Source organism: Leuciscus leuciscus, assembly GCF_965113295.1.
Source record: "Leuciscus leuciscus genome assembly, chromosome: 16".
NCBI lineage: Eukaryota > Metazoa > Chordata > Actinopteri > Cypriniformes > Leuciscidae > Leuciscus > Leuciscus leuciscus.
This window is the reverse complement of record NC_138740.1, coordinates 39,280,266-39,424,444: the sequence shown is the minus strand read 5'-3', so window position 1 is coordinate 39,424,444 and position 144,179 is coordinate 39,280,266. Positions and strand designations below refer to the sequence as shown.

General features: G+C 38.3%; 4 protein-coding genes and 3 long non-coding RNA genes across 7 annotated transcripts; all 7 read right to left on the bottom strand.

Moving 5' to 3' along the window:
• Positions 1–39,157: 39,157 nt before the first annotated feature.
• LOC309477565 (vitelline membrane outer layer protein 1-like) lies at positions 39,158–41,680 on the bottom strand (the record flags this gene model as incomplete). The annotated part of the gene is made up of 4 exons (XM_082140839.1): positions 39,158–39,338; positions 39,604–39,717; positions 39,822–39,946; positions 41,615–41,680. 4 exons carry the CDS (start codon positions 41,678–41,680, stop codon positions 39,158–39,160), a joined length of 486 nt encoding a protein of 161 aa, XP_081996965.1.
• A 6,180-nt stretch (positions 41,681–47,860) lies between these two features.
• Positions 47,861–49,291, bottom strand: LOC309478257 (vitelline membrane outer layer protein 1-like). Its single transcript, XM_082141832.1, has 4 exons — positions 49,062–49,291; positions 48,716–48,840; positions 48,498–48,611; positions 47,861–48,247 (listed from the first exon to the last, which is right to left on the bottom strand). The coding sequence occupies exons 1-4, from the start codon at positions 49,137–49,139 to the stop codon at positions 48,067–48,069; spliced, it is 498 nt and encodes a 165-aa protein (XP_081997958.1). The 5' UTR covers positions 49,140–49,291; the 3' UTR covers positions 47,861–48,066.
• A 5,404-nt stretch (positions 49,292–54,695) lies between these two features.
• Positions 54,696–56,087, bottom strand: LOC309476996 (vitelline membrane outer layer protein 1-like). Its single transcript, XM_082140152.1, has 5 exons — positions 55,839–56,087; positions 55,496–55,620; positions 55,278–55,391; positions 54,836–55,017; positions 54,696–54,770 (listed from the first exon to the last, which is right to left on the bottom strand). Exons 1-4 carry the CDS (start codon positions 55,914–55,916, stop codon positions 54,837–54,839), a joined length of 498 nt encoding a protein of 165 aa, XP_081996278.1. The 5' UTR covers positions 55,917–56,087; the 3' UTR covers positions 54,696–54,770; position 54,836.
• An 11,637-nt stretch (positions 56,088–67,724) lies between these two features.
• LOC309477015 lies at positions 67,725–68,840 on the bottom strand. Its single transcript, XR_014198464.1, has 3 exons — positions 68,759–68,840; positions 68,540–68,597; positions 67,725–68,447 (listed from the first exon to the last, which is right to left on the bottom strand). It is a non-coding gene; the product is annotated as an uncharacterized lncRNA (long non-coding RNA).
• Positions 68,841–69,405: 565 nt separating this feature from the next.
• Positions 69,406–72,522, bottom strand: LOC309477011. Its single transcript, XR_014198458.1, has 9 exons — positions 72,340–72,522; positions 71,459–71,657; positions 71,272–71,321; positions 70,774–70,822; positions 70,119–70,190; positions 69,933–70,014; positions 69,805–69,838; positions 69,635–69,721; positions 69,406–69,492 (listed from the first exon to the last, which is right to left on the bottom strand). It is a non-coding gene; the product is annotated as an uncharacterized lncRNA (long non-coding RNA).
• Positions 72,523–90,234: 17,712 nt separating this feature from the next.
• LOC309477564 (polyunsaturated fatty acid 5-lipoxygenase-like) lies at positions 90,235–94,567 on the bottom strand (the record flags this gene model as incomplete). Its single annotated transcript, XM_082140838.1, has 11 exons — positions 90,235–90,578; positions 90,669–90,839; positions 90,917–91,017; positions 91,838–91,950; positions 92,939–93,108; positions 93,253–93,339; positions 93,426–93,632; positions 93,731–93,877; positions 93,991–94,163; positions 94,324–94,427; positions 94,557–94,567. 11 exons carry the CDS (start codon positions 94,565–94,567, stop codon positions 90,399–90,401), a joined length of 1,464 nt encoding a protein of 487 aa, XP_081996964.1. The 3' UTR covers positions 90,235–90,398.
• A 337-nt stretch (positions 94,568–94,904) lies between these two features.
• Positions 94,905–95,526, bottom strand: LOC309476836. Its single transcript, XR_014198393.1, has 3 exons — positions 95,369–95,526; positions 95,202–95,283; positions 94,905–95,027 (listed from the first exon to the last, which is right to left on the bottom strand). It is a non-coding gene; the product is annotated as an uncharacterized lncRNA (long non-coding RNA).
• Positions 95,527–144,179: the final 48,653 nt, after the last annotated feature.

Genomic DNA, 144,179 nt, shown 5'->3' with positions numbered 1-144,179 from the left:
CCTTGAGGAGGAAGAACACGTGGCATTTGATCCACTCCCATATTGCCTTGTTGCACTTCAGCAAAATAATGGAAATTATTTTAAATTAAATTATGTACAGAAGATGTGTAAGAAAATTTCAATCTAAGATGAAAATAAATCAACACATTCTCAGTCTATAGAACGTAGCCTTAACAGTTGTGAAGTAATTACTTCTTCAAAACAATATATCCTCTGAATATCTGATGTGAGATGCAGCCGTATTGTTTCCTGAAGAGTTTCAAGAGTCTGAATGTTAAATGTAAAACTCAGATCTGATAAACTCCATCAGCTGCTCATTTAATCATCTCTGATTTATTAACACTGATTTCCATCAGCAGAACATTAGTGACTTTAACAGACGAACTGAAGCTGTTCAGAACAACAACAGATCAACACTTACTCAATACTCAATATCTACTGTTCACAAACACATCATAGTATACATTAAAGCAGAAGTTGCTAGAAGTTCAGTCATTCACACAAAATGTAAAATCACATTATTATTTGTGAGTTGATAATGAATGACATTCAGTGAATTAAACTGAGAGAATGACGCTTGTTTAAAATAGAAATGAAGGCATTGTAAATAAATCTGTATGAGTGTGTGTTTTCTATTCCTCCTAACACACAGAATATGATCTGCAGTTTTCATCTTTGTCCACTAGATGTCAGAAGTAGATTTGAGGTGAAACTCAAAGGCCTTTAGTTTCAGGATCAGAGACAGTGAAGAGAAATCAGAGAATCTGATCTGAAGCTCAATGAGGATCATCATGTCCTTGGTCATATTTTATTATATTGTTTGTCTACAGCACTTTAGACAAACAATAATATTTGAGAATAAGGTGAGGATGCGGCTCGAAAATAATGTTAATAATTTCTATCAGGCTCCGCACCTCCTCACAACTCCAGGTTTGTCCATGAGCCGCCATGCTTAACCTCCTGAGTCCCTGCGTCCTCATATGAGGACATTACATTTTTGCCTCTTGACACAATGATAGTCAAATTTGTAAATCTTAGACATGTTGGCCACATTTAGGGACACTGCCCACACCATCTTGTGGTGATATAACAACATTACACCAATGTCAGTGAGAAGAAAATGGCTGGAAAATCAGCAAAATATCAGCAAAACACTTCCCGAAAGAAAAATGACCCAGGTAAAAAATCTATTCAAATTATATGAATGAAACAAATGTATTTATGTACAATACTGTCTCCATCATCATATGGGGATTAAAATTTGACATATTTTAGTAATAGTAGCACTCCAGGACATCAGTAAATGTGAAGTACTCGTTTGAGGACATTGGGACTATATTACGTTATTTATTCTACCATGTGGTTAGCTAAACTTGGGAATTTTTAGACGGATCACAATAGCATTGAAAAAACAACATTTGTCTGTGTGTGTATGTGTGTGTGTGTGTGTGTGTGTGTGTGTGTGTGTGTGTGTGTGTGTGTGTGTAAGCATGAATTATTGAGTTAACATGGAAAAACTGGTTTGCTGTAGTGCAGAAAACTGGTAAAAATCAAGAATTTCAAAATGAAAGTGAGCCAATAAGTGGCCTTCTACTGCTCCCTGCTGGCCATTACCAGTACTATTATAAAATTTTATAATAGTAAATAATAATATATAATAGTAAAGATTTTGTCAAGTGTTTATCACTTCATTTGTACTGACACTTCACATAATTGCTAGAAAAATGGTAAATTATAGACCCACTGTCCTTGCATGAGGACATCTTAATGGTAAAACATAGACCCACTGTCCTCGCATGAGGACATCATTTTCTGCAAAAACTACTTCCAGTACAAAAACAAATTTTAGTTATTATACTTATTAGGTCCAACTTATCCCAAATAGCAAGAACAATTATAAAATGCACACCAGGCAAGCTCTCGGGTCTCAGGAGGTTAAAGTGCAAACTGTCAACAAACATTTCTCCTCATCCCATAATGCACAGCGCAGCTGACTACGGCAACTGGTTTAGTCCAAAAATGCGCAGTTCTTCGGTAGTTGGTTCTGTTCGAGGTCGGATCACGTTCTCACCACAAACTAACCGCTCCAGAGTTCGTTTCAAAGCGTACCGAGATCACCTCTTCCAGAAGGTCTCGGTACGCTTGTTTGGTCCACTTTTGGTCACCCGAGTGCGATTGCCGCATTCACACCTGCCCAGATGAACCGCACCAATGGGGAAAACAAACTCTAGTGCGATTCAACCGAACTAAATGAGGCAGTTGTGAAAGCATCCTAACAGAAATAAAACGGCATCCAGTGCGTTTAAAGACATAGTGGCGACAACAACAGTGAGTTAAAGTCCAGTAAGCTACAATTACCCGTAACTTTAAAAGTATTTCACAATATCGTCTCAGGAACAATATACAGAGCAACAACACGAGGCAGGCGAGGGTTAAAGTCAGTAATCTGGAAGATGAGCTTCAACCAAACTCAAACACTGCTGAAGAACAGCTGAAGAAAGAGAAGATCAAACCTCTTGTTGCAAGTCCCAATATTTCTCTGAAAGACACTGGAGATCACGTCGGGGTCACCACTTTGTAAGGAATGTATAATGGTATAATTAGGTATAACGTGTGAATATCTTTTCAGCGTTCTGTGTTTCTTATTAGAAAATAATAATAATCATAAATATTGATTATGATTTAATTTAGATCGTTGATTATTCTCGGTATACCTTACTATCAGTTATTCGCTCATTAACCCTTTCACACATACGATCACGCGGCTGTGATGAGAACGGTCAGTGCATCACGTGATCTACTGAGAAATTCAAAAGTGTGTTTGCGTGTTGACTGGCGCTGAGCTGTCATATATCACAACTATTCAGTGTTTTAGACATTTAAATTCACATAAGTACTAAAACAACTATTTAGAGTTTGTAAAATACACACTGATGTCTATGGAAGCGGCAATAATAAATCTTTTCCATTAATATTTGACGACACGTTTTTTTAAAATCAGAAGCACATTGTGTAAGTAGCTTTAAAGTTTACTCTTTTCTTCTCCCAGTTCACTGGCCGCTTACTCTCATGTATTCCGGGAGAAGTGGATGAATTCATGTGTTGTAAATTGCGGAACGAACTAATCCTAACCCTACCAATGGTCGGGGTGTAATAATTTGGCGGGGGTTGAAATTCGGCACAACACCTGTAAACATGAACACCGCATCACCGCTGTGTCTGAGTAGCTCTGGCGCTGGTCTGCAAAAACAATTGTTTTTATGTAAATGCTGTTTTACATAAATATTATGACAGGAGTGAATCACAAAGCTTTGTTTACAAAATAAATAATAGGTTAGCAATTAAATGTTACATCATAGCCGTGAAAACGTGAAAACATACATTTAAGCTTTGTCGGTTTGTGTGTATTCTGGTTTGTGATCTGGTCTCCCGATTATCAGGGAATTTAACACTATTCCATTAGTTATTCCACTGGACATAGAATCTCTTGTTTCTTTTCTCGAATCTTCACTCAAGTCTCACCCATTTTCGCAGGGAACTATAAACGTTTCTTCCTTTGGTTCGCTTTTAATTAGAGACAGATAGCCTACCCTTTTACTTGCACGTCAAATTCTTTTTAACACAGTTTGTGTTTGTTATTAGACTTGGTAAAGCACGTTTCACACGTGCGGGTGATTTTAGTCTGGCAGCGCAAAATCAAACAGCCTAAATGTCTTGCCCTTGTGGAGGATAAAATTTGCTCTTCAGACCTTCTACATCAAGTAGAAAACATGAAGATATCAGAAAAGAGATGGTCTTTCTGCTCGTGTCCCACATCTCTCTCAAAGTGCAGAGCGGTAGGCTATGTCTTGCGTCTTTGTGTGGAAATATAAAAGTGAACAAACTTCATCGCACACCTGCAATTGATAGGTGCGTAGGATTAATGAGACCAACCAGGTGGATCGTTTCAACAGACAAGCAATTCCCGCACACTATCGTAACTTGCAAAGAAGTATTCTTTATTCACACAACGTTTCGGTCAACGTTTCGGTCAGGGGTTTCAAAGTTTCTGCGGGGGTTCAGTCTGCAAGACTGCCGAATGACTAAAGAAACGTTATTAGCAAGATGGTAGAAAACTGTACATTTCTTGTCTATTCCTCCCACTGCCACTGATACCAACGACGGAAATAAGCGCAGTTACAAGAGCTTAATATGTGGGAGAACGTTTCTATAGAGAGTGACAGTGTTGTGTTGCAATAGGTAGCACTTCAAAGTCACTTATAGTCACCAAGACCGCTCCAAAACCCCATCTCCATTCAAAATAAGATACATTATTAGTGTGCCGATAATAGGTGTATATTCAATGACCACTCTTGACTTCACCAAAGACTTAAAAAGAGGCACCATGCCACATCGTGTCAGTTGTTTTACAAAAAGGACATTTCGGTAAAACAGTCTAATTAAGCTTTGAAATAAAAGAGTTTGAGGCAATAATACAATGCAATAACCTCCACTGAAGATCCCCGAATCTCTTGGAGATAGGGGGTTTGTACAGTAATCTCCAGGATGGATATACCTCATCAGAAATAGAAAGCCAAGTCCTCCATTTAGTGTCCAGTCTTTGTTTCAATTATCCAAGATGTACAGACTTCACACAAATATGATATAACTTTTTTTCTCAATACAATAAAATACCAAATCCCCATAACCTTTCAGTAAGTTTGTTAGACTTGTATCATCAACTGATTCCCAATCTTTAAGAACCACCTTAAATTCAGGAAATGTCTGAGGAATAAAACCATTCAGAAGAACATTATTTATTAAAGAAGTCAACATCGGAGGAAAAGAGGCCTTAAGATTCCTAACTAATTCTTCCACAATTCTAACCGAAGTTAGCCCAACTTGATTAGCAAGTTCATGTTCAGTTCGCCATTGACCTCTTGTTAAATCAGTCAAGTCAATAACTTTCGTAATACCAGCATTCAAAAATTTGGTGATTAAAGATGAGGACACATTAGATGGCATTTCAAAAAGAGGATTAAAAAAAAGAGGTTCTGCAATACCATAATGCTCATCCCTTTTTTCTTAGCAGTTTAAAACAATCCCATGATTTAATCATTGATCCATAGAAACTGAAAGGCAAAAAAAAGCGTCTTCTCCACAAAGGATTTCTGCATTAGGAACAACTGCTTGTCAAGACCAATTCCTCCAAGACTCTTGAGTATATGCAGACCAACAACAACCCAAGGCAATTGATCTGAACAGAACAGGAGTTTTTACAATGTATGCAATCTCATTGCCATAATCTTAGATTCCAGATGTATTAATTCCTGCCCTCCCTCTGCCACAGGGAGATACAGGACACCTGGAGGAAGCCAATGGCAACCATCCCAAAAAAAAAAAAAAAAAAAATGCTTTTTGAACACCAATAAGTAGTTCTTCGGGTGGATCCAAAACAGTACATTTATGCCACAGCATTGAATCTGCCAAGTTGTTAATAACCAAACATCTCCCTCTGTAAGAGAGTTGTGGAAGAATCTATCGCCACTTTTGGATTCTAAGAATCACCCGATCAAATAGCCCTTCCCAGTTCTTTTCTGTATAACTATTAGTCCCAAAGTAAAGACCAAGGACTCTAAAGCCATCTTGGGCCCATCTACATTGCTGTGGCAGCTGGGGTGGTCCTCCACCCGGCCATACTCCCAACAACAAGGATGCACATTTCCCCCAGTTGATACATGCAGATGAAGCTTTTCGAAAGCTATCTAAAGAGATCAATCTTGAAACATCTTCCGAGTCTTTTATAACTACTGTTACGTCATCTGCGTAAGCTGTAAGTTTAACTGGATCTACACTGGGGAAAATGGGAATATTAACACCATGTAGTTGCCTCCTAAGTGAAACTAGGAGAGGCTCGATAGATATTGGATACAGGAGACCTGACAGAGGGCACCCTTGCCTTATTCCCCTGGTTACAGAAAAAGGCCTAGTTAGGGAAGCATTAAGTCTTAACATGCTGTAAATTTCATTATATAACATCTTAATGAGAGAAACAAAATAAGGACCAAAACCAAAAGCTTCCAGGGTCTTAAATAAATATTGATGGACCACCCTGTCGAACGCCTTTTCTTGGTCTAGCGGGAGAAAAAACAATGCATCCAAATTATGCATTTTAGCAACAGTAATGATATCTCTCAACAAAAAGAGATTGTCAAAAATCGACCTTTTAGGAACACTAAATGTTTGATCTTTATGAATGACTGATGCCATACATTTTTTAAGTCTATTAGTCAATGCTTTTGACAATATCTTAAAATCAGCACAGATCAATGATACCTGACGCCAGTTCTTTAGACACCCAAGATCACCCTTTTTTGGAATTAGGGTTAAAATTGCCCTTCGACAACTCAAAGGAAGAGTTCCTTGCTCAATACATTCAAGAAAAATACCATATAGGTCTTCTCCGATTAAATTCCAGAAAGACTTGAAAAACTCTGCTGAAAGACCATCCAACCCAGGTGATTTCCCAGAAGACATCTCCTGAACAGCTTGAGAAAGTTCTCCAAATGATAAAGGACTGTCCAAGTCATCATGTTCCTCTTCAGATAGCTTAGATAAAACATATAAAAATTCATCAGCTACAGCTCCATCACATTCCTCGGAACAGTATAAATCCTCATAAAAGGAAAGAGCATATGCTTGAATTTCCCGCTGATCAGTTGTAACTCCACCACATGGCATCTTCAATTGATGAAAGATCTTCTGTTCTCTTGACTTTTTTCAAGTCCAAAAAAGAAAACTGTTGGAGCATCCATGTCATTCATCTGAGCAAACCTGGTCCTTAGACGGGCTGTTTTTCCTCGTTCCTCCAATAAGTTATTTAAAAGGATCTTATCTCTTGCAACAAAGGAGTCAATCAAGGATTAATTATTGTAGGTAGAGTCACTGCTTTGCCCAAGAATATCTTTTTCAAGAGACTTCATTTTTTCTTTAAGGGCTCTTGTACTATGTGCAGTGTACTGTTGGCAAAAAGTCTTAATTTGAGCTTTACTGATGTCCCACCATTGACTGATTGACTGAAAACTGCATCTCTCCTCTCTCCAAGTTTTCCAGAAAAGATTAAAAGAGTGAATAAAGGTGCAATCCTGCAATAATCTATTATTAAAGTGCCAATGTGATTTAGAGAATCTAGGAATAGAGACAGAAACTTTAATAGATACATAGTGATGATCTGATATAAAAGATGGCGAAATTGAGCTATTAAAGAACCTTCCCCTATTGCCTTTTACAACATAGAAACGGTCGAGTCTAGCTCCTGACTACTCAAACCATTAAGATAAAGACCAAAAGAAGAAAAAGATGTTAAACTATAATCTATATAAGTCTAACAATAAGAACACAATAACCAATAGTAAATTAGTAAAGGAACAAACATGAGAAATGATAGGATACTATACTACAACAACACTGAACATACTGAACATTCAAACCCCTGGCAACGACTCCTCGGTGCAGGAAACCAGGAGAAGGAGAACTTTCGGAGAGAATGCATCAGTTGGGTGGCAGGCTGCTGGAATGAAGTATCTGTGCACCTCAAAGTTGAATCAGGACTGCACTGAGGTAGTGCAACACACAATTACTTTTCAAATAAAAAGTAGCCTGCTGAAACTAGGATTTTGACCACCTGTTTTTTTTTTTTGTGGAACCTATTCTCCTTATTTCCTTAGACACAACCAATAGTAAATAAACAAAAATGAGAAATGATAGGATAGGTTACTATACTACAACACTAAACTAACTACAATTAAAGAATTCAGGAGTATGTGTGTGTGGGAGGGGGCATCTCAACAGAACAATAACCAAGAACAATAACAAGTGTGGAAGACCTATCAATAAGAACAAGTGGAATGCCTAACAATAAGAACAATAACCAATGGTAAATAAACAGGAGATTGTTGGATGATGTAAATAAAGTCCATGAAGTCTGTAACACAAAGGTGGTTCAACAATAAAAAGGAGCAAACTGCTAGTGAAGAACCAATATGTGGATAAGGAAAATTATGATTCTAATCCAGGTTTCAATTTTCAGGAGAAAGAAATGGCTCATTAACATGAGACAAAGTGACCTCAGACTCTCCATGTCACGCGAGGAGTTAATGCAGTGGGGATATGTTGTATGTGAAATGCATTTTGACGAATGCTTCCTTGTAAAAGTGAGTTGTGCATTTGGAAGGAAATGACAATTTAAATAAAAATAATACAATAAATAATACAGAATTACTGATACATTGTGCTGTGTGCTTCAAATAGCACAATGGAAAGGCGGCACTCACCATAAACAGACTTCATGGACTTTATTTACATCATCCAACAATCTCCTGTTTATTTACCATTGGTTATTGTTCTTATTGTTAGGTATTCCACTTGTTCTTATTGATAGGTCTTCCACTTGTTATTGTTCTTGGTTATTGTTCTGTTGAGATGCCCCCTCCCACACACATACTCCTGAATTCTTTAATTGTAGTTAGTTTAGTGTTGTAGTATAGTAACCTATCCTATCATTTCTCATTTTTGTTTATTTACTATTGGTTGTGTCTAAGGAAATAAGGAGAATAGGTTCCACCAAAAAAAAAAAAAAAAACAGGTGGTCAAAATCCTAGTTATGCCATCCCTACATTGGTGGATTGAGACAACCCGCCACCACTTGCCTCCTCACCTCTAAAAAGGCGGGAAAAAACTGAAGGTAACAATGACAACTGAGGCCAAGACCATACAAATAATTAAGACACAAGACCATGAAATTACATTTACATACATTACATTAAATTAATTAACTTTAACTGATCCTTTGATATTAATTGACTGATTCAATTCTCAAAAGCTAAGCGGAGACAATCTGAGGAGCAGGAAGAAGAGAGGGATATAATAGACACAGAGGGAGGGACAGAAAAAAGCACAGAGGAGACACCAGAAATTATAGAGGAAAGGCCAGAGGAGACTCTAGAGACACCAGTTGAGATAGAGGAAAGGCCAGAGGAGACTCTAGAGACACTAGTTGAGATAGAGGAAAGGCCAGAGGAGACTCTAGAGACACTAGTTGAGATAGAGGAAAGGACAGAGGAGAGCGCAGAAGGGACAGATAATGAGTCAAATGGAGGCACAAAAGAACAGGCTCAGGTGACCACTCAGCAGTCTCCAACAAATGGACCAGGTGATGTTCTGATCTTCAATTTCAAGATTGTGACTGTAGCATTATCACAGACACACATATGGGATGCCTTTTTTGTTATTACAGAGAATTAAATTAAATTAAATTAATTTATGAATTTAATGCAACTAGAGGCACGCCTTGCACGGCTGGAAAGGCTAAAACGGAGGAAAAGGAAGCCAGCTGCCAGGCCTAAAAACCCAAGTAATGTCAATAAAAGGCAAAAAAAAGCTGCCTTTAGAATTATAAACCCTTGATTTAACAAAAAGGGAATGCATCTTGAATCTTAAAATCTACTTACTTGTTCGGAAGTAGTCCCCATTAAATTATGGCTGAGATGCTCCAGAGGTGTCCTGAGGGCTGCCGGAACTTCATTAAGGCACAGCTGTCAGAGGCAGGGAAAAAAGCCAGAGGAAGAAGGTTTGACCAGAACATGAAGGATCTGATCACAGCAGTTTAAAGGCGTATCGTCAACTGGAGGTGTGGGATATTTCTCTGTAAATACCAATTCATGAAATTAGACTACTCACTTGACAAAAGATATAACAAAATCTGATTATTCAACTTATTTTCCAACAGCCTGGCTTCCTGCAGGGAATCATCTCCCAAATGGGAGTCATCGCCACCACTATGACCCCTGTGGAAAGAATGTGCACAGTAGTCCTGGATGAGATGGCAATCAAAAAACAATTTGATTACGACCGGAGAAATGATGCCATTTATGACGTATCAGGATCAGGAGCTGCTGCCAAACAAGCAATGGTCGTCATGGCTAGGGGCATTTTGGGGAAGTGGAAGCAGGCAAGCCATACTTTAGAAAAAACATTTGTTTTGATATTGCTGTGTATATTCAAACGCATTTACCTAAACCATGTCTTTCAACAGACCATAGGATATTTCTTTTCCCAGAGTTCAATGCCAGTGGAGGAAATTGCGGCCATCATTAAAGATGCCATTCGCCACCTACAACACATAGGGCTGACAGTGTGTAGTGCACAGAGTTTAAATAGCAGCATTAACAAATGCATTACTGCATTGTGTGGACTTCCATTCCAACCTTGTATTGACAAAATGTATTAACCAATTTCAAAGGTGCAGGCAATAATATGTGACCAGGAGGCCAACCTTGGGGCTAGCCTGGACCCTCTGGGAGGTGAGGAGTCCCACTGTATCCTGGTGGGGGTTCAGAGGGTTCCAGTGATCTTTGATGTACCTCACCTTCTCAAATCAATCAGGAACAACCTGTACAAATATGGCCTACAGGTAAGCACAGTAAACAAAGCAATCAAAATTGCAATGACTCATACTGAAAATAAAAGATATCACAATGATTCACACACCAGCTCGTATTTATTTATATCCTTAGACACAAGCAAAAAATGTTTGTTGGAATCACATTACCGAATTCTATGAGCTGGATAAGCTTCACGCCATTAAGCTAACCGAGAGGCACATCCACCTGTCCCCATTCTCAAAGATGCGCGTCAGTTTGGCTACGCAGGTGTTTAGCCACACTGTCTCTGCTGGTAAAGTTCCATCTTTTCAAAAACTTTTCTTCAATAACTAACTGCAGATTGTAATGTGATACTGACCACCTATTCAGTTGTCGTATCTGTTGTGATGGTAACATGGTAACATTGCAGAGACTGCCAGCAGAGGCAAAAGATACAGCTGACTTTGTAGCTATCACCTCTTCGACGTGCTAAATTCTAGGTAATTATGTAAAAAAAATAGCACCTTAAGTTACACATTCTACATTGATTAAAAAAGAAAATCAAATGTGTTTTTAATAGTAGTAGTATTTTATACAGAAATAAATTATCTATAATTCAGATGAAAATAAAGTTAAAGTTAATTAAAATTTTAAGGAAACAAATTTATTGATCTGAAATATAGCAAATTAATTTTAAATTCATTCAGGTGCAATTACCAAACATATCTCAAGGTCTTTTGAATAAAGGGTGGCAGTCTTTCATCATCAGCTGTTGTTGTAGACTACAGTATATACTGTAGAAGTATTTGTTCTCCATTTGAGTGAGATGTTTTTATGTGGCTAATTGAGCAAAGTGCTTCCATATATTTTATTATTATTAGTATTAGTTCAAGAATAAAATAAAAATATCGGATTGATATCGGTATCGGCAAATAGCCAAAGCTGCGGCATCGGTATCGTATCAGAAGTGAAAAAGTGGTATCGAGACATCCCTACAATAAACATTGCTCAAAGTCTACCTGTTGTGATTTAATAAAAAAAAAAAAAAAAAAAAAAAAATGTGTGCAAAACATACAGAGATGACATGTTTATGACATACAACTTTGAATACAATATACAACATTTATTAGCAATATGTTGAATGTCATCAGAATACAAATGAAAAAAGAAGAGTTAACAATGAGCTGAAAAAAAAAGATAGAGAAAAAGAACGAGGGTAAGATATTAATCTTTACATCAGTTACATTGGACAGTTTTTGTCATGTTGTTTAAATTAAAGTTAAGTTTCATAAGAAATGTAAAAATAATATTAAAAGGAATGAAACTGAAAATATTAGTGCTTGCTCCTCAAATCGCACCACTTTTAATGGATTTTTTTTTTCCTAGAAAAGTAATGAATTTTTAATGTTAGGCATTAACTGCAATAGTTCACATTTTCAAAACAATAAATAGTTTATTGGCATTGGGTGACTACAGTAATCTACAGCAGTGTTGACAACAGTGCCTGAAATAAACCTCTACAAACATATCTGTGTCCTTAAATGTATATAAGTTAGGTTTACCTCACACCGACATGCACTGGAAATGTCAATGTTTATGTTCAAACTGGAGTCAGACAATGATGGAGAGACTCAAGAAGAAGTGACAACATATAGAAGCAAAAGGACATTTCTGAACGGTTAGTTGATGAATTTATGTATCTTATGTGTAGTTATCTTCTAGTCATTGATTAGCATATTCTGACATGATAATCTATAAATCTCATTCCCAGGGGCGGGGTTTATGTAAATTACAGGGTTGGTGATGTCACTACCCGGGAGGAATGTGGTGTAGTCTCTACCAGCCGTTTGTTGTAAAACGATTTCTTTAAAAGCAAATATCTTCCTTTGCTTTGAACTTTGAGTATTGTAACTTTGCAGATGTTGTTTATGCTCAAACAGCAACATTACACACTAACTCAAGTTAGAAAAGTCAAATCATAATCAACCACCCCTTTAATTTATTCTGTAGGCTATAGCCAGTGTTTCCCAGCCTCCACAGTCCCGTCAGTAATGCTCAAGTTCCCGTTATCAACACCAGAATACTCGTGTTCCTGTTTCCTGAATACAGGACAGTCTCTGACTCGACATGAGGCATATATGAAACACTTCTATAAAGACACAACAATATTACAAATAACTCCTCTTCTGATTTCCATGCAAGCTCTGGTTAATATTTGTATATAAACTTAGTACTCTTCTAATATACTTTGTGCACTTTAAATCAAGTCTTTTTAGGGATAGTTCACCCGAAACTGTCCACTGACTTCTAATGTATGGACAAAAAAATCTAATATTGTCTTCTATGTTCCACAGCGGAAAGAAAGTTATTCAGCTTTTGATCGACATGAGGGCATATGTACATTATCAGGTTTCATTTTTGAGTGAACCATCTTTTTAATACATTTAATCACTTAGCAGACTTACAAATGAGGAGAACATTAGAAGTTAAACTAACAATATTCAAGAGCTGTGAATAATAGCGTGAATAGTAGTTATTTGGTAAAAGAGTATAATGTACATGCATTAGGAGCACAAGCAAGACTATGACATTAAACTACTTGATGTTGTAAATCTGTCAGTCTATCGGGGGAATTAATGAGAATAAACCGTGCTTTATACAACCCTCCTCTCCATCATATGATAAAGTCCTGCTGATACAGAATGTCAGCAGAAGCATCAACGGCACATCAATACATCTTTAATAAAACTCTGTTTACCGTATGTGTTTAATGGACCGCAAACAGAGCAATTGAGTTTTGAGTTTTATGAGTCAAGAGTTCTCTCTAATAACCCTAAATGTCACAGAAAGGAAGGGTGTGTGCAGTGAGAAGAATGACATTGACTTCATTTATTGAGTGCAGATGTTTAAACTGAACAGCAGGCGGTCTGTGAATGAGACGCAGGCTTTTGCATTGAAACACAGCAGGCAAACGCTGCACTACTGTCTCGAGAGTGTTCGTCCCAGCTGTGTGTCGAACACTGATGTGTGTCAGTTCAAAAACAGCAATTCATTAAACCTCCAACATCAGGCCTCAAGAACATGTACAATACACAGTCAGCCAGTGGGTTCAGAAACAGGAGAAAATAAGAAAACATGAGAAATGTAAAAGCTACACTGTTGTGAACTCCTAAAATATCAATTATATTGTTCATGATTAGAAAGGGGAGGATGAGAAAAGTGTAAGTCAGAAGCACCAGGAACAAACTACCCAAATTTTTTTTGCGCTTTAGAGGAGTAAGTGATATTGCGCGTGAAAGACCGCAACAAGTGCCAACAAAACACAGAATGATTATCAGGTAGGGGATTAAACAGATGATCGGCATGGTCAGTTCACTAAAGTCTATGACTATTAAGATCAGAGGAACAAACCAGATGATCACAGAAACGCCACAGCAGACCTTTAGTGAATGAGATCTGTACCAGATAGGAGGAGAAACCAGAAGATATCGTTCAAAAGCAACACATGCCATAAAATACAGACCCACAATCAAACTATACAAAAATGCATAACTCACATCGCTTATGAAAATCGTTATTAACATACAAATAGTCTGAATGAGATCTGAAAGAATCAAATGAATGACAAACACTGGAGTGGAGTGATCAGATTTGATAAGAGCACACAACGCTAACAGAGTTGAGATCATGACTGGAATCTCAACGGCTGGAATGATCATGAAAAATATTTCTGCTGCAAACGGACATTTCAAGAAAAACTCTTCAATCTGACGGGTCCATTTATCTTCATAATCTACTCCACTTGATCTGGCGTTGGTATAATAATCTACTCCACTTGATCCGTTGCTGCTGGCGTTTTGTTCTGCCATTGTTTCATGAAATCTTGACAGGCAACACTAAATAACAAACCAGTCATTAGTTTTAAAAAAAAATTAATTTGCTAAAACATTAGCGAAAAATATATGACATAACTGTCTGTGTGATTGTTGAAATAAAGTTATCTCAGTTTGCTTTAGAGGAGACGTGTGTAATGTTAGAAAGCTTGAAATATGTGAAATGTGAGATTAAAGTTTGGAAATCCTCCATTTGAACAATATCACAGAAGCAAGAATGCTGTTGTTCTGAATATTCAGTCCAGCACAGCTGCAAGTGTACAATGGTTTATTAAACTGGGAATAAATCTTGAAGAACTTACGTTACTGACAGGAGTGTGTGTTTCGTCTGCAGGTCAAAGCAGAATTTTGTGGAGCAACACACAGACTGACAGATGTTTCACAAGTTTCCACTGCCGTGTTTAAAGAGCTCTTCATTCACTGTAAAAACACACATCTTAAAGCTTGTGGATCTAATGTAGGAAATGCCTGAGAATACAGACAAACAATTTGAACCAACATGTGAAACTGTAATTACCTTAAAGACACAATTAACTAACAATGGTGGTTTGAGTGAAAAACCAGTCTAACTTTCACAAATGCTTTGGCTCAACTACGACGACTGAATCTGAAAATGCTTTATATCTGATGCTTTCATTTTTAAAGTTCACTCAGTGTTTATTCATATCCTCAGTAGAATCAGAAACCCATGAATGATCGCGAGAGAAAGCACAAATACTCTGATCTCTCTTAAATATTGATTCTTCTGCTGCTTTGCAAGCCTGTTTTCTTTAAGAAATGGAAATCTGTGTTGCTGACTGACTGAAGTCACACTCAATGTTAATTAAAGGAAACTCGTTTAAGTGCAAATGATCACAGTAATACCAGAGGCTGAAATACAAAGATAGTTGACTATATAAACTCACGGATGAGATGATCTCATGATCTTACCTGGAATCATAATGAACATCAAACTACAAGACAGATGATGAAGTTTATGAGCTGATCACATCATCATCAAATTAATCTCAAGAACCTGAAATGGGAAGTGGTTCCTACAGGACCTTAAAGAAAACTTCCAAACCTGCTTTAAACAATTCCATCTTAATTTCTTTAGTTTCTTCTACACATAATCGAGCACACTAGAGAGTCAACAAGCTGAACAACATGTGCTAACGTTTGAATAAAGGCTGAAACACAACGACACAATAATTCCCACATGAGACGACATGATCTTACCGGGAATCAGACGGAAGACTGAAGACGCTGCTCATCAGGAGATGATGGTGTTTATGAGCTGCTCACGTTCTTTTATAGCCTGAATTAACTGCAGAAACACCAAACACAGATGCATTAAACATCATTAGCAGTTAATGAACATGCAACCGCATCAGCAATCAGCCAAACTCCACAATATAAACCCATTTAAGAGCCACAAGTGTTATAGAAAGGAAAATGTGAATATCCAGAAATACAGTGATATAATACTCAGATTTTGTTATACTGTAAGTTTATCAAATTATGATTAAGCAGTAAGGGCTAAATAAAAACATCAGTAAAGACAAAATATTATAACAACTTTTCCTACTGAAAACAAAATCACTACATGTTTATTTGCAGTTTCATTCCAGACACTGATGTTTGTGAATCACCGCATCAATCCGTCAGTAAACGCTGAGTTAGTTTGATTTTGCACTGCGCTTTAATAATGTTCCCCTAGTGTGTGTGATGTAGTGATACATGTAAAGTATACTAACTGTCTCCAAACGAGAAATGGGCATTTGAATAGAATAGGCGTGATCACATCCTGAATATTAATGGTTTCACACCTGAGAAAGACAAAGACCCTCCCCTAATGGCCCTATTAGGAGCTATCAGGCCCTGTCATTCTGACCAACCTTGCACAAAGAATGAGGAGATTTAAAAAAGAATGGCTTTTTAATTTGTTTGGATTTATTTACAACACAACATAATCCAAAGATACACAACAAATGACAAAAAAAGCACATTATTGAAAACAATGATACAAAGACAGAGACCTTTGTGCCATTCCTAAAAACATTGTACATACCTTTCATTTCCAAGGTGTTTCATTTTTCACTTTACCATGTTCATGTACAGAGACTCATGAGAATGTTGAAGTCAGCAGGACTCATCAGTGGGGCATCTGGTCCCTGTATAAAAAAGAAAAGAAAAAAACTGAACATACTGATATCAAGAGAAACTATAGGGCAGCACGATTTTGGGAATACATTTTAGATTTTTCTGGTTAAAATTGCTTTTTAAAATTCACAGAATACACACAAATGTTTCCAACAATATATAATGAACACCAGGTGTGTTGTGCCTTGTAGGGCTACGTGCAGTGCTGCATAAAATAATAATAACAATAACATATAGCAGCCTATAAATCGTTAAAAAGGAACACTTCAGTAACAACTACGCTACAGAAATATATATTGATTATCATATGTTACAATGTTTCCATTCATTATGATGTTATGAAATGAGATTGGAGTAAAAACATGAAGCCTGATGTTTGGTGCGTTTTGCTTTTCAAACACACAGCGCGCTCCAAAATATGAAACATTATGGTTACCATATTATACATACACTGTTAGACATTTTATCGTATTTTTGTGGTAACTTACTGCCAGCACTATTGCCAGTAAGTTACCGTAAGTTCCCCTTTACGGTAGCTTACTGTAAACGTGTCTTACGGTATGATGCCCTTACCGCAATTTCATTTTACAGTAAGATGCCCTTACCGCAATTACATTTTACAGTAAGATGCCCTTACTGCAATTTCATTTTACAGTATTATGCCCATTTTACACTTTTATTATTTATATTTTACATGAATGCTATCGAATTTAATAAATTCTCAAAAAGCAACTTACATCAGCATATTCTTTATTCACTCTCACAATCAATTACATCCATTTTATTTATTTATTGTGATGCAACATTAGGCAAGGCAGTTTTATTTATATAGCACGTCATACACTTTGGCAATTAAAAGTGCTTTACACAGTAAGGAATTAAAATAATTACAAAATTACAAAAAGGAAAATTAAAGTGCCCCTATTATGGATTTCTGAAAATGACCTTTCATGTTGTGTGTAACAGCTCTATGGCCTCGTTTACAAGTGAAATGTAACCTAAATGTAAGATTTTTTGCTCATGTGTGACACAGATCGGATGTGTTCTATGACAGTGTAAACAGGAAAAAAAAAACACATGCATTCAGATATTTCAAGATCGGTTTCAGGCCTCATTCATATGTGGAAATAAATCGGATATGTGCCAATGCGACTATCAAGTAAACAGGCTGATCGGATTTTCTGAGGCATTAGGCTACTTCTCCGCGGTTTAATGACAAGAGCAACCCCGATGCGCGTCTGCAAAGGGACGGATGGCCTGTCGAAACGTTGTGTCGTCGTAGGAGAGGAATGTGGACAAACGTTGACACAACATTTCAAAGGTTGGCTTGCTCATCCTAAAATTTCGGACTCACTGCTTCTCGTTAAAGCTCGCCACAATATGCTCCTACCAGTCCTGAGATCTCTCTATGTCATAATGACTGGATACGAGACAGGAAGCAATTGCAAGTGGTTTATTTAGAATGTTCAGAACAACAGTACAAGCCGATGGTGAAGAGTGACGCAGGGACTTCGATGGTCAGGATCCGTGAAGAAGTGCAGTGAAGGTGACGGTGAGACGACGGATAAATCCACAACGAAGACTTGGAACAGGAACACATGGCAGGAACTGGACACCGGAACACCAACACGAACGACATCAAACAACGATCTGACAAGGATGATAGAACAACTGTAAGTATTTAAGGAGTCGTGATATTGCTTGCAGCTGGTGATGTGATGATGATCAGCTGGAGCGGATCAAGTGATGTCATACACTCACACCCACAACACACGCGCTCACACAACAACATAAACACAAGACTAGAAGGAACAGAGAATACATCTACCGTGACAGTACCCCTCCTCCTAAGAACGCCTCCTGGCGTTCCCAGGCTCCCCTACCTGTCGATTGTAATCATCGATAAGGGAGTGATCCAGGATGTCTCTAGCAGGTACCCAACTTCTCTCCTCCGGACCGTAACCTTCCCAGTCCACCATGTACTGAAATCCGCGTCCCCTCCGCCTAGAGTCCAGAATACGATTAACCGAATATGTGGTCTCCCCATCTACGAGTCGCGGTGGGGGAGGAACCGGGACAGGCGGATTAATGTGAGAATGAAACACTGGCTTAATTTTAGACACATGAAAGGCGGAATGGATCCTCCTGTACACGGGAGGTAATTTGAGGCGGACTGCCACCGGACTAATGATCTTGGTGACAGTAAACGGGCCAATAAATTTGGGTGCAAGTTTATTAGAGACGGTGCGCAAAGGAATGTTCTTGGTTGAAAGCCACACTTTTTGACCCACGACGTATACGGGAGGCTTTGACCTGTGGCGATCGGCCTTGGCCTTGGTGCGCGCCCCCACTTGGAGTAGAGTCTCACGGGCTCTATTCCAAGTACGGTGACACCTCTGAACAAAGGCGTGAGTGGAGGGAACCGCAACCTCGGATTCCAGACTGGGAAAAATAGGTGGCTGGTAACCTACACTACACTCAAATGGAGAAAGGCCCGTGGCCGACACTGGCAACGTGTTGTGAGCGTACTCCACCATAGAAAGTTGTTGGCTCCACAAGGAAGGATTCTTGGATACCAAACATCGCAACACTCTCTCCAAATCCTGGTTGGCTCTCTCGGTTTGACCATTGCTCTGGGGATGAAACCCTGAGGACAGACTAACCATCGCCCCCAGTAATCTACAAAACTCTCGCCAAAATTTGGACACGAACTGGGGTCCCCTGTCGGAAACCACGTCAATCGGGAGGCCATGTAAACGAAAGACGTGGTCTACGACCGCTACCGCTGTCTCCTTAGCTGAGGGTAATTTGGGTAAGGGAACAAAATGGGCTGCCTTCGAGAACCGGTCCACCACAGTCAAAACGACTGTGTTCCCCTGAGAGGGTGGGAGGGCGGTAATGAAATCTAGAGCGATATGGGACCAGGGTCTCGAAGGAACCGACAGCAGTTGAAGTAACCTATCTGGAGGTCGATTGGAAGTCTTACCAGTGGCACAAACCGAGCAAGCCAAAACAAAATCGTGAATGTCGCGAGCCATACGTGGCCACCAGAATCGTTGCCTGACTAAAAAACTAGTGCGATTAACTCCTGGATGGCAAGCCACGTTGGAGCCATGACCCCACTGGATAACGTCGGACCGTAATTCCTCCGGCACGAACAAACGACTCGGTGGACCACCGGGCGGAGACGTTACCCCTTCTAAGGCCTTCTCGACCCTCGATTTGATCTCCCATGAGAGTGTGGAAACGACTAGAGTTTCGGGTAAAATGCACTCGGGAGTAGTCGGGCGTTCGGAAAAATCAAATATGCGAGATAAGGAGTCGGGTTTGATGTTCTTGGAACCCGGACGGTAAGAAATAGAAAAATCAAAACGACAGAAAAAAAGTGCCCACCGAGCCTGCCTGGAGTTCAGTCTTTTAGCAGTTCGGATATACTCTAGATTCTTGTGATCAGTCCAGACGATAAAAGGTACCCCCGACCCTTCTAACCAGTGGCGCCATTCCTCCAACGCTAACTTAACTGCCAACAACTCTCTGTTACCAATGTCGTAATTACGTTCTGCCGCGGACAACCGGTGAGAAAAAAAACGCGCAGGGATGCATCTTGTCGTCTATAGGGGAGCGTTGGGACAACACTGCACCTACTCCCACCTCTGACGCGTCGACCTCCACCACGAACTGACGTGAAGAATCAGGGGTGACAAGGATGGGGGCTGAAACAAAGCGGCCTTTCAGTTTGGTAAACACAGCCTCGGCTGTGTTTGACCACCTGAACGTCGTTCTGGGGGAGGTCAAGGCAGTCAGAGGTGCGACTAGTTGGCTGAAATTGCGAATAAAACACTGATAGAAGTTGGCAAACCCCAGGAACCTCTGCAGGGCCTTGCGGGAATCTGGGCTTGGCCAATCTACCACAGCCTTGATCTTCTCAGGGTCCATCCGCATACCTTCAGACGACACGATGTACCCAAGGAAAGGAACTGACTGTGCATGAAAATCGCATTTCTCCGCCTTGACAAAAAGACCATTCTCTAGCAACCTCTGAAGCACTCGTCGGACGTGTTGCACATGTTCCTGGAGAGAAGAAGAAAAAATCAATATGTCGTCCAGGTAGACATATATGAACTGATCGATCACACGATCGATCAGTTCATATATGTCTACCTGGACGACATATTGATTTGATCGAGTGCATTTTACCCGAAACTCTAGTCGTTTCCACACTCTCATGGGAGATCAAATCGAGGGTCGAGAAGGCCTTAGAAGGGGTAACGTCTCCGCCCGGTGGTCCACCGAGTCGTTTGTTCGTGCCGGAGGAATTACGGTCCGTTTTCATCGATCACACGCGCTCACACAACAACATAAACACAAGACTAGAAGGAACAGAGAATACATCTACCGTGACACTCTAGCACACAATAACTGAAGCATATGCGCGCACTGCAATGATGGCACTTTTTGTCCTCCTCCGCCTCATAATCATGGTGATGTTTGGCGAACTTCGCATATATCGCAGAGCTAGCATCAAGCATATTTCGCGTTCGTCCATCTGTGTAAGATAATTTAACCCTTTAAGCATGCGCATTGTTTCAGATAGTATGGCAATTGTAAACACATGAATCGGATATGGGTCACAATTGAAAGAACGTGTAAACCGACGGTCAAAAAAAAAAAAAAAAAATCAAATATATAGCCAACAAATCAGAATTGGGCATCAAGACCTGCAGTGTAAACGAGGCCTCTGAGGCCTAATCGTTTTTCAAACGAGTCATAAGCCATTTAGTTGTGACGTCAAGACTAGGGATGCTCATATTGACCGTTTAACCGTTAACCGAAAGTAAAAATTTTGACCGATTAATACTATCAGTTAAACGGTTTAAAACGTTTTTTTTTTTAAGCTTCTTTTTTTTTTTTTTTTTTTTTTTTATGGTTTAAAAATAAAATACTATATAGCTTATATTTATTAACTCACGGAGCGCGTAGACACGCGCAACCACACACGTCTCTAGCGAGACGTTACCTGTGTATTCCCGGGACAACGATCCGTCCCATAGGAGAGGGTGTTTTCTGCCGCGGGTCTAATGGCGTGTTCACACCAAACGCAAATTTAATTATTTGCGCGAGTAGATTACATACAAAGTCAATGCAAAGACGCAAAGACGCGAATTGGGCGACGCGTTTGTCACGAAAGCTCGATAATCGCCTCAATCGCGTCTTCCGCGCAAGACAAGTTGACAAATTTCAACTCGAGCAGAAAATTCGCATGAAGAGGTGAAATTCACCGAGTTGAGTGCGCCTCTGGATGGTGATGTGAAGACACGTCGGCGTTTGGCTTTCCTCCGTATTTGGGACTTCCACAACAAGTACAGAGCAGCAATATCATTTATTTCAGACATGACGGAAAAATTATGGCAGAAAGAAATTGTGTTGTTGTTGATGATGATGACACACTCCTTTTCGCGGTATAGGCTATTTTTATTTGCGAGTGACGCGAAAAACAAGAAAAACATCCCGCGAGTAATCTAGAGCGAGTTAATAACGCGATGCGAATATACACTTCGCGTTTGACTGTCAACAGGCTGCGCTCCAGACTGACCCCACATCACATTGATATGTTGCTTTTTTAAAATAAAAATTAGACAAGGTGTTGAGGTAGGGCTGCTATTTTTATTTAACTAAAAATCTTAGTCTAAAGGAAAAAATATTCCGGTTTTTGAAAGCTTTGTTCAAACGGATTCAGTGTTTTCTTTTTGTCATCTTAATTTGTTAATTATTTAAGTTTAAAAAATATATTTAGTGTAGGCCTATTTTGTTTTTTATTTGTATTATTTTATTCTGTTTTTCTCTCACTGTCAGAAATGCTGCAGGGGCGTGAAATTTAAACTGAATCCAGGTTCTGTTGTTGATCTGTTCTGTATGCTGCTGTTTGCACTTTGCACGTTAAAATAAACCCTTTGAAAAAAAAAAAAAAAAGATTTTTTTTAAAGGGTCACAGATATGCGTCAATTATTTGTAATCTTATCAGTTAACGGTTAATAATCGATTAACGAGTGCCGGTTGTCGGTCGGGAAAATTAATCGAAATGAGCATCCCTAGTCAAGACGAAACATTAACATTTTGCCGACACCAGGGAAAACTTGAAACCCTTCAAACACTACAGTTGATCCCTGTGGATGCTGGATAGCATCATGTTGAGAAGACGCTGTGCTCTACAATGTGACGGTAAAGCCAGTTTTATTTTCACTGCCCAAGGATGAGCATGTGAAGAATCAGTGGTTAAAGTTCATCTTTACCATGATATCATAGTAGTATAATCCTAAACTTTTGCTGTGTTCCCTTTATTTCACTGAAGACAGCTTCTCAAATCTCGGAGTTCAATGCAGGATTCGCAAACTGCTTGCTCTTGAAAGATGGTGTTCTAAATACTTAGATTTGAGTTTTATATTGTGTTGGTCTCCTGCTAACTAGCTAACTCACATTATCACTGTCTTATTTAAAGGGTTAGTTCACCCAAAAATGAAAATTCTGTCAGTAATTACTCACCCTCATGTTGTTCCAACCCCGTAAGACCTTCGTTCATCTTCGGAACACAAATGAAGATATTTTTGATTAAATCTGAGAGCTGTCTCACTCCTCCATAGGCTTCTAAGGGACTGTAACTTGCTGGCCCAGAAAAGTTATTAAAGACATCCTTAATATAGTCCAAGTGACTCCAGAGGCTCAATCTTAAGTTTATAAAGCGACGAAAATAACGACTTTATTCCACTATTCACGTACAACACAGAAGCACTGCGCAGTTACACTATGTGAACTAACTCGAGGCCCAGAGAAAAGGAAATGAATAGTGGAATAAAGTCGTTATTTTTGTGTTTTTTTGCGCACAAAAAGTATTTTCGTCGCTTTATAAACTTAAGATTGAGCTACTGTAGTCACTTGGACTATATTAACAATGTCTTTAATACATTTTCTGGGCCAGCAAGTTCCAATCCCTTAGAAGCCTATGGAGGAGTGATCCAGCTCTCAGATTTAATCAAACATATCTTAATTTGTGTTCCGAAGATGAACGAAGGTCTTACGGGGTTGGAACAACATGAGGGTGAGTAATTACTGACAGAATTTTCATTTTTGGGTGAACTAACCCTTTAAATACCTATGCTAATCAGTTTATGGGCCAGGATTATCTATAACTGTGTCTATTAATGCAGTGTATCACTGAAAACGTCCTGCTTGAGTCGTCCTTGTGATGGAGGTTCGGGTTGAATAACTAGTTCTTCCAGTGTTTCATTATTGGACTCGCGTTCGGATTGATATGGTAAAATCGACGTCATTGTTCGTTACTGTTTAGTTTACAGTGTAGGAAGCCTCAGGACAGCTGATGTTGTTATGGCAATGGGTGTTTTTGTTTAAAGGTCCCATTCCATGGATTATTTTTATTATTTTATAATGTTTCCAGGGGTGCCCTTATAATGTTAGTATGTTTTTTAGATCAAAAATTGTTATAATTTAGAAATAAAAGGCATATTTCCTAGCCTGATTTCATTCCCTGGTTTGAACACTCTGTTTGAAGGGGCGTGTCTGCTGTGAGACTTCAGTGTAAACGCCCTCTGCTGTGATTGGCTGACATGCTTGCATATGAAATATCTGGCATTACATGTGGAACTATCTGGAAAACTTTTACTATTACAGCTATTATACGTTTTTACTATTACAGCTATCTGGATTAACGAATCGTGAGAAGTTTTTTAAGTATTTAGATCTATTCCCATCACATAAAAGTTTGCAGTGATGAGCACTGAGCAGATGACAGCCTGTTGATCGCGTGAAAGATCTTATTGCAACGCAGTTTCTGCACTATCACTAATGATTTCACCAATGCAAACATGAGGCATATAAATACAGTAAGAGCTTCGTTGTGCAGTGTAACAGCGTCATTGATTTCATAACGAGTTTTGGCAAGTGTCCAGATAAACTCGCGCTGTGTGATTGATAGCTTGGGCGATTGGAAAGGGATTGTTCTTTGATCGCTTTCTGTATATTAATCACAGTTTAAGTAAGATTATTTTCATCCTACTAAGAGAAACGAACGATGTGAAGAGTGATCGCTACTTCCATATTAAATCACTACTTACCGCTTGCTGGAATATAGTTGAAATTGTCCCCTTCGTCAGTATGAAACGCTGAGAGAAGTCTGCTTGATATTATTCCAGGTTAGAAAAACAGTCCGTGGTGAAATGGACAGAGCAAACTAACTTCGAATTAAACTTTTGCGGTATCCGATTATAGATAAACATCAACCACGTCTGTTGACATTTCGCCATCAATACGCCTGTGTTCCTGTGGGCGGAGGTTACGGTTCTAGTGACATCATTAAAGCAGGATGTAGAGGGGTGTAGTCCAATCCAGCCGTTTTTTGTAGTCAACTTCTGTTAAATAAAATATCTCGCTTGGCACTGAACTTTGAGCTTTATAATTTTACAGATATTATTTATACTCTAACAACAACATTACACACTAACTAAATTTTGAAACATGGGATCACATAGAACGGGACCTTTAAGACGCGCGCTGTACGCAGTAAACCAATCACAACAGACTGAGCTGTCTGGCCAGTAGCATGTGGAAAGGAGGGATTTAGAGAGATTGATTCATCTGACGAGCCGTTAAGGAATCTTTGAAAAATGTGGTGATGTGCAAATGTATATTATGAGAAAATTAAACTGTTTTTTTTTTTACCTCTGATGCACGTAAACCTGTTGTAGGTAAGTGTTGTAGTAAATAGCATAATAGGGGCACTTTAAAACAGTTATAAAAAAAAAAAATGTACAGTACAGTTAATTAAAAGAATAAAAAGATAATACATAGATACATTTCTCATCTGGCAATACACCGGTGTATCATATTTTTCACAACTGCCAGTTTTACGCTGAGATTTTCCCATGGTGATTACACTGTGTCTGTGGTGTTCTTGCAGCACGCCTAAGAAATCAACGTATCCAAAAAAACAGATTTTTCCCTAAAATCGTACATGAGAAGCTCTAGGACTGACTCACTGCCCCATCAGTCCGCACCCCAAAGATATGTTCGGAAGCTCTAGGAATGGAATCAATCCAGTCCGAACCCCACAGAACATCGAGTTTAATTACACGTCAAACTCACTACTTCACCACAGACAGAGGTCATCAGCATGGTTTCATCTCTCAATTTCCCCAATTAAGTAATTTATGTTTGTCTCTTACCCAATTCGCAGTGCCATTTGAGTTCAGTTTAGAATCAAAAGGAGGATGCAAAAAGAGAACTGAATTCATAACAAATCAAAGCAGGGATCATGACAATACGCAAAAAAAGCATCCCAGTTGGTCTTGACTGGCCTCCATACCGGTAAACCACTGATGGCTGATCTTAAAAAAAAAAAAAAAGCAGAGAAAATGTGTGAGAAATGGTCATGAGTTTATTTAATCTAAATTCATGTTCATGGACAGACGAGGAATCAACTTGTGCAACAGCAGTTATTACCAGTCGAGTTAGTTCAAATAGTATAGCTTTATTGCACATCCCTTGTTAGGGAACTCTATTAATTGCCTGAATGTACAATTATGTTAAAGGTACACTGAGTAACTTTATGGCCCTTCAAACTTAAATCTGAAATAGAAAGCTTTTGTAACATTACAAATGTTTTTACTGTCACTTTAGGTCAATTTAATGCATTCTTGCCGAATTAAAGTATTAATTTCATTCAACAACCAAAAAAAAAATATATAATAATACTGACTAGTGCTTTCTATTTCAGATAAATGCTGTTCTTTTGAACGTTCTATTCAAAGAATCCTGAAAAAAAAAAAAAAGTGTACAACTGAAAATAATCAGATTGATTCACTTGATTCACACAAGTGCTCCTAAAAAAAGTTATGCTGCAAGTTCTGCATTATAATATGTTAATCACATAATGCATCTGATAGTTAGTCAAAACATACTTACAAAGCCAAAGATGCTCAGTGCTGAGGCTCATAAAGGAGCCTTTGGGCTGTAGTTAGCTCCTGTTGACACAGGGAAAAGAGAGAAATAGAATTTTATTATTTTTCAGCAATGATTATTGGCAAATGACTAGCCTATATGTTATTAACATGATAGATGACAGATCTAGGATGACTTCTAGATTGATCAATTACACAATCAGATGACAGTTTTACCAACAATTGGCATAGAATTTAAAAATATATATTTTGCAATGAATATTTTTAAATTAGTCTGCCTTTACATTGCTTTAAATGCCTTACTATTTTAACATGTCATATTTCGGTCCTGTGCAGAGTGAATCCAGCATTTATACGTAGCTGTCACATCTCTTACATCGTGTCTAGCCTACACTTTGTTAATGAGAGTTTTCGCGAGCCTGCATAATTCGGCACTGAATAAAAACTCCTGCGTTCTCCAGAGCGCGAAAACAAATAAGCACAAATATGCACTGGAGCGTTTGGTTTGGCAAATCTGTTTCGCCAATATATTATAACAGTATCAATCGAGGCTGCTCTTGCTTGCGTTTGAGAACTCGCGTAACCGGGCCTGGGTCAGAGAGAGCGCGAGAGAGTGCCTTTGAGAAAACGCGCTAGGCCTAACTTACTTCAAAACGCCACACATTTAACTGACGAGTAAAATATGGCATAATTGGTCATAAAAAGGACAGAAAACCTTTTTTTGTGTAAATATTAGATTGGGTCCATCTACTGGAAAAGGCAGTCAGTCAATTCTATGGCATTTAATGGGATATTAAAGCGGCAGTTTCGAGGAAACTTAGACTGTCCCGTGACGTGAGCTGTTATTAAAAGCCTATTAGATTTTATTATTTACTTTCGTCATAAATGTAGCTATATTTAATTGATATTGGTAATGGTTTACTTTGTAAAAGTAACTTATAAAATAAACTTGTACAGTAAAAAGTACTTACCTCAGAAAAAAACCCAGCTGGCGTCTAGCAATCCACTCTCAGCAGGGACGTCCGTTACAGAGCGCGCACTCGACACGTGACGTCACACAAACCTCAGTTTACATTCTGCCAGGTTGTTGCGCGGGCTTTGCAACAATTAAATTTTTGTGAGGTGTAAGCAAAGTTTATATATATATATATAATATATAATTTATGCCTAAAACATAAATACAATATGCATATACAAACTTAAAAAAATCTGTCTTCTTCATTTACAGTAGCACTACTGCTTTTGCGTAAACAGTAAAGTACTGTAAATTCCATATACAGTAAGTTACTGTAAATTTCATATAAAATACCCAGTGCATATTACAGTAGTTTACCGTAAATAATATAAGTGGTATTTTACTGGGCTTTTTTGCGGTAAAACTGTACAATTACGGCAAAGTCTAACAGTGTATCTACAATGGCAAATATCAAATATCCACAAACACAGTATTTAACAGTAAACACGGGTCTAAATATTATAATATTCACCATATATCTAGGAACAGTTCAACTGCAATGTGAAGTTTATGCAACAATAACATTAACATTAACTTACAACAAAGATGAAAGAAGTGTTTAATAGAACAAAAGGAAAGTGACTGTCTCAGCCTTCCTTTGGGGGACACTGGTTAAGTAGACTTACAGCCTTAAATGTTATGCTACAGCACAAGCCATTCACTCATCCATCCTCTATGGGTTATGATGTCTGCTATGACTGATGTTTTCATTGGAAGATGGAGATGTTGCACAGTAAAGTTTGCAAATCACCTACAGGGACAGAATAGGACACACAGACCAGTGAGGAGCCCAGGGAAGAACCGAATGCAACAGGCTTCGGGGGCCAACCCTGCGGTGAAGACTCCCTCATAGGCTTTCCCCATCCACTAGTCCATCCTTTCCTCACTGTTCTTTAGGTGTCGCAGGAATTAAGAAATAGGGAAAGAAGGAACAACAATAGCAGACTCAGAAAAGGATACAACCCTAGTGTTTGAACAAATACTGCTCTGTCTCTTGTTTTCTTTCTTCCTCTGTGCAGATACCACTTGATGGCTGTCCCGAGACCCATATGCACCGACCTCCTCACCTGCATATGAAGCCACAACCTCTAGAAACAACTAGAACCACTGCCGAGCCAACTATCACAAAAGAAAAAGAAAAAAAATACACAACGCAGAGACATACGGAACCTTCAGTCATCCATCAACATGATCAAGATTGTCACACTACTAACCATCATGGACAACGCACAAAGTGTAGACTCCAGAAACAACATATTCTTAGAGCTGATGAATATGTCAAGAAACGCCTTGTTTGCTGAAAAGAATGTTTGCATGCCACACCCGCCTTCAGTAGGAGCAGAAACCCCATGGGTGGCACACCCCCTCTACATCTACAAAATTCAGCTCCTACCACAAACTAAGAAGATGGCTGCATTCTAGGACTCACTTGTGCACAAACATGGTGGTCAAGAAAAAAAATACACAACGCAGAGACATACGGAACCTTCAGTCATCCATCAACATGATCAAGATTGTCACACTACTAACCATCATGGACAACGCACAAAGTGTAGACTCCAGAAACAACATATTCTTAGAGCTGATGAATATGTCAAGAAACGCCTTGTTTGCTGAAAAGAATGTTTGCATGCCACACCCGCCTTCAGTAGGAGCAGAAACCCCATGGGTGGCACACCCCCTCTACATCTACAAAATTCAGCTCCTACCACAAACTAAGAAGATGGCTGCATTCTAGGACTCACTTGTGCACAAACATGGTGGTCAAGAACTCTTGGAGCATTAATCCCGTCATATGGTGTCATGGAGGCCCTTGATCAAGTCAGAAGCTTATCGAATTCTGTACAGAAATTGGCCAATGATACGGCTTTGGCCCTGGGCAACATCACGAACACTCTCGCTCATGGGCGTCAGAACCATTGTATATGGGTGGGACAAGACCCACCCACTTTTTAAGACCAATGATATTGGACCCGCTTACTTTTACATTCAGCGCATATGTCTGTTCGCTTTTCAGAGCGTCGTCAGTCAAATCCATTCTACTTGAGGAATGCCCTAATGAATTAAACTCCATTTCCCGCTGAAATCGCTACATTATATTTCTCAACGAGCCGCAACTGACGAAAAAAACGCCCGTTGTACTCTTCCAGTCAAATATTGTGTTGCAAACATCAATAACAGCTTTAAATTGTCAATGCTGCAAATTACCATGGTATCAGCAGGTTAATCCACGGATAGCTGTGCATTTAATGCACGACGTGGAGGCGAGTTTAGTTTACTTGTTTAATTAAAAGGCATCAGAATACATGAAATGGTGTAAGTAACATTTTTCTGGGGGAGGACCCACCCATTTTTTTTTTTGCTTCCGACGCCCATGCTCTCGCTGATAATGATCTTACAGAACAGAGTGGCCTTGGATTACATTTTTACAACGCAAGGGTAAGCCTGCACCATTATCGGCCCTTAGTGCTGCACCGGGTTAATGGATTGAACAGAGAACTTGAATAAAATCCAACAAGACATTCTTGATCTTTCAGAAAAATTACACCAGATGACTGAAGATAATTCTTCATGGTTCGGAAACTTGTTAGGTAAACCCTGGCTGTGGATCAAGGAAATAGCGATTCTGCTGTTGTTTCTCCTACTGGCGTACATGCGTCCACAGTATCAAGTGTTTCATTCAACAAATGAGTCACACCTCTCACGAGAAAATGACAGTCCCCTTGAAATGTATATAAACTACAATGTCTACTTCCCTAGTTAGACTTGATGACTACAGCGATAGACTTGATGACTGCAGCTCGTGTTCTCAATAAAGAATCCTGCTGAAGAAAGAACCAAGTCTCCTGGTCTCTGCTTTGATGAAGGGAAAAGTTTCCAACACCTTACATATATGACATGTACTTACCATAGTAATAACAGTAAATTATGCATAATTACATGCAACTTACCCTCAACCAAACCCTAATCCTACCCTAACCCTATGGTAAGTAGTAGGGCTGTGCAAAAATATCGATACAGCTAACTATCGCAATATTTTTTTTCACGATAGTGTATCGATATTTCAACCTCTAGTATCGATATATAAAAAAAAAAAATGTCATCAAATCCCTCTGTGTGCGTCAAACAGTCTCCGCCGCTGCTGTAGTTGTCGCTGACTCGCTGTCCAGTTGTATGAGGCGCCGGACTGGACAAAAGCGAAGTGAACTGCGCGCGAGAGAGACCGAGGGTTTCCGAGCATTGGTACATAGTAGGGGTGGAGCCGAACCCGAATACGGTATTCGGAAAGCACAAATAATGTGTTTTTTACGAATACTTATTTCGAACAAATACTTTTAAAAATATTTGTATTCGGGAACAAGAAAAACTTTATATCAAAAAGCTGCGTTTCCTCATGAGACATGGCGACCGGCGGTGCTGCTGATGTGGTGGCTGAAATATTTTGGATTAGGCTAATGTCACGTTGTCATAAGGGGTAGTTCACATAGCGCGTTTTTTGCGCGTGCAGATTTCAAATGTAGGCGCGCGGCAATCGCGCTTATAATAGAAGCGAGCGGCGCGCTGCATAGCAACGACAGACGCCACGGGAGGGCAAGCGCTTGTGGAAAGGAGAAAGCGTGCGAACTGCGCTCTTCACGATTACAGCAAAGAATTAATTGATTTCTAGCCCTTGCATTAGCTTTAGATATATTTATGGAGATGAGAAATGAAATAAAAAAGCCGTCATTTTGTCATTAATATCAGTCCGTCAGAAAAGCAGTTCTAGGCTTATTCTTGGCTGGATAACTCTTAGCAGGTTTAAAAAGCTCTTTTAAAATTAAATATGAATGCAGTTTTGGATTAAATATAAGTACAGTCAAGTCAAATAAAACATGTTTTATCTCCTGTTTGGTAACACTACAATAAGATACCATTCATTAACATTACTTAATGCGCATCTAACATCAACACATTGAGTGAACAATATATTTTTACAACATTAATTAATGTTTGTGAATGTTATTTAATACAAACACTTGATTGGTCATGTTTGTTCACTTCATTCATTGTGCATTAAATAATGTTAACATAAATAATGTTAACTTTTGATTTTAAAAATGTATTTTTAAATGAACCCCAAGGAGAATAATTGCGACAGTATATAGCCTAACTATTGTTTATTGTTAGGTCATTTTATCTATTGTTATCTAACAAATGTAATATTAATGTAGTGTTTTTAATACTACAGTTTCCATCTTTGTAACCGTGATATAAACTTTAATATATGTAAATTTAATCTAAATTAAGCTTTACCGAAATTGTTACCGAGAACCGTGGATTTTCACAGGTATTGGTACCGAATACTGAAATTTTGGCACCGTGACAACCCTAGTAGCTCTGTTAGCTTGGTAATTTAGACAATAGGCTGTTGACAGAGTAACATTAACGTAGGTAATGGCTGTTATGTTATTTTCTTTTCAATGACGTTCCTTGTTACATGTTCATTGCTGGATTTATGGAAAAACATCAACCAATATTGCATATCCATAATTATTATAATGGATATAATTAAAGAATACTTACACTATAACGTAAATTAGAAGTGTAACGCAAAAAAAATGGATTTTTACACCTATTTTGAAATTTACTCGAATACAAATACAAATACAAATACTTTTCCCCTCTCAACAAATACAAATACAGATACAAATACCGGCTGCTTTGCACACCCCTAGTACATAGTAATATAATTACTATATAAGAGGCATGGAAGTTCGATTAATGGACAACAATAATCAGTACAAACGTCTTGTCGGACAACAATAATCAGTACAAACGTCTATTGTTTAATAAATATAAATAATTCGAGCACATAAACTTCCATATGGAGGATTAAATAAGATTGAATGTATGTAGTAAGATTCCATAACTAATCTCTGACACTGTACCACAACCGCGTCAAATAACAATGATTCAGAATTTTATTCACCAACATCAGGATGTTGTCAGTGCAAGTCATGGTGTCCGAGCATTAGTAGGCTTATTTGGTACATAGTAATATATAATTATTATATAAGAGGCATGGACGTTCAATTAATGGACAACAATATAAATAAAAACAACAATTAAATTATTATAAACAATAGTTCAAAACAAGACGTTTGTAGTACTGATTATTGCTGTCCATTAATCGAACTTCCATGCCTCTTATAGTATATAATATTATGTACCAATTAGGCTACTAATGCTGGGGCACTCTCAGTCTCTCTCGCACGCAGACACACTCCGTCTCTCGCGTACTGTCGCTCGTGCACGCAGACACACTCGACACAATGCAAATACCTTTGCGAATAAATTGGAATTTAAGTTTTTGTCTGCTGAGTTATCAATATAATGTGATACACATACCAGAATACCCCAGGTGGTACATAACAAGTTGTATATTCAGCTCTATTTTTATTTTATTTTTACATTTTTGATTTAAAAAAAAAGAAAAGTATTGCAATATATCGCAATATGTATTGTATTGTATCGTGATATATCGTATCGTGACCCATGTATCGTGATATGTATCGTATCGTGAGGCCCTTGCCAATACCCAGCCCTAGTAAGTAGCCTACATGTAGTTGCTTAATATCACACAGTACTTAAAAAGATCTAAAACTAGACAGATTGGTGTCTCTTGGTGAATTTAAAGGCATCATAAAGACTGTGGTAATGAAGGCTTGTGATTGTTTTTGTTGAAAGGATACTATGTTCTAATATAGTATTATTATTATTAATTTTTATTTTTTAATTTGTTGTATTTATAATGTTGTCTTACTGTAGGTTATGGCTGCTACCTTGGCCAGGTCTCTCTTGTAAAATAGATTTTAATCTCATTGAGAATTACTGGTAAAATAAAGGTAAATAAAATAATAAATATATAATTACTCTTTACAAAACAATGAAAGATGAAGTTTTAGTTACCTTGTGATGAGCAGAAGAGAGGAGACATCCAGCGCTGAGAGATTGTTAACTGAAACAGCTCAGCTTGTATACAGTGTGAAGGTTAAACTCCTCCTCTGGCTTCTTATATAGGCTGATGCAGGATCAGTTTCAGTATCAGTTTAGCAGACACTCATCACAGTCAGTAAAACTACAAACACTTCACCTCAATTAGACACATTGTGATGAGCAGATAAGAGGAAACATCCAGATAGACACACAGCTCAGAGTCGTAATGTTCTCGGCTCTTCTCCTCGCTCTTACATAGATACACACGCTTCCTCTGGCTTAATGTGATCAACACACATGATTACTAATGGTGAGGAATCAATATATAACTGTTGACTTCCTTCTTCTCCGTGATAATTAAGATATTTCCGGGATGAGCTCATTCTAATATATACTTTGGAGTTGAATCTGGGTTGAGGCAGACTCATTTCTTAGTTTTAAAGCTGTTGAGATCATTGAAAAACTTTTGTCCAGCGATTTGTATGTCAGGCTGGCAGAGCTGCAAATATGGCTCTTTTATTAATAAGGTAATTACAGTAAAGATGATAATGCATCATCCAGAGGAGCTCAACGGATCCTTATGACAATGGAAAGGTTTAGATGCATTATCACACAGCACATGAATAATTATTAGAAATTTGACCACTTCCAAACCATCCATCTTAATATTTACTATCAGGACTGTATATAATCATCTATACTGTAGATATGCAGAAAACTGTTATACAGAGGAAATTGACTAGTAAGTTCCATGACATTTTACACTGAGGGCCCTATTTTAACGATCTGAAACGCAAGTATCAAGCGCGAAACGCAAGTAACTTTGTGGGCGGGTCTCGGGTGCTGTTGCTATTATACCGACGGGATAAATGACTCTTGCGCCCGACACAAATCTAAAATGTGTTGGTCTGAAGTCGCTTCATTACTCATAGGTGTGGTTTGGGCGTAACGTGAAATAAACCACAGATCCGAATACAAGAGAAATGAATGCATGACAGGAATATATCTGGACTATCACAAACTACAGAAGAAGGACTTTATCTTTATATATTCAGTGTGATTTAATAAACTCTGGATTATTCTACATCTCTCTTCTTCTCACAGGCGAGAAACATGTTTCATATTTCATTTCTCATCTTTACTGAGGAGCTTTATCTTCATATGGATGACTGGATTATTTGCTATTTTATCACAAATGTTTTAAATTCTATATTTTAAGTGCATGTTATCCGTTAGATGATCTGAGTCTATATCATCAGTTCAGTCACTGTATTATAATTATGATGATAACGGGTTGTTTTCTTCATTTACAGTCTCTGTTGATCCAGTCGGAGCTGTAAAGTGTCGTTCTGATTCAGGATTTGGACAAAAAAAATTGGATTTGGGCGGGTCTCGGAAATTTAAAATGTGTTGGTCTGAAGTCGCTTCATTACTCATAGGTGTGGTTTGGGCGTAACGTGAAATAAACCAATCAGAGCGACATCTCACATTCCCTTTAAGAGCAGGCGCGCTTGTTCCATGGCGGATTTGCAGGAGCGGTTCACAGCCGAGGAGACCGACGTTCTCGCCAGGGCCGTAAAACACAGAGAAGTGACATTGGGGATGGAGAAACACACCCAGATTAGCTTCGGTTAAACAGGCGTATGATAATTTGGGTAAATGTGTAAGCTAGATTTATGCCTATTTTTTCACATCTTCATAGACACAACAATGATTTCCCTCGTGTGTTAATATGAATGAATGAATGAAATCTTTATTTTGAACAATTAAGAAATAAATTAAACCAAAGACAGAAACTCCATCAATAAAAATAAAACAAAAACCAGAAAAACAAAACCAAACAATTTTTTTTAGCATAATAATCACACTGTTCGAAAAGGGATAGATAGAAGCCCTAGGCTTATCAAGACCTAATATTTTTCCTTGTAATGTATGATTTGCAAAAATGAAAACGGCTGCTTCTGTGTAGATGAAAGAATCAAAGTGTAAAACTGCTTCTGTCAAACACAGCACATCTAGATTATTATCTGAAATCATATCATTAACAATAAGTGCTTTTGGAGTAAGGGATCGAACATTCAGCAACCCAAGCTTTAGCATTTGCTCATCTGTATTATAGCTGTTTTTTATTAGTTGAACATCAATTAAATTTTTAACCTTAGATGGGTTTAAACGTTTTTTTTGATTTCCAAATTCGGGGAACAGACACAGTCTCTATATGATGATAGCTAGGTGAAAGAGGCTCTATGTGATGGGATTTATCTGACCTTGGTGACGCGAGGCCGCTAGCAGACGGTCGGTTTAGCCAGTCTGTCTGCTTCCTGACCTGAGCCCCAGATTGTCATGTTTGAGCTCTAAGACTATGAGCCATATTACTAGAGAGAAGAGCAGCACCATCCCAGGAGGGATGAATACCATCTCTTTTCAACAGGTAAGGTTTGCCCCAAAAACTTTTCCAATTGTCTATGAATTCTATATTATTAAGCGGACACCACCGAGACAGCCAACCATTAAGCGAACATAATCTACTAACTATCTCATCACTCCTGCGAACAGGAAGGGGGCCAGAGCAAATTACAGTGCTTGACATCGTACTTGCGAGTTCACACACCTCTTTAATGTTAATTTTGGTGATCTCCGACTGGCGGAGTCGAACATCATTAGTGCCGACGTGAATAATGATCTTAGAGAATTTACGATTAGCATTTGCCAGCACTTTTAAATTTGCTTTGATGTCAGGCGCTCTGGCTCCCGGCAAACATGTGACTATGGTGGCTGGTGTCTCTATTTTCACGTTCCGTGTGATCGAATCACCAATTACTAGGGCACAATCAACAGGGTTCTCAGTGGGTGTTTCACTGAGCGGGGCAAATCGATTTGTTGTGGTAATCGGAACGGAAGAGTGGTTTTTTTATCCACGACTAGAGCGATCCCTCACTGTCACCCATTTGCCCGGCTGCGCAGACACTAATTCAGCTGGAACCGAATCATGTAAACAGTTCGGTATGCTAGGCGCATCCAAAGCAGTATCTAAAGCTCTAGCACTCTTACTATACTCAATTAAAGTTTGGATGCGTGTCTCTAGTTTTCTTCTTCCTCTTTCTTCATCTTCTCCGTCAGCCTAACTGACTCCTTGCATTTATCACATATGAATCCTATATTGCCAACAGAGAAGGCTATGCTAAACAGCCTCACACAATACACCAACTCCACACTTTTACATTAATATACAACACAAGGGTCCCCGTACGGGCCACCAATCTATAACAGTCCCAGTTTCTTTGCACTGGTCAAGCTACTTTTCAAAAGGGGAGTCACCTTGTGTGTAATGCTCAATTTGTCTCAGTTGAAAAAGATCTAAATAAACTTTTATACAAACAAGTGTAGTGTTTCTTTCTTCATATATTTAAAGCTTTACTCATTCATTATTCAAAAACCCAAGATATCACAAAACATACACATGTAGACAGAGATACAATTCATTCATGAGCTAGTATATACATATAGGTATATCGAAATGTCCAACACCGTCCTCTGAAGCTCACGAACCCCAACAGTTCAGAAAATGAAGTCTTATCTGTAGTTTGAACATAGGTGCAAAGGTGGATAGTGAATTAGAAGGTTGTCCAACGCTTAGTTGTTTGGTGAGTCGTAAGTTTTCCCAGCAAGCAAATCAGAAGAGTGCTTCAGTAGTATAAGCATGGTGTTTGGTCATAAACACTTAGCAGTATCCACAGCTGATGAGCAATAGTTACATCCCACACAAATCCTGTTTGAGCAGGAAACAAACAGTTTCTCAAACAGGATTGGGAACCATTAATCAACAACCATGAGGCAGCATCAAACAGGCCTTAGCACTTACTCTACTGCTTCCTGTTTTATCTCACACCATGTGCCCTCTTGTATCCCCCTAGTGGCTAGGAAAAAAAATAGCACCCACAACTGGACTAAAAGAAACCCTGTGACAGGCGGTGACTGTTACAGCGTTAACAGGCTTGTGAATTACTAGCGTGTTGTGCTAGTTGTAACGGAAGCTAGCGATGTCAGGTTAATCTGAGATGTTGGGTAAGCTGTATTTAGTAGTATAAACAACTAGAAATTGTAGTAAATGATGGTTCAAAAAGAAATACGAGGCTAAGACGGAGCTTACAGCACCGAAGCAAACACACTCACAGCAGGCAGCGATCAGACAGGAGCACTGCACTCATAAGAGAACTAGATTAAAGATGCATCTCTTTAGCCAAGCGTTCACATAATACTTACCTTTAATACTACAATTGAATCAGATTGAATGCATTAATATTATGAACAGCAGCTATGCTAATTATTTCCCATCTGCTTTTCTGTTATCTCAGGACGCTAGTCCTAAGGTAAATAGAGTTCGTCTGTTCCAGTTTGTATCCAGCCTCTCATGGAGACTTCAGATGCCCCAACACCCGTGAAGAGACGACTCAACGCTGGCGATATGTTTATGCCCTAAATTAATACATGATTAACTAACTGTATTTTTCCAAGTACATTTCTGAAGTGCACTTTCTGTAAAGCTGCTTTGAGACAATATGTATTGTGAAAAGCGCTATACAAATAAATTTGAATATAATAAAAACGCAAATGTGAAAACTTATTAAATACAATAATCGCTCTTTAAATCAAAGGTGTAGTCAGCTAGACGTCGAGAGTTTAATGACGTATCAGTACCCAAAGAGGCAATCAACGCTGTCTTTTCCGCACCATTTGTAACTTGTCTAGGAGACAAACTGAAACAACGAAAACTGAGGCACAGAACTTAAACCTCAGAATATTACAGTCTTTGATTACTGATTCATAACCGTTTCTTGAATCTGGCACCGTTTGTGAGATTTGCTGCAGAAGTGAGTTTACAATCTTCTCAAATATTAAAATGAGGCTTGTATTTTTTGCATCAAATAATTCTGAATATGCTTTGTGCCATTTTAGCTATAAACAAATATATGGATACAATTATATCTTTAGAAAAGTAAAAGGTTTAGGCTAACAGGATTGACAATATTACACTTTAATGTAGTGTTCCTGTAGTAGAGTATGTTGGTTATTCCCAGGGAATGCATGAACAGATAAGACAATTACTTTGAATGCAATATAAGTCACTTTAGACAATCTGTCACATGCACTGTAGTGAACGATCTGATGTAAAGTGTTGTGCAAAACAATGTGAAACTACAAGGTTCTGTTTAGAAAGTTTTTATTGCTGATATTTGACAACCGTTTCAGCAGAAGTTCAGGAGTCTTCAGAAGAATCACCAACGGTGGTTCTCAACTCCAGTCCTCTTGACCCACTGCTCTGCACATTTTGTATGTCTCTCTTATCTGACACACTCAGTTCTGTTCATGGAGTCTCTCCTAATGAGCTGATGATCTGATTCAGGTGTATTTAAATAAGGGAAACATACAAAATGTGCAGAGCAGTGGGTCACGAGGACTGGAGTTGAGAACCACTAACCTACAAGAATGAAAAATAATTTCAACTCCAGTAATAGACGGGATGTAAATGCCCTGATCATCCGGTTAGGCTTTATTTTTGTGATAATGACCAGCTGTATTTACAGATTAACATTACAACTGTCGTATGACATGGTTCATGTTAGTTTATCATAGTATGATTATCAATAACTACCATCCATTTGATCTTGCTTTTCTTGTTGTCATCCTCTTACACCTGAAAGAAATCAGATTTAGTTGATCTGCAGTGTGTGTCAGTCTGAGTTTGATTGAAATCACATCACCTTAATCACAGCAGAACATGATCACATCATTGAGAGCGGTGTCGTCTCCACTTCCCTGTGGCGGTTCTACCCGGGTCTGAATGCCGCAGATTCCTTTTCCTTCACACGTTGGACTCCAGTTGCCCCAGTTGCCCCAATCTGTGCTGTTACCCTCCAGCACATCACCTCCACTGCATTTGAAACTTTAAAAAAAAAAAAAAAAAAAAAAAACACAGATGTGACAATATTATGATAAAATATATTGTGCTGTTGTGTCAGTCACATGATCACCTGCAGCAATCACAATCTTGAACAGCAGTACGACTGCAAGTGTGATATTAACTAAACTATTGATGGGGGAAAACTGAGTCCTTAAATAGCTAAATAAAACCAGGATGGGTAAGAGATGGTGTAAGAGGTTTACACTGGGTAAGAGATGTTATAACTTATTGCAGCACACACACTCACATGATGTTGTTTGCAGCCGTATCATCTCCAGATCCTTGGGAAGATTCAACTCTCAGCTGGAAAGATGTCAAGTATCCAGAAGGACACCATTGGATAAGTCCCCAGTTACCCCACCTGAAGAAAACAGTTGCCTGATTCAATCAATTGTTACTCAAGAAAATCCTCAATTTACTTATCTAGCTTAAATGCAATAATTGTTAATAATCTGAGTCCATTACTTTGCTACGTTGGACTCATTTACGGTGTAGTCACGTGAGCTTGATGAATCTTTGGACCGATCGACACAGTGAAGATGAATCCCATTGAGCGCTGTATCATCAGCAGCAAACACATATACTTCCACCTTAAAAACAACATTGAGACAATCTTCCACTTGAAAGAAACTAACCCAAAAATTAGTAACATTGATCTTTATGCTCTTTAATATTATACTGACACTTAAATCTTAAGCAGGTGCAGTTCCCTGGAGAAACCTGGAATTAAATTAACAACAACTCTATAGTTTTGAATCTTTGAAGCACTCATCCACCCCCATATTAGCCACAGAGTCAATGCCCAACTTACCTTCAGACTAAACCCTGCGGCGTATGTTCCACTTGGCAGTGTTGTGCCTGAACGCGTTCATTGAACGATAGTTCATGAACTCGTTCATATTTTGGGCGAACGTGAACTGAACGTACTCTCTTACTGCCTGATGAACGTTACTGTGAACTCGTTCATTCTGGTGTCTGTGAACGGCACGCTCTCTCAGTTTAACTTCGTTCATAAGGGTGCAAGATTTCTATAGAAATGTATTTGTCCCGTTCGGAACCTCCGTTGTCCCGTTTATTGACGCTGATCTAACCACTGATGTATGACTGAATCTGATACAACAGCAACACTTGATCACAACACCGGTCATCATCCAATCACAGTCCACACTCACGCGCACCAGACCATACGAATAACAAACTCTAAATTGAGAATTAATTATTATTTTGGGACAAATCATTGTTTGATTTGCGCACAGAATCCTCCGCTGTCTGGTCGCTTCGATCCGGACTCGCGCTACCGGCAAATCCCTTTCACTGTCCGACTGGGTTTTGATTTCGGCAAATCAGTTTTAACCAATTCAAACAACGTGATTATTGTGAGTCCAACATACATCCAGCCACGCAAGAAAGCATGAAATCGTCCTGAGGGAATAATATACTGATGTGATTTGCTGCCCAAGAAACATTTCTGATTATTATTAATAAAAAATAAAAAAATTAAAAAAAATCAGGATTCTTTGATGAATAAAAGGTTCAAAGTAAATTTATCCGAAATAAAAAAAACGTAACATTATAAATGTACTTGCTGAATAAAAGTAGGCTATTCATTTCTTTAATTTCTTTAAAAGTAGTGTATAATTACAAAAGCTTTCTATTTCAGATTTAAATGCTATTATTTTGAACTATGGTTTGTGTGTAATATGACTTTAATCAAAACAAATGTGTTGTCTGAAAACTTTTTAAACACATACGAACCTGAAATGACATATAGGCCTACTGTGTTATGTTGGCCTAGCCTATAGCCTACAAATATTTTGAGTGTCCCTCATTTTCCTGTAAAGAACCATGCACGATTGTCCCGCATTTGTTTAGTTGGCAACCCTACCCTCAATGCTATGTAAACCCTGGTTGGATAAGGATTTTAAAATTGGATATGAGGATGAAATCTGACACATAGTTTCAGTGTTAAAACTGATAACATAATTGCTGTCTGTGGTTTTATATGGGCTGTGGTAATAATTTTGAAAAATAATAGCTCGCAGCAACATATGGAAAAAAAGAACTGAACTAGTTCATTTTTTGGAACTGTGAACTTAGTTCAAAATTTTGAAGTTTGAACTATGAACTGAACTAGTTCATTTTAAAATTTGTGAACTGAACTTTGAACTAGTTCATGTAGAAAGTGAACTTTCCCAACACTGCCACTTGGACACATGCTCTTAGGCCCCCCATGATCCCCAACCCATGCCATTCGTCACCTTCAGCTCAGATCTGTAAGGTCGGTCAGTGCTCACATGCCCAATAATGGCTAGCAGTGAAAACATCATGGAAAAGAAGTGATGCATTGCTACAGCACTGGCCTGAACACTGATAGTTAGATTAAGTTGTAGATTAATTTGCAGAGAATGATTAAGCAGAGACAGTATAGTACCATAACACTCTCAAGTTTAGTTAGGAAGAAGCCTCATATTTATACACAAGAATCATTAACCACAATGTCCATTCCATCCAATCATAATGCTCAAAGATCAACCCCTACCATATTTGGCATATTAAGAAATGATGTTTTATTAACAAAGTTTGGGAGGAGCACATTCAGATAATTAACCCTAATTAAACACCTGTGGAGCACATTCAGATAATCAACCCAATCAACGAGTTAAGAGGTGTATATATATTCAGCAGATAATCACGCTTTGAGTCAAAGGAGTCGTCAACTCCGAGCTTGTTGTTTTTCTCTTGGGGTTTATTTTCCTCAGCTCTGGGTATTGGTGGTTTAATGACATATCAGTATCCAAAGAGGCAATCAACTCATCAGAAACCTGTTGTTTTCCACCAAATTTAGGTTCTAATCTTCACCTTTTCATGTCCCTGAACTCCAGTAAACTCAACCAAGATGGCTGATTTGATTCTTTTTAAGGTTCTATAAGTAGAATCACAGTCTTTTGTGTCCTTGAGCACACACACACTTAAACACACACTTCGGCTCCTCCTTATCATGGGTATAGACACACATACATAAATAACAAACTATTACTGTATATCTCTGCCAATCCAGTATAAGGCTTTTCTTCTAAACAAGATACATAACAACATTGTACACAATCCCTGGTGAAAAAACAAACAAAACAATGCTTAGTATACTTGTAGCCAGACTATTTATCAGTATACTTCAAGTGTGTTAATGATTAGTTAACTTGAAGTCTGCTATTTTGAAACAACTAATTTCGTACCAAGTATATTTTAGTAGTAATTAAACTGTAGCAAAGCATAACTTTATATTTAGTGTACTTTTGTGTGCTAAATTAGAACAACTTTAAGTATACTTAGTATACGCCTTTGTAGGGACTAATTATATGATTAGTGATATTAAAGTATACTTTATTTGTGTTACAAGTACATTACAAATTCATTATGAGTGTCTTCGAAACATACCAGCAATATACCCAGTAAAATTTATTATTTTGAAACAACTTCAAGTATATTAAGTGTATTTTTAAGATATGCTTAAGATCAATTTTAAGCTATTTGCACTTTATTTTTAATATATTAAATTGTGCTAAAATGGAAGCATTTCAAGTACATTTAAGTTTATTTCTTTACAGTTCATTATAAATATACTTTCATGTCTTAAAGTACATATAATATATCTGAAGCTTAATTTTAATGTACTTGAAGAACATTTAAATAGCATTAAAATGTATTAGCATTACACTAATATTTTATTATAAAGCTGTTTTATTCAATATTTAAAATGATATATTAAAAGTGCAAAAATAATTAAAGATAAATGTTAAGACATACAGACTTTCAAATCAAGAAAACTTTACTGTAGTTTATTTTTGTGTTCATAACAAAATACATAAGAGAACATTTAAAAAGTACAGCAGCATATATAATCTCTTGAACAAAATACATAAAGATCAGTGAAATGCAATGGCAGAGCTATATTTATAATTTTTTGTAGAACATTTCACTTATACCTGTATTACTGAAAAGTACACTATGAATATTACATCACTAAATAAATAAGCATCACAATGCAATTTTCTGAAAAAAATTAAATAAAAGTTACAGAAAAACAATGTGCAGAAGTGAATAATGCGTTATGTACAAACTTAGGCCTACTAATGGCTGAACCAAAGAAACAGAAGAGTTTGAATGTCACATCTTCATCTTTAAGTGGACGATTACTTCTTTGAGTACGACTCATTTTCTGCAACTGAGGGCTTGTGGTTCAGACACGGAAGTGTTTGAAGACTGCTTTATCACAGGTTATACCATGGTCTGGGTGAATACTCGATTCTGATTGGCTGCAGGGTGTCCAATAAAAAGAGATAGAGGACACCTAGTAAAGGAGTTCTGGTGAAACTGACTATTTACCGTTCGAAATTAGTAAATAAATGCGCTGGCTACATCAGCTGTGAGTAACCATAGCAACAGGCAGTCAAAGTATCTGTTTACAATTTAATGTATCAAAACAAAACTGAAGGGTTCTACGAGCTGAGCGGACTATAAATATCTCCGAAACCAAGTTATTGTTTGTAAAAACTTTAGATTTCGATTGTAAAACTAATTAAAATATAAACTAATGTTTTAAAAATGTGTTATTTGGCAAGTGACCATGGTATAAGCGGGTTACATCTGTGAAAGGGAAGAAGAATTTATATCAAATTAACCAATTTGTCCCTAATAGTGAACATAATGCAGGGGAAACTGTAAAATGAACTTAACAACAGCCAACCGTTAAGCAAACACAATCTACTAACTATCTCATCACTCCTGCGAACAGGAAGGGGGCCAGAGCAAATTACAGTGCTTGACATCGTACTTGCGAGTTCACACACCTCTTTAACGTTAATTTTGGTGATCTCCGACTGGCGGAGTCGAACATCATTAGTGCCGACGTGAATAATGATCTTAGAGAATTTATGATTAGCATTTGCCAGCACTTTTAAATTTGCTTTGATGTCAGGCGCTCTGGCTCCCGGCAAACATGTGACTATGTTCGCTGGTGTCTCTATTTTCACGTTCCGTGTGATCGAATCACCAATTACTAGGGCACAATCAACAGGGTTCTCAGTGGGTGTTTCACTGAGCGGGGCAAATCGATTTGTTGTGGTAATCGGAACGGAAGAGTGGTTTTTTGATCCACGACTAGAGCGATCCCTCACTGTCACCCATTTGCCCGGGCGCTAATTCAGCTGGAACCGAATCATGTAAAGAGTTCACTATGCTAGGCGCATCCAAAATAGTATCTAAAGCTCTAGCACTCTTACTATCCTCAATTAAAGTTTGGATGCGTGTCTCTAGTTCTGAAATCTTCTCTGTCAGCCTAACTGTCTCCTTGCATTTATCACATATAAATCCTATATTGCCGACAGAGAAGGCTTTGCTAAACATGTGACATGAAGTGCAGGTGACAATAACAGGACAAGACATTACTCACCGTGTTTGTTGACTGATTCTTACTCACCTGAGCTTTTTATGAACTCAAAGGCGCGGGCGAGCGAGAGAAAAATAAATAAATAAAAATAGCTGAGTGCACGGGTGGCGCGTTAACAGGCTTGCGAATTACTAGCGTGCTGTGCTAGTAGTAACGGAAGCTAGCGATGTCAGGTTAATCTGAGATGTTGGGTAAGCTGTATTTAGTAGTAGTATAAACTAGAAATTGTAGTAAATGATGGTTCAAAACAAGGAAATATGAGGCTAAGACGGAGCTTACAGCACCGAAGCAAACACACTCACAGCAGGCAACGATCAGACAGGAGCACTGCACTCGTAAGAGAACTAGATTAAAGACGCATCTCTTTAGCCAAGCGTTCACACAATACTTACCTTTACTACAATTGAATCAGATCGAATGCATTAATATTATGAACAGCAGCTATGCTAATTATTTCCCATCTACTTTTGTTATCTCAGGACGCTAGTCCTAAGGTAAATAGAGTTCGTCTGTTCCAGTTTGTATCCAGCCTCTCATGGAGACTTCAGATGCCCCAACAGCCGTGAAGAGACGACTCGACGCTGGCGATATGTTTATTAGAGTTGAGCCGGATACTCGGCTGAAACGAGTATCCGGTACGGATAAAGCACTTTTGTCGAGTACGAGTATTATACGAGTAATACGAGTCAATATCTGTGCTCGGATTTAAAAAAAAAAAGAAAGTAATGTTGAGATTAGGGCTGGGCGATATATCGATATAAAGAATATATGTTTATATATTTTAAATGCGATATGGAATTAGACCATATCGCATCGATATAATTCAAATTTGCGGTGATCCTTGCTCCAAGCAGCTGCTGACCCGGAGCTCTCTGCACTGCTCCCCGCGCCCCCGCTCCTCCTATTCCACTTTGCGTGCGTGTTTAGAGCGTGTTATGTTATAACATGAAATAAAGTCTTTCACCTCAGAAAAACGGGCTTTCTTGTCCTGTCAGCCGTTATACTGTAGTCGTAGCGCACACTCAATTGCACGCGCAAATGCGGCGGCGCGCGCGCTGTGAATCGCCTCACTGTATAAGTACAAAAGAAACTACGAGCATGCAACGCCGTTACGTTGTAAATTACACGAAATAAAAGTAATGCAGGTATGATTTTCATTCTATTCACCAGGAGCAGTTTCCATGTTTCATTAACAGTTCTTGTTAGTATTGTGTATTCACCATGGTAACTGTCGTTTCCATATTAACCCCAAAATGCCACTATTTTTCTTTGTGTAATTTTTTTATATTTTTAAATGACTGTGGTGGCTCATACCAACATTGTATTAACAAAAACTAGTTTGGGACTGCTATTTAATACCTTTAGCATAGGCCTAATGTTTATTAGTACTAGTCTTTAGTTTACTATTAGTCATATTCTTACAATTTATGTTAAGTAAAGGGGGACAGTACTTGTGTGTGTGTGTTAACACATTTTGAAAAAAATAAACATGAAAAATAAAAAATATCAGGATGTATATATCGTGTATCGAAATTCAGCCTAAATATATCGAGATAGGACTTTTGGTCCATATCACCCAGCCCTAGTTGAGATGAAAACTCTTGTTCATTAAATTTTACTTCATTGCTACTGCATGTGTTGTATTCATTGTTGCAAAACTTGTTCTGTAGTTCGTTTGTTATCGTGATCAAAACCATTGATCTGAAGCTCAATGCTGATGCTGTCATGTAAATAGTTTTCTAATCAGCAATAAATATAACAATTTCTGATCAACCCATATCAATTGCATGCTTGAAATAACATACCGGTTAAAGCCCCGCCCTTTTCAAGACAACCCGACCCACTTCCGGGTTAAATCCCGCCCACTTCCGGGCTAGGCCCCGCCCAGTCCGAGTACAGATACAGATACAGATAATTCATATGGTTAACAGATACAGATACAGATAATGCTGTACTCGCTCATCCCTAATGTTTATGCCCTAAATTAATACATGATTAACTAACTGTATTTTTCCCCATGTACATTTCTGAAGTGCACTTTCTGTAAAGCTGCTTTGAGACAATATGTATTGTGAAAAGCGCTATACAAATAAATTTGAATATAATAAAAATGCAAATGTGAAAACTTATTAAATACAATAATCGCTCTTTAAATCAAAGGTGTAGTCAGCTAGACGTCGAGAGTTTAATGACGTATCAGTACCCAAAGAGGCAATCAACGCTGTCTTTTTCCACACCATTTGTAACTTGTCTAGGAGACAAACTGAAACAAAGAAAACTGAGGCACAGAACTTAAACCTCAGAATATTACAGTCTTTGGTTACTGATTCATAACCGTTTCTTGAATCTGGCACCGTTTGTGAGATTTGCTGCAGAAGTGAGTTTACAATCTTCTCAAATATTAAAATGAGGCTTGTATGTTTTGCATCAAATAATTCTGAATATGCTTTGTGCCATTTTAGCTATAAACAAATATATGGATACAATTATATCTTTAGAAAAGTAAAAGGTTTAGGCTAACAGGATTGACAATATTACACTTTAATGTAGTGTTCCTGTAGAGTATGTTGGTTATTCCCAGGGAATGCATGAACAGATAAGACAATTACTTTGAATGCAATATAAGTCACTTTAGACAATCTGTCACATGCACTAATATAGTGAACGATCTGATGTAAAGTGTTGTGCAAAATAATGTGAAACTACAAGGTTCTGTTTATAAAGTTTATTGCTGATATTTGACAACCGTTTCAGCAGAAGTTCAGGAGTCTTCAGAAGAATCACCAACGGTGGTTCTCAACTCCAGTCCTCTTGACCCACTGCTCTGCACATTTTGTATGTCTCTCTTATCTGACACACTCAGTTCGGTTCATGGAGTCTCTCCTAATGAGCTGATGATCTGATTCAGGTGTATTTAAATAAGGGAAACATACAAAATGTGCAGAGCAGTGGGTCACGAGGACTGGAGTTGAGAACCACTAACCTACAAGAATGAAAAATAACTTCAACTCCAGTAATAGACGGGATGTAAATGCCCTGATCATCCGGTTAGGCTTTATTTTTGTGATAATGACCAGCTGTATTTACAGATTAACATTACAACTGTCGTATGACATGGTTCATGTTAGTTTATCATAGTATGATTATCAATAACTACCATCCATTTGATCTTGCTTTTCTTGTCATCCTCTTACACCTGAAAGAAATCAGATTTAGTTGATCTGCAGTGTGTGTCAGTCTGAGTTTGATTGAAATCACATCACCTTAATCACAGCAGAACATGATCACATCATTGAGAGCGGTGTCGTCTCCACTTCCCTGTGGCGGTTCTACCCGGGTCTGAATGCCACAGATTCCTTTTCCTTCACACGTTGGACTCCAGTTGCCCCAGTTGCCCCAATCTGTGCTGTTACCCTCCAGCACATCACCTCCACTGCATTTGAAACTTAAAAAAAAAAAACAGATGTGACAATATTATGATAAAATATATTGTGCTGTTGTGTCAGTCACATGATCACCTGCAGCAATCACAATCACGAACAGCAGCACGACTGCAAGTGTGATATTAACTAAACTATTGATGGGGGAAAACTGAGTCCTTAAATAGCTAAATAAAACCAGGACGGGTAAGAGATGGTGTAAGAGGTTTACACTGGGTAAGAGATGTTATAACTTATTGCAGCACACACACTCACATGATGTTGTTTGCAGCCGTATCATCTCCAGATCCTTGGGAAGATTCAACTCTCAGCTGGAAAGATGTCAAGTATCCAGAAGGACACCATTGGATAAGTCCCCAGTTACCCCACCTGAAGAAAACAGTTGCCTGATTCAATCAATTGTTACTCAAGAAAATCCTCAATTTACTTATCTAGCTTAAATGCAAAAATTGTTAATAATCTGAGTCCATTACTTTGCTACGTTGGACTCATTTACGGTGTAGTCACGTGAGTTTGATGAATCTTTGGACCGATCGACACAGTGAAGACGAATCCCATTGAGCGCTGTATCATCAGCAGCAAACACATATACTTCCACCTTAAAAACAACATTGAGACAATCTTCCACTTGAAAGAAACTAACCCAAAACTTGGTAACATTGATCTTTATGCGCTTTAATATTATACTGACACTTAAATCTTAAGCAGGTGCAGTTCCCTGGAGAAACCTGGAGTTAAATGAACAACAACTCTATAGTTTTGAATCTTTGAAGCACTCATCCACCCCCATATTAGCCACAGAGTCAATGCCCAACTTACCTTCAGACTAAACCCTGCGGCGTATGTTCCACTTGGACACATGCTCTTAGGCCCCCCATGATCCCCAACCCATGCCATTCGTCACCTTCAGCTCAGATCTGTAAGGTCGGTCAGTGCTCACATGCCCAATAATGGCTAGCAGTGAAAACATCATGGAAAAGAAGTGATGCATTGCTACAGCACTGGCCTGAACACTGATAGTTAGATTAAGTTGTAGATTAATTTGCAGAGAATGATTAAACAGAGACAGTATAGTACCATAACACTCTCAAGTTTAGTTAGGAAGAAGCCTCATATTTATACACAAGAATCATTAACCACGATGTCCATTCCATCCAATCATAATACTCAAAGATCAACCCCTACCATATTTGGCATATTAAGAAATGATGTTTTATTAACAAAGTTCGGGAGGAGCACATTCAGATAATTAACCCTAATTAAACACGTGTGGAGCACAATCAGATAATCAACCCAATCAATGAGTTAAGAGGTGTATATATATACAGCAGATAATCACGCCAGAGAATGTCTAATATGGTGAGAAGTTTCACTCTCACTACACTTCCGGCTTCTGAACTGGTTGCAGTTCCACTCTGATTCCATATGAGGGCGCTCACAGGACGAGTGCAGAATGAATGGAGGTCAATGGCGGTATACCCCTCAAAATCCACTTTTCTCAGGATATAATTTTTTGTCTAGTAATTTGAATGTTGTATTCGAAAGGAGATGCAAAGAAATTACACATTGCTGGGTGTTAGATTTTTTAGAGTCACTTATTTGATTTAAAAAAGTCTTTCAAAATGTCAATGACGTCAGAATGCTGACGTCATTAGCAGAATGCTAGCGTGTTATGGGCAACAACAACTCAACCTGTAAGAAATCAAAACGACATAAGTACTCGTTCATTCAACTTTCGACCTAAAACCCATGTTGAACTTGCAAAATCTACAATCAGATCTGAGATTTCTCAACGGCAATCGGGTGAAAGAGACAAATTTAGCCGTCTAGCCCATTGACTCCCATTCATTTTGCACTCATGGCGAGCGCCCCCAGTGGAATTCTGGTGGTACTACAACCAAAATTCGGTACAATAGGGCTTAATAGGGAGTGGACAGGCTCTCCGTAGACGGGCTCTGATCACGCTTTGAGTCAAAGGAGTCGTCAACTCCGAGCTTGTTGTTTTTCTCTTGGGGTTTATTTTCCTCAGCTCTGGGTATCGGTGGTTTAATGACGTATCATTATCCAAAGAGGCAATCAACTCATCAGAAACCTGTTGTTTTCCACCAAATTTAGGTTCTAATCTTCACCTTTTCATGTCCCTGAACTCCAGTAAACTCAACCAAGATGGCTGATTTGATTCTTTTTAAGGTTCTATAAGTAGAATCACAGTCTTTTGTGTCCTTGAGCACACACACACTTAAACACACACTTCGGCTCCTCCTTATCATGGGTATAGACACACATACATAAATAACAAACTATTACTGTATATCTCTGGCAATCCAGTATAAGGCTTTTCTTCTAAACAAGATACATAACAACATTGTACACAATCCCTGGTGAACAAAAAAAATGCTTAGTATACTTGTAGCCAGACTATTTATCAGTATACTTCAAGTGTGTTAATGATTAGTTAACTTGAAGTCTGCTATTTTGAAACAACTAATTTCGTACCAAGTATATTTTAGTAGTAATTAAACTGTAGCAAAGCATAACTTTATATTTAGTGTACTTTTGTGTGCTAAATTAGAACAACTTTAAGTATACTTAGTATACGCCTTTGTAGGGGCTAATTATATGATTAGTGATATTAAAGTGTACTTTATTTGTGTTACAAGTACATTACAAATTCATTATGAGTGTCTTCGAAACATACCAGCAATATACTCAGTAAAATGTATTATTTTGAAACAACTTCAAGTATATTAAGTGTATTTTTAAGATATGCTTAAGATCAATTTTAAGCTATTTGCACTTTATTTTTAATATATTAAATTGTGCTAAAATGGAAGCATTTCAAGTACATTTAAGTTTATTTCTTTACAGTTCATTATAAATATACTTTCATGTCTTAAAGTACATATAATATATCTGAAGCTTAATTTTAATGTACTTGAAGAACATTTAAATAGCATTAAAATGTATTAGCATTACACTAATATTTTATTATAAAGCTGTTTTATTCAATATTTAAAATGATATATTAAAAGTGCAAAAATAATTAAAGATAAATGTTAAGACATACAGACTTTCAAATCAAGAAAACTTTACTGTAGTTTATTTTTGTGTTCATAACAAAATACATAAGAGAACATTTAAAAAGTACAGCAGCATATATAATCTCTTGAACAAAATACATAAAGATCAGTGAAATGCAATGGCAGAGCTATATTTATAATTTTTTGTAGAACATTTCACTTATACCTGTATTACTGAAAAGTACACTATGAATATTACATCACTAAATAAATAAGCATCACAATGCAATTTTCTGAAAAAAATTAAATAAAAGTTACAGAAAAACAATGTGCAGAAGTGAATAATGCGTTATGTACAAACTTAGGCCTACTAATGGCTGAACCAAAGAAACAGAAGAGTTTGAATGTCACATCTTCATCTTTAAGTGGACGATTACTTCTTTGAGTACGACTCATTTTCTGCAACTGAGGGCTTGTGGTTCAGACACGGAAGTGTTTGAAGACTGCTTTATCACAGGTTATACCATGGTCTGGGTGAATACTCGATTCTGATTGGCTGCAGGGTGTCCAATAAAAAGAGATAGAGGACACCTAGTAAAGGAGTTCTGGTGAAACTGACTATTTACCGTTCGAAATTAGTAAATAAATGCGCTGGCTACATCAGCTGTGAGTAACCATAGCAACAGGCAGTCAAAGTATCTGTTTACAATTTAATGTATCAAAACAAAACTGAAGGGTTCTACGAGCTGAGCGGACTATAAATATCTCCGAAACCAAGTTATTGTTTGTAAAAACTTTAGATTTCGATTGTAAAACTAATTAAAATATAAACTAATGTTTTAAAAATGTGTTATTTGGCAAGTGACCATGGTATAAGCGGGTTACATCTGTGAAAGGGAAGAAGAATTTATATCAAATTAACCAATTTGTCCCTAATAGTGAACATAATGCAGGGGAAACTGTAAAATGAACTTAACGACAGCCAACCGTTAAGCAAACACAATCTACTAACTATCTCATCACTCCTGCGAACAGGAAGGGGGCCAGAGCAAATTACAGTGCTTGACATCGTACTTGCGAGTTCACACACCTCTTTAATGTTAATTTTGGTGATCTCCGACTGGCGGAGTCGAACATCATTAGTGCCGACGTGAATAATGATCTTAGAGAATTTATGATTAGCATTTGCCAGCACTTTTAAATTTGCTTTGATGTCAGGCGCTCTGGCTCCCGGCAAACATGTGACTATGTTCGCTGGTGTCTCTATTTTCACGTTCCGTGTGATCGAATCACCAATTACTAGGGCACAATCAACAGGGTTCTCAGTGGGTGTTTCACTGAGCGGGGTAAATCGATTTGTTATGGTAATCGGAACGGAAGAGTGGTTTTTGATCCACGACTAGAGCGATCCCTCACTGTCACCCATTTACCCGGCTGCGCAGGCACTACTTCAGCTGGAACCGTTCACTATGCTAGGCGCATCCAAAATAGTATCTAAAGCTCTAGCACTCTTACTATCCTCAATTAAAGTTTGGATGCGTGTCTCTAGTTCTGAAATCTTCTCTGTCAGCCTAACTGTCTCCTTGCATTTATCACATATAAATTCTATATTGCCGACAGAGAAGGCTTTGCTAAACATGTGACATGAAGTGCAGGTGACAATAACAGGACAAGACATTACTCACTGTGTTTGTTGACTGATTCTTACTCACCTGAGCTTTTTATGAACTCAAAGGCGCGAGCGAGCGAGAGAAAAATAAATAAATAAAAATAGCTGAGTGCACGGGTGGCGCGTTAACAGGCTTGCGAATTACTAGCGTGCTGTGCTAGTAGTAACGGAAGCTAGCGATGTCAGGTTAATCTGAGATGTTGGGTAAGCTGTATTTAGTAGTAGTATAAACAACTAGAAATTGTAGTAAATGATGGTTCAAAACAAGGAAATATGAGGCTAAGACGGAGCTTACAGCACCGAAGCAAACACACTCACAGCAGGCAGCGATCAGACAGGAGCACTGCACTCGTAAGAGAACTAGATTAAAGACGCATCTCTTTAGCCAAGCGTTCACACAATACTTACCTTTACTACAATTGAATCAGATCGAATGCATTAATATTATGAACAGCAGCTATGCTAATTATTTCCCATCTACTTTTGTTATCTCAGGACGCTAGTCCTAAGGTAAATAGAGTTCGTCTGTTCCAGTTTGTATCCAGCCTCTCATGGATACTTCAGATGCCCCAACAGCCGTGAAGAGACGACTCAACGCTGGCGATATGTTTATGCCCTAAATTAATACATTAGTAACTAACTGTATTTTTCCATGTACATTTCTGAAGTGCACTTTCTGTAAAGCTGCTTTGAGACAATGTGTAGGCCTATTGTGAAAAGCGCTATACAAATAAATTTGAATATAATAAAAATGCAAATGTGAAAACTTATTAAATACAATAATCGCTCTTTAAATCAAAGGTGTAGTCAGCTAGACGTCGAGAGTTTAATGACGTATCAGTACCCAACGAGGCAATCAACGCTGTCTTTTTCCACACCATTTGTAACTTGTCTAGGAGACAAACTGAAACAACGAAAACTGAGGCACAGAACTTAAACCTCAGAATATTACAGTCTTTGGTTACTGATTCATAACCATTGCTTGAATCTGGCACCGTTTGTGAGATTTGCTGCAGAAGTGAGTTTACAATCTTCTCAAATATTAAAAGGAGGCTTGTATTTTTTGCATCAAATAATTCTGAATATGCTTTGTGCCATTTTAGCTATAAACAAATATATGGATACAATTATATCTTTAGAAAAGTAAAAGGTTTAGGCTAACAGGATTGACAATATTACACTTTAATGTAGTGTTCCTGTAGAGTATGTTGGTTATTCCCAGGGAATGCATGAACAGATAAGACAATTACTTTGAATGCAATATAAGTCACTTTAGACAATCTGTCACATGCACTGTAGTGAACGATCTGATGTAAAGTGTTGTGCAAAACAATGTGAAACTACAAGGTTCTGTTTAGAAAGTTTTTATTGCTGATATTTGACAACCGTTTCAGCAGAAGTTCAGGAGTCTTCAGAAGAATCACCAACGGTGGTTCTCAACTCCAGTCCTCTTGACCCACTGCTCTGCACATTTTGTATGTCTCTCTTATCTGACACACTCAGTTCTGTTCATGGAGTCTCTCCTAATGAGCTGATGATCTGATTCAGGTGTATTTAAATAAGGGAAACATACAAAATGTGCAGAGCAGTGGGTCACGAGGACTGGAGTTGAGAACCACTAACCTACAAGAATGAAAAATAATTTCAACTCCAGTAATAGACGGGATGTAAATGCCCTGATCATCCGGTTAGGCTTTATTTTTGTGATAATGACCAGCTGTATTTACAGATTAACATTACAACTGTTGTATGACATGGTTCATGTTAGTTTATCATAGTATGATTATCAATAACTACCATCCATTTGATCTTGCTTTTCTTGTTGTCATCCTCTTACACCTGAAAGAAATCAGATTTAGTTGATCTGCAGTGTGTCAGTCTGAGTTTGATTGAAATCACATCACCTTAATCACAGCAGAACATGATCACATCATTGAGAGCGGTGTCGTCTCCACTTCCCTGTGGCGGTTCTACCCGGGTCTGAATGCCGCAGATTCCTTTTCCTTCACACGTTGGACTCCAGTTGCCCCAGTTGCCCCAATCTGTGCTGTTACCCTCCAGCACATCACCTCCACTGCATTTGAAACTTTAAAAAAAACACAAAAAAAAAACAGATGTGACAATATTATGATAAAATATATTGTGCTGTTGTGTCAGTCACATGATCACCTGCAGCAATCACAATCACGAACAGCAGTACGACTGCAAGTGTGATATTAACTAAACTATTGATGGGGGAAAACTGAGTCCTTAAATAGCTAAATAAAACCAGGATGGGTAAGAGATGGTGTAAGAGGTTTACACTGGGTAAGAGATGTTATAACTTATTGCAGCACACACACTCACATGATGTTGTTTGCAGCCGTATCATCTCCAGATCCTTGGGAAGATTCAACTCTCAGCTGGAAAGATGTCAAGTATCCAGAAGGACACCATTGGATAAGTCCCCAGTTACCCCACCTGAAGAAAACAGTTGCCTGATTCAATCAATTGTTACTCAAGAAAATCCTCAATTTACTTATCTAGCTTAAATGCAATAATTGTTAATAATCTGAGTCCATTACTTTGCTACGTTGGACTCATTTACGGTGTAGTCACGTGAGCTTGATGAATCTTTGGACCGATCGACACAGTGAAGACGAATCCCATTGAGCGCTGTATCATCAGCAGCAAACACATATACTTCCACCTTAAAAACAACATTGAGACAATCTTCCACTTGAAAGAAACTAACCCAAAACTTGGTAACATTTATCTTCATGCTCTTTAATATTATACTGACACTTAAATCTTAAGCAGGTGCAGTTCCCTGGAGAAACCTGGAGTTAAATCAACAACTCTATAGTTTTGAATTTTTGAAGCACTCATCCACCCCTATATTAGCAACAGAGTCAATGCCCAACTTACCTTCAGACTAAACCCTGCGGCGTATGTTCCACTTGGACACATGCTCTTAGGCCCCCCATGATCCCCAACCCATGCCATTCGTCACCTTCAGCTCAGATCTGTAAGGTCGGTCAGTGCTCACATGCCCAATAATGGCTAGCAGTGAAAACATCATGGAAAAGAAGTGATGCATTGCTACAGCACTGGCCTGAACACTGATAGTTAGATTAATTTGTAGATTAATTTGCAGAGAATGATTAAGCAGAGACAGTATAGTACCATAACACTCTCAAGTTTAGTTAGGAAGAAGCCTCATATTTATACACAAGAATCATTAACCACGATGTCCATTCCATCCAATCATAATACTCAAAGATCAACCCCTACCATATTTGGCATATTAAGAAATGATGTTTTATTAACAAAGTTCGGGAGGAGCACATTCAGATAATTAACCCTAATTAAACACGTGTGGAGCACAATCAGATAATCAACCCAATCAATGAGTTAAGAGGTGTATATATATTCAGCAGATAATCACGCTTTGAGTCAAAGGAGTCGTCAACTCTGAGCTTGTTGTTTTTCTCTTGGGGTTTATTTTCCTCAGCTCTGGGTATATCGGTAGTGATGGCCAAATGAAGCGTTTCGAAGCATTATTGCTTTCTGATACAATTGTGTCGAAAATGGTTCATTACTCGAAGCTTCATTCAGATAGAAATTGCAGCACCATCTCCTGGTGAAGTAAATGTAATGCAACAAAGCTGACAACCATAACGCCCCGTTTATGACGTGTTTACCGAGGTGATCAAAGCTGAAACAGTGTTTGCTGTGAAACTCATTTATGTAGGTGAATTTTACAGATACTAATGAATTTCATGTGTTCACCTTGATAATAAAAGATTAAGCAGGATGCGTCTGTGTAATTATTTCTTTAGACAAGGACAGAAGATCAAAAAGTTTGAAACCATCACAGAAATTCTAATGGTTTATATTAAAATAGTAACCATTGGCTTTTTACCATTTAAACCCCTACATAATTATTTTTTGTAGTGTGTTCGGGACATATTCCATTAGGATTTAATGCCCCCACCAATATAACCCAACACATAGAGACCCACAGAGACCACTACAATTCCCATTACAACCAATAAATTCCCATGAAAAACATTAAATCCAATAGAATTTCTGTAATGGTTTCTATAGTTTTTTTTTTACCTTCACTTTTATAAGAAATACAGCCGCCAGGTTTCAAACCTGCCAACACTGGATTGGGCTGTCAAAGCAGTCAGGTGGTTTACTACAGGAGTGAACCAGTGTGTTTGCTTCAGAAGTCATTTTCACGTGACTAGTGACGTAATGATACAAGCTCCAAAGCAGTGGTTCATTGCGAGGACCGTTCGAGTTTGAAGCAAGCTTCGGAGCGTCGGTGTCAGACGTAACATCACTATATATCTCTGCCAATCCAGTATAAGGCTTTTCTTCTAAACAAGATACATAACAACATTGTACACAATCCCTGGTGAACAAAAAAAAAAATGCTTAGTATACTTGTAGCCAGACTATTTATCAGTATACTTCAAGTGTGTTAATGATTAGTTAACTTGAAGTCTGCTATTTTGAAACAACTAATTTCGTACCAAGTATATTTTAGTAGTAATTAAACTGTAGCAAAGCATAACTTTATATTTAGTGTACTTTTGTGTGCTAAATTAGAACAACTTTAAGTATACTTAGTATACTTTAAGTATACGCCTTTGTAGGGACTAATTATATGATTAGTGATATTAAAGTGTACTTTATTTGTTACAAGTACATTGCAAATTCATTATGAGTGTCTTCGAAACATACCAGCAATATACTCAGTAAAATGTATTATTTTGAAACAACTTCAAGTATATTAAGTGTATTTTTAAGATATGCTTAAGATCAATTTTAAGCTATTTGCACTTTATTTTTAATATATTAAATTGTGCTAAAATGGAAGCATTTCAAGTACATTTAAGTTTATTTCTTTACAGTTCATTATAAATATACTTTCATGTCTTAAAGTACATATAATATATTTGAAGCTTAATTTTAATGTACTTGAAGAACATTTAAATAGCATTAAAATGTATTAGCATTACACTCATATTTTATTATAAAGCTGTTTTATTCAGTATTTAAAATTATATATTAAAAGTGCAAAAATAATTAAAGATAAATGTTAAGACATACAGACTTTCAAATCAAGAAAACTTTAATGTAGTTTATTTTTTTGTTCATTACAAAATACATAAGAGAACATTTAAAAAGTACAGCAGCATATATAATCTCTTGAACAAAATACATAAAGATCAGTGAAATGCAATGGCAGAGCTATATTTATAATTTTTTGTAGAACATTTCACTTATACCTGTATTACTGAAAAGTACTCTATCAATATTACATCACTAAATAAATAAGCATCACAATGCAATTTTCTGAAAAAAATTAAAATAAAAGTTACAGAAAAACAATGTGCAAAAGTGAATAATGCGTTATGTACAAACTTAGGCCTACTAATGGCTGAACCAAAGAAACAGAAGAGTTCGAATGTCACATCTTCATCTTTAAGTGGACGATTACTTCTTTGAGTACGACTCATTTTCTGCAACTGAGGGCTTGTGGTTCAGACACGGAAGTGTTTGAAGACTGCTTTATCTATGGAGGCAGATTAGTCTCAAATATAATTCATGCAAAAAACATATGATTCACAAATGCGTAGACAATTTCACATGCATGAAACCTAATTCACGTACACACAAAAAAAATCCACGTGCGTGAAAAAAAAATATATTCACAAAAAGCAATTCACATGGGCAAAATATAATTATATATACTCATAAAATACATTTCACAAATGCAAAACACAATTCTTAGATATACAACTGTGCACAAAAACCTTTGAATGTTTAAAATGTATGAGTGTATCCTTGCATTTGAATGTGCAAATCGTCATTCACGTACGAATCGCCTTAGATATGTGTGTGTGTGAGTTTTTGAGACTTTCCTGGCAGCAGTCGTACTCTTTAGCCAATCAGATTTAAGCTTATCAATCGACCAATCAGTATCACGTGAGGGCGGGCCTACCTACATGTTACGTCATCAGCTTTCGACCTTTGCTGCGTTCCAGTCCACTTTTAGACACGCACTTGCGAACTTCCCTAAGCACTTCCCCTTGGGGGAATCCCTGCCGCCATTTTGAAGTGCGTTCCACTTCGTGAAGTGGACGAGGGAAGTTTATATGGACAGACCCTCGTTCCCTCGATTTTGACCGAGGGAGCGAGTCTGCTTCAAATGTACACTTCAGGCACCTATATGTCCCACAATGCAGTACGATTGTGACGTCACCACATATCTCATCTAATCACCACCACAACAGACAACTCTATGATATATTAATTATATATATTTTTTGTTTAAAACAACCCAAACACACATAAACATTTGGATGCTGAATTAAACAAATTCTTAAAGGAAAAAAAAATGTAAATAATAAATCAACTCCACAGCTGATTCCAAGTGATCAAGGGCTTAGGACGTTCCAGTTCAGCCCATTGCAGTTTCCGCCAGTAGTGGGCACTCGCAATGACGTACATCCGAGTGAACGAGACGGAGGGAAGTTTGCGAGTGAAGGGCATGACAGTTTTGGACTGGAACGCAGCACAGTTCATGGCTGAGCAGAGGTAAGTGCAGTTAATCGTTCATTTCTGTGTTAACTGAAGTTAAAGAAGTTTGAGATCAGTTGAAGCAATAGTTTATTAACTGCTGTTTAGTCCACCTGTGAATATAAACATTTATTTTTAGTATTGATGGATTTTCATGTCCTGTCCACCACACATCCAACTTATGATAATGTATGTAATGACGTGCATATATAGGAGACATGTTTTAATCTGCATATATTATGTAGTTTTATTGTTTCAGATTTCCAAGACAGATGATGTATGAAGTTGCAGACAACCAGTACTGTGATCTTACCATTTCTACTGTAATTCTTTGAAAACAGTCAGGTTGCAAGCCATCCATTTTGACAGTTGTTTCAACAAGAGGTTGAAAGTGATGCATTGTTACTGTATTAATTTGTCTCCTGTGGACTATATGTACACGCTTTAGGAATAAAGCCTTGCTATGCATGCATTATTAAATGTTCTTGTAAGAATTAAAAGATTCAGACATAGTTCAATTTGATGTACACGTTTTATTAATTTGAAAGTTTCTGAATCCTTTGGGAATAAAATATATAAAATGACTTGATCATGATTAATGTTCCTGTTACATATGAAGATCATGAACTGACAGTCTAAACTGTGAAGCACAATATTCAGTACAGAGAAATATACGTCTCTTCAGGTGTTGTGAGATCCAGTCAGAGTGTACTTTGCTTTTATATAAGTATATAAATATAAGTGCAATACATCAAGTGAAAAGTTAACAAATGAATTGTGTTCAGTCCGGTCATCAGTAGACCTCTCTGTTAGGACATATAAGATTTTGTCCTGATATTTAAAGTACTAAAACCCTATAGTACAAGAGGTGCAGACAGAGGACGTGGGGAATTAAGTGATGGTATTTGAATAGAGTTTACTGAGTAATCTTAGTCACATAATCTTAATTGCCTCTCTATGATAAGTACCTTTGTCTCATCAGCATAAAATCAGATTTGCCTATTTTTACTAGGCAAAGTCAAATTAATGCTTCACAATATTGTCCTGAGACCTTAAGATGACAATAAAAAAACCTTATTTAAAAACCTTGCGATGACAATACAGCACAAAACATAAGGAAATGCATGTTGAATATATTGCTAACACTCTACAATAAGGTACAATAACTTAGTTAACATTAGTTCATGTATTAAATAACCATGAGCAATACATTTGTTGCTGTGTTTGTTAATCTTTATTAACGTTAGTTAAAAAATACAGCTGTTCATTGTTAGTTTACAGTGCATTTACTAATGTTAACAAGATTTTAATGAAGTATTAGTAAATGTTAACATTAACAAAAAATAATAAAGGCTGTTCACGTGCCGTTCATTATTAGTTCATGTTAACTAATGAAACGTTTTAATAAAGTGTTACCAATTAAGACATAAAAAAAAAAGTATAAAAGAGAATTAAGAAACAACATGAATTAAGATGTTCGTGACTGCTATCCAGATGTCACACCAAAGGAGAGTAATCCTGATAAAATGCAGGGAAACAAGTGTTAATAATAATTTAACATCATACACAAATGGCAAAAAACACTGGGTGCTCATTAAAATAGGTCTATTCACTATTTAAAGAACAATCTCGATGGGTATTGACCACAGATGATTGTTTTGCACTCATTAATAGCGTGATTGTAGCTGTGAGAGCTGTCTGTACCTTCAGCTAATGGCGCTTTTCCACTGCATGGTACGGTACGGCTCGGTTCGGTACGGCACGCTTTGGCGCTTTTCCACTGCATGGTACGGTACGGCTCGGTTCGGTACGGCACGCTTATGGCGCATTTCCACTGCATGGTACGGTACGGTACGGCTCGCTTTGGCTCGCTTTAAATGGTACCACCTCTGTTGAGGTTCCAAGCGTACCGTACCGGTACTAAAATGTGACGTGAAAACACTGAAGATCACTGATTGGTCAGACAGAATCGTCACTACCAGTGTCATTGAATTTGCGACACGAGACCATGCACGAGACAAACCCGCTAGATTTAAATAGCCAGTAGACAACAGCCAACGCTGTAGTGTCTTAGTTAAAAAGTTTCTTGTAAACTGTTTCTTGCAGTCAGGGGCGGCGCCGGATTATTTTTAACGCATGTGCTGAGGGCACTTATTAATAAATGAGCAAAACTTGGCCACAAAATATTTAATATTCAATTATTTTAATGATCACAATTAAAGTTTTAATTTTATTAAATTGAACAAGCGGAAAATTCAGCATTCAATCAAATATTCAAAAAGACTTTGAATAATGTTATTTCTCTCTATAGGCGCGTTTACTACGAATATGGCGATCGTCAACTTCATCTTTGCCAGACACTGACAGAAAACACTATTTTATAAATAAAAATAGGATTTACAAACGCACATCTTGCTTGTTGCACGCACATTATGTCGAAATAACGAGATATTATGTTGAAATAACATTATTATTATTAAGTCTTTTTGAATATTTGATTGAATGCTGAATTTTGCGCTTGTTCAATTTAATAAAATTAGGCCTATATATAGCCTATATATATATACTATTAATAAATGATCAAAACTTGGCCACAAATTATTTAATATTCAATTATTTTAATGATCACAATTAAAGTTTTAATTTTATTAAAACGCGTGCACTGATTTTTATTTATAAAATAGTGTTTTCTGTCAGTGTCTGTGCATGGCAAAGATGAAGTTGACGATCGCCATATTCGTAGTAAACGCGCCTATAGAGAGAAATGCACATAATGGATTACATAAGAGAGTAGCCTATTTCTTTTTGTTTTGAATTATTTTGTTTAAAGACATTTCAAGCTTTGTGTATTTGAGGATGAGATGCGCTCCAGTTAACGTACAATGCAAGTGACTGCTCGGGCGCCTCAATGGTTAAATTGTCTATTTTGCATCTTATTCAATCCAGGCAATTGTTTGATGAAAAAAATATTAAAATTAAGATACAATTTATACAAAACGAAATTCACTTTAAAGAAAACAAAGTGAACAAAACTTAATGAAGTGGTCAAAATTATGTCTGACTCGCTCCATGTCTCTCTACTCGTCTCGTGCTGTTCACTTTTCATAATCAACAGGCAGACGGAAAAAATAACATAACATTAACATTAAATGCGCTTTTTTAATGGCAGTAGGCTAAAACAGTAGGCTACATTAGGCCTAGACTCTCTATTTGTAAAGATTGCTGCACATTCATTTAATTCTGAATTTTGCACACACAAGATGAAAGGCATTTGTTCAAATCAAGTTCACAGATAATTGTGCGTGCATTTATTAATCATTATGATACTAAAATCATAAAGTAGGCTATGCTATGTACAAAAAATCAGATGAGCCCAGAATATGAACGCAACGTTTAATTACACGTTAAGAATTTTCCTTCCATATAGTAAACCATTATAAGAACGTTTAATTTAATTTAAAAACATCCACATGCCGAGAATCAAGAGCACCATCCCCTGTGTTGTGCGTTTGAAATGTGGCGCGTTTACGATGATGTCATGGCAGTAGAGGCGGCAACTATAACGATCAGTCCCACCCATTTTGAAGCGGTACTAACTGCAATGGAAAAGCAACCGAGCTAAAGCGAACCGAACCGTGCCGTACCGAGTCGAGTCGTACCACGCAGTGGAAAAGCGAAGCGAGCCGAACCGTTCCGCGCCGAGTCGAACCGTACCGAGCCGAACCGTGCCGTACCATGCAGTGGAAAAGCGCCATAAAATACAACAAAACAAGCATCATTCTTCATTTTTGACATGATATGGGACATCTGATTACAACAGCACTTGCTTACATCAGTTAATAGTTCATAAACTATTGCTTCAACTGATCTCAAACTTCTTTAACTTCAGTTAACACAGAAATGAACGATTAACTGCACTTACCTCTGCTCAGCCATGAACTGGTCGAAAGCTGATGACGTAACATGTAGGTAGGCCCGCCCTCACGTGATACTGATTGGTCGATTGATAAGCTTAAATCTGATTGGCTAAAGAGTACGACTGCTGCCAGCAAAGTCTCAAAAACACACACACGTCACACACACATATCTAAGGCGATTTGTACGTGAATGACGATTTGCACATTCAAATGCAAGGATACACTTAGGCTTGTCACGATAACAAATTTTGCTGGACGATAAATTGTCCAAGAAATTATCGCGATAAACGATAATATTGTCGTTCTGAGACCATTTTCATTTAATATAATTATAATGGCATAATAATGCAGGTACACCTTTTCAACGATCTATAAACTTTTATTTCTAAAGAATATTAAACATTGAAAACGGAAAACATTTTAAATATCCAAAAAATGAACAAAACAACCAAAAACAATGAAAGCAATGGACTCTTAGTGTCTGTTAACAAAATAAATGTCTGTTAATAAATAAAATGAAACAAAATTGCACTTCAAAAAATATTAAACATTAGGCTTTAGACATTATTAAATAGTGATACATTCCATAACAGGCAAAACTGACAGTTAGGACCTTTGTAAACAAATTAAAAAAGCCTCAACAAGCCATATCGCTCAATTTTGCACTGTTACTCCTGTTACTTTGTCCTCCTGTTACTTTGTCAAGTGATTGTGTACTGTCGGGAAGACGGAGACACACTTTATTGCGTGTATGCTACGCACTGAAAATACTTGGTTAGGATTAGGGGTGAGGAGTGCGTGCGTATTACACGCCATAAAGAGCGTATCATATGCACGCAAAAACTATTTTTGGCGTATAAATGGCACGAGAAATAACATTCGTGGTATAGATACGCATTTTCATGTGATCGGGCTCGCTGTCGCAACTCACAACTAGCGTCTTCTCTCTCTCCCGGAAGTAGCCGCAAACAGTCCCGCCGGCGCTTTCCCATACAAAGACCATGTGACTGACAAGCGCCGCGGCGCCGCCTTCCCACACAAAGACCGCATGCAACTGACAACAAGAGGGTTCACTCCTTCTATACGCTAAAGAACCGAGCGAGAGTGGTCATCCAGTCTCTTTGGTAGAGAGAGAGAGACGAGGAAAACAAATAATCATGCAAATGGAATTATCGCGGCCGGAAAAATTATCGAGCTCATTTTTTTTTATCGTGCGATTAATCGACTTATCGACTATCGCGACAGGCCTAGATACACTCGTACATTTTAAACATTCAAAGGTTTTTGTGCACAGTTGTATATCTAAGAATTGTGTTTTGCATTTGTGAAATGTATTTTATGAGTATATAATTTTATTTTGCGCATGTGGATTTTTTTTGTGCACGTGAATTAGGTTTCATGCATGTGAAATTGTCTACGCATTTGTGAATCATGTTTTTTGCGTGAATTATATTTGAGACTAATCTGCTTCCATAATCAAACGCTGATTCGGCGGAAACGGTTTCGTTTGGCCATAGTCACGTGACATGGGTGTTTTGAATCACGCTTTGGATCAGTGTTTGAAACATCTGCGCTTCGGGATCTCGCAAAGCTTCGGAACGACTGTTTCGCGTCAGCCATCCCTAGCTGGATCTACAAGGTATGGACTGAGATTTATATTCTGTGAACTTGAAAGAATGACACCATAGGAAGCGAATTGTAAGCGATGTTTATTAATTGAAGCCCAATAAAGAAAGACACTGTTTGCATCTTACATCTCTTAGTACGCAGTCTAAAACTTCCTCACGCTATTACCAATACCAGCCAGGGGCGTTTCTAGCTTTTAAAAACATCAGGGGCTGGAGAGTAATTAGATCACATGATTCGATGCAGACAATAGGCTTGTTTGAGATGCGCCGCGCCTCGCCTGAAATGTATGCGAGAGTAGGCGACTGCAGTGAGAGGAGGAGTGAAAGAAGCGCAGGCAAGCCGGACACTTCTCTCTTCTCGCCGTGGATCTGTCTGTGAGATCAAAGATGGATATCGCGGGATTCCAGAGGGTTGTTCCATATAAGACGCTTAGAAAAGCGGGGATTAAACTCCAAAACCGGCCTTGAATGAGCCTAACAAATAAGTTGGGGCTAAAGTGGTTCCATAAAAGGTAATTGAAGCTCACGCAGTCTCACTAATTTGATCCAGGTTTATCTAGTCTTCTAGATAATTGCGTGTGCACGCGTTTCTTAAGCAGCCCTAGAGGTCGATCGTGGATCAAATCGATCCACCATCAAACAGCGTATATTTTGTGCTGTTTTATGCGTTTGTGACATGTTTTTTCCCCCCTCAGTGCAAAACTTACATTTTACAGTTATATTCTCCATCTGTAAATGTTAGAAAGTCATGCAAATGTATCCATTTTGCTGCTAATTTTAATATTGAACGAGCGCTGATGCGCGCCAAATAGGAGCGCAATAATTCTGACTAAAATATACATTTTGCTTGGAAAATTAATATGCGATATTTTATAACACCAGAAATATCTTCTAATTATAATAATTTATCTTTAGGATGTGGGATAAGTTGCAGTGAACTTCTAGCGAACAGAAGTACTTAAGTGAACAGAAGTAGCCTAATTTTTAAGAAACTAAATATAGCCTATAAAGATACAAAATATAGTTTTGGGTATAGGACCTTTGCTACTTAATAAAGATGATGTATGCTTATTTAGAATGCTGAGAATTACAGCTTTTAATGCAATCATTTTTGGGAGAAAGCAAGAATCCCCAGTTTTAAATGAGTAGATTTAGTTTCTAAAGTACACTATGGAGAGGATAACATGAAATTAAGAGCAAATGAATACATTTTGAAAAGATATGTGCAACTCTAAAATCAAAGAATATTCCATAAAATAAACGAATATATATTAGCCCATTAACTACGTTTTTATATAACCCTCCCTCCCTTTTATTTCTAGTTATTTGTTATTTTATTTATTTACTTATTTAATATTGAATATTTGATAGTTAAAGGGTTACTTCAGGATTTAGCATTAAGCTTTGTATTAGTAGAAAACCTGTAGTATTTTCGAATTACCGTGCTTTCCACCCTCATATCCCCCTGAGATGAGAGATTTATGTATTTTTTGTCTGGAAAAAAATCCTCCGATGACGCAAAAATCCTCATTTTGCGTCATCAGAGGATTTTCTGGCCAGAGGCTAAAGACTACAGCCAGTAGATGGCGTTGTTCCGCATGTTTTCAGCCCGCCCATACAGGGTGGGATCTCACTCAGTCAGAATGTACACACAGTGTCAGCCGTCTTTCTGTGGAAGCTAAGCTAGCAGGCTCTTGTTCTGTGGAGAAAGCTGAATAGTAGGAGAAAGCTGAGTAAGTAACCATCCTCCTTTTCCCGGACTTCTCCGGCGGGCGAGATCGTTCAAAAATGTAACTTACGGGATTCAGCTTTTGCTTTCTGCGGTCGCTATTCCTTGTTTACATGCACACCTTTTGTTTCAATCTAACTGAATTCATTCTGATTGGTGAATCTGAATGTAGTGTTTACATGAACGCTAAACAAGTGATCGGTTGATGTGCGTTTTACCATTGCTAAGAAAAATTCCCGCTCCTCCGTGAGAGATGGGAGACCCGGCGCGTCTCAGTAATCACGCCACCGGCCTCGCGCTGTTCTCCCGCGGCCGTCAGCCTCGTCCTGCTCGCCACAGTAAACATGATGAATGAATGGCGACTGTAGAACGCAAAAGCCGGATCCCGGACATTTTGGGCTATCTCTAAATCCCTCGCAAACTCATCACGTAGGTTAGCTTTGTTGTTTTAAACTGCGTAATAAAGTACATTTTATATGTGTATATGTGTGTATGTATGTGTGTATGTGTGCATGTATGTGTGTAACGGGTCACTCCATCCTACTGTTGCTGCTACACATCACCACGGACAACCACTTGGATCAGGTTTCTTTATTGCTGGAACACAGTATGACCCCAGATAGCAATGAGTCGGCGGCCCACCGTCGGCGCTCCGGCGGCAGTAGAAGCGGCAGAATGGCGACATCGCAAACACGTTGGACGGCGCACCGCCGGCGGCAGCCGCTTTTTAAAAGCGGCAGCCGCCTTCGTTCCGCACCCGGCCCGCGGGCCAACCGCCGTCCCGCCGCCGTTTTATTTAAGGCGGCCCTTCCGCGGCCCGCTGGAGGCAAGCGCTATTTTCGAGCGATCTGCCGCCGCTTATTCTGGCTATATATATATATAATATTTAATATTTATAGCATGCAGTTTATCAAGAATAATGATTGCTCAAACCAGACAAATATCCATTTGGCATTTTTATTCCACATTTCAAAGTACATTAACTGTCATTTAAACAAGATGTGTCAGATCACTGAAACATAACAGAAAAATAAATAAATCAATATACTAACATGCAGGTTTCTTATTAAATTTTGGTAAAAAAACAAACAAACAAAAAACAGCCTTACAAGCAAATTACAACTCTTACAATAATTGTTCATATAAAGAGGACAGCTCTAGGGTGAAAAAAAATACCTGTAAACATTATGACAAGTAAAGAGAATACTTGATACGAAATAATGTGCAGGATACCAAATAAATCAAAGTATGACATCACATTTACAAGCCATTTCTAACAATAGGTTAAGTGGTAGTAATTTATAGTAAAGCTCTGGAGTAGAATAGACCATTATAACTGCAATGCTGACCTGTGGCACAAGGACTTACAAGCATTATTTGAAAAAAGAAAAAAAAGAAAGTAATTTCCACAGTTAGTGAGTATAGTGTGACACTTCTGACTTCTTTAGGGGTCTTGATGTTACTGACTGCAAGATAAAGAAAGGATTCCAGTTGTCAGTGATTCTGGGGTGTCAGTAGTCAGCCTAAGTGGTCGGCTGTGGGTCCCTCTCAGCTGTGCGGTGCCTTTTTCTGCCTTCACGGTCAGATGCTCCTTTCAGGTAACGCGAAACATTAACCTAGACCGCTTCATCAGTGGCATCCTGGGTTGCCAGGTTCTTCCGGATGGCTAATTTAGAAAATACAGATCTGTCATTTCATTTGAATTGCATGAGGCCATACACATCTACTTAAATATAATTTAAAAAATATCCAACTTACTTTGAACAATGGTCTAAAGGAACATGTCTCTAAAACATGCTTTATCCCCTACACCGAGCTGAAAATCCAAAAAAGTGTTACAAATTACATTTCTCTGAAGCTTCTCATAAATAAATAAAAAATGTGAAAGGCTAAGGATTCAGACTGTAATATATGCAGTACACAATCTTAAATTTTACTTTTTAGATTACTCTATGGCGTTATAATCAGCAAACTTACAAATTGTTCCTGGAGCTTTTTAATCCTGCTTCAAACTGTTGTCAAGACACGGCAAATCTTCCTGGGTGTGTAGGGGGAGTAAAGGCCAATTTATACTTCTGCGTCGGGTGCGCGTAGAAGGTACGGCGTAGCATACGCATTGACGTGTACCATACGTCGTACCCTTCGCCGTACCCTGACGCGCACCTCCTCAAAAATGTAACTACGCGTCGCGGCGACGCGGACCGCAAGATCTGTGATTGGTCGGCTGGATAGCATCGCGTTTCCTCCTACCCATTTCCGGAATGATCTTCTGCACTCTGCACCGGCCGCCCGCCATTTTTAAATTCCGAAGATCAGTGAAGAGCCATGGAAATAAACCAAGTGACCGAGAGATTGCTTGAAGAAGTGCGGAAATACAGCCATCTGTATGACTCCTTCAGTCGCCATTGCTCGTAGAAACCTAAACTCAAAACAGCCGCGAGGAATGTAAACACAGTGGAACTGGAACATTAAAACCCACCCGCGCCAACTAGCGTTTCGGCGGTGTAACTGCAGAGCAACACAGACATTCGCAGAAGTATAAATGCTCACGACGGCGTCGCCTACGTGCGTACCCTACGACGTACACTACGGCGTACACTCGACGCAGAAGTATAAATTGGCCTTAACAGATCCCCTGACAGGGATAACTCCAACAGACACAACATCGCCAAACTCTGCAAGACGTCACAGCATAAGGGTCTGATCTGCACCTACAGGGTTTCCCAGAATAAAATAGTCAGTCCTGGTCCCTCAACTACTAAACTATGACATTTATATCTAGGTCTACTACATGTACAGGTAGCCCTAGTGGGAATTAAACCAACAACCACAGGTGCTGTTTGCAAGTTGTACCTGATTGCCCAGTGCAAGCAAATGTCTTCAACATTGTTTGTTGAACTTGCTTCACCTGCTCTTGAAGTAAGCCGCTGTCATCCGAAGCTACAAAATGAAAGGCATATGGTAATTTTGGACTTGCATCACACACAAAAAAGTACAATTTAAGAAACAGTGCAAGTTCTCACCTGCTCGTGCATTGCTTTCCCTCAGGGCTTGGTTCTACATTTAAAAAAAAAAATAAAACAAACAACTAAAGGCACTATTTGCAATACTGTTAAAACACTGGACATTAAGACATAGGGTTAGAATATACCTTCACAGCTGAAAACTTCATGCTTGACACGAGATGCCATTGGAGTACAAGGGCCAACAATAGAGCAATGACTTTCTCCCTCCTATTGATAATCATTGACATGTAAAAATATGTTTGAAGTTATTGCATACATTTAATGAATTGGACCTAAATGTAACACTTAGTAAAGCGCAACGTATTACATACCTCCAGAGTTTTCACCCATATGCTGCCAGGGTAAATTTGCTGCCGGGGGTGAAAAGCTTAGTACTTGATGAGCTGGGGGAGCAAACATAACAGCTTTCATTTCAATGCAGAGTATTGCTAGCCTGGTAATACCAAACTCTGCTACTTCGCTTTGCTTCGTAGACAGAGTCTGGCATGGCATAATTGAAAAGTGTTTTCTTTCTTGGGGGGGGGGGGGGGTTGTCTGAAGTTTAAAATCATTGGTTACCCGTAAGCCAATCACATAACGTTTGGTTATGGCGTGTGTTATGCGCATGCTCAGCCGCATCTAACTTCCACTGTAAACATGTATGATGCGAAAACAAAACCATCAAGCGAAATACCGGAGTGAACATGGCTGTGAATGACTTTTGCAGATTTCTTAAGTAAATCTATGCATCCACAGTACAATCAGCGTCTACGTCACGGCTCTCAGCCCGCCCTCTGTTCGTTGATTGGCCGGCTGTTTTCAGGCCGGAGGAAAACGGAAAGCTATGACGCTGTCTCAGACTGAGTACAGAAGCGAAATGAAATTGAGCGGAAGTATGAAAGTCTGACGTAGTCCGGCTAGAGTATTGCATATTCAGTAATGAAACAATAATTGAACTTTGCAAAGCTAATGGAATGTACAACACACCTCAACACCTTTCATCCAGAAACTGCTGCAGCGAATCCCATCAAGTGTCCTAGTGAAAAACAGATTATGATTAAAGGATTCATCATCTTAAAGTCAGCATGAAATCAAATTTTACAATTTGTATTTTTATATGTAATATTGTAGTGTTTATGTAAATGATTAATCTCTGCACTTAATTTTTTTATTTTTATTCATGTACCCTTATAATCTTTAATCAAATACGTTACCCTTCCCTCCCCCCTCGAAACGACTTCTCTTCCGGTCATGTGCAATGGCGTGAGGGCGTAGCAACTCCCCTCAAACCATTAGTCTGCTATGAGCAGAGATGGAGAGGAGGAGCGCTAGAGTAAAACCCTGCTCCTCTATTCAATATTCCCTTTCACTTGGAAATACGTCACAACACTGGAGAAAAGTCGTTTGTAACTTCCAGTTCATGCCAACTTTAAATAGAAGCAATAGTTTCCAAGACAAAAAAACTTCACAAATAACATCACTTACTTGTACTCAAACTCTTGGCGGATTCTGGATTACTGGGGAGAAACCTGGTTCTAAGAAAGAGGAAACAGAAATTTGATGATAATAATAATAATAATGAATGAAAGATTCCGTTATCCACAATAAACAGACAAATAAATTACACAGATGAAATAAAGGAAAATCAAATGTACAAGTCAGACCCATTTACCTGCTCCCTTCATGAACTTAAAATGATGTTTCTCCCAGGTGCTGTGTGGAGGTGTGCAGCGGATGGCTAAATTGTTCCTTTGTCTTTTTTGCGGAGGTTAAATGGGGGCCAATGGCACATGCCCTTCGCTGAGCCACTCTTGCTGAACCACTGCAAATGGCAGATCCTCCTTGTTGATAAACTGAACAATGTGAAGCATCTAAAATAGAAGACACATTAGCATAAAGTATACTTTTTGATAAAAAAATTTCAGGCAAAATCAACAACATTAAAATGCTCACACCTTCGAAAAAGCAGTAATTTTCACAAGTGGATCAACAGAAAACCATATTCAGACAAACAAAATCATATAAACAACCTACATCGTTATTTTTGTAAGAAAACACCAAAAGTTAAACTAAGTCTTTCTAGATGTAAAGTTTGGCTACCTACTGTAGCTAGATACATTTAACATGTAACGTTAGAACATGCTTGAACTCAGTGTGTAAAAAAGGTGAAACAGCATGTGGTAGCGAACACTGTAATCTAGACTAGCAGCATAATCATGTTTAGTTAGAAAAAAACACAAGTTAGTTCAGGAACTGTAACGTTAGTTAATTCGACTGACCAATACTATCTTAAACCACATGTACTCACACTTGTATAAACATACATAACAGTTAAACATACTTAGAAGAAGAAAAAAACTCAACGCCAGGAAGAAACCAAGTAACGTTAGCCTAGCTATGGCAGAAACATGGCGGAAACTTTGCAAACAAGGCTAACTTACTTTAGCTTGACTAGTTAGGCAAGAACAGATTTTAGGAAGAAGAAGAACTAAAAACAATGTCAAAAATGAACATAGTAATATTGCGTTACACAAAAAGGAAAAATGTACTTACTTAAAAGATCGTATCTTCCCTCTCTCCAAATACTGAAACCGTGTGACGAGACGAGTAAATCTGCTTCAGTTTTTTAGGTGCTGCCCCTCTCGACCGGTGGAGGTACTTCTCTGTTTGTGCTTTAACACTTTCTTAAACATTTGTACAGGTCGCAAAACTCGCAATTGCAGACTGCAAAGTAATCCCTTAAACATGTAAAAGGTAAAAAAAAAAAAAAATTGAGCTTGTAAAACAATGAAAGACATAACCACAATTTCCTGGAGTGACAGAGAGACAAAATATTTATAAATATTTCACTTTATCCTTCAGGTCAAAACAGGGATTTTCATGTTTCTCATAGACATTACCATGGTTGCAAATTAATAAAAAAATATAAAGCAAACCCAAGATTTTGGCCAAGTTGCAGATGTCTTTCACTGTTCACTGATTTCAAGCATTGGTGAAAAATCTAACTTCATCCATTTATTCTGCTAAATTGTTCATACCATGAATGAAATATTTATTTTAAAAACTAATCAGAATCAGAAAGATATTTATTGCCAAGTAAGTTTTACAAAAGGAATTCTTTTTGGTCTATTGGTGCATCTCAAATTGTGCATAAATCAAAGAAATGTAAAGAATTGTCACCTTAAGTGAATAAAATAATTCTATATATTTTACATATTATCGCTTCAGAGTTTCAAAGTAATTTAAATGTAATTTCCTAAACCTTATCATGGAATCAGAGTCAAATCTGTTATAACCCCTAATGGCTTTGGAGCAACAACAAAAATGTATATAATTCACATAATAATTATAATCGCTTTAAATGTGAAAAGTAGTTAAGATGCTGTCAGTTTCACTCATGGCTGGTCGATTTCAAAGCGTCTTGCCGCCAGCCGGCCGCGGTTCATTTAGACGGCGGCAACCGCCAGAGAGAATGAAGTCGGCGGCCCGGCGGCTGTTCGCCGGCGGCATCTCGCAAAATTTGGGAGTGACGTATTCGGCGGCAAACGTTTCATCGCCGCCAGCGGGCCGCACCTATAGCCGACAGCTTGGGGCCGGCGGCAAAAAGAAGCCGTGCCGATATTTTTTGCTATCTGGGACAGTGTTGAATCGTGGGTTCAGCAAATAGATCTCGGGACAACAATCCCTTATCTTTTTATCTCCAGTGTTGGTAAATGCTATACTAATACAGGAATGTATTTGTGCTAGTTACAAATGTATGTGATACTACTAATGTGAAATAAATCAAATTAGATATCAAGCATATTCACAACAAAAATGCATAACTTGTATGTCTTTGAAACAAAATAAAAATGTGTGTGATCGTATAGTGGTTTTCGAATATCTAGGCTGAATTATAATCTCTACATACAACATACAGTACATTTCAGCAGTACAATAATGAAACTACTTGATCCATTTTACATTATATTGAAATAACAAAATAAGGAATATTATCATTGCAAACGCAACACTCGAGCACATGTGTGGCTAATCTCAAGACTACCACGCTGGTCTGCAAGATAGCTAAACTCGACTTGCATACAACAAATAACATGACGATAAAACCATTTACACAACATAAGATAATTACCTGGAACACAGTATGACAGTGTTGAATCGTGGGTTCAGCAAATAGATCTCGGGACAATTGGCACGCTAGTTCACATGAAAATATGCTTGGTTGCAAATCTCTAAAACATGGCTTTACAAGACACATAAATCATCAACTAAACTCAAAATAGTTAACTGAAATCATTATAAGTACATTGCGTGACAACATGCGAGACATATGTACTTAGAATTATAAGAAAACATCGATTGTCCCAGACCTATCAAATTGCGTGACTTACCCCTTATCTCTTTATCTCCAGTGTGGGTAAATGCAACGCAAATCCCACAGTCACACTGAATCAAACTGCCCCTAGATGGCGGAGTTGCATCAAGTTTAAACCTACAAGTGTATTTTTATGATAGCAATAACTGTAAAGGGACTATTGTAATGGGGTAAATCAAATGTAGGCTAATATACTGTCAATTGCTAAGCTCAGAATCATCTTACCAGTTAAAATTTACTCTGCTTTTGTAATTATTTATTTTTAATTTTGTGATTTTAACTTCTGCTTTAAAAAGCTTTTTTTTAGATTGTGTTCTAATGTTCTTCTAATAATCATAAACATGTACTACAGCTGCCAAACAAAACCAGAGAGAATTGTATTCATAAATCTTTAAAACAATCTAATTAAATCTTGGGCACAAAACATTCAGCCAGTAAAAAAAGAGAACCTGTAGTATATATATTGTATTTAGGCCTATCTATCTATATATATATATAGGTCTATATTGTCTAGACTCTAATTTATCATTGTAGCCTTATTTAAGTTGATTTTCTGTATACTGTGTATTTATTTTTGGACTAATAGTGGTTAATAAATTCCAATAATGGTATGAGAGTGTCAGTGGTAATATCATTGTGTTCTTGTCGGTCAGTGTTAGAGGATCTGTGTAACAGCTGAGGCTTAGCCTGACAGTTAGCCTGCCCTGGACCAGGCTAGTTTCCCAGCATAAGTTGCCAGGGTAACTGAGTTTGAACTATTTTAAGTTTGCTTTATGAAACAGAATCCACCGACAATAAGTCTGACTAACCAAAATAAGCCTGGCTTGTATTCTAATCTTGTTTTATGGAACAACCCTCCGGATTCACGCTCGTGCACAGTGTTGCTAATAATCTGGATGGAATTTAAGTTCTGTTGCTTTTATATGAAAATACATATAATGAACAAGACACTCAAAGTAGCCTACTTATTTAATTCCATTCCAAATAGCCTACATGTTTAATAGTCTTTTTTTCTTTAATACAGACTAGTGTTTTTGTTTTGTTTTTAATAAAAATTACATTGCATAACCCATAGAGATCGCACTGTCAGATAGTTTGGGAATACTCACGCATAACGTATATTACACATAAAACATGAGTTTTAAAATCAGAGTTTTAAAATCAAACATTTTAAAAGAGAACAATACATCACGGTTGTTTAACCCTCATGTGGTGTTCAAAACCCTATAACACCTGTGGTGTTCCCGGTCAAAAATGACAGGCCCATAAAAAATAGCTTATAAATCACTCATTATACCATATTTTCACCCAATCTTGGATTCAATCTTTTTGTCAACTTGTTCTCTTTCAATTAGGACTGGTTTTATATTTCTGTTTGCATCTGATTAATCATGGGCCTCATTTATCTGAGAGTATGCATCTAATTTTTTGAGTAAAAAACAAATATTGTATGAGTAAATTTGGAAATATGAAAAAAAAAAATGAAAAAAATGGCTATTGTTGATCACACTAGTCTACTCTAATATTTCACCAGGAATTTTGTTTTGAAACTTTTGTTTTGTAAAAAATATGGCACATAGTCACACTTGTGGTGTTCCCGGTCAAAAATGACCGGCCTATAAAAAATAGCTTATAAATCACGCATTATACCATATTTTCACCCAATCTTGGATTCAATCATTTTGTCCACTTGTTCTCTTTCAATTTGGACTGGTTTTATATTTATATTTGCATCTGATTATTCATAGACCTCATTTATTTGATAGTAGGCATTTTTCTCAATATTGCCAAAATTATTAACAAATAATGCTTTTTTCACTCAAAAACTGAGGTGCATAAGCTCGGATAAATGACTCCTACAATTAAACTGTTTGAAAATTGAATACAAAACCAGTCCTAATTGAAAGGAAACAAGTTGATAAAAAGATTGAATCCAATTTTTGTGGATAATATAGCATAACGAGGGATTTATAAGCTATTTTGTGTAGGCCTGTCATTTTTGACCGGGAACACCATACGTGTAACAAGGTGAAAAAAACAACACCAAAAAAAGTAAAAAAATAAAATAAAATTTGGACAAGTTGTTATAGTCTCTGTGAACAAAGTCACTAAGTTTCAGTTCAATGCGATAACATTAACTAGTATTTTCAGGAAAAAGAAAATCTTCTCCAGTCAAAAACACGAACACCACATGAGGGTTAAACCAATGAGCATTAAGCTGTGTCGTCAGTAAGTCGTTTCCCATATATTACCTTTATTTAACCAGAAAGAAAACTCATTGAGATTAAAAATCTCTTTTCCAAGAGTGTCCTGGCCAAGACAGGCAGCAGCACAATTAACAAAGTTGCAGACATAAAACAAGTACATCAACATTTAACAAATAACATATTACAAATAATCCTGGTAAAAAAAATAGTGAATTACAAGGTCATGAAGGTAGAAAAGTTGCAAATATTTAACTGAAGCAATAAAACAACAGCAATGCTCGCTGGGATCGTCCGGATGATCAATCATAACATTTACAGGTAGTTTGGGTAGCCTCCAACTCATTTAAAAAAAAAAATCTGCATCTCGCGCTGATCACCGATGATCGGTTCTGCGCAGATTTTGCTCATCTCAAACAAGCCTAATAATGTATATTGTAGGCCTATATGCGGGCGGGCGGGGCAGACTGGTTTAAAGATTCAGCCTTGGCACTGACACGCGCATTAAAATGTGACGTAGTTAGGGTGGTGCGGGGGCATGCTCCCCCGAGAAAATTTTGATTTCTCGGAACTACATAATGTGCATTTTAAGGCGTTTGAAGGCCAAAAAAAAAAAAAAAAGATCTTTGGATCATTGTTTTCAATAATGTGCTTTTTTGTCATTTGTTGTGTATCTTTGGATTATGTTGTGTTGTAAATAAATCCAAACAAATTAAAAAGCCATTCTTTTTTAAATCTCCTCATTCTTTGTGCAAGGTTGGTCAGAATGACAGGGCCTGATAGCACCTAATAGGGCCATTAGGGGAGGGTCTTTGTCTTTCTCAGGTGTGAAACCATTAATATTCAGGATGTGATCACGCCTATTCTATTCAAATGCCCATTTCTCGTTTGGAGACAGTTAGTATACTTTACATGTATCACTACATCACACACACTAGGGGAACATTATTAAAGCGTAGTGCAGAATCAAACTAACTCAACGTTTACTGACGGATTGATGCGGTGATTCACAAACATCAGTGTCTGGAATGAAACTGCAAATAAACATGTAGTGATTTTGTTTTCAGTAGGAAAAGTTGTTATAATATTTTGTCTTTACTGATGTTTTTATTTAGCCCTTACTGCTTAATCATAATTTGATAAACGTACAGTATGACAAAATCTGAGTATTATATCACTGTATTTCTGGCTATTCACATTTTCCTTTCTATAACACTTGTGGCTCTTAAATGGGTTTATATTGTGGAGTTTGGATGATTGCTGATGCGGTTGCATGTGCATTAACTGCTAATGATGTTTAATGCATCTGTGTTTGGTGTTTCTGGAGTTAATTCAGGCTATAAAAGAACGTGAGCAGCTCATAAACACCATCATCTCCTGATGAGCAGCGTCTTCAGTCTTCCGTCTGATTCCTGGTAAGATCATGTCGTCTCATGTGGGATTTATTGTGTCGTTTCAGCCTTTATTCATACGTTAGAGTTGTTGACTCTCTAGTGTGCTCGATTATGTGTAGAAGAAACTAAAGAAATTAAGATGGAATTGTTTAAAGCAGGTTTGGAAGTTTTCTTTAAGGTCCTGTCGGAACCACTTCTCATTTCAGGTTCTTGAGATTAATTTGATGATGATGTGATCAGCTCATAAACTTCATCATCTGTCTTGTAGTTTGATGTTCATTATGATTCCAGGTAAGATCATGAGATCATCTCATCCGTGAGTTTATAGTCAACTATCTTTGTATTTCAGCCTCTGGTATTACTGTGATCATTTGCACTTAAACGAGTTTCCTTTAATTAATATTGAGTGTGATTTCAGTCAGTCAGCAACACAGATTTCCATTTCTTAAAGAAAACAGGTTTGCAGAGCAGCAGAAGAATCAATATTTTAGAGAGATCAGAGTATTTGTGCTTTCTCTCGCGATCATTCATGTGTTTCTGATTCTACTGAGGATATGAATAAACACTGAGTGAACTTTAAAAATGAAAGCATCAGATATAAAGCATTTTCAGATTCAGTCGTCGTAGTTGAGCCAAAGCGTTTGTGAAAGTTAGACTGGTTTTTCACTCAAACTACCATTGTTAGTTAATTGTGTCTTTAAGGTAATTACAGTTTCACACGTTGGATCAAATAGTTTGTCTGTAATCTCAGGCATTTCCTACATTAGATCCAAAAGCTTTAAGATGTGTGTTTTTACAGTGAATGAAGAGCTCTTTAAACACGGCAGTGGAAACTTGTGAAACATCTGTCAGTCTGTGTGTTGCTCCACAAACTTCTGCTTTGACCTGCAGACGAAACACACACTCCTGTCAGAAACGTAAGTTCTTCAAGATTTACTCCCAGTTTAATAAACCATTGTACACTTGCAGCTGTGCTGGACTGAATATTCAGAACAACAGCATTCTTGCTTCTGTGATATTGTTCAAATGGAGGATTTCCAAACTTTAATCTTACATTTCACGTATTTCAAGCTGTCTAACATTACACACATCACATCTAAAGCAAACTGAGGAAACTTTATTTCAACAGTCACACAGAAAACAAGTTATGTCATATATTTTTCCCTAATGTTTTTAATAAATTAGTAAATTATTATTTTTTTAACTAATGACTGGTTTGTTATTTAGTGTTGCCTGACAAGATTTCATGAAACAATGGCCAGCATCAACGGATCAAGTGGAGTAAATTATGAAGATGAATGGAGCCGTCAGTTTGAAGGGTTTATCGGGAAACATCAGTTTACAGCAGTAACATTTTTCAGTATCTTTTCAGGCACTGAGCTTCTAATCATGATCTTAACTCTGTTAGAGTTGTGTGGTCTTATCACATCTGATCACTCCACTCCAGTGTTTGTTATTAATTTGATTCTTTCAGATCTCATTCAGATGATTTGTATATTAATAACGATTTTCATAAGGGATGTGAGTTATGCATTTTTTTATAGTTTGATTGTGGGTCTGTATTTTATGGCATGTGTTGCTTTTGAACGATATCTTCTGGTTTCTCCTCCTATCTGGTACAGATCTCATTCACTAAAGGTCTGCTGTGGCGTTTCTGTGATCATCTGGTTTGTTCCTCTTTTAAGATCAGTCATAGACTTTAGCTCTCTGACCATGCCGATCATCTGTTTAATCCCCTACCTGATAATCATTCTGTGTTTTGTTGGCACTTGTCGCGGTCTTTCACGCGCAATATCACTTACTCCTCTAAAGCGCAAACAAATTCTGGGAAGTTTGTTCGTGGTGCTTCTGACTTACACTTTTCTCATTCTCCCCCTTGTAATCATGAACGATATAATTGATATTTTAGAAGTTCACAACAATGTAGCTTTTACATTTTTCATATTTTCTTGTTTTCTCATGTCTCTGAAACCACTGGCTGACTGTGTATTGTACATGTTCTTGAGGCCTGATGTTGGAGGGTTTATGAATTGCTGTTGTGGAACTGACACACATCAGTGTTCGACACACAGCTGGGACGAACACTCTCGAGACAGTAGTGCAGCGTTTGCCTGTGTTTCAATGCAAAAGCCTGCGTCTCATTCACAGACCACCTGCAGTTAAATCTAAACATCTGCACTCAATAAATGAAGTCAATGTCATTCTTCTCACTGCAGACACCCTTCCTTTCGGTGACATTTAGGTTTATTAGAGATAACTCTTGACTCATAAACTCAAAACTCAATTGCTTTGTTTGCGGTCCAAATGCCCTCATGTCGACCAAAAACTGAATAACTTTCTTAAGTTAACATAAAAGACAATATTTTGAGATTTCTTTGTCCATACATTAGAAGTCAGTGGACAGTTTCGGGCGAACTATCCCTAAAAAGACTTGATTTAAAGTGCAAATAATATATAAGAAGAGTACTAAGTTTATATATAAATATTAAGCAGAGCTTGCATGGAAATCAGAAGTGAGTTATTTGTAATATTGTTGTGTCTTTATAGAAGTGTTTCATATATGTCTCATGCCGAGTCAGAGACTGTCCTGTATTCAGGAAACAGGAACACGAGTATTTTGGTGTTGATAACGGGAACTTGAGCATTACTGACGGGACTGTGGAGGCTGGGAAACACTGGCTATAGCTTATATAGCTGATATACACTCTATTAGGACACAGTTACGTTTGTAGAGGTTAATGTCAGCCACTGTTGTCAACACTGCTGTAGATTACTGTAGTCACCCAACGCCAATAAACTATTCATCGTTTTGAAAATGTGAACTATTGCAGTTAAAACTTCATTACCTTTTCGCAAAAAAACCCCAAAAAAATCCATTAAACGCGATTATAGAGGAGCGAGCACTAATATTTTCAGTTCCATTCCTTTTAATATTTGTATAAAATATGCGTTATATATCCGTGTGTGAATGTCTCAACTTTAAAACTTGCCTTCTCATCTTTGGACCCTGCATTACCTAACATTTCTTATGAAACTTATTTAGACATAGCATGACGAAAATTGTCCAGTGTAACTGATGTAAAGATTAATATCTTACCCTCGTTCTTTTTCTCTAGCATATTTTTCAGCTCATTGTTAACTCTTCTTTCCTCTTTTCTTTTCTTTTGTTAATATATTTTGTATATTGTATGCAAAGTTTTATGTCATTAACGTCATCTCTGTATGTTTTGCACAAAAAAAAAGTAATAAAAATAAAATCACAAAAAGTAGACTGACCAATGTTTATTGACAAGCATATCCCTGAAAACTGCAGTTGTCAAGCCACTCCTGAAAAAGAGCAATCTGGATAAGACCATATTAGGCAACTATAGACCGATCTCAAATCTTCCTTTCATAGGCAAGATCATTGAAAAAGTTGTCTTCAATCAGCTGAACAAATTCTTGAGCTTGAATGGATCCTTTGACCATTTTCAATCTGGTTTCCGACCGCACCACAGCACAGAGACAGCGCTCATAAAGATAATAAACGATATTCGCTTAAATACTGATTCAGGCAAATTATCAGTGCTGGTACTACTCGACCTCAGTGCTGCATTTGACACTGTCGATCATAACATACTTCTTGATAGGCTGGAAAACTGGGTGGGGCTTTCTGGGATAGTCCTAAAATGGTTCAGGTCATACTTAGATGGGAGAGGTTATTATGTGAGTATAGGAGACCATAAGTCTGAGTGGACATCCATGACATACAGAGTCCCTCAAGGCTCAATTCTTGCGCCACTCCTGTTCAACCTGTATATGCTCCCAATGAGCCAAATAATGAGAAAGAACCAAATCTCTTACCACAGCTATGCAGACGACACACAGATTTACTTAGCCCTATCGCCTAACGACTACAACCCCATTGACTCCCTGTGCCAATGCATTGATGAAGTTAACAGTTGGATGTGTCAAAACTTTCTTCAATTAAACAAAGACAAAACTGAAGTCATTGCGTTTGGAAACAAAGATGAAGTTCTCAAGGTGAACGCATACCTTCACTCTAGGGGTCAAACAACTAAAAATCAAGTCAGGAATCTTGGTGTGACACTAGAGTCAGACCTTAGTTTCAGTAGTCATGTCAAAGCAATAACTAAGTCAGCATACTATCATCTGAAAAATATTGCAAGAATTAGATGCTTTGTTTCCAGACAAGACTTAGAGAAACTTGTTCATGCTTTCATCACCAGCAGGGTGGATTATTGTAATGGACTCCTCACTGGACTGCCCAAAAAGACCATAAGACAGTTGCAGCTCATACAGAACGCTGCCGCTAGGATTCTGAGCAAAACTAGAAAATATGAACATATCACACCAGTCCTCAGGTCTTTACACTGGCTCCCAGTTAAATTTAGGATTGATTTTAAAGTATTATTACTGGTATATAAATCATTCAATGGCCTAGGACCTCAATACATTGCAGATATGCTCACTGAATATAAACCCAACAGATCACTCAGATCATTAGGATCATATCAGCTAGAAATACCAAGGGTTCACTCTAAGCATGGCGAGTCCGCTTTTAGCTATTATGCTGGAACAGCTTCCAGAGGAGATCAGATGTGCTCCTACTGTAGTCACATTCAAATCCAGACTCAAAACACTTCTGTTTAGCTTTGCATTTACTGAATGAGCACTGTGCCAATGCTCGTCCGTACTGTACTGTATTTTATTTTATTTTTCTAAACTGTTTTAATTATTCTTATTTCTTTTATTATTTTAATCACTTCTGTGTAAAGCACTTTGAATTGCCATTGTGTACGAAATGTGCTATATAAATAAACTTGTCTTGCCTTGCCTTATAAATCAGTAAATGTGATAATGGGGGGAGACTTTAATATACCACCTGATTCATGGTTAGACCGAAAACCCCAAAGTAGTACACAATCTGTGTATAATGATACGATATTGAATCTGTGTACAACAACAAATGTGGTTGATTACTGGAGAATAACTAACCCAAACAGCATTCAATATACATGATTTAACCCCTCAGGTAACGGACAATGCTCAAGACTAGATTATTGGCTTATTACTAGTGAATTATGTAAGGATGTTTCAGACTCTATCATTTCAGCATCCCCACTTATGGATCATTGTATGGTCACTATGTCTTTATCCATTTCTAAGAAACCTCAGTTCTCTCCTAATATTTGGAAATTCAATAATGATTTGTTAAATAATGATAGCTTTTGTCAACAGGTGATGACTCCCATTGAGGAGATTGAAAAGCTTGACATGTCTTGCATGATAAATGGGAATGGTTTAAAGTTAAGGTCAAAATAATAGCCGTTGATACAGGAAAATTCTTATCAATGATGAGAAAACAAAAACAAAAGGAATTGATTGGGGAAATACATTTATTGTCAGTTAATTCACAAGTATCACCTGAAAACACAGCAAAACTTCAAGAGTTACAATCTCAGTTAGATGAGTTATATTCATAAAAAGCAAATGGAGCTTATATCCGCTCAAGATTCCCGGTGGATTGAAAAAGGAGAAAAAAGTTCATCGTATTTTTTCGGCCTTGAAAAACAAAGACAAACAAAGAAAATATGATCTTGGCTTGTGGGACTACTGAGGCAGCTGACAGGTACCGGCAGGCCAAGCGGACTGCAGCCCGGGTGGTTGTGGGCCTGGGAGGAGTTCGGTGAGGCCATGGAGAAGGACTATCGGCTGGCCTCGAAGAGATTCTGGCAAACCGTCTGGCGCCTCAGGAGAGGGAAGCAGTGCCCTACCAACGCTGTTTACAGTGGAGGTGGGCAGCTGTTGACCTCCACTGGGGATGTCGTTGGACGGTGGAAGGAATACTTTGAGGATCTCCTCAATCCCGCTGTCACGTCTTCCATTGAGGAAGCAGAGGCTGAGGGCTCAGATGTGGACTCGTCCATCACCCAAGCTGAAGTCACCGAGGTAGTCAAGAAACTCCTCGGTGGCAAGGCACCGGGGGTGGATGAGATCCACCCTGAGTACCTCAAGTCTCTGGATGTTGTGGGGCTGTCTTGGCTGACACGCCTCTGCAGCATCGCGTGGCGGTCGGGGACAGTGCCTCTGGGATGGCAGACCGGGGTGGTGGTCCCTCTTTTTAAGAAGGGGGACCGGAGGGTGTGTTCCAACTACAGGGGGATCACACTTCTCTGCCTCCCTGGGAAAGTCTATGCCAGGGTACTGGAGAGGAAAATCCGGCCGATAGTAGAACCTCAGATTCAGGAGGAACAGTGTGGTTTTCGTCCAGGCCGTGGAACACTGAACCAGCTCTATACCCTCTACAGGGTGCTGGAGGGTTCATGGGAGTTTGCCCAACCAGTCCACATCCGCTTTGTGGATTTGGAGAAGGCATTCGACTGTGTCCCTCGCGGCGGCCTGTGGAGGGAGCTCCGGGAGTATGGGGTCCGGGGTCCTTTGCTAAGGGCTATCCGGTCCCTGTATGACCGAAGCAGGAGCTTGGTTCGTATTGCCAGCAGTAAGTCAAACTTGTTCCCGGTGCGTGTTGGACTCCGGCAGGGCTGCCCTTTGTCGCTGGTTCTGTTCATGATTTTTATGGACAGAATTTCTAGGCGCAGCCAGGGGCCGGAGGGTGTCAGGTTTGGTGACAACACGATTTCGTCTCTGCTCTTTGCAGATGATGTTGTCGTGTTGGCCTCATCAAGCCAGGACCTTCAGCATGCACTGGGACGGTTTGCAGCCGAGTGTGAAGCGGCTGGGATGAGAATCAACACCTCCAAATCCGAGGCCATGGTCCTCAGTCGGAAAAGGGTGGCTTACCCACTTCAGGTTGGTGGAGAGTTCCTGCCTCAAGTGGAGGAGTTTAAGTATCTTGGGGTTTTGTTCACGAGTGAGGGAAGGATGGAACGGGAGATTGACTGACGGATCGGTGCAGCTTCTGCAGTAATGCGGTCGATGTACCGGTCTGTCGTGGTGAAGAAAGAGCTGAGCCGCAACGCGAAGCTCTCGATTTACCGGTCAATCTACGTTCCTACTCTCACCTATGGTCATGAGCTTTGGGTCATGACCGAAAGGACAAGATCCCGGATACAGGCGGCCGAAAATGAGCTTTCTCCGTAGGGTGGCTGGGCGATCCCTTAGAGATAGGGTGAGAAGCTCGGTCACTCGGGAGGAGCTCAGAGTAGAGCCGCTGCTCCTCCACATCGAGAGGGGTCAGCTGAGGTGGCTCGGGCATCTGTTCCGGATGCCTCCTGAACGCCTTCCCGGGAAGGTGTTCTGGGCGCGTCCCACTGGGAGGAGACCCTGGGGAAGACCTAGGACACGCTGGAGAGACTATGTCTCCCGGCTGGCCTGGGAACGCCTCAGTGTCCCCCCAGAAGAGCTGGAGGAAGTGTCTAGGGAGAGGGAAGTCTGGGCATCTCTGCTTAGACTGCTGCCCCCGCGACCCGGCCCCGGATAAGCGGAAGAAGATGGATGGATGGATGAATGATATTATAATTGAAGATCATAAAGAAATCCAGAACGAAATTTGGTTTTTCTGTCGTAACCTTTATATATCTAAATTTAAAAAGGCAGATTGTGATTCTTTATTTAAAAATATTACAGATAATATTCAAAAACTAAAGGAGGATGATAAAAACTTAATTGATGATGAGTTGACTATAGCAGAAATAGATGTGGCATCAAATGAAAAATGGCAAATCACCAGGTATCGACGGTTTAACAACAGAATTTTTAAAGCATTTCTGGAAGGATATAAAGAAAGGGAGCTTATCCCCCACAATGAAAACAGTATTAATAACCTTGCTGCCTAAACCCAAGAAACAATTGTTGTCATTAGATAACTGGAGACCAATAACTCTTCTATGCACCGATTATAAGTTATTTGCCTTGGTTTATGCTAATCGTCTAAAACTTGAGGAGTTTCAATCAGCATTTAAGGGAAGATATATCCAAAATCACATTAGATTAATTCTAGATATGATCGATTATAATTCAATGATACAATCAGATAGCCTTATTTTATTTATAGATTTTTTTTTAAAGCATTTGATACTGTGGAGCATGAATTTATATTTACAACTCTTAAAAGGTTTGGTTTTGGAGAAGGGTTTTGCAAGGTTATTAAAATGTTATATAATGATATTTATAGTTATATATCCCTCAATCCTGGAATGACTCCTAGAATTGAAATTTTGTGTGGAATCAGACAGGGTTGTCCAATTTCTCCAAAATTGTTTATATTATGCACTCAAATGCTAGCTTACTTAATTGTCAACCATCCTCAATTAAAAGGAATAACCATTTGTGGCTATGAGTATCTAATCAGTCAATCTGCTGATGATACAGTAATATTTTTAAAAGACAAATCTATAATTGAGAAAGCCCTGAGTATTATTTCATTTTTTTCAAGAGCACCTGGTCTGCTTAAATCTAAAAAAAAAATGTGAATTGTTACCTTTGTATTCGTGTGATGTATAGGAAAGTATAGATTCCATTCCAGTTAAAACTGAAGTAAAATACCTTGGTTTAACAATATCTAAAGATTAAAATACAAGAGAACTAGTAAATATAGAAGAGAGAATAGATAGTATGAAAAAATCTCTTAATCACTGGCTTATGAGAGATCTATCTATTATAGGCAGAATCCTTTTGACTAAAGCAGAAGGTATATGTAAATTATTATACCCATCTTATTCCCTTTATGTTTCTCCTCAATTGATAAAAAAGGTTAACTTTGTCATTTTTTATTTTATTTGGAAAAATAAAACTCATTATATAAAAAAAATCCCAGATGATTAAAGACTATAAAAATGGAGGGCTGAAAGCCACTGAATTTGAATCAATGATTGGAGTACTCAAGCTGAATTGGATAAAATCATATGTAGCACTAGCCTGGGTTTCCCCATACTGCCTTGCTCACAGCGTGATTTTATTCACGCTGCTAGGCAGTCTGGACACCATGGACCAGATTTTCCCCTGAAAAAGGGAACCAATCTCAGAACGGGGAGGTAGCAGCAAGACGATGACGACACCGAAGCAGTTTGTTTATATCTATGGATCCAACATGGCATCAGACTCAACGTTACCTTCTACCCTCTTGTTATCTTGCACAAACGGTAATATTCGCTAAACGCCATCGTGTACAAATAAATCTTTGACCCATCGTCTTTTTCCTCGTTGAATTTCTGTCACTCTACATACGTCATCTGGTTTAATTGAAGCGATTGGCTATGAGCTACATACAGGCGCATTTGATAGACATTCATAGCGCCCAATAAACGGCTCCGGGCATTCGTAAACCACGCCTCAAATACGAGAAAATGAACACGTGGTTCCCAGACCAATGCTGCGTTCCAGTCCACTTTTAGACACGCACTTGTGAACTTCCCTAAGCACTTCCCCTCGAGGGAATCCCGCCGCCAAGTGCGTTCCACTTCGTGAAGTGGACGAGGGAAGTTTATATGGACAGACCCTCGTTCCCTCGATTTTGACCGAGGGAGCGAGTCTACTTCATATATACACTTCAGGCACCTATATGTCCCACAATGCAGTACGATTGTGACGTCACCACAAATCTCGTCTAATCACCACCACAACAAACAACTCTATGATATATTAATTATATATATTTTTTATTTAAAACAACCCACACACACCTATATACATTTGGATGCTGCATTAAACAAATTCTTAAAGGGAAAAATTTTAAATAATAAATCAACTCTTTAGCTGAATTCCAAGTGATCAAGGGCTTAGGGCGTTCCAGTTCAGCCCATTGCAGTTTCCGCCAGTAGTGGGCACTCATGCATCGTAAGCAATGACGTACATCCGAGTGAACGAGACGGAGGGAAGTTAGCGAGTGAAGGGCATGACAATTTTGGACTGGAACGCAGTCTCAAATGAGACTTGGTCTGACGTTAGCCAGGCTAATTTAGCACAGCCTAATTCAATGTGGTTTCATATACCAAAGTTTTTGCTGAAATGTGATTTTGAGATTTCTAAATTGCCAATTAAGCTTTCAAATTTTCACAAGCAGATTTTGCAATACTGGAAAATGATATTTACTCACAACTTCACACCTCATGGATCCACCCTGTGGAATAATAGGACCATTATGTTAAATAGGAAATCATTATTCAAACAAGAGTGGTTGGAGAAAAAAAAAGTTTTATTTGTTGCTGATTTGATAGATGAAGCTGGTCAATTTATTCAATATAATTCTTTCATAGAGAAATTTGCGGTAACATGTTCTTTTAGAGAATTGTTTGTAGAGCAATCCCTCTTCCACTAAAACAAATAATACAAAACACACTTACATATTCAAATGTATCTGTTAAATTGCCTGAGTTGAAGATTGGAGAAGTGTATAAAAACATAAACATTTGGGATAAAAAGTGCAATAACAAAGTAATTAGAAATTTATTTAAAAGTCAATTATTTTACGTTTTCAATACACCAACAAAAGTTCAAATGAATGAAAATGAAACATTCAGTAACAAGTATTGTTATTATCTTAAAAGGCCAATTGTACCTAAAATAAAGGAGATGCATTTTAAAATCATCAATAATGTTTATCCTGCTGCTGAAATCTTACGGAGAAGATTCTGTTGTGAAGTAGATTTAATGCGGATTTTGCTCAAAAGAGCCTGAAACCATTGAACATTAATTTTTTTCTTGAAATTCTGAAATTCACACTGAAATTCTGGCAGGATCTTTACAGCTGGCCAAGTATTGGTACTGATATTCCTTCACTAAATGTATCTCAGGTTTTGATATATGTTTTAGGTCTCTCTAAAAATATGTCATTGATGTTAAACGTTATTATTTCCTTGGGTAAATATCATATTCATAAAAGCAAGTGGAATAACAGTAAACCCTCTTTAACTTGTTTTAAAAATGAATGTAAGAATTATCTAGCATCCATTAAATACTTATCCGAAGATAATCAGTCCCTTTGTAAACTGTATAAAAACATGTATGAGTCTCTTTCTTTCTAAGATCTTGTCTTTTTCTTTTTTTTTCTAATATATATATTTTTTTTTCTTGCAATTTGTAACCCCCTTAAATGTTTGAATTAAGCTTTTTTTTATTGTACTAAATATGCAGTTGTTTTTTGTACATATGAACCTATGTAAGCATAGGCGTATATGCACAGATATACGAATGGAGTTATTTTTGTCTGCATATTATTGTTCCCTATTTGAGTTTGTAAATTGATACTGTTCAATAAAATAAAACTTAAATAAAAAAAAAGGCCTCAAACACATAGACAGTATAATAAGAAATGGACACAGCGACCCCATTGGATTCAATGGAGAAAAGTGAAGTAAATTAGAAGCACTCACTTCCTGATGGCTGAGCGACTGCGCAGACTCAAACTGAGCGTGACGACGTAGATGTGACGTGAGCAACCCGTCTGTCTTCTAGTAGCTGTGCCGAGAGAAATCTGAATCATTCCCTTCTGAATCTTGCAGAGACGGAGAGTGTGAGTAGGAGCTGTCCATGAGCTGGAGCAGGAGCAACTTTTACTAAGTATTCTGGTTAATTATTTTGTCATTTTTCCTCCACGTCCCCCCGATTGCCCGCGAGCTTCTCCTCCTGTCCATACGGTAATCTCTCTACTGTGCGACAGAGAGTCGCGTGGTTATGACGCAATCGTTAGCCTATTTTTACAAAAACTGCTTCCTCGGGGCCATAACGTAAGATACAAGGTAATGGAGCCTTTTATACATTGTCGTGTTTCTTTAGAAATAAATAATGGACAAATGGAGTCTTTAAACGCCTCGGATGTAAAGTTATTCGCTGTCAAAGTGATGCCAAAATGAATGGGAGTCAATGGAATGCTAACAGCAGGTGATGGTCTGCTAATCAATGGCAGCGCCCGGGGAAGCTTCAGTTTACGGCTAATAGATTACCCCCCTGTTTGTAACAGGTCTGTTTGCCTGTCGCTCGGTTATGACGCACTGAAGCGCCTGTGATATTCTCCTGCGCAAGCGCGACACTTAGTGGAGAGAAGTGGTAATTACAGCATTACAATATGGACAGTCACAGACTGAACTGAATTCTCATATTCCTCAAAACCAGTAAATCAACAGGTTTCTGCCTAAATTCTTTAAATTCATTTTGTAGACAAACAAATTATACAACTCTTGTTTTTATTAAAAAAAAGTTTTCCATGTAGAAGTTGCAGTGGATGTTGAAGGAAAACTACAGAATCCTGCCAGAAGATATACTGTATGTTTTGTCTGTTATCCAAAACCAGTCAATCCTGTGAACAGCGAGTGTTTTCTGATAACTAGAAATAGCTAATCTTCTATCATCCAGTGAGTTCGACTGAGAAAGCCAGGAAGAGCAGAAGCAGGAGCCGAAGTGACGTTAAAAACGAGTAGAGTTGGTTTATTAAATAATCTTAGTTGCGCATGTTTCATCTGACCAGGACAAATTCAACAAGTGTTATTCTACCAAAGCACAAGAAAAGGAAAAACAAAACACTGCTTGACAACTTTATCGACAGCACATTTAATTGTTTTTATTTTGTGTAGACATTAATTTCTTAGTACATGTAACTGTATTATTTTCATCCAGACTAGCATTATCACTAAAGTTATTTTGTTGGTTGTCATGTTTCCTAGTTCCCCCAGCGATGTTCTCTCAGACGGCCACACTGTTGGGGATTCGGTCTGGAGACAGATACCAGTACGGCACTTTCAAATTCTCATTTCGGCTCTTGATGATCTTGGTCACTTCAGCTAATTTCTTGCGGAAAGTCTTGGCGGCTTCCATGACCGGTTGTTCAGTGAAGTACATATCTGGATACTCGCCTAGAAACAGCTGGAGAAGATTTGCACAAATCAAAACAACGTTTCAATGAATTTGTAGGAAGCAAGTTTATGCAAACTAGTTCTGAAGAATCAGTCAAACCTCATTGTCCTGGAATTGACTGAGGGCCCAAACTATTCCTAGAACCCAAGAGGAACGCCCGCGGTCCGGCAGACTCTCCATGATGTACTTCATATCCACCTGGCCCTTCTGAGTGGGAGGGGGCTTCCGCATGGTGGAAGGGCTGTTGGGGATCCAGGAGAACCAGTCGAACTGGAACACAGGACAGACACACAGATATCAGCCTATAGATAGTTAATATTAATCCTGAAGAGTGTTTGTAAACGCACCTGTCCAAAGTTGACTGCAGCGTGTTGTGCTGAAGCTGTGAAAATCACAACGGTCAGGAACTCGACCAACTGCTCCCGAGTGTTCAGGGAATCTGGGAACTCTGTAAACAATGGCCACAGGTTTAGCACACGCATGCATTTAGGAGTGGTGTAAACACTGCATATGCTAGCATACAAACACGTTACATCCCAGGGCGTAATTGATCGTTCGCAAAGACCTACGATGGTCACTACACCATTTTTCAAGTTCAAGTCCACAGACGTCAGTCTTCTAACTCATGTCTGGTTTGGTTTTCTGATAAATGGCAATTCGACCTTATGATTGATCAGATTGCCCATCAATCAAACTCCCTGCAAAAAGTGAATTACTTTTTTTTTTTTTTATGTGGAATGTTTTCTCCTGACCAGACGTGAGCAAGTGTGCCAGTGTTGCGTGTTAATCTTATTGTACAACATAGTTCACTGAAGAAGAGTTTAGTTACTCTGTTTTAGAATTTGAAACGGTTTACAATGTGATTGTTATTTTGGAAGGAGTGGGAATTGTGCCATTGTGCCATTGTGGTTAGTGTCCATGGTTTCTCTTGTCTTTGGTTAGAGAGGGAGTTGGGTATTTTTCCCCATTTTGATAGTTTAGAGTCAGAACTTCTGTTTGTTATTTTGGCCTGGTCCCCTCCTGGAGTCTATTTGAAGCTTCCCTTTTTGTATTTTGAATATACCAAATAAACTTTAATTTGTAATGTTGGTTTTTTATAATGCTGGGACAGGAGAGCTTTTTTTTCCCCTCCATGAATTCCCTTGTGACGCACTCCCCAGACTGGGAAGGCATGTGTGAATTGGGGGCTCGTCCGGGACTTCTCGCAGAGTCATTGAGGCGGTAACGCATTCACACATTAACATATAGTTAAATGATCCTGTACTCACCACAATTCTTCAGACCAGAGAAGCAAACATCCTGAATAAATGCTTGAATCTCCTTGTCTTTCTGAACAGACTCATCACTGCCATAGCAGATCTTCACCACGTCAGAAACAAAACTGGAGGAAGATCAAGTTAAATGATGAATCAGCAAATGTAAAATACACCTTGGTGTCAATGCTTTACTAATTTGTTCTTTGTTTGTAATTCTCACCATTAGCATTTAAACTAGGGATGTAACGGTTTCGGTTAAAAAAATAAAAAGTATTGTTTCCAGCCCACGGTTAATCTCAAATCTGACATTGCATCTATTATATGGTTTGGTGAAAAAAGGAAAAGAAAAAGTGGGTCAGTGCTGCATTGTGAAAAAAAAAGTTTATCATTTGCACACGTTTTTAAGCTTTTCACGTTTTTTAGCATGTTGGGCAGTGATGGGCTTTCCTGTAGCTCAAACAGTAGAGCGTTGGTCATGGGTTCGATTCCCAGGGAAAGCAAAAACTGACAAAATGTAAAATGTGTACCTTGATGCAAGTCACTTTGGATAAAAGCATCTGCCAAAAAAAAGTGCATAAATGTAAAACACAAAAGAGAATATGCGTGCTAAAAGCTTTGTGCATGAATACTAAATTGAGTTCTTTCATGTCTTGCGTTTGAATGGACATTCACACAATTGTCAAAATGCCCAACTTAGTGAGTATCCCAATAAACATAGTCGGTTATGTCTTGAGTGAACGTAAACGGTCGAGAAAAGACAGCGCATGTGTACAGTATCAGTATATTGATCCATGCATTATGTCTTAAAGTGACAGCAGCCTAATATATTTCTGCTGGTGTCTGTGTTTTTAATGTTTATCAAACAACAAGAAAATAAGGGGAAAACCCTCTTGGCTGAATAACTCTTGTAACTTTAATAAGGATTCATCTCATATAGATCGGTAGAATAGAGAATTGTGAAATTTCACTGGTCTCTAAAATTTGTGTCATAACCTTATTACAATACAAGCACATAAAAAAAACGAAACCGTGACCCTAGAACCGAACCGGGAGTAATTCAAACCGTCACACCCCTAATTTGAACATCTGTAAATTATGCATTTTATCAAGTACCTTTTGACTGCCTTCCAGACCATCATGCCGTCATCTCTGTAGTAGTAGTTGGGCAGATCTTCCACTCCTCGAGCTTTCATGGCCTCAGGGAAGCACATGGACTTATAGGTTAAAGTCTTCATGGCCTTTTGAATCACTTCCACAATTGCAGTTCCACCAGTGGCAATAGCCTTTGAAACACAAGGACACGAGTGAATCTTTGAGTCTCAGACTACAATTTTGTAGACACTTCTTTAGAGAAGTGCAGTGAGGTGAAAAGTGAAAACATGAAAAGAAAAATTGTTCAAAGGAACTTTATCCAGGGTTCAAGATACCTTATCAAAGATCCCATCTTTAGAGATGAGTTTCTCTCGAGCCGCAGTGTTGATGGCAATGGTGTAACGGACATGAGGTATCAGCAACTGTGAGGAGAACATAAAGGCTGCAATGATTGGCTTCAAGACGATAGCCTTCAATAAAGCAGTAAGCCATGAGTTTCAGAATCTACCTTGTACACTGGATGGACTGCAGCGAGCTGTCTGTACATGGCTATGGCAAAAACCTCAGATGTAAGATGTGTCCTGAGAAAGTGTGTGACCAGCTGGTGTACATTTAAGTCTGAGGATTTCACCCACATCTTGGCTAGCATCCAGTCGTAGTGATCATCTCTCGGGAGAAAGACTATGTTCGCCCCAGCAGGAGTGTGACGACTGAGCTGTTTCAGATCAAGTGAACCAACAGAATATTTGGTAAAAACTCCAAACGCTAACTTTATTTTGAAGTAATATTGCACTGAATGATTTCTGCGGGCACCTGAATAGCGATCGGCATGATTTCATTCTGGCTGTTCTTGTACAGAAGGCAGAAGGGAGCAGACAAATACTGCTGGGTGTTCGGGTCGGTGGCATTGGCTCGCACTCCCTCCAGTATCGCATAGTCTGCGATGTAGACGTTTCCCTCCTGTAATAGAGAGGCGTTTAGAGTGAAAATCTCATTATTAGTCATTCACATCAAGAATTGACCACTGCAACTGTCCTGTCTACACCACTGAGGACCAAGCATTATCTCCTGACCTTTAACTCCTCCTGTAGTGTGAGACCTCGATCCAGAGAGTCTTTCACCATCTCCTGCGTGACTGCGAACCCATCTGGAAGATTCGTGCACTTCCTGATCATCACGGGATTGCAGCCGTTTAAGAACTGATAGCCAAACATGAAGTCCTCTTCCCAGTTCTCCATCACATATTCTGTCAGAGGGAATAATGCCAGTGAGTTTAGGGGAATGCAAACAATGTGTGTCACAGCCTGTTTTATTTTTCCCCACAATAAGTTGGACAGCTCATTTCTGTATTAGAAAAAAAAAAAAAAAAAAAAAAACATTTTAACAAAGGAAGAAACTGTTCAAACCTGACACAGGGTCCTTGATTGTCATAAATATTTCTCGAAAATCTTCAATATCTGTCCAAGATGACTGGAACAAGCTCTTCAGTTTAAGACGAAGATTTTTGATCCTGAAAGAGATCACACCAGGAAAAACACAGCTGAATGCTCATTATCAGATGTTCTGGTTAGTTTCAGCTTCACTTCTTTCTCAGTTTATTTTGGGATATTCCCTGGTTAAAGAGAGTTCACCCAAAAACCATTTACTCATGTTGCAAACATGTTAAGTTCAGTTAATTTAATGTTTAGTTTTTATGTTTAGTTTAGTTCATTTAAGCATTTAGTTCAGTTGAACTAAAAAAGTAGAAAAAAAAAGAAAGAAAGTGGAAGCCAGTGGTTACCGTCAACTGTCTGGTTACCAACATTCTTCAAAATATATATTTTTAGTTCATTCATTCAGGTTTGGATCAACATGAGTAAAAGACAGAATTTTAATTTTGGGGTGAACTGTCCTTTCAGCAGTCAAACAGGGTCATTCATTGGAAACCAATAATAGCATATTTGTTATGGACACAGGCGAAGGGATAAATGCAAACTGTGTAACCTACGCTTCATCAAAGTTTTCACTGAAGTCCACAGCTTTGTCAGCTTCAAACTGAACGTCCAGAGGGAGTTCACTGCTCAAGTTGGCATCTATGCTCATGGGGAAACCAGGCTGCCACTCCTTCCACCTTCAAGAAGTAACATTCATCTTTCAGTGAGTTATATTTGGTGTCACAAAGTATAAGTGAAATGCTGTAAGTGTGTTCAGCATTTTAAACTAAAATATCTGGGGGAAAATAAAGACAGCATTTACACCACCAAATGATAGAATATTGTCCAGGATTGTAACGGTGTCCTCAAACCTGAACAGTTGTTGTCTGGATTCCAGTTCCGTGCGTCTGTGATCATTTAGCAAATCGGTTTTATCCTCATGAGACAATCGAGCTAAAGGAACACACATAAAAATCACAGTATTTGTGACGTGCTTGATTTAGGACTGGATAGTGATCAGAGTCGGGATAGGACTCACCCATGCCATCTCGAAGAACCACTGCCTTTTCGTTCGCGACCCAGCGATAACAGGGGAAGTCGAAGCGATCTCCGGAGGGAGACGTCACACTGATGACTCGACAGTACCACTGATCATTGAGCAAGTTCTTCTTCTCAAGCTTCACCAGCACGATGTCTCCCAGCGTCTCCTTCACATGGACGTCGATGGGCATCACCTTTAACGACAGCTTCTGTTAGACACAACCAGAGCCTTTGCAATTCAGTGGCCCGTTTCAAGCGCAACGGAGGGCCCTTCTGTTACGAGGCCCGTTTCCAGTAAAACCGGTGAATCAGGCCTCGACTGGACATCACAGGGTATGTGCAAACATTAAAGAGTTTAATTGGGGAAAAACTAATCAAAAATACAACACAATTTTCACTGCAGTCAGGATTATGGCAAGCCGTTTTAGCTTAAATTGTACCCAGCGTTACTTGTCATAATTGCATTTTTACTAGTAAGAATTCAATTAAAGAGCTCTACAATTCAATTCTTACTAGTAGCAATTACAATTACAGAGCTCTCTAATTCAATTATTACTAGAAAGAATTACAATTACAGAGCTCTCTAATTCAATTACTACTAGTCATATGTCTCCATTGACTTCAATTCATTTTTAATTACAGAGCTCTACAATTGAATTGCTACTAGTAAAAATGCAATTACGACGAGGGTACAATTTAAGATATAACGGCTTGCCATACAGGATGCCCTAGTTAATCTCATTAGGTTTTGTTATACAATATAGTTTTTTTCTTTATGAAACATTATGAAAGCTGGTTTCCGGTTCTGAATAAAAAAAAAATTGTATCTTGCATTTCTGACTTTTCTCAGATTTGCGAGAAAAACATGTAATTGCAAAAAAAAAGAAAAAAAAAAAGTCAGAATTGTGAGTTATTAAGTCCAATTCAGGGGGAAAAACGGCTTTTTCCTCAGAATTGTGAGTTAATATCGTGCATCTCTGACTTTTTAAAAAAACTATAAATCACGCAATTAAAAAAAAAAAAAAAAAAAATTGTAAGATAAGGTCGCTATTATCTTTTTAATTGTTATACCTTGTTATACTTTGGCAGAAACAAGCTTCCATACATTTTCAAACATAATATGTTAAATTGGATTATCTGTCAGAGTGCTTTATATTGCTGGGAATAAACTGGACAAGTGAAGAAATATGTGGAAGCTTTGGTAGGGAAAAGTATAGGGTTACAGAAATGCAGTTTGGAGAAACTTTAAACAGTCATACTAGAGACTGTGATTTCTCACTTTTTGTGAGGAAACAAAAAAGGATTTAATGATCTGATAAGTGATAAACTATTTTCTATGTTATATTTAATAACATATACGCGCGTCAAGAAAAACTAAAATCTTACCGTTCCTCTTGCAAAGCGTTGAAAGAAGGATTTGTCCAGCAGAGTCCGATCACTGCATCTCTCCGAGCCGATCAGCGTCAGGTGAACATGATCTAATGTCCCAGCAAACTCCTGTTTTCCAGTGGTGACAGAGACTGTGTACGTCAACATTGTGCTCGGATGGGAAGACAAGTACAACTGACTCATACCTGTGGCTTTTTAAAGTTTAATTCAGTTTCTGCCCTTTGTATTGGGATGTGGTCTATCAATCTAACTTGTGGTGATGCTTGTGGTCTTTATCAAGAGATTCAGGTGTTACGAGATTTTCGGTTTCAGTGGGCTTACATGAATATTCATGCGCGGAACTGAGAATCAAGCTCCTTGTATCACAGCAGGATTAATGGATTATTTAAAAAAAAAGGTCGCCTACATTTACTGTAGTTTTCAATGCATATAGGCTAAACTGTTAAAAAAAAAAATGTGTTGGTTTATCTTAAAAAAGTAAGTTACCTGTTTGCCTAAAACATTTCAAACATTTAGTTCATTAAAATTCTAATTGTAAATTAATACAATGAAGGAGATTGTTTTAAAAAATAGAAACACAAAAACACATTAGTTGATTTGACAAAAGATAAAGTTGTGATAAGAAATCATGAAAATATTTTTTTACTGTACAATCGTTTAGTTTCGTATAGGCTATAGGCTATAGGCTATATATAAATAGTTAGCACGTTTTGCGCAGTTGTCTCTTTCCTGAATGATTGCAGGCATTCACTTTGTGTAATGTTAGAATAAAGCCCAGCAAACCTCAACTCGTATATTGATTTAATCATTGTGCTTTTCCTTTGTACCTCACAATGCTTTAAAACGGTCTTTTACTAATTGTTCTCATTCATTGATTGCAATAACTGAAATAAACTTGTATAAATTGTATGAAGTTTTTAAATCTATCCTTGCGTGATTGTTTTGAACTTCTTGTTTATTTTGTAAATATAAGAAAAATAACTAAAAACCACACAAAAGCATGAATGTGTTTAATAAGTGAAATTCGGATAAAACAAAATTGTACGAACAGAAGTGTAAAAATGAAAAACTACTGCAAATGAGAAAAACACTTCACGTCCTTTTACAGAATAGAATTAACATCCAGAGGATATGTGTCATAAAAATTCGGATCGGGTTTGATTTTCTGTGTTTTTCGCATCCATAGCAAGCATTATTTTTTAATGGTGTTTTGACAATTCTGAGCCACCGAATCACGAATACGAAAAAACGCATACGAAAATGTCGGCCTCAGTGTGCAAGGGCCTTTAATGTGGGCTGAGTCTATGGCTGCGTTCCAAACCGCATACTTCCCTACTATTTAGTATGGGAAAAAGAGTAGGCGAGCGAAAAAGTATGTATGAATCCAAAAGAGTAGGCGAGAATTACCTGGGTAACGTACTAATTATCGCGAGATTCGGACTTAAGTGCGTTATTCGAATATGCCTACTTTCCTACTATATAGTAGTAGGCGAAAACAGTACGTGAAGGAAGTAGTACGTTCGAAACATCAGTATTCATAAAAGAGTAGGCGAGAAGTTCCCGGATGGCTTACTGCTTCCGCCCAGATTTTTGAGTGCTCAATGGATACTCTTCTATCCCAGGAGGCGACGCGAGATAGTGATGTGCGGATCGATACTAAAATATCGATATCTCCGATACCAGCTTTGTATGTTCTAGAATCGATTATCTTATCAAAATATCGATATTTCAGTAATTTGGAGCAAATATGTAGTTAATTGGAAATAGAAATACAGCGGAAAGTAACCACAATTACCCTCGTTTATCTGAATAATGCCAACTTAGTCGGAACTACTTGTTCTTCCGCCTGCCAAGTTATGAGCGTAATATGGCACTGTACAACTGCAGTCAGTGCTGCAGAGCACGCTAGCCACTCAGTCCGCTGGCACATGTTGTTCAGTCACGCTGTCAGTCCGGCGGATTGGATATGGCCAAACCAGGGTTTCCGCGGAGTCATAAAAAGTCATAAAACGTCTTAAATTTAATAATCAGAATTTTAGGCCATAAAAAGTCATAAAAACGTCCGGATTTTCCATACAAGGTCATAAATTTCATTTAGCCACGTCTTAAATTGATATGCTCGTTCATTCGTTGGTTCTACCATTGCTTTTTCCCCCTGAAAATGCGCTGGCGGCATAATGTTAAATGCACAGGTTAAATGCGGCAAAAGCGGAACGCTCATTTGAAACGCGCGCCACACGAACCATTTACCCGCTCGGCTCCAAGTCCAAACGGCAGCGCAGCGCGAGCTCAATAGAACTGATGCGTTTACTCTGATCGGTCTCGGTCACAAGATCCAGTGAGAAGTGCTTGAATTCAGCGAAGAACACACTGTCTCAGTGATTTAAACCAGTTTAAAGGCAGATTAAACAGCGCTGACCAACAGGAGAAACTCTGCACAACGATACAGTCTGAAGGCTTTTCCGTCTACAATCTCCCATCATTTATCATGGATTTACTGTAACGTTAGCCTAGTAATATTAACTGCACCATGTGGGATATACATATTGAATTTTATTATATTATTAGTGCTGATAATGTATTAAAGGACTAATGGAATATTTACAGTATTTAATAATGTATTTAGGCTACTGTTTTTCATACATTTCCTGAAGATATGTGCCATCAAAGTTAGGCAACACAAACCTGTTTCAAGACTTGTCCCCTATTAGCACATGCAGAAACTAAGTAATTATTTTCCCAAAAAAGATTTTTATTTTGTTAAGGACAAATGACAAATGTTTGAATGTCCTACCTCAGATTTGTGAAATGTTCACCTGTTTTAGCAAGTGTTTGTCATTATATTTTCTGACAATAAAGAGTAAAGTTAGTTTAAAACCACAATTAAAGCTCTGGTTTCTACAACTTTCACTTAGAAGTAACAGTCTGCCTTTAAACTTGAAAGAAATAAAGATTTGACATTTATCGTGATAATTATCGATATTGACTAATATAAAACAATTATCGTGATAATTGTTTTTGGCCATATTGCCCAGCCCTAACTGAAATCTCCCGGTCTATCACAATGGGAAAGTGTACATTTAACGAGCCATGGCTCAAAGATGGTGTGTTTAGTAGTTGGCTCAAGCCTGTTGCAAATAATCAGTATCAAGCATATTGCACACTGGGTAAGAAGGCGTTGGAGCTGTCTTTAGGCATTTAAATAATACATCTTGTTACTTTCAATGAAAGTCAATTTAAAAAAAAAACTTTTGAAAGGAATTTTAATGATTTTTCGTAATTCGTGTAGGTCATAAATTTCAATCATAATGGTCATAAAAAGGTCTTAAAAAGTCTTAAATTTGACTGACCAAACCCTGCAGAAACCCTGGGCCAAACGCAAGCGAAGTTATGTGTGGAGCTAGCCTGGGTGCCAGCCCGAACCCCGCCCACAACATTTTTTGGTCGGGAAGTTCGGTCTGGACTCGCTCCGTTGAGGAGCTATTATGCCCGAACAAAAATTGTTCGGACCAATCAAATTGTCAGGGCGGGCTTTATACGATGATGGACAGATGAGCAACGGTAACGTAATCATCCACGTCACCAAAGAGCGCTTGATTTGAATTAGTTTACAACAAAGACGACTGCTGCTGGAGAATTGAGATTTCACGAGCTCACAAATAAGTCAGATAGAATAAATGCGTAGGATATAAGAGTTCACACAAATAAGTCGATAGAATAAATGCGAATATGACGTGCTGTCCGAGGAGAGGGCTGTGGGCTCGGTAGCCATACTCCCCCGTATTCCTGGTTGTGAGAGAACAAGACAAGAGTGAGGATTCGGGGTGGTGGAGGGATGCTGAAAAACTGTCAAGGAGTGTTAGGTAAGTTGACAGAGTGAATATGCTTCCTCATGCTGATAGATAGGGTAACGTTAGACATGGTATTGTTTGATGACAAGTTGATATTGGATTGATTATTTGTACGTGCTCCTCCCGAACTTTGTTTATGAAACATCGTGTAGATTCCGCCATCGCGTCTGTTATAGAAGATATCGGCAGCGCATTCATTTTAAAAGAGGAACAGAGAGCCGCGACATTTTTATTTTTTTTATTTTTTTTTATTAAATGCTTGTAGAAGCCGCGACATTTTGTTGGTTGAAAATCTGATTGGTTGTAGGTCTATCCAATTGAGTGCAGAGTTTTTTTTTTTCTGGTTCGGTTGAGACACGCCCCATAATCAAATCTCTATGGAGAAGTATCAGACTCACATTCTGACTAGAATCTGAGTATGACGACGTCAGGCTAGTGTGGAGCTACTTCACTTCCATAAACTCAAACGATGCGGTTTGTGACACGTGTAACAAAACAGTGAGGTACTGTGGTAATACCACAACCCTAATCAAACATCTACATATAAATCACAAGACAGAATATGACGACGTCATGACGAGGCGGTCAGAGGAGGAGGAGAGGTACAGGTGCTGCTAGGGCGAGACAGACATCGCTTTCAGAGTCCTTTGGTGCAGCAGGCAGGCACTATCCAGGTACAGACTAGGGAGAAAATGAGGCGATGTGGCTGTATTTTGGGGGCTTGGGTTTTAGTGACAATGATAAAACAACGGCAGTTCCCTGAATTCTTAAAACAAATTTGTTTTAGAACTTTGGTTATACATACAGTTTTTCATTTTATAAAAAAAGCTGTGACTCAAATTGAAATGGCTAGTACAATACATAATTAGAGAAGTACCATAATAACTTCATAATTGTCAGAACCCACATTTTGAAATTTCTATTTAACCATCAGTCAAAACAAATGAGACGAAGAATAATACAACTGAGTATTATTCTACTGATACAATATTATCTGTCTTCTTACCTATCAAATACTTTTCCTGGCAAACGTACTGTAAAGTCCAATGCAGCCTTGTCAATGTCATTTAAATGATCTACTCTGCAGATTACCTTACCTAACTAAATCTGGGCCGGCTGAATTGATGTGCAATTATCTCAGGAACACATTTTACTAAAATAAAGTAAATAAATAAGTAATGAAATAATTAAATGACCAAAATGTCTGCAATAGTTCAGCTTGGAGTAAAATGTGTCCCTGAGATAATCGCACATCAATTCAGCCGGCCCAGATTTAGTTAGGTAAGGTCTTGATCTGCTTTCCGCACATACCTGTAGACTAAACACGTAATACGTGCACTCCGTCAGCGTTCTCACAGGTTTACGTTTTTAAAGCTTGCGCAGAGATTATACAGTACAGGTCAAAAGTTTGGAAACATTATATTTTTAATGTTTTTAAAAGAAGTTTCTTCTGCTCATCAAGCCTGCATTTATTTGATCAAAAATACAGAAAAAAATTTAATATTGTGATAAATTGGTTTTCAATTTATCATACTTTAAATTATCATTTATTTCTGTGATGCAAAGCTGAATTTTCAGGATCATTACTCCAGTCTATCACATGATCCTTTAGAAATTATTCTAATATGAGGATTCATTATCAAAGTTGGAAACAGTTCTGCTGCTTAATATTTTTTCATAACCTGTGATACTTTTTTAGGATACTTTGATGAATGAAAAGTAAAAAAAAAAAAAAAAAAAAGAAGCAGCAAATGTTTTAAAAATAGAAATCTTTTGTAACAACAATATACACTACTGGTCAGTAATTTTTTTCTTTCTTTTTTTGAAATAAATCAATACTATTTGAAAATGTATTCAGCAAGGATGTGTTAAATTGATAAAAAGTGATAGTAAAGTGTGTGTGAGCATTTCAGTTGTGTGTGTGAGCGTAATATTTTCAGTTGTATGTATGAGAGCGTTTCAGTTGTGTTTGAAAAAGCATTTCACTTGTATGTGTGTGAGCATTTCATTATAGTATGTGAATGAATTTGGTTTCATATGTGTATGTGAGAGGAAAAGTATGCATGGTAATTCTGAATAATGTCCCTATAGGGGCACCAGGGTAAACTCTTTCCGTGAGCGCGCACTGCACTCACTCACTGTGTCGTGTTTTGGGTAGACATGGATTGAAAGTGTCACCTGTCTCTGCCAATGTAAACAAACAATGTTATCGACGCCTTCAAAGAAACGAAAGCTTGAGAACGCGTGGGCAGAATTGAGATATTGAGTTTCAATTCATTATTAATAATAGCCTACTTAGTCATTTTCCAGTTTTTCAACCACGAGTGCTATGACAGGATGTAAACATGACACTAGTGCTTATATTTGTGTAGCGTACACTGCCAGAAAAAAGGGTACAGTAGGAGTCCATTTCTGTCCCCCAAGGTACAATATACACTAACGTACCCCATAGGGCTTATTATTGGACCTCAAGGTACATATATGTTCCCAAGCATTAAAAGGTACATATATGTACCGTTTTTTTTAAAGGTTAAGGTACTGTACAATATCAAGAGACAGCCTCTGCTAAGCCATTTTTTTTTAAGTTGTTGTTTAAAGGTTTTAATGATACCTTAATGATTTAAGGTAGATTTTAATTTATCACTATTAAGTAGCCTTGAAATAAAGGAAATAAAAGTTTTGTAAGTCAATTTGCTGATATTAAATCATCGAATCTCAACAATGGTGACAAACAGAATATTCAATTAGGAAAAGGAAATTACTTAGACAATTCAGATCATAATTTATTCATACCGCAATGCATGATGGGAGTCATGAATGAGTTTTGATGGGTGGCACCCAGAATGCACTGCAACATGCTTTATTATTTACATTTACATTTACATTTAGTCATTTAGCAGACGCCCTTATCCAAAGCGACTTACAAATTAGGACTAAGTTCAGCGAGTCATCATAAAGAGGCAAAAGCAACAACAACGCAGGAAGTGCTCAAAATACGAAGTTCAGGTATTATTCAGAGTAGCATAAGCCTGATAAGTGATGTTTCAAAGGGAAAGGGTTTTTTTTTTTTTTTTTTTTTTTTTTTTTTTTTCTCTATAAGGTTAAGTGCTCACGGAAGAGATTGGTTTTCAGCTGTTTTTTGAATGTTGTCAGGGATTCTGCATTCCGGATGAGGGTGGGGAGAGCGTTCCACCAGCATGGAACTGTAAATGAGAATGTTCTGGAAAGTGATTTTGTGGCTTTCTGTGATGGAACCACGAGACGTCGCTCGTTGACCGATCGTAGGTGTCTGGTAGGGATGTAGACTCGTAGGAGTGAGTGAAAGTAGGAGGGAGCTGAGCCTGTGATAGTTCTGAAAGCAAGCGTCAGTGCCTTGAACTTGATGCGAGCAGCTAGAGGTAGCCAGTGCAGAGAGATGAACAGAGGAGTGACGTGGGCCCTCTTGGGCTCGTTGAAGACAAGACGAGCTGCAGCATTCTGGATCATCTGTAGGGGTTTGGTCGCACATGCTGGGAGTCCAGCCAGAAGGGCATTGCAGTAGTCAAGCCTAGAGATGACCAGGGCCTGGACGATAAGTTGTGTTGCATGCTCAGTTAGGAAAGGCCTGATCTTCCTGATGTTGTGCAGTGCAAACCTGCATGATCGAGCTGTCTTTGAAATGTGATCTGTGAAGGTCAGCTGGTCATCAAACGTTACTCCAAGATTTCTGACCGATCTTGATGGGGTGATTAATGATGACTCTAGCTGGATGGTGAAGTCGTGCTGTAGAGACGGATTGGCAGGGAGGACAAGAAGCTCAGTCTTTGCCAGGTTGAGCTGCAGGTGGTGTTCCTTCATCCATGTGGAGATGTCCGCCAGACAGCTTGAGACCCGTGCAGCTACTGTGGGATCATCTGGTTGAAAGGAGAGGTAGAGCTGTGTGTCATCAGCATAGCAGTGGTAGGAAAAACCGTGTGCCTGTATGATGTGTCCCAGTGATGTGGTGTAGATGGAGAAGAGGAGGGGACCAAGAACTGAACCCTGGGGAACCCCTGTGGTCAGCTGATGTGCTCTGGATACCTCGCCATTGTTATTGTCACCATTGTTGAGATTCACAGGCTGATTATTGATGTCAGTGTGTCAAAGTAATTTTCAAAGTATTTTGATCAGAACAACTTTTAAGAAATATTTTAGATTATGTTGAAAACCCTGAAAATCGTTTGCTGTAGAATTACAGGGCTGCTGTAATCAACAAGGTAATCTCTCTAAATGAGATTTGTACTTCAGGTCAAATTATGATTATGTTAAAACATAACCAACACCACCTGATCAACTTTTTTCTTTGTTCATCTGAGAGTTATAACTCAGATACAGCAGCCAAACAAAATCTAAAGTTAAAGGGACACTTCACCCATTTGCATTAAGCTTTGTATTGTTAGAAACCCAGTCATATATTATAATAAACGTGGATTTTTCGTTCATTTTTCCCTGAGATGGGAGAAATAAGGATTTAAGTGTTTTACTTCCTGCTTATTATGACGTAAAAATCATCATTTTGCGTCATAATAAGCAGGAAGTCACATTTCATTGAAAAGTGTAGAGACTACAAACACTAGCTCCTCATTATTCCAGGGGGCGGGACCCGCTCACGCTACAGACCTATTACAGATCAGTGGGTGGGACTTCACTTTCTGAAACTGAAAGCAATATCCTCCATCTTGTTTGGAAGCTAAGCTAACAGGCACTGTGGAGCCAGCTGTGAAGATATGACAATAGCGGAGGGTAACGTTACTCAATATGATGTAGAAGAAGAGGATTTCGGAAGTCTGCTGCTCGAATCGGGTGTTTGTGGCTACCTTTACAAGCCACATTATAGCGAAGAGCAGCCGGGGCAGAAGACCTGCCTGCCGCGGACGAGGAGCCCGGACTGGCTCGGGTTAGGGCGGACTGGTGGCGCCGGTGATCTCACTATGCAACTACGAACCGCTACGAACACAGAGATAGAGTCCGTCTGCGGCAAAGAATTTCTCCTAGACGAAATCTCTGAATCAGACGAGGACACGGACGTTTTTGTTGTGAACCATCCTAGTTTCGCACGGTCGCACCGCATCTGACTGAACATCCAGGTAACGTTACCATGCAATAATTCACCATTTCGAAAGAAATACAAATGAGGAGTAATTCATTAATGAGTTCGCCAAATAACTAACGTTAGAAATTTTGTGTGAAATGAATTTCAAGCTCCGGTTGTAGGTAGCTAGCCTTATGGACGGATGAGTAATTCATATGCTGTTCTGGATTAGTGGGAGTGGCTTGCGCAGCTGTGCAATGTGGTGCATTGTGGGAGTTGTTGTCTTTCATACAAATGCGTCCTGAAGTTACTTTCTTTCTTTCCTCGGTCAAGAAGGCACCAAATTCAAAATTTATTTTACATTTCGACTACATATATGACCCACTTTCAATGAAGATCAATGTTCCCATGGGTGAAATGCTCCTTTAATGATTTAAGGGTCAAGAGCCCAACTAAAGCAAACACTGATCACCATAACGGTGTCTTTAAAAATAGATTTTTCTCCTTCAGTGATTCTGCTTGTTAACATCAGGTGTCATCAATAATGGTCAATCATCACTCAATGAATTACTTAATGAGCTCATTAACTTAAACACTCAGTCTGGAGCAATATAAACTCCCAGGAGAGTATATTTAACACGGGAGTTTTTGCTGTTGGACCTCAAGGTACATATATGTACCTTTTTGAGGGTCAAAATGCATTAAAAGGTATATGTACCGTTTCTTTTAATGGTTAACTCGAGGAGGGGAAGAGGCACGGAAGTTAGGAAGAATCACAATTATGGCAGAGAAAGAGCAGTCAAAATTCCCAGTACCTGCATTCAGTCAGCGAAGGCAAAAAAGGAAGACAGTATTCGAAAAGGCTATGACCAAAAATTCTTTGGATAAAGCAAGAAGTCAGACGAGAGTCAATATCGGCGTCCTCATTAGAGCCAACAGTGCTTTCATTGTGGAAGCTCTTACCTGCAAAACACCGTATATGTTATGAATCTTACACGAAATTCACCTTCATCACAGTGTAACTGATGGTAATGGGAAAACGTGTATCAATGCAACCTGTTTTTAGCTTTGCCTTATGATACTAGCTCTTTACCGAATCAAACTCAATATATTTTAAACTTTACCAGTATCGATATGCTAGCTTGATAGTGAGTACTAACAGTCATGTTAATTGTTTATATTTATAATGATAAAGTTAGATATTTTATTACATGTGATTCTGACATCACTACATGCACTGCTCCTCTCGGCTGGGCGCTGGCAAACGCTGAGCGGTCGGCGTCGCGCGTTCATGTGCTTTGGGGGCGTGGCTTTGGAAGGAGACCAGAAGGGAGGGGGTGGGAGTGAATGGAAATAAGTAGCTGTGTTTATTGCGCTCTGAGAAGGACTACAGACACTCGATTTTTATACTCTCTTTTTCAGAGTACTTACATTTTAATTATGTATTGGTATATAAAGAAAGTTTAAAGGAACACTCCACCTCTGGAAAGATGAATGTGTATTTAAAATAGGTCATTTATGTAGAAGAAATGTGAAATTATTTTTGAATTTGGAGCTTTCTAGACTGAGAAAAGCCAGAAAATGTATTTTTGGCTTATGTGGATGAAAGACAACAACTCCCAGAATGCACTTGCTTCGCTGCCCAAGGCTAGGCTACGACACAGTCTCCGTGACGAGTCTTTCGGGGATTTCGAGATCGCCCAAAATGTCCGGGATTCGGCTTTGGCGTTCTACAGTCGCCACTCATCATGTTTACTGTGGCGAGCAGGACGAGGCTGACGGCCGCGGGAGAACAGCGCGAGGCCGGTGGCGTGATTACTGATGAGCGAGACCTGTGAGGCACTGGTCTCATATCTCTCACGGAGGAGCGGGAATTTTCTTAGCAATGGTAAAACGCACATCAACCGATCACTTGTTTAGCGTTCATGTAAACACTACATTCAGATTCACCAATCGGAATGAATTCAGTTAGATTGAAACAAAAGGTGTGCATGTAAACAATGAATGGCGACTGCAGAAAGCAAACGCAGAATCCCGGACATTTTGGACGATCTCAACGGCCGGACATGTCCGGGAAAAAGAGTATGGTAACCCCTACTACTCAGCTTTCTTCGTCCATGTTTTCTGCAGGTTTCTGCCAGGGGGGCAGCGTTTCATATTATGTTGAAGCTTCCCCGGGCGCCGCCATTGGCTATAAGACCATCACCTGCTGTTAGCATCCCATTGACTCCCATTCATTTTGGCGTCACTTTGACAGCGAATAACTTTACATCCGAGGCGTTTAAAGACTCCATTTCTCCATTATTTATTTCTAAAGAAACACGAAAATGTATAAAAGGCTCCATTACCTTGTATCTTACGTTACGGCCCCGTAGAAGCAGTTTTTGTAAAAATAAGCTAACGATTGCGTCATAACCACACGACTCTCTGTCGCACAGTAGAGAGATTACCGTATGGACAGGAGGAGAAGCTCGCGGGCAATCGGCGGGACGTGGAGGCTAAATGACAAAATAATTAATCAGAATACTTAGCAAAAGTTGCTCCTGCTCCAAGCTCATGGACAGCTCCTACTCACACTCTCCGTCTCTGCAAGATTCAGAAGGGAATGATTCAGATTTCTCTCGGCACAGCTACTAGAAGACAGACGGGTTGCTCACGTCACATCTACGTCGTCAAGCTCAGTGTGAGTCTGCGCAGTACGCTCAGCCATCAGGAAGAGAGTGCTTCTAATTGACTTCACTTGCCTCCGTTGAATCCAATGGGGTCGCTGTGTCCAGTTTATATACTGTCTATGGTTTCTACCGGTGAAATCAAACGCACTGGCACTGATCTGTGATAGGTCTGTTAGCGCTTTAGGTCCAACCCCCTATGGGCGGGTTTGAAAGGGTGGGAACTAGTGCTTGTAGTCTTAACAGAAATCCCCCCCTCTTACACTTCCTCCTACAATGACGCAAAATTACGATTTTTGCGTCATTGTAGGAGGAAGTGTAAAGAGGTAAATACAGATTTCTCTCATCTCAGGAAAAAATAAGAAAATGTTGCACAACCAGTCAATAGTATGACTGGGTTTCTAACATTGCAAAGCTTAATGCAAATGGGTGGAGTGTTCCTTTAAACAAATTTGGAAAACATTTTTTTAGAAAAGTATTATTTGTATACTGTATTATTTGTACTGTTTGTTGCTTGTATTATGATATATACAAGACATGTAATACTGTAAATAAAGAACCACTATATAACAATTATCTAATATAAACAGAAGTTAAATTAAATCATCTGTATTCATACAAAAAACACTCACCAGCTGATCAATTCGTTCATTGGCTCAGCCTCTACAAGTGCCCAAAATTTGCTGACAAATGCTGGGACACTATTATTGTGTTTCATCTCTCCTGTTAACATCATAACCTTTCTATGTCTTCTCTGAAGATTTACATTTACATTTATTCATTTAGCTGACGCTTTTATCCAAAGCGACTTACAATTCAAGGCATTTCGTATTCAAGGCATTTCGTATGCAGGCAAACTGCATTTCGTTGCCTTGTACCTGTACTTGTGTAATGACAATAAAGTTGAATCTAATCTAATCTAATCTAATTGCTATATATGTCAGAGGTCGCACGCCTCTGGAGCAACTAGGGGTTAAGTGTCTTGCTCAGGGACACATTGGTGTCTCACAGTGGATTCGAACCCGGGTCTCTCACACCAAAGGCATGTGTCTTATCCATTGCGCCACCACCACCACAGATAAATGTCACACTGCTCTAGACATTTGCCAAGTGTGAGGAGTCCCAGGCTGACCAACACATGAACATATGGCGTTCCGATAGGCTCTTTAATGTAACTTTGCAGCACACACTCGTCTCAATGAACGTCTCACTCAACGTCTTATTTTTTCATTTTTTTTGCTATTTATTCCATTAAATTTAAGGCGTAGACGTCACGTAAATCACGTGTGGCAGTGAAGTGTAGTGTCAGACGTTACGCGTCATTCACGTGTAGCAGTGAAGTTGTTCATTGTTTTTTTCGCTAACACGTATTTAACACTCTACTCAACACGGCTCAGTGCAGTGTGCCAGCGGTGGCGATCGGTTCTTTAATACGACTTTGCAACATGCACTCGTCTCAATTAATTTGACGTCTGCGTCTGTATTTATATATAGGATATTATGGGCCTGTCCCAATACCCCCCCTTCCCATAGATTTTTTCCCTAGCCCTTGTTTTTGCGCATTCTTGTGTAGGGTGTACCAAAACTTTAGGGAGCAAGGCGGAGTGCTATTCTTGCCTTAAAATCAACCCTCAAAACATGAGGTGCGATGCAGACTTAAAACGAAGTGGGAGATTAATTATAAGTATATTTTCGCAAATAAGCATGTTACAATTTCGAAATATGTTGGAATATGTTAGTTTGATGCACATCCAACTGACTTTTGAGTTGAGTATTTCACAAGAATATCTGACGATGTTCATGATATCTGCCGAGTGCTTCGAGAGAGTCTGCCCATGAAATATACATCTGATCTAGGTAGTTAATCTAATTTTATTTTCGATTTCGGCTTTCAAGGATTATAAAAAGATATGTGAGGTAAAACTATTAATAACTAGCCGCGTTCGTCTAGCGCGTCATCTTTCCCATCACAGCGCGCTGGCATTTCTCCACAAACTTAGGCTACGTCAGAATCAGCACTGAGCACAATCGGTGATTGTTGTAAAATGCAGTGTCTGCCGTCTCTAATTGGACGTGTTTGATAGTAAAAAGAGCTATTAAAAGCACAATGATCCGCGGAAGAGACGTGGCGTTCCTATTGGAACGCCATATGAACATTGCTGCTGCAACACACCCCATTGTTCCTCTATACACCAGTCATCAGCATGGCACCCTATAGTATACACAAGTCTTGCATGCATTTTACCTGCCTGTCTTACATAATCACTCACTTAAAATAAATGAACTTTTGCTATAGGAAAATATACTCTAATAAAGAGCTCAAACAAAGTCCCTTTCAAGGCTCAAATACCTGAATTTGTCCGATTATAAAAAACAACAGCTAAATCATTTACGCATCTAAATTAATTAGACAAATTAATGTTGTTGTGGTTTAGCAGCATGGTTTTATTATATGCAATAAATTATAAATGTAAATTATATAATCATATAAATTATAAAATTTAGATTATTAAAAAAATATAAATTATAATAAATCAAACCCTTACAGTAACCAGTGAGTAACTTGATCTGGTATCTTCTACCCATTTTATGAAAAAGAAAAGAAAAAATAAATTTTAAACTAAATTTTAAATTAAATTTTTTTAAATTTAATTTAAATTAAATAAATTAAAATTAAACTAGATACATTTTATTTAATTTTATTTAATTTTTTTTTTTTTTTTTAAACACCCAACAACAACAGAACCACAGCATCTTAAAATGTATAAAAATAAACTGCACAACCAGACAATTTAACAGGTTTCTATTTATTGTGTTAATGTTGAAGTAAATGCCTTGTGGAAACAGATCCATGTTGCACTTTTCTGTTTTAAAACAAAGAAATGCTCCTTTCTTATTCACAGCATTCTCAGTTCACCGTGAGAAACTAGTCATCTCCTGCAAATCCAAAAACAAAAAAATTACACAAGTATCACAATATGAGCTTCTCTTTACAGTTCTGATAAGATAAACGATATTAAAGAAAATAATGTGTTGTTGTTTTCCCCCAGTATAATGTGTGTGTCCTACCTCTTATGTCTCCGCAATACTCCACACACTGCTTCCGGCTGTAGAAGTTGTTGCCATTGCCCTCGCAGCCTCCATATACGAAGGACACACACTTTCCCGCAGAAGAATCGAAGGCCCACCTGGGCATGTATGCGTCACAAGGACCAGGCTCTATAGGCAGTCTACAGGCATCTAGATGGACAAAATACACTATATATTAGGACCACACCAAGATGAAGTGTGTGCTGGGTCACTATGGGCCACTCAGCTGGGCCGTAATCCATCTTTGAGTCACACACACAAAAACAACGGACTCACACGCGCACACACACTCACATCATTGTGAGGACTTTCCATAGCTGAAATGAAACCTCACCCTACCCATCTCAGAAAACTTTCTGCATTTTTACATTTTTGATAAAACATTTAGTATGTTTAAGCCATTTTAATTACAAGGACTCAGGAAATGTCCTCTTTAACCATGTTTATGCTGTAATACCAGTGTAATACCCATGTCATTATGCAAATTTGTGTCCTCATCAATCATATAAAGCACACACACACACACACACTCACCCTCAGTGCGACAGCTCTCCAGACACTCCTTTTTTGTCACAAAGTTGTTCTGGTTCCCCTCGCAGCCTCCATATACGAAGGACACACACTTTCCTGCAGAAGAGTCGAAGGCCCACCTGGTAAAGTCTGCTTTACAAGGACCAGTCTCTATAGGCAGTCTACAGGCATCTAGATGGACAAAATACACTATATATTAGGACCACACCAAGATGAAGTGTGTGCTGGGTCACTATGGGCCACTCAGCTGGGCCGTAATCCATCTTTGAATCACACACACCCTCACACACCCGCTCACGCTCACGCTCTCTCAAGGTGAACGTCTGAACATCAGGGTTAGGCATTAAATATGTATATTGGGGGAAATATGCAGTCGGTGCAGCCTCACTCTGACATGTTCAGGGTTACATTAGCTATAGGCTATTTAAATTTAGTTTAAGTTTTTATTTCTTTCCAGTTCGTAATTTTAGAGCTTCAACTTAAACTTATTGCAGTTTATTGCAAAGCAACATTTCTAATTTTCATTAATTTCAACAAATATTATAGGCCCATTTTATTTAGCCTAATTTCAACTTTATTTCAGTTAACTTAAATGCTTAATGTTACAAATTATTTAGGCTAATGCCGGTCAGGGACACCATTAGGCCGCGAGTCACACGCTCAGACAGGCCACCCCATAAAAATAAAGTTTGATTTGCTACAAATTCACAGCTTTTGGGTCTTCTTTTCCTGACAGGCCATGTCATGATGATACATTAACATTTCAGCACTTCGTGAAGACAGCGACATTACTAGCCTAGTTCTGAGCCAAATGGCTAACTCAATCCTATATGTCACTCAATGAGTTGATTAACTCATCCCGTGCTGATATGGTTGATTATCTGAACGTGCTCCTCCCGAACTTTGTTAAATATTATTTAAATATAATGAATGAATTTAAGGGATCGCACAAAGGGAAATTAAAGGGATAGTTCACTTTGAAATTAATTTTTGATATGTTTTAGCTTACCTCAAGGTCATCCAAGATGTAGGTGTCTTTGTTTCCGCAGTAGTTTCAATTTTGATATTTTTAGGTCAAACCGTTCTTGTCTGTCAGTCATATAATGCAGGTCTATGGTCACTGGCTCAAAACACAAGCACAGAGTCCAAATTAAAACAATTCCCCACGTCCAAATGAAACAATTCCCCATCATAAGTACACATTGATGGCCTAAGACACGAAACGAGCGGTTTGTGTGAGAAAACGAACAGTATTTATATCGTTGTTACCTCTTGAACACAGCACACGTCCAAATGATCTGACGGCGCGGGCGGGTATAGATATATACATAGATGTCGCCTTGGCTACGGTTTCGTTCCAATGAACTGCAGTAGCGAAGGCGACATCTAGTGTATACATCTATACCCGCCCGCGCCGTCAGATCATTTGGACGTGTGCTGTTTTCAAGAGATAACAACGATATAAATACTGTTCGTTTTCTCACACAAACCGCTCGTTTCGTGTCTTAGGCCATCAATGTGTACTTATGATGGGGAATTGTTTCATTTGGACGTGGGGAATTGTTTTAATTTGGACTCTGTGCTTGTGTTTTGAGCCAGTGACCATCGACATGCATTATATGACTGACAGACAAGAACGGTTTGACCTAAAAATATCAAAATTGAAACTACAGCGGAAACAAAGACACCTACATCTTGGATGCCCTTGAGGTAAGCTAAAACATATCAAAAATTAATTTCAAAGTGAACTATCCCTTTAAGGGATATTTATGCGCAAATGAGCTGGGCATTTATGTGATCCCTAATCTCCGTTAGACATCTGAAATTATTTGACTCAACAGACATTTTTCTGGTCTCTGATAATGGGAGGGGCGAGCCAGACTACATCCCGCCGGATCTTAAGCTAGACCTTTTTATTTTATTTTATTCATTCATTTTATTTTTTTCTTGAACAATATGCTATAAACACACACTGACCTCCACGAGCTTTTATTTTGGCACTTCCGGTTACCGGAATTGTGAATTTGCATATTAGGTAAATATTTAGTTTCACCCGAAACATTTAGATTCAACATTTACATTTAGATCTAACATTTAGATTTAGCATTTAGATTTAGCATTTAGGTGTAACATTTAATATTTAGATTTAAGTTAACTATTTGAAATATCATTGACAAATATTGTTGTAAATGTGCTAAAAAGTGACTGTCAGTTTTTTAAACATTGTTTGAAGTTAAATGTGTCAAAATGTTGATTTTATTTATTTATTTTCAGCGTGAGCCGCTTTACAAACGGCGCCTCATATCTACCTCTACATCCTTTCAAACCATTCATGAGAACACACACAAATACATGCATATGATGTACTGTGTACAGTATGTGTAATGTTACATGTAAATGTACTGAAATGAATCCCGTTAACAGTAACGTTAATGTTATGAACATAGTTATTCCACTCAGGAACCATATCTCAAGTTTCAGCCTAATGCAGTCTCTCCTTCATTTATTTACAGAAATTTGCTGCAAATGGTCGTTGCTTTAACTGTATTCTACATTATGGGAGCACCCCATTTCCCTCCAAAATTAAAAACTGTATTAATGCTGTGTTTCTGCTACTCCCCAGAAAAAAATGCTATCATATGCAAGTCATTTAAGTGTCAACGTAATAATCAATACATTAGGCGTCAATATTTACCGATAATTGCTGCAAATAGCTGCTGCTGTCTGCCCCGCTTAAAATCATTGGCAACGCGGATTTGTTTGGAACTATGTAGAGCTACATGAACCACGTGGCGGCGAGATCACAGGGCTGTTTACACCTGGCCACTTCATGCGTTTTCTCAGATGGGATAGCTATCCGATCATGAAAAGACCAGGTGTAAATGCCCTCCGAAACGCATTCGAGACGGATTTGAATCCGATCGCTCAAACCACTTCAGGAGGAGATCTGAGACTCATTCCAGACGAAACTGGACAAGTGTAAATGCATCTGGTTGTTGAAACCACATAGCCTATGTAAATTTTACTCCTCCCAAAAATGCTAAAAAAATAAACGTGTGATAGCGTTTTATAGGCTATATGTAATGTTATAGCCAGATATGATGACGCTACTGGAACACGCATCACAGTTAAGAAGCTGAGCATCTCTTCATTAAGCCAACGTGCAACTAAATCAAAGTGAAAGTAAGACGCTTAACACACAATCATCATCATTAAAAGTAGAGAAACGAAATGATCTTACCACTGTTGCCGCTCTCTCTTATTGCGGTCTTTGATTTTGAAATTAGCTGATGATCAATAAAATGCAGCTCATATCTGTTGCTTTCGGTGACGTGCACTCCATTAAATCTGCATATAGCGCGAGAATTGAAGATCGGATTTAAATCCGTTTCGCAAAAACACATTTATGTGACCAGGTGTAAATGGAATCGTTTTCATAAATCAGATAGCTATCCGATCTGAGAAAACGCATGAAGTGGCCAGGTGTAAACTGTCGCAACTCTCATATTGAACGGCTCTGGGCACCGCATACCCACTGCACAGTGTGAAACAGGCGTCAACCCTTCCAATATAAAAGTCTTCTCTATTAACTGACTCTTCTTCTTCTTTCAGGTTTTAATGGCAGTTGGCAACTCTATTGACTGACTCAGATAATATTACAATTTATTTAATTACAAAGTTCATCTTTAACTGGTCACCTGTTCTATTGTTCATGCATTTCTTCAGGCTGCGTAATGAAGTTAAAGAACATGGATCTCACCTGTGGTTCCTGGAGCAGCTTCTGTTGTGCTCAAGCATCCAGACAGACACAATAACACAGCGCAGTACACTCGAGCTGTCATCCTCTCCAATTACGATCATACAATGAACTGCTGGAAAATCATACTTGTCTCAGGACGAGAGAATATTTAAGTTAGCGCTCAACCAATGGCGTGAGTTTGGGGCGGGATGATCTGTTTTGGAGAACAATAGAACACGTCCGCATGTTTTAGAAAGTTCCAATGAGGTCAGAGAGTTATGATGCAAGACAAGCTCCAGGCTATGATGCCAATCGGGAGAGCTCTAGGCTATATGAATATGATGCCAAACGGTTTTTTTTTCTTCCAGAATACACAAACTAGTTTTCAATGGTCTCAAAGAAGTATAATACTTTTCCTATACACCAGGGGTGGGGAACGTTGATCCTGGAGGGCCACTGTCCTGCAGAGTTTAGCTCCAACCCTAATCAAACACACCTGAAGTTAATCAATGTCTTCAGGATTACTAAAGTTGCAGGCAGCCAAATGTTTTTTTCAGGGTTGGAGCTAAACTCTGCAGGACAGCGGCCCTCAGGATCAACGTTCCCCACCCCTGCTATACACAATAGTTTGATTTAGATTATATTCAATACAATCTCACCGGACAGTCTTTTATGACAGTGTGTGGGTTGGCCAGTTTAGGCACTATTCAATCCCAAATCTCAAACTAATCTCTTGCGAAATGATTATTTTCCCTAAAGTAAACTAAATGGAAACCCCTCATTTGTGTATGGAGTTTTAGAGGGCAGCTTTCCCCCAAAGGAATTTTGAAAGAAAGTTTTTCGACTATTCCTTATCCGTTGAATTTAACCCTTAGTATATATATATATATATAAAGTATGTCTTTAATAGCAAGCAATAATCATATGAACTTAAAAATAAATTGATTTACATGCAAACGGGACAGTTATCAGCAGTGTAACTGATCTGATTATGACAAAATAATCGAGTATCTGATGTCATGTGACAAGTCAGATAAGCTTTTCCACTCTTGCAAACAGAGGTAGGTTATGAGGTGTGGAGAGACATCATGTATCACTGGAACATGAACAGACAGGGACCAATTTGTAATAATTGTAATAAATAGAATGCAAATATAAACTTTCTGACAGTGTGCGGGACATCCGACTATTTTCCAAGAAGGGGCGCAACTGATTTACAAATATCGCGATAAATACTGTATGTACAGGAATTGAGGCAGTAGCCAATGACAGCACTAGGAGTAAAAGCTGCAAGATTGTGTACGAGTATACAAATATGTACGAGTATCATACGAATTTGACAACTTGTTAAATCTTGTGAATTATTAAGACATTCAGTCTATGTTTGTACTGATTGGGATATGGGTTTTGTGAGAAAAGATTTAAGAAACAACAAATGCTTGATAAAATGTTTGATTTAGCTTTAAAACAAACACATACCATTGTGAATATTTGCCTTTGCAGCTGTCCGTCTCCTCCGTTTACTTCTCCTCAAACAATAATGGACTGACTGAGTCCGAAAGGCCCTTTTGGTCTTTTCAGCTGAAAAAAGAGAAAAGAAAATATCATTATGTATAGGATATAGGATTATTTAAAGGAAAAAGTACTGATTTACCTTACAAATATTGGATGTTACATTATAAAGCATTACAAGCATGGCAAGTGTTGTGGTTAAAATGCATTTACAATAAATATCACTTTAAAAATATCAGTACTGAGGTAAAAGCATGGTAAGTTTTGTGATTACTGTCCTTTACTACACCAATCACAGTAAAACTATGGTTACTGTGGTAAAAGCATGGTAAGTGTTGTGATTACTGTGCATTTACAATAAGTGTATCACATTAAAACTCCCAATAGTGTGGTAAAAGCATGGTACGTTTTGTGATTACTGTCTTGTTACTACACTTATCACGGTAAAACTAATGCTACTGTGGTAAAAGGATGGTAAGTGTTGTTTTTACTGTGCTTTTAGGCTTATTATAGCACGTCACGTGACAGACAGTGTTTAATTTGAATTAGAAAGAAATGAAACGCGATTTCCTACTGATAAAATATAATTTTTAAAATATCAATAAAAAATACATAAACCATGATAACATAAGATCTCGTGAATAAATGATTAAACAGCTTCTCTGCTGCAGCCCGATAGGCAGAAAGAATCGTGCTGTGATCACGAAATATGCTTACCACTGAAATACATTAGTTTAAAAAACGTGCTGCTGTCACGAAAATAAAGAAATAAACGTGTCCATGTCACGAATTATGTAATAGATGTAATTACGTGACCATTTCACGAACTGCCGTGAGACTGGGTTGTTGTTGTGGCACCTTAAAAGCGTGGAAATAATTCCTAATTTATATTAAAATGAGTGTATACTGAGAAGTCTTAACATAATTTACTGATATTTTCGCTTTTATAACCTTTTAATAAACTCGCATCTAGAACGGAGAAAAATGTATACCACTTAGCGCCTCTAGTGGAAGTTTCACCCGAAAAGTGCAGGGAAACGTACCTGGAGGTACGTATTTCAGGTTTTGCTAAAATGTAGCCAGTAACGCATTTCCAATGAGCCTGGGTTGCTAATTAAACACACCTGAACAAGGCAATCTATGTTTTCAGGATTACTAGATAGATAAAGGCAGGCACGTTTTTATCAGGGCTTGGATGTCGCCCAGCCCGCAGCTCTACATATATCTGTTAGCAACGCGCTGTGCTCAAAACCCAGGCTCAGGCAATTTGGTTCTTTCTCATTATTTGGCTCATTGGGTGCATATACAGGTTGAACAGGAGTGGCGCAAGAATTGAGCCTTGAGGGACTCCGCAAGTCATGGATGTCCACTCAGACTTATGGTCTCCTATACTCACATAATAACCTCTCCTATTTAAGTATGACCTGAACCATTTTAGGACTATCCCAGAAAGCCCCACCCAGTTTTCCAGCCTGTCCAGAAGTATGTTAAGATCAACAGTGTCAAATGCAGCACTGAGGTCGAGTAGCACCAGCACTGATAATTTGCCTGAATCAGTATTTAAGCGAATATCGTTTATTATCTTTATGAGCGCTGTCTCTGTGCTGTGGTGCGGTCGGAAACCAGATTGAAAATTGTCAAAGTATCCATTCGAGCTTAAGAATTTGTTCAGCTGATTGAAGACAACTTTTTCAATGATCTTGCCTATTAAAAGGAAGATTTGAGATCGGTCTATAGTTGCTTAATATGGTCTTATCCAGATTGCTCTTTTTCAGGAGGGGCTTTTTTTAGTGTGTTTTTTACACACAATAAGAGAATAGTGCTGTACAGTTTATGTGCATAGGGCACATCATTTGTTCTTGAAAATAGTAATGTACCCGATGCTTTTATCAAAACTGACTTACAGAAATCTTAACCCGGGAGCTTTTTTTGCTTAAAGCAAAGGCACATTAAATTGCTTATGACTCAATCCTTGACTAATTTGATTATTAATACATATTATATGGTATAAATGTTTGAGTTCATACTGAGACATTTGATTTGTAAAGTTAAGATCTCTTCTAAACTTTAGAGGAGACAAATATGAGTGTGGTGCAGGCAGAAGAAGATGAAGGGGAGTCAAAAGTTCCAATACAAACTTATACTTACTCATACTTACTCAATACTAGTTTTACTTGATCTTAGTGCTGCGTTCGATACTATAGATCACACAATACTCTTAGATCGACTACAAAATTATACTGGTGTTCAAGGACAAGCACTAAGCTGGTTCAAATCATACCTATCTGACCGCTACCATTTTGTCTATTTAAATGGAGAAAAATCGATCATAACTCCAGTAAACTATGGAGTGCCGCAGGGATCTGTATTAGGCCCCCTGTTATTTTCAATATATATGATGCCACTTGGAAATATTATAAGGAAACATGGAATTAGTTTCCATTGTTATGCTGATGACACTCAAATATATATTTCATCACGGCCGGATGAAAACGCTACATTTTCCAAATTGACAGAGTGTGTTAAAGATATAAAAGATTGGATGACGCGTAATTTTCTTTTATTAAATCCAGACAAGACAGAGGTAATACTTATCGGTTCAAAAAACCGCCCACAAAACCTCGCACAATACAACTTTAACATCATAGGATGTCCTGTTACTTTATCCTCTACAGTAAAAGACCTGGGTGTTATACTCGATTGCAACCTGTCTTTTGAAAATCATATTTCTTATGTTACAAAAACAGCATTTTTCCACCTTAGAAACATTGCTAAGCTACGTAATATGCTATCAGTTTCTGATGCAGAAAAGTTAGTTCATGCATTCATGACCTCGAGACTGGATTACTGTAATGCTTTATTAGCTGGTTGTCCTGCATCCTCAATAAACAAGCTACAGTTAGTCCAAAATGCCGCCGCTAGAGTTCTTACGAGATCAAGAAAATATGATCATATAACACCGATTTTATCATCACTGCATTGGTTACCTATAAAGTTCCGTATTAATTACAAGGTATTGCTACTGACTTATAAAGCCCTAAACGGCTTAGCTCCAGTCTATTTAACGGATCTTCTATCGCCCTATAATCCATCGCGCTCTTTGAGATCACTAAATTCAAGGCTTTTGGTCATACCTAGGATATCCAGAACCACCAAAGGAGGGAGAGCATTTTCACATTTGGCTCCAAAACTCTGGAATAGTCTTCCTGATACTGTTCGTTGCTCAGACTCGCTCTCCCAGTTTAAAACTAGATTAAAGTCGCATCTCTTCAGCCAGGCATTCATATAATCCTACAGTTCAAACTACAATCCGGCCTCTATCCAATGCCAGAGGAGAACTGGCCCCCGACTGAGCCTGGGTTCTCCCAAGGTTTTTTTTTTCTCCATTAAGGCACCTGATGGAGTTTTAGGACACCATTAGGTCACTTGATGGAGTTTTTCGGTTCCTTGCCACTGTTGCCTTTGGCTTGCTCAGTTGGGGATATTTTGGGGATATTTAATTTAATTTTATCAATCAATAAATTCCTCTTGAAACAAACTTTGTTGTATTATTTTAATTTAATACTGTGAAGCTGCTTTGATGCAATCTGTATTGTGAAAAGCGCTATACAAATAAACTTGACTTGACTTGACTTACAATATAATTCAGACAGGCAGAAGGTTCACACACACTTAAAGGAACACTCCACCCATTTGCATTAAGCTTTGCAATGTTAGAAACCCAGTCATACTATTGAATGGTCGTGCAACATTTTCTTATTTTCCCCTGAGACGAGAGAAATCTGTATTTACCTCTTTACACTTCCTCCTAAAATGACGCAAAAAACGTTGTAGGAGGAAGTGTAAGAGGGGGGGATTTCTGTTAAGACTACAAGCACTAGTTCCCACCCTTTCAAACCCGCCCATAGGGGGTTGGACCTAATGCGCTAACAGACCTATCACAGATCAGTGCCAGTGCGTTTGATTTCACCGGCAGAAACCTGCATGTCCGGCCGTCGAGATCGTCCAAAATGTCCGGGATTCGGCTTTGCTTTCTACGGTCGCCATTCATTGTTTACATGCACACCTTTTGTTTCAATCTAACTGAATTCATTCCGATTGAAGGTGTTCGGATAAACGCGAAACACACGTGATTGTTGTCATGCGGTGAATCCGGCCAATCGTGGAACAGCTGTGTCGTCATCAGCCCTCGTGCAGCCGCTCTTGCGAAGCTGCGCTGGCTGAGTTCTCCGGCTACTCTCGAATCGCTCTCGCGGTACTTTGATGGCATACGTCACAGTCACGTGGCGTCGGCGCTGGATCAAGTCGGACAAAATTTCTAACCGGCATGCACTGCTTCAAGTCAGCCACCGATCGGTTTGGCCGTCTCCCGGAAGCTAGTTATCTTAGTCGATAAAGATATGAATATTTTTCTTACACGAACGCATCGCTTCACTTCAGAAGGACTTTATTTATTACCAGCAGTCAGATCTGACCATTATCACTCAGTTTATCTGGCCTTTTTCTTTGCAGAAACATGATCATGATAATGGTCCATGTCTTTGTAAACTAAAACAATTTTTCCTTGATTCCTTGACAAAACCGCAGGTGAAAGCCATCTGTAACAACTATCTTGTGTGGTGGCAAACAAAAGTATATCACTGAATCACTGAATAAGAGACAAACATTCCCAATTATCTTTGATGAGGTTTATTTTCTTGCAAGGAAAGGCCAGCAGTCATACAGTCACACAGAGTGGATGCAGAGTGTGACCGTGAGGGGAGGGCATCCTTTCTCCTTTATAGTCTTGACTCCCATAATGTTATTTTTCTTGGCCAATTATGGTATTTCAACCATATGTGGAACATTCTTAGACTTTTTCATCATATGTTATCCTTGAGTGGAGGCTCTCCTGTCACGTACCAACACTCTTTACCATTCCAATACAATTCCATATTAGAATAAGGTTTATGTGTGCTCTCGTCACATGACCGTCACATGATGGTCACATACATCTTAAAGATAAAATTTCTTGCAATTTGTGTAAAGGTTCAAGATTAAACTGTTTTTCTCCCTGTCCATTTTCCTTTTAGGCTGATGGCTGCCATTTTTCAGAATCAGGGTCCACAAGGGTCTGGGCCCGCCTGCATCAGCCAGGACACACACATCTTGAAATGTAGGAGATGGGTGTGGAGATAATTCAAGGGGCAATTCACACCTCATAACACTCAAACTGCAGCTCCATGGCCTCCCGGTGTAGCTCCGGAACTAAATTATACACCACAGATTATGGTAGGATAGACACCACCCATCTCCTATACACAAAGATACAGAACACACCCTCACACCTACAACCTCACAACATCTCTACCTGGCATAGATCATAGGACTATCCAGGCCAAAAGCATTCATAATTTCTTCTCGCTTGTGTCAAACAATTTTACAGCGTTAAAGTCTTGGCAACTTCCTGTATGTAAAACACTGTAATGTGCATTGGACATGTGCATGGCTATAGTCACACATCAATTAATTTAATTTCTAATCATTCAAATTCCACATTCAAATGCAATGCAACTGGTCTCTTTTTATAAAATGTTTATTATGTCCAGTCATTCGCATTGTTGTAAACTAGTAGGACCCACAAAATATGACTAATGACAATACAAATTTAGATCTGGAATGCAGTCATTTCTATCAATCAACCAAACAGTTCCCAGTCAGACCTGCATTATCGAGTGGGGCTATAGCCTGTACATCAGATGCACAGAGGATGATTGCAAAAGCTAAACTAGGGATTTTAAATCTGTGTTTCTGCAAATCTTATTCTCTAATTGACCTCATTGAAACTTTAGGTTTGCATTAATGATTTGCAATTAAAACAACTAATATAGACAATTTTATTTCTATATTTAATTATGTTTTATATTTTAATTATGCATACTGCTGGTAAATATACTAGTTATTGAACATTTTATTGTTATTTTGCTACCTTTCCTTTAATTCATCCAGACAAAGTCTAAATTCCACAACCATATGGCAGTGGAAGTGAAGACTATGGTGATCAAATGAGCTCACTAAATATATGACTCTGAAAAAGAGACATTATTTACTGCTCGCACATGAGTTCATCATGTGTTATTTTATGTTCTTGTGTTTATCTAACAACTCCCTTCTCATCTAACAATAAAAACTAATTAATTAGTGTGCAATTATTGCATCATCATTCAGAAGTTGTCCAGGTGTTTCGTACGCAATGGAGTGAACGTCATCAGTGAAGTGATTTATTAACCTGTGGAGATCTGACCTGCCCGGCAAACCAAAGCTTCTGCTTAGAGGTGACCAAGGACTTCTCAGAGGGTCAGTTAAGACTACTGAGGAGGACACAGACCAACACAACAGACTTGGTGCAAAAAGTCATTCTACAGACTGAATGCCACCACAACCGAGTACAGGTAGAAGCAAACCCGATCAACAGGATCGCAGACATCTTGTCCAGATGCTACCGATCCACTCAGCGCAGTACACCACACCTAAAGGTGTCACAGAGGTGCATTTTGCAGTGCTTTCATCTTAAGGCTAACCCTGTCTAAATGCTGTTGTTTCAGGTGACTACTTGACTCCTGGTCAATCATCGACTCATGAAATGTCAAAAATGTCCAGAACAAAACATGAAATGTCCAAAAGTGGCCCATCAGAATTTGCCCCAAAGGGCCAGGGGAGGCCTGTAAAACTTGGTTTTCCTGCTAAGGCAAAAGTTGAGATCAAACCCCCTGCAACAAAACAATAAAACTTACTATGTGATCTGGAGAGAAGATCTCACAGAAAGAGCATCGGACACACCGAAACTAAGAATGCCTATATACCACATATGATGCATCTTGTATCTATTGTTGTTTCCCTTTAATGTTTGGTATCATTTTAAATAGGGGTGTGCCCATGCCACTGAGCTTCAAAAAAGACAGAAAATCACCAAGCCACAATAAAACTAGCCCAGTGATGTATATTCAGGCTTTCTGAAGCCTTGGTACCACTTTCTGTGAGGAATCGATACAAATTTACGATGTACTACTACTAGTCATATACATCTGGCTTAATTGTCCTGGTTGAGTTTATGAAATAAGTTGTAATTATGTCCAGTTCGTGAATGAATCATTTGAGTCGGTCCATTTCAATGAAGAGGAGAAACCTGTTGATAAAACCAGTCTAAAAGATCCATTCATGAATAGAACTTATTTGGTTCTCGAGTTCAAATCACAGATTCAATGATCCTGCCGCTGTTTTAGATCATTTCCAAGTTTCTTTCTGGTGTGTTAAACTTATTATTCACTAAGTGATTTTTAGCTTTTGAGCTTTTGAATAAAATCTACAAGATGTAGTTCCAGATTTTCAGTGAAGTGTGCATTGCCTTGCGCATATTTTGCACTTGCCTGTAAGCGGTGGAGAGAGAGCCTTCAGTACGCTTAAACAAGTAAAGAACTATCTCAGATCAAAACAAGACAGCTTGATTTCAAAGATCTGATCTAAGATTTTGCTGTGAGAAAAACACAACATTTTGCACTTTTGAACATTTTGGAATATGAAATTGAATCCTTGAGAGGAAGAGGATCAGGTGTGACTTTTTACTGCGCCGAGTCGAAGTACTCCCAAAAGTGCTATTCCGCCATACATTAGTTATCCTTTATAACCCGCTTAAAAAAGCGCCACGTTTTATTTTGTGTCACCATACTTGGTCGTATAACTACTCGTGTAACTGTTTTTAAATAGGGAAAACGTTGATGTGTTTGGTCACTTCTAAATTCATTGCTGTTTAGGGGTTGCACGACTACTGATTTCTGCTAGTCGATTTCTTATCAAAACAATACTCGAGTTACTCGACTACTCGTCGTTCATGCTACTGTAAATGAAATAGCTAGATCTTATCAATAAACATTTATTAATTCATAGCCTAATGCAACAATTACATAAGTAAACTCTCAAAACATTATGATTATGACATTTCATTTTTAAATTTTCATGTAACAGTCTAAAGCCAAATAAATAGCCATTCTTGCCTTTCATTTCAGACGTCTGCTTCTAGGGGCCGTTCACATATTGCGTCTTTTCCGCGCTCAAGGTCGTTATTTCAAATGTAGGCGCGCGGCGAGTGCGCTCATAATGAACATGGTGCGCTAGTTTTTCCAGGCGGGTTTTTCCTTCTCATCTCCAGAAATAGATCTAGTAGTAAAGCTAATGCAAGGGCTAGAAATAAAAGAATCCTTTGCTGAATGATAACTTCCTCGTCGTCATCATGGATAGCGCAGTTTGGTTGCATAGCGACGACAGACGCCACGGGAGCGCAAGCGCTTGTAGGAGACAGCGGCGCGGCCGCGCGCTTTCCACACGTTTTAGACGCAATATATGTGAACGGCCTCTTTCAGAGTTGGCCAATTACAATATTTTTGTCATCCTTGATGAAATACTTCCACACATCTGACGTGTGGTGTCTGTTGGTGACGTTTGCAATTTTTAATTCATTTATGGAGAATGGACGCTCGAGTAGTCGTTTCCGACAGCGTCGACTAGTGGTTGAAGTAGTCGACCTATCGACTACTCGACTAGTCTATGCAAGCCCTATTGCTGTTAGATACCATTGAATATACTGGGCTAAGCTAAGTGCGATAAAAGTGTCACCGCGCGCCAGAGCAATTAAGTGCACGCACTGAGATGAGAGAGGTATCAACTCGTCTTAGTTAAGGGAATAACATAGTTTAATATGAAAAAATGGTCGAGTATCCCTTTGAGAAATTAAAGATTTTTATTAAGGAACAGGACTTGTTCAACAGTGCGAGGGCTAAGTCTATTTCTTTTTTTATTTACTACTACACTCGTAACCTGCTCAAGGGGTTCGTGCTATTTTCGAATCTGATTCTGAATATGAAGCAGTCACGTGACTGTGTGTAGAAACAAAGCTTCGGACGTCAAAGATCACGTGGTTATGGAAAAACGAATCAAGCTCCAATACACTGCTTCAATGTGAGATGTTTAGTTTTTTTGATACAAGCTTCGAAGCCTCGGTGCCGAACATCACTTCACTAGTTTTGACCCTTTGCCTGGCATGACTACTGTTAAATAAGTCTCACTTACAACGACTTATTAACTAAGAACAAAGAACTTACTAAGAACTTATTTATTTAACAGAGCGGAACAGACACAGGGCTCTATCTTGCACCCGGCACAATTGACTTGTTTGTACACCTATGACTTTGTACACATGTATCATTCCTATTTCTCACCCGCGCACAGCAGACTTTTCCCTCCACAGAAGCACGTCGGTAAGTTAGGAACTTGCGCTCCCGAGGGCGGTTCAGCGCAAAGAGGAGGCCTGTTCCGGCGCAAACGTTCCCTGGTGCTATTTTGCAGGTTTAGAAAACAATTCCGCCACTGACCAGGAGAAACCTCATCTAAAGTCAGTGGCGTGTTGCGCATGTTATTCATATGCTATTTTAAGGGCGCATGCTTGGCCATAATCAATGTAGCGTGACCCGCCCACAAAGTTACTTGCGCTTCAGATCGTTAAAATAGGGCCCATTGAGTAAATACTACTATTAAATACTGCAGATACTCTCACATTCAGTTACAATGAAAATAATTTGATGTTAGGTCTTTGTAGTGGTGCCTGGAGAAGTGGGTATACTCTTAATTTATGCCCCCAATATCTTTTTAAGCGTCCCAGCAAAGGATGAACGCTCCGTGTTATAAACAGTGACATGTAAGACTAGTCTTGCATATTAGTTCACCATAAAATGGGCCATATAAAAGTTAAGTGATAATGCGCAAAATATTGTTTGCTGCTTGACTTCACGGAGAAAGGATCGTTATGAAATTAATATTAGCCACAGAAGAGGTGCCGTTTTTGCAATTAATACTGGCCCACGGACTATATGAAGAGACAACTAAATAATTATGTTTTGAGTGACCATTCTTTAGTCCATCCACACATGAAAATTGGACAACTATTGAAGGGATCACTGCATCACTGTCTTTACGGGTGCAGGGCCGACGCAGGGTTTTATAAATACTGAGGTCCCAATAATTATCTTGCTAGGGGGGTTTGGGGCCATGCCCTCCTGAGAAAATGTAGATTTTCCTGATCTCGACATGTGCATTTTAAGGTGTTTTGAAGGCCAAAAAAAATGGACACCAGTAGCTTAAACTATGTCAGTGCACTGAAAAAAAATGATTATGGCATTACATATGGAATTACATGTGTTTTGAACCGAGCTATGTGAATTAATTAAAGTCAGTAAAAAAAATAAGTTGGTTCTCTGCGCACACGCATAAATGCACAGATTATTTCTTTGCCGACGTTTCCAGACGTTCCAGCTTCATGCAGTGCGAGTGAGTTCAAGAATTTTATCATTCCATCGATTTGTACAGTAAGTAATATTTCATATTATGTATTACTACAGTAAACCATTGGTTGACTGTACTAAGAATATAAATTGCTCTGGTTCAGAACACGTCTTCCACAGACAATTTTCACAGTGACCATCCGTCACATAGGCCTACGTTGCACGCGCACATAATTTTACACATTCCCAATTTTATGTTATTGGAATGTACTTTTAGGATACTTTTAGGTAAAAATGTTGCTTATTAAGATAAAGACCAAAATAAGAAAAAGATGTTAATCTAAAATCTATATAAGTCTAACAATAAGAACACAATAACCAATAGTAAATTTGTAAATAACAAACATGAAAAATGATAGGATACTATACTACAACAATACTCAACATACTGAACATTCAAACCCCTGGCAACGTCTCCTCGGTGCAGGAAACCAGGAGAAGGAGAACTTTCTGAGAGAATGCATCAGTTGGGTGGCAGGCTGCTGGAATGAAGTATCTATGCACCTCAAAATTGAATCAGGACTGCACTGAGGTAGTGCAACACACAATTACTTTTCAAATAAAAAGTAGCCTGCTGAAACTAGGATTTTGACCACCTGTTTTTTTTTTTTTTTTTTTTTTTTTTTGTGGAACCTATTCTCCTTACTTCCTTAGACACAACCAATAGTAAATAAACAAAAATGAGAAATGATAGGGTAGGTTACTATACTACAACACTAAACTAACTACAATTAGAGAATTCAGGAGTATGTGTGTGTGGGATGGGGCATCTCAACAGAACAATAACCAAGAACAATAACAAGTGGAAGACCTATCAATAAGAACAAGTGGAATACCTAACAATAAGAACAATAACCAATGGTAAATAAACAGGAGATTGTTGGATGATGTAAATAAAGTCCATGAAGTCTGTAACACAAAGGTGGTTCAACAATAAAAAGGAGCAAACTGCTAGTGAAAAACCAGTATGTGGATAAGGAAAATTATGATTCTAATCCAGGTTTAAATTTTCAGGAGAAAGAAATGGCTCATTAACATGAGACAAAGTGACCTCAGACTCTCCATGTCACGCGAGGAGTTAATGCAGGGGGGATATGTTGTATGTGAAATGCCTTTTTAGTTATTACAGAGAATTTAATTAAATTAAATTAATTTATGAATTTAATGCAACTAGAGGCACGCCTTGCACGGCTGGAAAGGCTAAAACGGAGGAAAAGGAAGCCAGCTGCCAGGCCTAAAAACCCAAGTAATGTCAATAAAAGGCAAATAAAGCTGCCTTTAGAATTATAAACCCTTGATTTATCAAAAAGGGAATGCATCTTGAATCTTAAAATCTACTTACTTGTTCTTCCGTAGTTCCCATTAAATTATGGCTGAGATGCTCCAGAGGTGTCCTGAGGGCTGCCGGAACTTCATTAAGGCAGGGAAAAAAGACAGAGGAAGAAGGTTTGACCAGAACATGAAGGATCTGGGGCTGCAGCTTTTACACAGCAGTCCAAAGGCGTATCGTCAACTGAAGACAATATTTGCTCTTCCCTCTACAAGAACGCGTAGACGTTATGTAACTGGAGGTGTGGGATATTTTTCTGTAAATACCAATTTATTAAATTAGACTACTCAACTTAGACCAGTTTCATAATTTGAAGATATAACAAAATCTGATTATTCAACTTACTTTTCCAACAGCCTGGCTTCCTGCAGGGAATCATCTCCCGAAATGGGACTCATCGCCACCACTATGACCCCTGTGGAAAGAATGTGCACAGTAGTCCTGGACGAGATGGCAATCAAAAAACAATTTGATTATGACCGGAGAAATTATGCCATTTATGGTGTATCAGGACCAGGAGCTGCTGCCAAACAAGCAATGGTCGTCATGGCTAGGGGCATTTTGGGGAAGTGGAAGCAGGCAAGCTATACTTTAGAAAAAACATTTGTTTTGATATTGCTGTGTATATTCAAACGCATTTACCTAAACCATGTCTTTCAACAGACCATAGGATATTTCTTTTCCCCAAGTTCAAATTGCAGCCATCATTAAAGATGCCATTCGCCACCTACAACACATAGGGCTGACAGTATGTAGTGCACAGAGTTTAAATAGCAGCATTAACAAATGCATTACTGCATTGTGTGGACTTCCATTCCAACCTTGTATTGACAAAATGTATTAACCAATTTCAAAGGTGCAGGCAATAATATGTGACCAGGAGGCCAACCTTGGGGCTAGTCTGGACCCTCTGGAAGGTGAGGAGTCCCACTGTATCCTGGTGGGGGTTCAGAGGGTTCCAGTGATCTTTGATGTACCTCACCTTCTCAAATCAATCAGGAACAACCTGTACAAATATGGCCTACAGGTAAGCACAGTAAACAAAGCAATCACAATTGCAATGACTCATACTGAACATAAAAGATATCACAATGATTCACACACCAGCTCGTATTTATTTATATCCTTAGACACAAGCAAAAAATGTTTGTTGGAATCACATTACCAAATTATGAGCTGGACAAGCTTCACGCCATTAAGCTAACCGAGAGGCACATCCACCTGTCCCCATTCTCAAAGATGCGCATCAGTTTGGCTACGCAGGTGTTTAGCCACACTGTCTCTGCTGGTAAAGTTCCATCTTTTCAAAAACTTTTCTTTAATAACTAACTGCAGATTGTAATGTGATACTGACCACCTATTCAGTTGTCGTATCTGTTGTGATGGTAACATGGTAACATTGCAGAGACTGCCAGCAGAGGCAAAAGATACAGCTGACTTTGTAGCAAAATTAAATCACTTCTTCGACGTGCTAAATTCTAGGTAATTATGTAAAAAAATAGCACCTTAAGTTACACATTCTACATTGATTAAAAAAGAAAATCAAATGTGTTTTTAATAGTAGTAGTATTTTATACAGAAATAAATTATCTATAATTCAGATGAAAATAAAGTTAAAGTTAATTAAAATTTTAAGGAAACAAATATATTGATCTGAAATATAGCAAATTAATTTTAAATTCATTCAGGTGCAATTACCAAACATATCTCAAGGTCTTTTGAATAAAAGGTGGCAGTCTTTCATTATCAGCTGTTGTTGTGGTCTATATACAGGAGAAGTATTTGTTCTCCATTTGAGTGAGATGTTTTTATGTGGCTAATTGAGCAAAGTGCTTCCATATATTTTATTATTATTAGTATTAGTTCAAGAATAAAATAAAAATATTGGATTGATATCGGTATCGGCAAATAGCCAAACCTGCGGCATCGGTATCGTATAGGAAGTGAAAAACTGGTATCGAGACATCCGTACAATAATTGCTGTAAGTCTACCTGTTGTGATTTAATTAAAAAAAATATAATAATTGTGTGCAAAACATACAGAGATGACATGACATACAACTTTGAATACAATATACAACATTTATTAGCAATATGTTGAATGTCATCAGAATACAAATGAAAAAAAGAAGAGTTAACAATGAGCTGAAGAAAAAAAATGATAGAGAAAAAGAACGAGGGTAAGATATATACATCAGTTACATTGGACAATTTTTGTCATGTTGTTTAAATTAAAGTTAAGTTTCATAAGAAATGTTAGGTAATGCAGGGTCCAAAGATGAGAAGGCAAGTTTTAAAGTTGAGACACTCACACACGTACATATAATGCATATTTTATAAAAAAATAATATTAAAAGGAATGAAACTGAAAATATTAGTGCTTGTTCCTCAAATCGCACCACTTTTAATGGATTTTTTTCCCCCCGAAAAAGTAATGAAGTTTCACTGTTAAGCATTAACTGCAATAGTTCACATTTTCAAAACAATAATTAGTTTATTGGCATTGGGTGACTACAGTAATCTACAGCAGTGTTGACAACAGTGCCTGAAATAAACCTCTACAAACACATCTGTGTCCTTAAATGTATATAAGTTAGGTTTACCTCACACACACATGCACTGGAAATGTCAATGTTTATGTTCAAACTGGAGTCAGACAAAGATGGAGAGACTCAAGAAGAAGTGAAACATGGAGAAGCAACAGGACATTTCTGAATGGTTAGTTGATGAATTTATGTATCTTATGTGTAGTTATCTTCTAGTCATTGATTAGCATATTCTGACATGATAATCTATAAATCTCATTCCCAGGGGCGGGGTTTATGTAAATTACAGGGTTAGTGATGTCACTAACCCGGGAGGAATGTTGTGTAGTTCCTACCAGCCGTTTGTTGTAAAGCGATTTCTTTAAAAGCAAATATCTTCCTTTGCTTTGAACTTTTAGCGTTGTAACTTTGCATATGTTGTTTATGCTCAAACAGCAACATTACACACTAACTAAAGTTAGAAAAGTCAAATCAACCACCCCTTTAATTTATTCTGTAGGCTATAGCCAGTGCCTCCACAGTCCCGTCAGTAATGCTCAAGTTCCCTTTATCAACACCAGAATACTCGTGTTCCTGTTTCCTGAATACAGGACCGTCTCTGACTCGACATGAGACATATATGAAACACTTCTATAAAGACACAACAATATTACAAATAACTCCTCTTCTGATTTCCATGTAAGCTCTGCTTAATATTTGTAAATAAACTTATTACTCTTCTAATATATTATTTGCACTTTAAATCAAGTCTTTTTAGGGATAGTTCACCCGAAACTGTCCACTGACTTCTAATGTATGGACAAAAAAAACATTGTATTTTATGTTCCACAGAAGAAAGAAAGTTATCCAGCTTTTGATCGACATGAGGGCATATTTACATTATCAATTTTCATTTTTGAGTGAACCATCTTTTTAATACATTTACATATTATCACTTAGCAGACTTACAAATGAGGAGAACAACAGAAGTTAAACTGACAATATTCAAGTGCTGTGAATAATAGCGTGAATAGTAGTTATTTGGTAAAAGAGTATAATGTACATGCATTAGGAACACAAGCAAGACTATGACATTAAACTACTTGATGTTGTTGATCTGTCAGTCTATCGGGGGAATTACCGTGCTTTATACAAGCCTCCTCTCCATCGTATGACACAGATCGTCAGCAGAATCAATACATCAACGGCACATCAATACATCTTTAATAAAACTCTGTTTACTGTATGTGTTTAATGGACCGCAAACAGAGCAATTGAGTTTTGAGTTTTATGAATCAAGAGTTATCTCTAATAACCCTAAATGTCACAGAAAGGAAGGGTGTCTGCAGTGAGAAGAATGACATTGACTTCATTTATTGAGTGCAGATGTTTAGACTGAACTGCAGGCGGTCTGTGAATGAGACGCAGGCTTTTGCATTGAAACACAGCAGGAAAACGCTGCACTAGTGTCTCGAGAGTGTTCGTCCCAGCTGTGTGTCGAACTCTGATGTGTGTCAGTTCTACAACAGCAATTCATTAACCCTCCAACATCAGGCCTCAAGAACATGTACAATACACAGTCAGCCAGTGGGTTCAGAGAAATGAGAAAATAAGAAAACATGAAAAATGTAAAAGCTACACTGTTGTGAGCTCCTAAAATATCAATTATATTGCTCATGATTAGAAAGGGGAGGATGAGAAAAGTGTAAGTCAGAAGCACCACGAACAAACTTCCCAGAATTTGTTTACGCTTTAGAGGAGTAAGCGATATTGCGCGTGAAAGACCGCGACAAGTGCCAACAAAACACAGAATGATTATCGGGTAGGGGATTAAACAGATGATCGGTATGGTCAGAGAGCTAAAGTCTATGACTGTTAAGATCAGAGGAACAAACCAGATGATCACAGAAACGCCACAGCAGACTTTTAGTGAATGAGATCTGTGCCAGATAGGATGAGAAACCAGAAGATATTGTTCAAAAGCAACACATGCCATAAAATACAGACCCACAATCAAACTATACAAATATGCATAACTCGCATCCCTTATGAAAATCGTTATTAATATACAAATGATCTGAATGAGATCTGAAAGAATCAAATGAATAACAAACACTGGAATGGAGCGATCAGATTTGATAAGAGCACACAACGCTAACAGAGTTAAGATCATGACTACAATCTCAATGGCTGGAATGATCATGAAAAATATTACTGCTGCAAACTCATGTTTCATGATAAACTCTTCAATCTGACGGGTCCATTCTTCTTCATAATCTACTCCACTTGATCTGGCGTTGATATAATAATTTACTCCACTTGATCCGTTGATGCTGGCGTTTTGTTCTGCCATTGTTTCATGAAATCTTGACAGGTAACACTAAAAAACAAACCAGTCATTAGTTAAAAAAATAATAATTTACTATTTACTAATTTATTAAAAACATTAGGGAAAAATATATGACATAACTTGTTTTCTGTGTGACTGTTGAAATAAAGTTTCCTCAGTTTGCTTTAGAGGAGATGTGTGTAATGTTAGAAAGCTTGAAATACGTGAAAGATTAAAGTTTGGAAATCCTCCATTTGAACAATATCACAGAAGCAAGAATATTCTGAATGCTGTTGTTCTGAATATTCAGTCCAGCACAGCTGCAAGTGTACAATGGTTTATTAAACTAGGAGTAAATCTTGAAGAACTTACGTTACTGACAGGAGTGTGTGTTTCGTCTGCAGGTCAAAGCAGAAGTTTGTGGAGCAACACACAGACGGACAGATGTTTCACAAGTTTCCACAGCTCTTCATTCACTGTAAAAACACACATCTTAAAGCTTGCGGATCTAATGTAGGAAATGCCTGAGATTACAGACAAACTATTTGATCCAACGTGTGAAACTGTAATTACCTTAAAGCAGTGGTTCTCAAACTTTTTTGGTCACGCCCCCCTTTAAACCTTTAAAAAAATCTGACGCCCCCCCTCCCAAAATTTTTTAATAATAAATATATATATATATATATAATAGCAGAAAGTTTTTTTACAATGAAAAACGTGCAATGATAAACTTAAAAGGGTCTTTGATTTAGGAAATTATTGATGGCCTGCTTTCTGTATTTCTCCTTGAAAAATAAAAAATAAAAAATTACAAAATAAAATAAAAACGTGCAATGAAAAACAGGAATAGTTTTAATTTGTCATGTCATTGAATCAACAGTAAGAGAGAATAATAAACCAGAACTTTAACTTTATAATTAAAAGTTAATATATAGCAGCTTTGGAGAGTGCCTCACGAGCTCAGCTTCTGGTTGGTCTTCTCACCAGAGCGCGCACAGCAGCGGAGTGCCGCGTTCACAATAGCAGCTCGTGATTCGGTCCGCTAATATGGCGAGTGGATAATGCCACGGATAACTTACCTAAGTCTACAGTCGTGTACTTTTACGTGACAGAAGGGGTACGCCGCACCACAGACGGGTGAAACCAACGCGTGACTCCAACGTCGCATCACAGCACGTCGCACCACTGACGCGTGACTCCAACGTCTCACCACAGCACGTCGCATCACAGACGCGTGACACCAACGTCTCACCACAGCATGACTCCAACGTCGCATCACAATAAAATAATATCTATTTCCCCCCTAGCTTTTCTTATCTTTCCTTTGTTATCTTTCTAATCAATCATTCTTTTCTTGTATTCTGATGACATTGAAAATATCATTGATACAAATTTTGTATTGTATACAAAGTTGTGTATGTCATTAATGTCATCTCTGAATGGTTTACGAACATAGTTTTTTTTTATATATAATTCACTCACTTTCTACTGGATATGAGGGCTATGCAAATTATACACCATCAAAGTCACAACTTTTTGCACAATTATTAACAACAACTTTAAAGTTGAACAGATAAATTCATTAATTGTAATCTATAAACATAATATTCTGGAATGTGTCTGAGTTTTTACTTTTGAAGGTGGTAATAATTTTAATTTACACAGTTGACCATAATGGGCGAATACACAAAATTAAACTATTCACGATATTGTTTACAGGAGAAGGTGACAAGAAAGTATTTTAATAGCCTATTATTTTCAAGAAACCAACAATGAAAAAATATAAGACAGGGAAATAGTCGTTTAGTCACAAAATGCAAAACAATGTAGGTTCATGGTCAAATGTTCAAGACTAGGGCTGTCAGTGTCGACTATTTATTTAGGCTATATATTTTTTGTTCATAAAGATAGATCTGAAGTGAACAATAGCCTTTAGTATGACTTAAATACATAATTACAAATGAGGCAATATAATTGGTTCAAATAAAGTAGGGTATTAAAAGTAATTAATTATTTTATTTTATTTAACAACACTATTAAAATACATGAAGAAATATATAAACAATGAACATATGTATATTATGTACAAATGCCAACAGAGGGCGCAAGAGGATAACTGACGATAATTGTTACACTTTACATCAAGAGCAGTACTACGGTGACGCATAGCTGCTGCCACATACATATTATTGTTTCCCCTCAATTATGTTGTAGCCTAATAACGAGATCTTATGTCGTTTTAACGTCATCTTTTCTCGTAATAACGTGATCTTATGTCGTTAAAACGACATATTTTTCTCGTAATAACGAGATGTCACGACATCTATTTTTTTTGCCTTTATAATCCACATAAAATTGACAGCCTATCCTTTTTCACACTTCTACGTTCAAAAAGCTTATGCAAATAGTAACAGCCCCCAATCAGGCAAAATGAATCAATGAGGCCCTTTTTAAAAATATATTTTATACAGGCCTATAAGTTTTTTTTATATAATATATTAATGATATATAGCCAAAGATTTATTTTTGTTAATAGGCTATATCTTCATTACCTAGAGATAATTAAACAAAAAGTAGTCAAAACACATCTAACAGAACATAGCCTAAGTTGTTTATTTTTTACAACATTGTGTTCTTATTTTGTTTAATTAACGAAATGTCAATCTTCATCTTTAAAACAGAAGATACAATACAAAAATCTTCAAGATACAGCCATATACAATCTTCACATGTATAACGGACAGTCACCTTATAAACAGTCCTTTGTGTGGTGGAATAAGCAATGCTATATAGAAATGTTACCGGTATAATTTAAACTTTATTTTATTATTTTATTTGTTCATGAACTAATTATGCTAACTCAACTAATTTAATGTAAAGAGCTGGATAAAATTACTAATTAAATAATGTCAAATATTAAATGTAGGCTATTGATTAGAGTTGCCATAGACTAAAGGATTTTTCTAGACTAGTAGTAATTTATTTAAGCAATTAGGACTAATCGCACGTTTATATTCAATCCTGGGTGTATATGGCTATTCCGCGCTCAAGCGCATAAACTTGCCGCAAAGCACCGGCAAAAGTAGGCTAATGAATGCGCCTTTCATACGGACAGGATCACATAATCAGATGGTAGCCGTATTTGCTTTCGATTGGATTTTTTTTTTCGTTGGTGGACATTTTTATTTTATTTATAAACTTTATATAGATAGTGATATTTCTCATGTCTGTGAGGCTAACTGTTTTCGGTTCATTTTTTAGATGCGCTCCAATTCACAGAGATCATGAAAGCGCGTTCGTTTTCTTTTATTTTACAAAAGCACAACGTTTTCTTGTTGTTGAGAGTTTACACAAATAAAGTTGCGACTGATGTATTATTCTTTTCTGTATGACCAGAAATGGAGTATTTAAGTTGTTTCCACTGTTGATAGGAAAATGCGAGTGATGGCACCGGTGCGTCCATGTGTGCCATGCAGTGCGCGCTCCACACTCCGCACAAACACTCGGATATGCGCTTAATAATAGCGAACATTTATCTAGGTTAACGTTAGAGCGAGCGGCCATGCCAGACTGATAAGTCCTTCATGTTTAACAAATCAAATTCTGTTGCATTTTATTGCGCCAGTTTGAAAAGGGCGGCTGAAACACTCTACAGATTAACGCCCAATGCTGTTTTTTTTTCTTTAAACAAATTCGTTTAGTCTTTAAAATAAATATTGTTTGTGGGCTAATTAATGCCACAATAATTTGTTTATTTTATTGGCTACTTTTATTTTTCATTTTTGTTTTGCATTGAATACCATTTAAAGGAAAATGTGTCGTTTTAATGAAATAAGATCTCGTTATTACGAGAAAAATATGTCGTCAAAACGACATAAGATCTCGTTATTACGACATAATTGAGTGGAAAAAATTATATGTAGCCTATGTGGCAGCAATGCGTCACCGTAGTTTTTCATAAACTTCGATTTAAGAATAAAGAATTTTCCAAGCAACGCGTTTGTGCAACGAATAAAAAACGTCTATGCATAGTGCGGCCTCTGTCCTATTCTTATGTTGCCATTAATGAAACATTGTAGGCTATATCATTCCACAGAGAAGAGCTATGTGAGCAATTATAGAATAAATGGTCTAACGTTTCCGTTTCCATAAAGCAAAAGCTGCATTTTTCGTCTACGGTATATAAATTTAGAGATAATCTTGTTACAGGGGTAATAAATTATATTTCTTTTAATTTGTTTGTAATTAAAAATGTATGTGGGTTACTCCATGCTCCATTCCAATTAATATTTTCATACAATGGGGACCATTTGTATCTGGAGGCAGGGATAGATTTTGCAAATAAAAGATTTTTATTACTTTGTTGTTAACTTTTCTGTCTAAGATAGACCATTTATTGAAACACTGCTGTAGAAAGACCAACAAGTTAGAGCCTGTTTATGGAATATTCGCTTCTTTTTTTATTAAATCCAAGCAATTGGGTGATGACAAATTTAAAATTAAGAGGCTTTAATATTAAACAAAAATTCACTTTAAAGAAAAGCTTACAAAACAAAAAAAAATCATGTCTCCCGATCGCCTATTGCAAATCCAATCTTACTCATTCTATTCACTTTTCGTTATCAACATCGGAAAAATAACATTAGATTGGGACGACGTGTGTATCAGGCGTCTAAAGCCTGTTTTATGCTTCTGCGTCGAATCGACGGCGTACCCCCGCGGACCCCTCTGCGTCGACGCGAACCTCGACGCGACCCCTCCGCCGTAGCTTGACGTGCACCTCCAAAAAATTGTAACTACGCGTCGCGGTGACGCAGACCGCAGGGGCTGTGATTGGTCAGATTATACATCATTGTGACACTGAAGACAGGAGAAATGATTCTGAAAATTCAGTTTTGATCACAGGAATAAATTACACTTTACTGTATAGTCACATAGAAAACAGCTGTTTTAAATTGTAATAATATTTCACAATTATACTGTTTTTGCTTTGTATTTTTAATCAAATAAACACAGCCTTGGTGAGCAGAAGAGACTTCTTTTAAAAACATTAAAAATCTTACCGATCTAAAACTTTTGACCGGTAGTGTATATGTATATATTTATATATATTCTTTTCTTTTTTTTGTTGTTGCTAGAAATAAACTTCAATCAATCAAATCAATGTTTGTTTTGAAAAAAAGTTTGTTGTTTATTTACAATACAATGTTCACGGGTACATCATGGATATCAAGTAATTAACCAAGTTAACATGTTTCCCGTCGAGGCTTCCAACGCAGTTTGGGAAGTTCCAAAGTCGCCAGAAATCTGAAGCAATAGCTTCCCACTGGCTGGTTGAAGGGCAGGGCAAAAATTCGGGCTGCAGCGCAGTCCACAGCGCTTTGCAGACCTCCGATACTATGCGGGACACCGTGGTCGCACCCATTTTGTAGCCCAACCCGGTGATCTGTTGGTTTGCACCCGAAGATAAAATCTTTAAAGTCACTGCCAGTCTCTGAGCGAGGTCAATAGGCATACTGTGTGTAGTCTGATGCTGTATTAACGGCTTTAAACGATGAACAAGATCGTCAAATCGACCTTTCGACATCCGAAAATACTTAAAGTGCATTTCTTCGTCCAAGTCCCTCAGCGGTCGAACAACCGTAACAAATTCGCCAATCCTTCCCCTGTCTTCGTGCACTGGTCGTACAGACCACCTTCGCTGACGTCTTCTTTTTCTTCTACGATTAAACATTTACAATAAAATCATTTGTTGTTCAACGTTGATTAGCTCCAGCTGCAACAACACTCTCTCTCTTTCGCTCGCCATTGTCGGAAATGAAAAAGCGGAACCGGCGCATGGAACCAAAACAAACTAGGAAAGAGATTCGCGAACCACACCACCCCCCTAGCGTTCTGGCGGTGAAATGCACCGCGATGCAACGCAACCCGACGCAGAACCATAAAACGGTCACGACGCCGTTGGAGTGACGGCGTAGCTACGCCGTGGAGTTGACGCAGAAGCATAATGAGGGCTTTAGGCGACGTACTGAGGGACGACGTGTGTATTAGGCGTCTTATTAGGCGACGTACTGAGGGACGACGTGTGTATCAGGCGTCTTATTAGGCGACGTGCCTGGTTCAGACGTTATGATTTTTTATACATTTCTCACGTACGCCGTCGCCACGTCGCCGTAAGGTATACGTTACAACTGTGACGCCGCCGTGACATCGCCGCCGGTCTGTCGTCTATCAATCCCATTCAAAAATAGACACGGACTGACGGCGACGGAAGGGTAGACTGCTCCTTCGCCTTCTTCAGGGTAGACTTAGAAAAGTCATTATCCGCTCGCCATACGCTCCAGAATTACGTGAAATGAACACGACCCCTTAACCCCGATTTGCGTGGTGGTGGCACGTAATGTGTTACAATTACGTGTCGGCACCACGAAAACAACACCCATACAAAGTCAATGAGGCTCATTTGTCGTGGTGGACACACGGATTCCCTGGTTAGACAACGTCACAGTGGGCAGCGGTAAATGTTGTTTTCTAGTTTACGAAACGTCCTCCTTTTATAATTTATTGTAGTGTATTACTTCCGATTTTTGTTGTCTAAATAACAGTAAATTGTTTGTGATATAACTATCCATTTATAGATGGAGTAGTTTTAAAGAATGGCCCGAGGATGTGTTAAATAGATCGTTCCCTTTACTTTATTAAACCATTTACGATATTTTATTCTTTTCAAATGTATTGTCTGTCATAGCAGCGAATATTATTAATTATTATTATTATGAATCAGAAGACTTTCAGTCGTTACCACGGCAACGATACGTCACGTTACGCACGCTTCTTACCCATAATCACCGCGCTTTTACCACTCATTTCTCCCGCCACATGACTACAGTAAGTATCTCAACCCCTCGGGATGTTTGTTTGTTAAAAAGCACGTAAAACCTTTGCTGTTATTTCTTTAGTTGTAGCTGGATTTAATCATCCATGGATTTTAGGTTGAATTTGTTAGTGTTGCATTATCATTTACACGGCTACCCGCCGAAGTAGTTACGTTACGTTAGCTAGCCAGCTAAATGACAGCTGTCCCGTCCCCGGCACAGTAGGAATCAGTGGCGTGGCGTGGGGAAAATTTCTGAGGAAGCCAATTAAGACACAACCTCTAAGCTGTGTGTTTTAAGGGGTGGGGGCAGAAAATCATGTTACCATTTATATGTTGCTATTTGGATGAACTATTAGAGCGCCCAGCATCATCTTACCGGGACTTACGCTTGTTACAATCCAACACTTTGAGCACGGACGCGCTCTCGCTCTCTCGCTCTCTCTCTCTCTCTCTCTCTCTCTCTCTCTCTCTCTCTCTCACTCACACACATACACAGTCAGTCCTCTTAAATATCTTTCATGGTGTTTTTTTATTAAAACATTCGCAGATAGGAAACGCCAACGGTAAGCAACAAGAAGATAACCTTTTTCATTTAATACACCCTTAAATCGGTGTGACGCTCATGTAAGGATATACAATAGCGGTTATTCACAAACAATCACAACAATAAACAACAAAGTGCACTCACATGCTGCTTAATCAAAGCACGCAAGAAACAGTAAGAAGAACTATAATCACATTAAAAAAATAACACATTGCTAAATGGGCAGTTTAGACCACACGCGCTCTCTCTCTCTAGCTCTCTCTCACAAACTGCTGCTGTAGAGGCAGTTTAGTAAAATATTTTTTTGATCAAATACTCCAAATCTCCACCCTCCATAATTACAATTAATAATTTTAGCTAACTAGCTAAACAAGATGTCAACACAAATCCACAAATCTTCCGCTATTTCATTCATTCATTCATTGACGATGATAACGTGATGTGATTGGCCTGATGCCAACAAGTTCATGGCTTCCCTTGACACTGTCCTGACCAATCACAGGGGAGCAGTGTCGTAACAATAGCGTCACCTGATTGGTTAATCATTCTTTTTTTTTCTATCAAGGGACGCCAACTCAGCCTGGCCTCCTCACAGACACAGGGTGCAGTACCATGTTTTCAACGCTCATTCACCATGTCACTTTTATAGGGGCGCTGTTTTACACATCATAAAACGCTCAGTAATGAATGAAGAGAGACGATGAGGAGATGACAGAAGGATTACGTAAACTGTGAAAACAAAAGTGTTTATTAAATGACGATTATATTCTGAAAAAGTGAGGAAGCCTGGCTTCCCTTGGCCTCCGCAAGAAAACGCCACTGGTAGGAATGTGGCACTTCCACAACAAAAATCAGTTTAAACTCATGTATTTGTCCATGTGTTGTGAGGACAACAATTAACAACGTGTTGTTGCAGTGGTTAAAGTTTTATTCAAAGTGCATAGTAAATGTCAGAAGTGTAACTAAGGAGAATTACCGCAATCGGGGATGGACTAGAATAAAAAAGTGGACCGGGAGTCTTTCCAGAGGATTTGACTGCTCAGTGCGACTCAATGTCAATGACCGTTCATACCTGATATAATTAATGCATAATTAACTTGTAATTAACATAATTATCCTGTAACACTTTCGTGCCATACTTTTGTAAGACTTTGCCATTTTAGAAGACACTGAATCATAATTGTTACTTTAGTTATGTGTGACATTGAGAAGAGAGAGCAGTAGATATTATGAGAAGCGTTTTATGCAACAGGACAGTAGAAGACCACCTTTTCCATTATTTGTAGGCCTAAATAAAAATAGATTTGTGTTGGTACTTGCTTGTGTCAAGTGAATGTGGTACAAATCTGATATTTGCACAGTAAGGATTGATTTGTATTGTACGTAGTGTTTGTGATTGATACATAGTCAATTAATAAGTACAATTACTCTGTCCTAACAATTAAGAAATTATCATTTACTACAAATGCTATTCTAACAATCTTTTGCTTTTTTCTTGTTTTACAGCTATATTGCAACACTTTGACTCCACCAACACACACATATACACACACGCACACAAATCAAACCAACGGCACTTTTAAGAGCCACTCTCTCTCGTTCTCACTTGTTCTTTCGATCTCTCTCTTTCTGTTATTGTCTCTCTTTTAATCACTCTTTCAATCTATCTATCTCTCTCTCTCTTCTATCTATTTCTGTTCAGAAATGGCTGGAGGGTCACAAAAAAAGACCTGCCCAAACTGCGGGGAAAAAATATATTGTGGACTTAAAATTTGTTCATTTTGCAACCATCCACAACCCCAAAATGTAAGACTCCAAAAAAAGATGGAAAAATTTAAAAGTCAGCAGAAGCAGTGGTTGGCATCTATGAAAAAAAATAAAAATAAGTCCCACGTTCTTGATGATGCTGCCATTCTGGTATGTAGTTTTCCGATCATCTCATTCACCAAAAGTGTTTTATTATTTTGACATAAGCAAATAAATTGACTAGTTTAATAAATTGCCTCACATCCACACTATTAATAAGAATATAATTCATGTTTACTGTTTTTTCCTACTATTATATCTAGGGAGTTGAAACTCATACAAATCCTCACATTTATCTATCCAAAAATTATGTAAAAATTGTTTGTAGATGTTTCCTAGCTTTGATGTAACTTCACACATGCACCGACAGCGGTGTCAGCCATGCAAGGCACCATCCAGCTCGTCGGGAGCAGCTGGGGTTAGGTGTCTTGCTCATGGACACCTCGACACTTGATTCAGTGGAACCAGGGATTGAACCACCAGTCTTCCAAATTTGTAGACAACCTACATGAACCACTGAGCCACTGCCGTCCCAGTGTAAATTGTAAAATTCAGCTGTAAACTACAGTTTTGTGTATCTAATTGATCTCTCTACCTCTCTGTTCCAGCTTGAGAAGTTGTATGCCCTTGGCATGAAGCCCCTGCTGCTAATTGCCCATCCTCCTAAGGTGGTGACAGGGACGTGCCATACTAAAACAAAACTAATGCTGCCAATGCATGCCCACCTTAGCACATCCGCTAAGAAATGCCTTGATAATGTGGATGCCATCTATAAATTGATGGTTGAAGGTGAGATTGCATTTATTTAACCTTGAAATGCATACGCATGCATGTATTCACTATCCGTTGTACAATTGTTGGTGTTGTCCTGTACATTTCCAAACAGCAAAGACTAGAAATTCTAATCTGGCTGTAGCCTAGCTGCAACCTAGAGTCATTTTAAAGAGCCTAAACACTCAGCTGGGAAGCTAGCGCAAATGGGAAACAGGACTTCCTGTGGTTTCTCATAAAATAAAAGCCAGGTCCCGTATTCATAAAAAATCTTAATGCAAAGAGTAGCTCCTAGTGACAAAATTCTAGAAAAATTCTTAGAAATTTCGTTCGTGGGCGTTTACAGTGGCAGAAAGATGAAGAGGGAGAAGAAATGTGTTGCAGACAATGGACAGTAAGTTAGCCTATAAGACGCTATAGATTAGA

What these genes read in the sequence shown, in the direction of transcription:
- LOC309476996 (XM_082140152.1), bottom strand. Translation starts at nt 55,916, where the DNA reads ATGGCATGGGTTGGGGATCATGGGGGGCCTAAGAGCATGTGTCCAAGT. An exon ending in AATGAGTCCAACGTAGCAAA is followed by an intron (nt 55,392 to 55,495) that starts GTAATGGACTCA and finishes TGTTTTCTTCAG; the next exon opens with GTGGGGTAACTGGGGACTTA. An exon ending in ACGGCTGCAAACAACATCAT is followed by an intron (nt 55,018 to 55,277) that starts GTGAGTGTGTGT and finishes TTTTTTTTAAAG; the next exon opens with TTTCAAATGCAGTGGAGGTG.
- LOC309478257 (XM_082141832.1), bottom strand. Translation starts at nt 49,139, where the DNA reads ATGGCATGGGTTGGGGATCATGGGGGGCCTAAGAGCATGTGTCCAAGT. An exon ending in CCGCAGGGTTTAGTCTGAAG is followed by an intron (nt 48,841 to 49,061) that starts GTAAGTTGGGCA and finishes GTTGTTTTTAAG; the next exon opens with GTGGAAGTATATGTGTTTGC. An exon ending in ACGGCTGCAAACAACATCAT is followed by an intron (nt 48,248 to 48,497) that starts GTGAGTGTGTGT and finishes TTTTTTTTTAAG; the next exon opens with TTTCAAATGCAGTGGAGGTG.